General features: G+C 42.0%; 6 protein-coding genes and 1 non-coding gene across 24 annotated transcripts in view; 5 read left to right on the top strand and 2 right to left on the bottom strand.

Annotated features, from left to right (window-relative positions):
• LOC106605102 (sodium/potassium-transporting ATPase subunit alpha-3) overlaps positions 1–2,826 on the top strand; it is a 25,208-nt gene extending 22,382 nt beyond the window's left edge. For both annotated transcript variants that reach the window (XM_014200411.3, XM_014200412.3), the window contains exons 21-22: positions 1,060–1,151; positions 1,306–2,826. In XM_014200411.3, coding sequence (XP_014055886.1) covers positions 1,060–1,151; positions 1,306–1,334 — 121 coding nt within the window. In that variant the 3' untranslated portion in view covers positions 1,335–2,826. The remainder of the gene's footprint in view (positions 1–1,059; positions 1,152–1,305) is intronic.
• Positions 2,827–4,522: 1,696 nt separating this feature from the next.
• LOC106605101 (prenylated Rab acceptor protein 1) lies at positions 4,523–15,251 on the bottom strand. 6 transcript variants are annotated; one of them, XM_014200409.2, is made up of 7 exons: positions 15,128–15,251; positions 14,458–14,552; positions 13,938–13,961; positions 13,571–13,783; positions 13,247–13,344; positions 7,112–7,213; positions 4,523–5,670 (listed from the first exon to the last, which is right to left on the bottom strand). In XM_014200409.2, exons 2-7 carry the CDS (start codon positions 14,529–14,531, stop codon positions 5,579–5,581), a joined length of 603 nt encoding a protein of 200 aa, XP_014055884.1. In that variant the 5' UTR covers positions 14,532–14,552; positions 15,128–15,251; the 3' UTR covers positions 4,523–5,578. The 6 variants fall into 6 exon arrangements, with proteins under 6 accessions (XP_014055884.1, XP_014055881.1, XP_014055883.1 ...); XM_014200406.3 differs by having other exon boundaries at positions 14,458–14,608; positions 15,128–15,231; XM_014200408.2 differs by lacking the exon at positions 13,938–13,961 and having other exon boundaries at positions 13,571–13,816.
• A 23,310-nt stretch (positions 15,252–38,561) lies between these two features.
• On the bottom strand, positions 38,562–45,193 carry tpi1b (triosephosphate isomerase 1b). The gene is made up of 7 exons (NM_001139702.1): positions 45,021–45,193; positions 42,904–43,027; positions 42,640–42,724; positions 42,209–42,341; positions 39,800–39,885; positions 39,450–39,537; positions 38,562–39,249 (listed from the first exon to the last, which is right to left on the bottom strand). The coding sequence occupies exons 1-7, from the start codon at positions 45,127–45,129 to the stop codon at positions 39,131–39,133; spliced, it is 744 nt and encodes a 247-aa protein (NP_001133174.1). The 5' UTR covers positions 45,130–45,193; the 3' UTR covers positions 38,562–39,130.
• Positions 45,194–45,855: 662 nt separating this feature from the next.
• On the top strand, positions 45,856–45,911 carry LOC123743269 (U7 small nuclear RNA). The gene has a single exon (XR_006770077.1). It is a non-coding gene; the product is annotated as a U7 small nuclear RNA (small nuclear RNA).
• A 1,996-nt stretch (positions 45,912–47,907) lies between these two features.
• LOC106605098 (lysophospholipid acyltransferase 5) lies at positions 47,908–68,249 on the top strand. 2 transcript variants are annotated; one of them, XM_014200401.3, is made up of 13 exons: positions 47,908–48,188; positions 52,388–52,495; positions 59,731–59,837; positions 60,227–60,320; positions 60,654–60,691; positions 61,784–61,962; positions 62,089–62,197; positions 62,331–62,417; positions 62,682–62,848; positions 63,257–63,404; positions 64,057–64,212; positions 64,488–64,616; positions 65,895–68,249. In XM_014200401.3, the coding sequence occupies exons 1-12, from the start codon at positions 48,104–48,106 to the stop codon at positions 64,605–64,607; spliced, it is 1,398 nt and encodes a 465-aa protein (XP_014055876.1). In that variant the 5' UTR covers positions 47,908–48,103; the 3' UTR covers positions 64,608–64,616; positions 65,895–68,249. The 2 variants fall into 2 exon arrangements, with proteins under 2 accessions (XP_014055876.1, XP_045574317.1); XM_045718361.2 differs by lacking the exon at positions 52,388–52,495 and having other exon boundaries at positions 48,028–48,188.
• Positions 68,250–68,882: 633 nt separating this feature from the next.
• On the top strand, positions 68,883–111,587 carry LOC106605095 (calsyntenin-3). Of its 2 annotated transcripts, none has more exons than XM_014200399.3 (19): positions 68,883–69,337; positions 70,398–70,464; positions 73,374–73,496; positions 74,427–74,637; positions 74,886–75,094; positions 76,413–76,562; positions 80,413–80,598; positions 85,605–85,904; positions 89,767–89,879; positions 90,829–90,988; positions 98,002–98,061; positions 98,196–98,344; positions 98,749–98,897; positions 104,281–104,507; positions 107,644–107,805; positions 108,443–108,588; positions 108,835–108,970; positions 109,289–109,473; positions 109,608–111,587. In XM_014200399.3, the coding sequence occupies exons 2-19, from the start codon at positions 70,398–70,400 to the stop codon at positions 109,755–109,757; spliced, it is 2,883 nt and encodes a 960-aa protein (XP_014055874.1). In that variant the 5' UTR covers positions 68,883–69,337; the 3' UTR covers positions 109,758–111,587. The 2 variants fall into 2 exon arrangements, with proteins under 2 accessions (XP_014055874.1, XP_014055875.1); XM_014200400.3 differs by having other exon boundaries at positions 68,884–69,337; positions 85,605–85,892.
• A 335-nt stretch (positions 111,588–111,922) lies between these two features.
• LOC106605093 (peroxisomal targeting signal 1 receptor) lies at positions 111,923–130,980 on the top strand. Of its 10 annotated transcripts, none has more exons than XM_082975271.1 (18): positions 111,923–112,196; positions 113,163–113,279; positions 114,162–114,239; positions 114,581–114,737; positions 115,796–115,834; positions 116,001–116,121; positions 116,388–116,537; positions 116,691–116,775; positions 117,790–117,880; positions 118,308–118,430; positions 119,796–119,879; positions 120,950–121,069; positions 122,027–122,170; positions 122,338–122,408; positions 125,681–125,893; positions 126,092–126,257; positions 128,792–128,949; positions 129,220–130,980. In XM_082975271.1, exons 4-18 carry the CDS (start codon positions 114,624–114,626, stop codon positions 129,470–129,472), a joined length of 1,932 nt encoding a protein of 643 aa, XP_082831397.1. In that variant the 5' UTR covers positions 111,923–112,196; positions 113,163–113,279; positions 114,162–114,239; positions 114,581–114,623; the 3' UTR covers positions 129,473–130,980. The 10 variants fall into 10 exon arrangements, with proteins under 10 accessions (XP_082831397.1, XP_082831398.1, XP_014055871.3 ...); XM_082975272.1 differs by having other exon boundaries at positions 114,162–114,257; XM_045718358.2 differs by having other exon boundaries at positions 111,933–112,164.
• Positions 130,981–138,670: the final 7,690 nt, after the last annotated feature.

Genomic DNA, 138,670 nt, shown 5'->3' with positions numbered 1-138,670 from the left:
ATACACCTACACAAACAGATAGACATACACCTACACAAACAGATAGACATACACCTACACAAACAGACAGAGATAGACATACACCTACACAAACAGATAGACATACACCTACACAAACAGATAGACATACACCTACACAAACAGACAGAGATAGACATACACCTACACAAACAGATAGACATACACCTACACAAACAGACAGAGATAGACATACACCTACACAAACAGATAGACATACACCTACACAAACAGATAGACATACACCTACACAAACAGATAGACATACACCTACACAAACAGATAGACATACACCTACACAAACAGATAGACATACACATACACAAACAGATAGACATACACTTACACAAACAGATAGACATACACCTACACAAACAGATAGACATACACCTACACAAACCAAACATAGACATACACCTACACAAACCAAACAGATAGACATACACCTATACAAATAGATAGACATACACCTACACAAACAGATAGACATACATCTATACAAACAGATAGACATACATCTACACAAACAGATAGACATACACCTATACAAACAGATAGACATACACCTACACAAACCAAACAGATAGACATACACCTATACAAATAGATAGACATACACCTACACAAACAGATAGACATACACCTACACAAACAGATAGACATAGAAATACATCTACACAAACAGATAGACATAGAAATACATCTACACAAACAGATAGACATACATCTATACAAACAGATAGACATACATCTACACAAACAGATAGGCATACACCTACACAAACAGATAGGCATACACCTATACAAACAGATGGACATAGAAATACATCTACACAAACAGAAAGACATAGAAACACATCTACACAAACACATAGACATACACCTACACAAACAGATAGACATACACATACACACATACCGTACACACACCTACACTGACAACTTGTGGGGTCCTCTTATTGATCTTCTATCTGCCATGTTGTGTGTTTATTAACCTCTGCTCTCTCTCTCTTTCTCTCTCTCCTTCCTTCCTTCCCCCAGGCCCAGCTGGTGGTTCTGTGCGGTCCCCTACAGTGTCCTCATTTTTGTGTATGATGAGATCCGAAAACTGCTCATCCGTAGGAACCCAGGAGGTAAATGGCTGTCTCTTTCTCTACGTATAACATTTAGGCCCGAATCCTAACATGAGATTTGCACTTGAAACTTCACGCCAATCTTTAATTGACACAAAAACATGAAAACACTCTAACGCCTCTCTTTCTCTTCCCCTCCCCTCTCCTCCTACAGGTTGGGTGGAAAGGGAGACATACTATTGAGCGATGGAAACCGTCTTTACTCATACCCCTACATTTTCCATTTGTTTCTCCCCCCCCCCCCCCCTTCATTCCATCCCTGGCAAGACACATCTTCAGATGCCCCACCCCTTAAAAGACAACAACCGCTTCAAAGCAATTTTCATCACAACTGCCCCAAAGATTAAGAACAGCAAAGCACCTTTACAACTTTCTACATCAACCCCCCCCCCCCCCTCCTCTCCATCTCCTATGATACTCTTTGCATGTGTTCTCTCACTGCTGTGTACATAAACCAATATATCTACCAAACGGCAGCTGCATATTGTGTATGTAGATTTGAATGAGCTATGATCTAAAGGGAGTGTCGACGCTCGGCAAAAAAAAAGGGCCATACCACTCCTTCCTCCCTTCCCTTTCTCCCCCCCCCCCCCCTCTATCTCTATACCTCCGTTCCTCCCTCTCTTCCTCCTCCTGCGAACCTTCGCTTGTCCTCCGGTCACACACAGACATACAGATCGCGAGCGAGATCCCCACAGCTGACACCAATCGAGCCGTCCCCTCTCGCCCTCTCCTTTCTCCAGGAGGAAGAGCGGATGTCTTTCTCACTCCGACAGTTTTCCTTTTTCTTCAACAGTGTTGTTGTTTTTTTTATAATATGGGGTGGGGGTTCAATGGTTTTACTTGTTTTTTTTATTTATATAAAGGGAGGGGGGTGTGTGAGAGCTGCTTTCCCTCATTTAGGCATAACAAAGCACACCCCTCCATGGCATCCCCAGTCCCCCTTCTGTCTCTCACACCCTCCTCTCCCCTCTACTCCCTGTTTGTCTACGTTTGTGTGCACTGTGTGAACCATTGTCCTTGTTAAATACTACAGTACACCCCCAGTTGGGAAATACAACTCAATCTTTCTGTGTGTTCTAGGAAAACTATATAATTCTATACTGATTTAAAGAAATAAAAATATGTTGAAAATAAAACATCTCAAGATGTACATTCAATGAATAAGAACATCGGCGACATTGTTGAGCGTGTTATGGAAAAAGAGGAAAGATCACTGTTTCCTCTTTTTGTATGGTTTCCAATCTTTCTTTTTTTTTCGCCAGGTTTTCAGAAAGCCGATGCAAAAATTGAACCAAAAAACCAACAAAAAAACAACGACAAGGTTGTGTTTTATTATTAAAACATGTGAGACAGAAACTATGGCGTCCATATTCCTACTACCACTTCTGACGTGCCGGTGCAATGTGGTGTGATTATTTGGTGTGAGATGATCAGTCCATGTTCCTGGAGTCCGGTCCAGTCTAGGTGACACAGTCCAGATATTGAGTTCTGTGTGAATGTCTGCATTGGAGACCAGCAGAGGAACAGCCATTTCAGGCTGGGTCTTACTCAGAGGGCTGGTAGGGGGTTGAGACTACAGAAGAAGAAAAAAACAGTAGTAGAACATGTGTGTGTGTGTGAAAGAAAACGAAACCAACACCAATAAAACATCTAGAACATTTAATACAACCTAGCACTGTCTGTGTGTCTTTATCTCTCCCTGACTTTGACTCGCCACACTGGCTTTCAGCTTCCTTTCCACCTCTTTTCTCACGTCAGTCTGATACTATATGGCTTAATGTAGGCCTGACTTGATGAAATCTTGTAGGATAAAACTGATCAGTAATTGATATATTTTGTCTTCACCTGGACAACATTTGGGGTTGTATATACACAACGAAATATCTGTAAGAGAATAAGGGATTTACTAATGATTCTTTAGACCAGCGAGATCTACTGTATCTGTTGTTTTACTGTGTTGTATCTGTAGTGTTGAGGTACATATTGGCAGAGCGCTAGGATGCCATCTAATGATGAGAATCACATCAAGTTACACTGCAAAATGTACAGCTGATAGAAGGCTGTGAGTTGGCAAGAGCCCAGGGTAATGCACCAAACGACCAAATCAAGTAAATATTTTGGCTTTGATGTTGAAACCTAAAAAAACCTACAAACAGAAGAAAGGCAGTAGTCCATCTTCCCAGACAACTGATATTCCGCATTAGTAAAACAGATTTATACAATTTTCTGCGAGTAAATAATATCAAGTCATCAGCATTTTTACATTTCTGAAGCTTTGTTAGTCTTGCCTTGTGTCCGGTACATACTGGTAACAGGAGTACAGATACAGTATGGGCCAGTTTCCCCAGACTGAGATTAAGCCTAATCCTGGACTAAAAAAAGCACTTTTGTTCTTCCCAAAACATGTTTAATCCTGGAGTAAAATTAATCTGGGCTAAATAGATGTGTTCAGTGGCTAAAATCTGTTATAGATATTACTGTAGGTCAAATAAACCTGTCATGGGGGTATGACAGAGCCTGTGCCTGTACCTACCGTTTTAAACACACTTCCTCCTCCCTCTGCTCCTCACACATTTAGGGTTGGTCCGTAATGGCATCCTATTCCCTATATAGTGCACTACAGGGAATACAGTAGTTGCCATTTCTGATGCAGCTTTCCACAACAGGGATTGTAGTAGGGTGGGAGAAATGTGAGTAAACGCTTAGCATTGATCGAGATGACGAGGTATGCGTAACGGGTGGGTAAATGCTATTCACAATAGGTGTATAAACTGCATTGATACTCTACATCACTGACACTCGCTCTCTCTCACACAGCCCTCCCCCTAAATTCCCACATGTCCATGCAGTGAGCTTACTGCAGTGTGGCTCCTCTATCTCCCCCTCCGCATAATAGAATATCGATCACCCGGCTTTGCCGCAGTGTGCAGTATGCCAGTGAGTGAAGTGTGTGTGTGGATGGATGGGTGAACCTCCCAAGGTCATCTCCATGGCAACCTGTGCATGGGGTTGTCTTGATGAGCAGTGGACAGGGATCATGTATAAAGGGGGGAAAAGGGGAAGTGGTGAGCACTGCGGTATCTGAAGTGTCACAAAGGGAGGGAAGGACAGGGAGGAGGACACGGAGAGAAAGGGAAAAGTAGGGGAAACTACATCCTATTGTGGGGCGGCACATCCAGGACATAAAAGGGCCTACAAAGTATTGCAATTTTGGCACATATACTGTATATACAGAATATACACACAACCTTTAATACCCTTCAATGTAATGTTTTAAATCACCACAAATAAATATGTGCAAAAGGGACCCAAATATTTTAGAATTCATGCTTGGACTTGAGTCCTCACACAAACACACTCACAATATCTTACAGGTAGGATAGTTTATTGCACTTCCCATTTGTCATTAAAAATGCAAAAGATAGCATGACAAGTATGAAATATATTTAAAAAAAATAATATATTGACTTTTAAAAATGTCAAAGTCATTAAGCAGAGCTAATAAATTATGAAAGGTTACCCAACAACACTGCACCACATGCCTGCATACGCCTAAAAGTATGATTTAAACATAATACTTGATCACCATTAGGTATCTGGAATATCCACTAAGCATTGCTTTAAAGTAAATGCAATTTGTCTAAAAGAACCATTACTTCTAGCTGGATAAATACATTGTAAAGCTGCAAATGGCACTTCTTCCCCAGTCAGAGAAACGTTGGCGATTTGATGCAACTTGCCTCATGCAGTTTTTTTTCCCATGTGCTCACTGCGGACTTATTCAACATCAGCTATATAGGATTAAAAATAAAAAAATCTGAATTATTACTGTGGCGATGTTTAAAGCTCTTTGTAACATGTCAGGTCTTGAGTTGACCGAGTGACATTTTGTATTATTAGATATCCACAAGGTAACATTAAACAAAAGGTACAGAGGCATTAAACAAAGTGCTGACACTGATACTTCACGGGAAGAAATGTGTATTAAACACAAATGAGAGGTATCAGTCACATTTGGAAAAGACATACAGTGTGAAGTATGTGCTGAGGTATATGAACATCTCAGTCACTCTGTGTGTATATGACAGTCAATCCATATATTTGTCTAAATTGAGTATTATTAGGGTTTTAAAGAGTTGTAGAGGGTCAGTAACAGCAAATCACTTCAGAGGCAAGAGAAGGTGCATTCTGTGTTATATTATGAAAGGTCAAAGGTGAGTGTTGAGGGTTCACACAGAGAAAGATAGAGGCCTCTAGTGGCCAAAAGGCTGCTTAAGCATGGGCAGCGCCATTGAGGCTTCTGCCATTTTAAAGTACTCTTTCGTGTGGGGATTCCCTATGGGTTGTAAGCCTCAATGGCGCTGCCAATGCTGTCACAGATGCTAGAATGGCACAGATATAAAGATTCCTCTATCACTATGCCTTCACACAGGCTCCATGAAGAGCTCCTCCATTTCCGATCCTCCCTCCAGCTCTCGGAAGGCAGCGTGAGAGCCAATCACAAACATCGTCGCCCCTGAGTGAGATGAGAGACAGTCAATCAAATGGAAGAGATAGGAGATGCTGGGGGGAAAGGAGAGTAAAAGCCTAGGTCATACATTTTGGGCTCCATTGTGAGAAACCAAACACAATGGTTAATCTTAGCACTATATCGCTATCATTTGACAATTTTCATGGCGGGAATTAAAGGACGCAAATCCTATTGGTGTCGTAAAAAGTCATATCTATGCCTCAATTGTCTCAAGGCTCAAAAATCCTTCTTTAACCTATCTACACTGATTGAAGTGGATTTAACAAATGAGGTATCATAGCCTTCACCTGGATTCCCCTGATCAGTCTAAGTCATGGAAAGAGCAGCTGTTCTTAATGTTTTGTATACTCAGTGTATACGCACAACTTTGGATATCACCCCCATCTCAAAGTCGAATGGTTTTGACCGTTTTGGAAGTTATTACTCTCCTTTTCTCCGCAGTGTGCCTCACAAAAGTGATTCCTCGTTATGAAATGATCAACTTTACCCGATATATGTAAAAAATGACCATATACACTGAATGTTTAAAACACAACTACCAAAACTATTGCTGATGGTCACCGTGAACAATCAAAGTAAAATCTATTGTAAACTCCGTTCAGCAGGTAAAGACAGATGAGAGTTGTGTCTCCGGTAGCTTACTTCTATTCCGGTAAAACACAACTTTCAACAGCGCAACTTTCAACAATCTAGCAAATTACAGAGGTTGTCACTCAACTGATATAAAGCCTAATATCGTGCAAGCCATTTTAGCATTTGAATACTGAAGATGCCCGCAGATGAGCAAGATCAGGGACAGGCCGCCTACCTCGCGTTGGTCAGCAAACAAAGCTGGGCACAGTGCGCAGTTTGACTAGGCTACTGATAATTCTTGGGGTTGTTGGCACGCAAAATTACTTGTAAATCAATGACTGTCAACCACAGGAGGTTGGTGGCACCTTAATTGGGGAGGACGGGTTCATGGTAACGGCTGGAGTGGAATGGTATCAAATACATCAAACACATGGTGTCCATGTGTTTCATAACATTCCATTTGCTCCATTCCAGCCATTATCATGAGCCGTCCTCCCCTCAGCAGCCTCCACTGCCGTCAAAACAGTTACATGCTTAGTCCGACAATGAAGGAGAGGATGTGTCATTTGTCACAAAATATGAGGTACCTTCGGAAGGTAAAAAGTATGTAATATGAGCAAAACATGTTAGTGACTGCAATTCGTAAAGTGAATAGATTTTTTGACTGATGTAAGCTACATTTGGATCGGTTTGGGCTTCCATGCAAATCCGTGAATGTTCCATCCCTAATAATTTGTCTCCTTCAAAGAAAAATTCATTTGAAATACATTCCATAATGCATATCTAGAACTAAGTCTACAGTTAACCCAGGTTTGATGTGTACAGTAAAGAGTGAGACGGGGTTATAACTTACCCAGGACCCAAAACACTGCAGCTCCTGCACCAGCCAACCAGAACACAGGGAAAGAGACCGCCCCAGCCAGACCCAATTGGTGAGGTCCGGTCACCTCTTTTCCTGTGGGCAACATAAAAATCACTCCGATTTCAAATACTAGTCACCCTACACCCAAATGATGGATTGATTTCAGTGCCAACAGAAATTATATTTAAATTCCGTAAATGTTGAATTTGCATTAGGATACTGAATTTGAATTTGATTTTTCAATTTGTAATTTGTTTATTTTAAACTGAATTGAATAAACATTGCATTCTGTTTTAAAATTGTTTCAATTTAATTGAATATTGAAATTCAATATTTAAATATTAAGTTTCAATATGGTAGATATTGCATTCATTGTCTGTATATGTCTGTGGTAAACAGAAGCCATTGTGGCATGTTGAATTTATTTCCTTCCTATGAACTTGGCACTAGCTTTTGAACTGTTTTGGCTATAAGCTATTATGATCCTATTCCTAAAAGCTTAGACTCTGGAACATGGACCTATGGGGGGAAAAAAGTTAAACAGCAGGTTGAAACTGAGTGTAAAAGATTGTCGTTGTGGATGTTGTTTCAAAGACGAACACAACAAAATGGACAGCGCTTTCTAAAGTGATGATTAATTCAAAACACCCATATGCATATTAGAGCTTATGCATAGGCTTATGAGCTCAAACCCATAAAAAAAAGAGAAAAACACTGATTTCAAATTATGATTGAGTCTTATACAATACATAGCCTACCGCATATTACACATGGCTGAAAAACATCAAACAAAACTGATTTAAGATGTCTTTGGAACATACAGTTGAAGTCAGAAGTTTACATATACTTAGGTTGGAGTCATTAAAACTCGTTTTACAACCACTACACAAACTTCTTGTTAACAAACTATAGTTTTGGCAAGTCGGTTAGGACATCTACTTTGTGCATGACACAAGTCATTTTTAAAACAATTGTTTACAAACAGATTATTTCACTTCTAACTCACTGTATCACAATTCCAGTGGGTCAGAAGATTACATACACTAAGTTGATTGTGCCTTTAAACAGCTCGGAAAATTCCAGAAAACAATGTCATGGCTTTAGAAGCTTCTGAAGGGCTAATAGACATAATCTGAGTCAATTGGAGGTGTACATGTGGATGTATTTCAAGGCTTATCTTCAAACTCAGTGCCTCTTTGCTTGAAATCAAGGGAAAATCAAAAAAAAAAATCAGCCAAGACCTCAGAAAAAAACCTCCACAAGTCTGGTTCATCCTTGGGAGCAATTTCCAAATGCCTGTAGGTACCACGTTCATCTGTACAAACAATAGTACGCAAATATAAGCACCATAGGACCACGCAGCCGTCATACCGCTCAGGAAGGAGACGCGTTCTGTCTCCTAGAGATGAACGTACTTCCGTGTGAAGAAGTGCAAATCAATCCCAGAACAACAGCAAAGGACCTTGTGAAGATGCTGGAGGAAACAGGTAAAAAAATAAAAAAAATAAGTATCTATATCCACAGTAAAACGAGTCCTATATCGACATAACCTGAAAGTCCGCTCAGCAAGGAAGAAGCCACTGCTCCAAAACTGCCATAAAAAAGCCAGACTACGGTTTGCAACTGCACATGGGGAACAAAGATCATACTTTTTGGAGAAATGTCCTCTGGTCTGATGAAACAAAGGAGGCTTGCAAGCCGAAGAACACCATCCCAACCGTGAAGCATGGGGGTGGCAGCATCATGTTGTGGGGGTGCTTTGCTGCAGGAGGGACTGGTGCATTTCACAAAATAGATGGCATCATGAGAAGGAAAATTATCTGGACATATTGAAGCAACATCAGTCAGGAAGTTAAAGCTTGGTCGCAAAAGGGTCATCCAAAATGGACAATGACCCCAAGCATACTTCCAAAGTTGTGGCAAAATGGCTTAAGGACAACAAAGTCAAGGTATTGGAGTGGCCATCATAAAACCCTGACCTCAATCCTATAGAAGGTTTCTGGGCAGAACTGAAAAAGCATGTGTGAGCAAGGAGGCCTACAAACCTGACTCAGTTACACCAGCTCTGTCAGGAGGAATGGGCCAAAATTCAGCCAACTTATTGTGGGAAGCTTGTGGAAGGCTACCCGAAACATTTGACCCAAGTTAAACAATTTAAAGGCAATGCTACCAAATACTAATTGAGTGTATGTAAACTTCTGACCCATTGAATGTGATGAAAGAAATAAAATCTGAAATAAATCACTCTACTATTATTCTGACATTTCACATTCTTAAAATAAAGTGGTGACACTAACTGACCTAAGACAGGGAATTTTTACTAGGATTAAATGTCAGGAAATGTGAAAAACGGAGTTTAAATGTATTTGGCTAAGGTGTATGTAAACTTCCGACTTCAACTGTAATTGGTCTAGCCTTGAGTGTGGACTGTAATAGTATGCATACTGAATGGACTGGTTACCTTATGCTACGCTCCAAAAGTTCTATACATGAGTCTGGGAGAGAACGTTCAGCCCTAGGCGATGATGTTGGTTCATTGACTGTGCAGGGCGGCATACAGGTAGACTGCAATTATAGTGAATTTGTATGGGATTTTGAATAGCCTAGTAATAGGGATTTATTTTATATTTTCCGAAATAATTGGGTCGCACATTACCTTTAGCTACAGAATATCTCACCACCATGCGTTTCCGTCTCTTCCACTCTCTCTCCTTTATTTTTTGAGCGTGCAGAGGAGCTGTCAACAGTTTAGTGAAATATATGTTTCATTGCGAAAACATGTTATTATCGATGTTCCCAAACAGATTCCACTTGGTTTCCCAAATTAAGCACTGGGTAGCTGCAGTAACAAGGTTGGAGAGCCCATGACATACAGAGTTCGGGAGGAATATCATCTGTCGCGCAACGAGAGCATGCTTCTCAAACAGTGGTTGATGCATAAAATGATTTCTTATATTTATTTCTCAGCACTTCATATTAAGCACAGCTCCGCTATAAAAACTGAAGTAGACTACCAGGGATCATTGAAAAACGGACCGGCGGGAAAGCGCGCAGCCTCCAGTCGCTATTCGAGTGCATACAGATTACATGTTTTTCTCCCCTACCCCTGCCCATTTGATAATGTGCCATTCTAAATCTAAATGTTAAATATTAGTAAAGACAAGATTAAATTGAGAATAGTCTGATGGGTGAAAATATGATTACTTGATGAGAGAACAGCTGTGCAGCCTGAGGCAAGGAAGCTTTCTTTGCCACTTTCTCAAAACATCAATAGCCTATCATGCAGCCCATATGGGTTTTGATTTCTAAGACATTCCAAGGTTTGTATCGGTCACAACTAAAGTTGCCAAATAGGTCCTATACGCTAGGTTTAGAGTTTTTGTTTTTCAAAGGTTCACTTTTATGCTCAAGATAGCCACTTCTTACGCGCACTCGCTCCAGAATGGGAAAAATACCCTGTCTATTTTATTCAGCTAAGTTCAACTATATTCTTCTTTCTATGGCATGGAGCATGGCCAGATGACATACAGTAGGCTTACTCATATTATTTTCTTCTGCAGAAGAAGAAACGTGTTATAATGTTTCTTAAGACCTGACTGAAATAATGGATTTATTGTGATGGTGTATATTAAAGTTGATTTATTTGACTTTAAAATGTAGATATTCCAAAGGTGCACCTCAGCGGCTTATATGCATGGAGGCCTGGAGATGCTAAACGTGTTTCTGTTCATTAACGGTCAATTACATTGAGACCGGCAGTCTTTTGCATGACAACCGGCTGACAATACATTACATTTATTTTTTACTGAAAAGGAATTATCATATATTTTACCTAATAGTGGCACTCTAACATGCGCAAATTGAATGTTATGATGGACATGGCTTTGTATAACCAAAACATACACAGCTCAACAAACTAATGTGCGGGTCCTGTGTGACTCAAATGAACAAAACGAGTGGAGAGTTGTCTGAGAGTTGCATTGTGTGGCACACAGGAGACCTGGGTTAGAACCCCATCAGTCAAACAAGCACGTCTTCAGGTCTCAGACAAGGTTGCGCATCACATGCATGGATCACCAAACCACCTCTGTTGCACTCTCATCAAATAGGCTGCACAGATCTATCTGCTTCCGTTTGCCACTGAAAGTGTTGTTGTCTGCAGTAGACCTGGTTTCGAACCCAGTTACAATGCATTCAGAAAGTATTCAGACCCCTTGACTTTTTCCACATTTTGTTACGTTATAGCCTTATTCTGAAAAAAAAATGTATGTTCCTGATCAATCTACACACAATACCCCAACATGACAAAGCAAAAACAGTTTTCATAAAAAATAAAAACTGAAATAAGTATTCAGACCCTTTACTCAGTACTTTGTTGAAGCACATTTGGCAGTGATTACAGTCTCGAGTCTTCTTGCTACAAGCTTGGAGCTTCTCCCATTCTTATCTGCAGATACATTCTCTCCAGAGATGTTCGATCGGGTTCAAGTCCGGGCCCTGGCTGGGTCACTCAAGGACATTCAGAGACTTGTCTCGAGGCCATTCCTGCGTTGTCTTGGCTGTGCTTAAGGTCGTTGAACTCTGGAGCTCTGTCATAGTGACCATTGGGTTCTTGGTCACCTCCCTGGTCAAGGCCCTTCTCCCCCGATAGCTCAGTTTGGCTGGGCTGCCAGCTCTAGGAAGAGTCTTGGTGGTTCCAAACTTCTTCCATTTAAGAATGATAGAGGCCACTGTGTTCTTGGGGACCTTCAATGCTGCAGAAGTTTTGAGGTACCCTTCCCCAGATCTGTGCCTTCGACCTCATGGCTTGTTTTTTTCCTCTGACATGCACTATCAACTGTGGGACCTTATATAGACAGGTGTGTGCCTTTCCAAATCATGTCCAATCAATTGAATTCACCACAGGTGGAGTCCAATCAATTTTAAAAACATCAAGGATTATAAATGGAAACTGGATGCACCTGAGGTCAATTTAGTCTCATAGCAAAGGGTCTGAATACTTATGTAAATAAGGTCTCTGGTTTATTTTTTATAAATTAGCAAAAATTTCTAAAAACCTGTTTTCGCTTTGTCATTATGGGGTATTATGTGTAGATTGAGGGAAAAAAAATACATTTCAACCATTTTAGAATAAGGCTGTAACAAAATGTGGAAAAGGTCGAGGGGTCTGAATACTTTCCAAATACACTGTATATTGGTGCTGTGATCTCTCAGTATGAGGTCAAAGTGGGGTTAAATGTAACCTGGGGGGTTCGATGAACCAGGCTCTTTTGATGAGTAAACTTGAAGACATGATAGCTTCCTAAACTCACCCCTATGGGCTTTAGCTAAGCGGGCAAACAGTTGTGTAACATGCAGGAGGCCTGGTTCAAACCCAGTCAGTCACAACAGCAAGATTAAATAGGGAGTGGAAAAGCTTTCCTTGGAAGGGCTTTAACCAGGCTATTCAACAGGGCTATTCAACTATATTCTTATGGGGGTCAAATTTTTGTGACATTCCCTTCTAACGTGTCCTGCGCGCGGCATCATAGAGGGGAACAGAAGGCACGTCCATGTTTCAGAAAGCCTAACCTTTCAAGAAAGGGGTCATAATAGGTTACAGCTAAAACGGTTCAGATGATAGAGCCAATTTCATAGGAAGAAAATAAATTCAACATGCCACATTGGCTTCAGAAACCGCCAGAAGCTTCTGTTACCACAGAGAGCGTTTGATTCTTTCCTCTACCTTTCCTGGCTGGCAAAGTACCAGGATGTTGATCTCTGGTTTTGAAAACTGAATCTGAATGCATCTGAGAAGTTGAATATATGAAACTTTGATCAACTTGATAGTTTGTAAACTAGATACATAGACAATGAATGCAATATCTGCCACATTGAAATTGAATATATAAATATTGAATTTGAAGGTTCAATTAAATAAAACAATGCAATATTCATTCAATTCAGTGTCAAATCATGAAATACAAGAATTAAAGTATTACATTTGTGCATTACATATTCCAAAATATTACATTCAAACTCAATATCCTAATATAAATGCAAAATTATGGAATTCAAATACGATCTCTGTTGGCACTGAAATTGCTCCATATCAATCATCTCACAGATCATGACTGCTTTACTCACCAAAGACGACCAGTTTAGACTCCAGGGACTTGAGGTGGATGATGTAGAAGGCACCAACAAACACTGCCAAAGCAATCAGCAGCATGGGAGAGCTGATACTGAGGTAAAGAGGGGGAGATTGGAAGAGGGAAAGAGTTATTCTTTGATAATCACAGATTCTAAATAAACTCAATCCAGCATAGATCTCGGCCTATTCGAACCACTCAGATTTTGAATTTGAAAATAAAATAGGCTGCTGGCAGCAGTCTGTCTAGATGCAATTACTGTGTTTTTATATTCACTGAATACCACAGTGTCTTTAAACTCCTGTCCCACAGCTCTTACATGCAGTAGAGGATGAGGCCGAGGAAGATGAAGGTGTAGTTGCTGTTGTAGGTGTCAAAGTTGCGCACCACCCTCTGGCACAGTTCACCAAAGTTGCGGGGCTTGGTGAACTTCCTATGATCCACGAAGCCAGCCCAGGGACGGATTGTCGCGCGGCGACGATCAAACCACTCCTTGGCCACACTGGCCGAGAGGCCTTTGGGCAGCCACAGCCTGTGAGGCAAGGCAGAAAGCCAGGTTGGTAAACTAAACAGGAGGTATGGGGAGATGGAATCATTTTGTAGCATCAATTCAAGAGACTGATGGTGGACAGAATGAACAACAACACATCATAGCCAGGCATAATACAAGGAAAGGACAAACTGACCCATCTAGTTCCTTTAGTGGTAGGCTAGATTAAGAAAAATATGAGACAAATTCAGATCAGAATTATCCTACAGACACAATAATAGCCACAGAAGAATGACTACAGATGAAGACAGTAAATAAAATGTATTTGGACCGGAACCCGTCACCAACCATGATCCCAGAGGGATACATAGTGCTACAACTCATCAAGTTGATTCAGGTGTGTAAGTGCTGGGCTGGAACAAAAGCCTGCACACCCTGTAGCTCTCCAGGACCAGGTTTACAGACCGCTGGCACTAGAGCAGGACTCTCCAAACCTGTTCCTGGAGAGCCGTCCTGTAGGTTCACTCCAACCCTAATCCCGGCTCACCTGATTCTAATATGTAGCTGGTTGACAAGCTGAAACAGGTTAGTTACAACTGGGGTTTGAGCAAAAACATGCAGGGGGGTAGCTCTCCAGGAACAGGATTGGCAAGCCATGTACTAGACAGATTAACTAACAGATATAGAGACAGAGCTTGAAAAACAATAGCACACACTTTCCCACGACACCTCCGGATCCAGCAGCGTCGGCTGGCTCAGCACTGAAGAGATCCCCTGCCTTGGAGTCCATGTCTACAAGGCAGTTCTCACCCTTTGGGACACCAGATTTCATTAGAGTAACTGATGCTGATGTAGGAAAGATGTAGGCTAAAATACAACATTGCAGTGACAGAAAATAGACATAAAAGGTTAATGGTACTGTTTCACAAGTGATAACAAATCCTCTCACACAATGCAAAACTACGCTTTCAATTGTTGTCACCAATGAATAATGCACAGTGAAAAACCTAGAGACTGTAGGGAGAGTCTGGGGTTATGGAATGGAAAATGTTTGTCATCATTGATGGGCTTGCCACAGACAGTTCAATTGCTTCATCGTTAAGCTAGCTAACGTTAGTTAGAATATAAATAACTGAATCACAGAAACGAGCTAACACACACACGTTGTTCACTGTCATTACTCGAAACCTTGAATATCTCCCTTTTTTACATTTTTTTAATACTAAATAACGATTCCTGTCGAAGAAGCCTTAACAGCCACATGCCCATTCCTTCATGTCAATTATTGTTACGTTTAGCCACTATTCTATCATTGCATATGAAAACGAATAGCTTTTGCTACATATAAAATAGTTACATAAATCATATTTTTGAAGGCATACTCACAGTAGTTGAAAATGTTTACTGCTGTGCTCAGAAATACAAAAAACACAAAAATGTACTTCTGCTGTGCTGTTGGTCAGCGGATGTGCCGTGGAACGAAATTGAACGCTGGGTCTAACTTCCGGTAAAAACAAAGTTCATGAATTTCAAATTAAAAGTCAAAAATAGGATAGACTACTTTTAAATGTGAACTTGATCAAGACCATGTCTTTTTATTCATTTATTACTGGAAAAAATATTATCCATTTAACTGGAGTAGCTATTTATGAATTAAGAGTTATCAATGAACATTATGTAACAGGAATATCCAGGTGAACAAAAAGGAGAGCAGTCGTTGATGAAGTCAAATCAAAATCAATCCGGTTTAATACAGCACTACAGGAAACACCTACAGAACAGAAGCATATAAAATGTCTAGCGGTCCTTATATATTAATGACACATCACTGAATGTTCTGTAAACACCAGCCAGAGGCTTGTAGGAAGTCACATCAGCTGCTACATAATCACACAGTGTCAAAGATACATTATCAGTGTGTCCTCAAATCCAGTCTTGTGTCAAACTTTAACCATAACATTCAACACTGGCAGACATTTGATACTGGCAGTTAAACAGGTAAAACATAATATAATCAATATAGTTAGTTACAATAGATCATTTTGTACTAACAGGCGCAAAGCGACTTAATTAAATATAGATAGATAGGTTACCCAAGGAAATGCATCTGTCTGTGTCTCCTCACACAATTATGTTTATTATATATCAACAGTAAATCAAATACAGGGAAAGAATTACCCAAATAATTTCCCATTACTGCATATCTGATATTTATTCTGTGCCACTTTCTGGATGTCTGGAAAATGTATGATGTAAAAATGATCATACATTTTGATGTTTTATTATATTTAAGTTTCTGGTTGAAATAAGAAGCACACATTTCAGATGGTAGCCCATGCACATTTAATACTTCACCTGGAAAATAGCATACTAATTATTTATACCTGTCAATACATATACAATGAAATAGACAAGTATTTATTTTCTTTGCGAGCAAATTGACATCAAACTCAAGAGGTATGACAATAGTTTTGGTATGAAAGGCATGAAGTAACAAATACTTTGAAAAGTAAGACAACATCACAACAGTGTTAAAAACAGATATTGTGTATTACTGGAGAAGGCATTTTACTTTCAAGACAAAAAATGCAAAGTTTTGTTTTCAAGATACAGGACAGCAGCTCAAATGTGTGTTCCGTGTCATACTAATGAGCAGCAATCTGATGCGCAATGTTCATGTGGACTTCTAACAATGTTCTGTAAGTTCAAGCTAGTTCAGTCATATCTTGTTGATCCAAGAGCCGGGTTCTTGTGGGTATGTACTAGACCCCATCTCCTCTTACTGGTGGAAGTGAGAATATGCCTCTCAATCCACTGTCTGATGCCCTTTCCCCGAAGGCCCCTGCCATGTTTTCTCCCTGTTGTGAATGTGCCTTCCTAGTGAGTCTACTTGAAGCACTTGCAGCAGGGATTGCATGTAGGCCTACAATTTTTCCTCCATTTGACTTGTTTGAAGCCTAGTTAATACACTTGTGATAAAGCATTTTCTTTTGGACACTTGTATAGTCTCTCACAATTGTGTGTGAAACCTCATAAGCACCGTCAGATGAGCCAGATCACCGTTCTCTCCAGTGTAAACAAACTGTTGAAATGTTGTCGTGCATGCTGAATTCTGATATTTTATACATTTTGTGCATTCTCATTATGCCTTGCCAAATTTCCACTGTGTAAAGGCTTTGCCACAGTCACGAAAGAGATGTATTTCTCTCCTGTTTGGATTCTCAAGTTGGGTGGGTGTCAGGGCTGAGATATTTCTCACAAACACAGCAATTAGCCTATAAGATTTATTTCCTGTGTGTCTTCATGTGCATTTTAAGATTTCCATTCTGAGCAAATCCTTTGCCACAATAATCACAACAATATGGTTTCTCCCCTGTATGAATCCTCCTGTGCGCGCTCAGATTAGCAGTATTGCTGAAACATTTGCTACAATCATGGCAGCTGTATGGTTTCTCCCCTGTGTGAACTCTCATGTGTCCTGTGTAATTTGATCTGGTGCTGAAACTTTTGCCACAAACGGAACAGAGATATGGCTTCTCCCCAGTATGTCTCCTCCTGTGCAAAACCAGATGTCCACTTTGAGTGAATCCTTGGCCACATTCCTGGCAGCAATATGGTTTCTCGCCGGTGTGAGTCCTTTTGTGTCCGATCAAATTGGCGGCATCGCTGAAACACCTGCCACAATCATCACAGCGGTATGGTTTCTCTCCTGTGTGAACCCTCATGTGCTTTTTCAGCCTAAGCTTCGTGGTGAACATTTTACCACAAACATGACAAAACTCAGGCTCAGCTACGACATGAGTTTGGAGGTGATCTTTCATACTCTCTTTAGAATCTAGGTGCTTTCCACACACACCACAGGGATGTTCTTTATCCTCTATATGTGCATGACTTTGCACATGATTAAAAAAGGGACGCTTGTACCGAAAAGACCTCCCACAAACCTTACAAGAACATGGAGTACATTTCATGCCATTTGCACTGCTATAAGTTTGTTTTCTTTTTTGTTTTCTTGTGGTCTTTGGTTTGTGTGACTTTAAAACAGACTGCGCTCCTTTGCTTTCCATCCCATTGACATGTTCACTCTTTTTACTCTGAGCTGAAGAACAGGTTGGTTCTGATATTCTGTAGTCCTCTCCATCAGATTCTATTTTTATCTGTCCAGTTACCATGTTTGGTTGAGAGTCTCTCTCCCTATTTTCCTCACTTTGGATTTGCAAGGACTGAGTTGGGTCCTGATCATAATCACTTACACAGAAAGGATCAAATATGAACTCTCTGGTGTCAGACTCCAGCCACTGAAGTTGCTTTTTGAGTTCCTCCTGCTCCTTTTTTACCCGTATGGGCTTGCTGTCCTCCTGTCCAAGACTAGGGCTCCAGTCCTGCTCACAGGGCTGCTGCTCAGGGTGAACCTCCTCTTCCAATACAGTGAGCTGCTGGAGGTCTGGAGGGAGAGATGTCTACTAATGTTACAATACAACTGATGTCAAAATTGATAAAAGGTCAAAAATACAGTTCTGGTCAATTTAACAGCTGCATAATGGAGTAAGATGCTCGAGGCTTTTGGATATAATAATCCATCAAATATTGACTGAATTATAGTACATCAACAAAAAATCTAAAACGGGCAAAAAACAATTAGGCTATGTGGCAAGTGAATTTACACCCTACAAAAACAGGGAAATAATAGCTGGAACGGGAGGAATCCTGAGGGCGAGCATGCGCGTTGCTTCTTCAAGAATGTCTAGACATAATGTTACTTTTGTGGACACTGACTCTCAAAATGAAATAACTAACATTGTTAATTTGTATAAAATGTAGGTTGAATAATAAATATCACAAACCTGCTCTTTGTAACTTTATCTCAGGTTTAATAACGATGTCAAGAATATTCTGTAGACGGTCGTTCTCCTCTTTCGAACGGGAAACCTCTTCCTGGTACTCCGCTATCGTTTTTTCAACTGCCCCAAATATCTCCTCAGCAGCCACAGTTAACCGCTGGTTGAGAAACACTCTCAACATCTGTATTTTAGACATTTTTACAGAATACTAGTGCTAGCTAGCTAACAATCAGTGACAACGCTCTTCTTTGACAACAACTCCGTTCATCAATGATAGATATGTATCTACTGTGCCAAAAGCATGCGTAGTGTGTGCACCTCGGCATAACGCATTCTGCGATGTCGCTACCTACAGGAGTGGAGTGGACGCAGTCAATTCGGATTTCTGTGAACTTGCTCCATTTCATAAACGATCACGAACATTCATTTCGCTCCTTATGTGTACCACTCAAGGGTGGGACCAAGTCACTATTGTTCGAGTCACAAACAAGTCTCAAAATGGTCCGAATCTCAATATTTGTTAATACCACACAAACTACCGAAACTACAGGCTACGAATGGACAGAGAGATAGGCCCTTGTGTTCATTTTATCAAATTTCTCCAATGCCAATTCAGTGTGTCTTGTTTGCAAATAATTAAATGTGAGATGTCATTATGAATCTTAGCATGATACATTCAAAAGTTAGGCCTACCTCTCCACCCTTAGAACGAGTAGGCCTACCAACGCAGAAAAATGTAAGCTTTAATTGCTGGCTAGTCTGGCTACTCTTCTTCTATGGATTAACCCAATGTAAACATCTATTGTACCGAAAGTGAATATCTTAATCAATTCATAGTGACATAATTCGATTATTTCCCAAGCAGTCTCCTAGTCTATAGGTTTTATCTCAGCCTCAATGTCAAAGAAACTAAACAATGATATCGCATGTGCATCGGAGTCATGTCTTTCCAGGGTATTTTACAGCTTGTTTCTAGCGTTACTTTAAATAATCAGATATGTTTTATTTTCTTCAAAATCTTAAACTAACAATGGGTAGGTCTGCACTTTTTGGCATTTTCTTTAATAAAAGGTACACTGTAAAACTTTTCCCTGTAAATTTACAGCATTATACTGGCACCACAGCTGCCAGTTTAATACTGTAATTTTGCTTTACAGCAGTGATGCTGTAATATAGTTTACAGTATGATTTTCCTTAATGTAAAACATATTACAGCATCCTTGCTGTACATTTACAGCAAGTTTCCTTCAATAATCAGTCTTCCAGATAGATGACACAGACACAGGAACCTTAGTATAAAACTATTTAGTAATAAAATGCAATTGCAGACAGAGATTCACATACAGAATACCTCAGTAGTCAATAAATATCTGTGTGGTGAAACACGAGACAACACTCTTTATACTTAGTTGGTGTGAACAACCTACTGTCAATCATACTTTAACATTGTTGCATTTGATTAGATACAAAGTATCTAAGATGAGGAAAAACATGTCTAGACTGGTTTCTCACTCTACTATCTCAGCCTTGAGGCTGTGTGACTATCAGCAGGTGCAGGCAGTTCTCAGCCTGAGAACTAAAGCAGTACATCTCCATTACCCAGTACTTTTCCATCATTGCACATTGCAAGCATACAAAGGTTATTACATATATACAGTAATCATGGCATTGGTGTAGCCCCACACCCGACCCCCAGGGTAACCCCCAACACCTCGATCGACACCATCCGTTTTGAGAAACCCAATAGAGTATTTCCTGAAATACAAAAAAGTAAGAGTGTTAGTGTATACTTACTAGACATCTCTAGATAGGTACAAATATACTATATATTTCTGTTCCACCTTAAATCAAATAAATGTATTACCAAGCATGATCAGCCTTGATGTGTCTGGCAAAGGAATTTGGGCCTTATTAAGTTCCAGTGACCTAAAATCACAAAACATACAGTTGAAGTCAGAAGTTTACATACACCTTAGCCAAATACATTTAAACTCAGTTTTTCACAATTCCTGACATTTAATCTTAGTAAAAATTCCCTGTCTTAGGTCAGTCAGGATCACCACTTTATTTTAAGAATGTGAAATGTCAGAATAATAGTACAGAGAATTATTTATTCAGCTTTTATTGATTTCCCATTCACAGTGGGTCAGAAGTTTACATACACTTAATTAGTATTTGGTAGCATTGCCTTTAAATTGTTTAACTTGGGTCAAACGTTTTGGGTAGCCTTCCACAAGCTTCCCACAATAAGTTGGGTGAATTTTGGCCCAGTCCTCCTGACAGAGCTGGTGTAACTGAGGTTTGTAGGCCTCCTTCCTTGCACACACTTTTTCAGTTCTGCCAACAAATTTTCTATAGGATTGCAGTCAGGGCTTTGTGATGGCCACTCCAAAACCTTGACTTTGTTGTCCTTAAGCCATTTTGCCACAACTTTGGAAGCATGCTTGGGGTCATTGTCCATTTGGAAGACCCATTTGCAACCAAGTTTTAACTTCTTGACTGATGTCTTGAGATGTTGCTTCAATATATCCACATAATTTTCCTACCTCATGATGACATCTATTTTGTGAAGTGCACCAGTCCCTCCAGCAGAAAAGCACCCCCACAACATGATGCTGCCACCCCGCGCTTCACGGTTAGGATAGTGTTCTTCAGCTTGCAAGCCTCCCCCTTTTTCCTCCAAACACAACGATGGTCATTATGGCCAAACAGTTCTATTTTTGTTTCATCAGACCAGAGGACATTTCTCCAAAAAGTATGATCTTTGTCCCCACGTGCAGTTGCAAACCGTAGTCTGGCATTTTTATGACAGTTTTGGAGCAGTGGCTTCTTCCATACTGAGCGACCTTTCAGGTTATGTCGATATAGGACTTGTTTTACTGTGGCTATAGATACTTTTGTATCTGTTTCCTCCAGCATCTTCACAAGGTCCATTGCTGTTGTTCTGGAATTGATTTGCACTTTTCGCACCAAAGTACGTTAATCTCTAGGAGACAGAATGCGTCTCCTTCCTGAGCGGTATGATGGCTGCGTAGTCCCATGGTGTTTATACTTGCGTACTATTGTTTGTACAGATGAACGTGGTACCTTCAGGCATTTGGAAATTGCTCTCAAGGATGAACCAGATTTGTGGAGGTCTACAATTTTTTTCTGAGGTCTTGGCTGATTTCTTTAGATTTTCCCATGATGTCAAGCAAAGAGGCACTGAGTTTATAAAGGTAGGCCTCGAAATACATCCACAGGTACAGCTCCAATTGAGTCAGATGATGTCAATTAGCCTATCAGAAGCTTCTAATACCATGACATCATTTTCTGGAATTTTCCAAGCTGTTTAAAGGCACAGTCAACTTAGTGTATGTAAACTTCTGATCCACTGGAATTGTGACACAGTGAATTATAAGTGAAATAATCTGTCTGTAAACTGTTGGAAAAATTACTTGTGTCATGCACAAAGTAGATGTCCTAACCGACTTGCCAAAACTATAGTTTGTTAAAACCTGTTAGGGCTAGGGGGCAGTATTTTCACGGCCGGATAAAAAACATACCCGATTTAAACTGGTTACTACTCTTGCCCAGAAACGAGAATATGCATATAATTTGTAGATTTGGATAGAAAACACTCTAAAGTTTCTAAAACTGTTTGAATGGTGTCTGTGAGTATAACAGAACTCATATGGCAGGCCAAAACCTGAGAAGATTCCATACAGGAAGAGCCCTGTCTGACAATTTGTTGTCCTTCAGTTGCATCTCTATCAAAAATACAGCTTCTCTGCTGTAACGTGACATTTTCTAAGGCTTCCATTGGCTCTCAGAAGGCGCCAGAAAGTGTAATGGGGTGTCTGCTGTCTCTGGGCGAAGAACAGCAGGAGAATTTGTGAGTGGTCAGCCTGGGGACAGTGACACTGGAGATGCGCGTTCATGAGAATTCTCAATTTTTTTCTTTCAGCCTTTGAATGAATACAACGTCGCCCGGTTGGAATATTATCGCTATTTTACAAGAAAAATAGCATAAAAATTGATTTTAAACAGCGTTTGACAAGCTTCAAAGTACGGTAATGGAATATTTTGACATTTTTTGTCACGAAATGCGCTCGCGTCACCCTTCGGATAGTGACCTGAACGCACGAACAAAACGGAGGTATTTGGATATAACTATGGATTATTTGGAACCAAAACAACATTTGTTGTTGAAGTAGAAGTCCTGGGAGTGCATTCTGACGAAGAACAGCAAAGGTAATCCAATTTTTCAAATAGTAATTCTGAGTTTGGTGAGGGCCAAACTTGGTGGGTGTCAAAATAGCTAGCCGTGATGGTCGGGCTATGTACTCAGAATATTGCAAAATGTGCTTTCGCCGAAAAGCTATTTTAAAATCTGACACCGCGATTGCATAAAGGAGTTCTGTATCTATAATTCTTAAAATAATTGTTATGTATTTTGTGAACGTTAATCATGAGTAATTTAGTAAATTCACCGGAAGTTTGCGGTGGGTATGCTAGTTCTGAACATCACATGCTAATGTAAAAAGCTGGTTTTTGATATAAATATGAACTTGATTGAACAAAACATGCATGTATTGTATAACATAATGTCCTAGGAGTGTCATCTGATGAAGATCATCAAAGGTTAGTGCTGCATTTAGCTGTGGTTTTGGTTTTTGTGACATATATGTTTGCTTTGAAAATGTCTGTGTGATTATTTTTGGCAGGGTACTCTCCTGACATAATCTAATGTTTTGCTTTCGCTGTAAAGCCTTTTTGAAATCGGACAATGTGGTTAGATTAACGAGAGTCTTGTCTTTAAAATGGTGTAAAATAGTCATATGTTTGAGAAATTGAAGTTATAGCATTTTTTAGGTATTTGTATTTCGCGCCACACGATTCCACTGGCTGTTGACTAGGGTGGGACACAAGCACCCCACCTAGCCCAGGGAAGTTAACAAGAAATTTGTGGAATGGTTGAAAAACAAGTTTTAATGACTCCAACCTATGTGTATGTAAACTTCCGACTTCAACTGTACATATAAAAAATATTCAAATAATGTGTAATAGTACAGTATAAACACCATTAATCATATGAACTTTAGAAGTATAAAAGCACTATTCCTTACATCTGCCAAGAGGAACAGAGATTTGTCCTTCTCTTTGAAGTGGGTCATCAACAAAAGAATGGCAGCAGTGGCTGTTAGATCGTCATTTCCTCTGATGTAACCATCGATTTCATTCTTCAGGCACTGGATCTCTTTCCTCAACTTGGTCTTTTGGCTTTCAAAAAAGTTGACAATTCTCTTACCCTTGTTCAGGAGAGCTTGAGTCAGGCAACTGTCAATCACGATACCAGTGAGGGTATGGAAGTGATCGCAGAGCCATAACTTGATGAAAAGGAAAGGCCACTGTTCCTGAAGGGCACTGATGCTTGAAGGAGGACAAGTCCTATCCATTGTTACATATACTATCCATTCTTCATTTTTCTTTTTTTTTTTAAATACATAGAAAAAAAACGGTTAGGCTACGCGCTGCACTTCATACCAGCACAAGAGGACAAACAAACAATTTACAGAAAAATTTGTATATTTTTGTACTTTCATGTATTTTTGTTATTTCTGTCCCTTTTATTGCATGTGTCTCGCTCCTCATAGCATAAACCATTTATTATGAGGGCAAAGAAATTAACTATTTACAGAACCTTTTTAACCTTGTGTGTGTGTGTACACTCTTAGAAAAAAGCGTTCCGAAAGGATTCTTTGGCTGTCCCCATAGGATAACCCTTTTTGGTTCCATGTAGAACCCTCTGTGGAAAGGGTTCTACATGGAACCCAGAAGAGTTCTACCTGGAACCAAAAGGGTTATACATGTACCTGGAATCAAAAATTGATATTAAAGGGTTCTCCTATGGGTACAGCCAAATATCCATTCATAACAATTACATAAATATGTTACATTTATCAATGAAGATCTCACCTCTTTGGTTGAAGGACTGAAGCAATTCCCGGCACTATATTGGAATCAAATGGTATTTTATGGCCTCCGGCTGAATGTATTCAAGGTCTTTAATATTGACTCCAACATTTGCCCTCAGATGCTCTGACAAAGATCTCATCGTCTCGGCCTCCAAGGTGGGCAATTGGTGTTTAATTGCATCTTGAAGACCCTCCATGCCTACACTGGTTTTACGGAGAACACACTGAGCGACGCAGGGAAACAACATGTAATAATCACTCAGACTATCTGCATTAACACACACATAATTAATCAGAGAATATGGTATAAAACGAACCCGAGATCGACCAGTGACACAGACTGATTCACCCCAACAATTAAATGGACCTGTGATTCTGTGACCAGAATCAGTGAGATCTTTCCAAATGTGTATCGTCATCATTTTCTCCCATTACAACAAGGCCTTTAGTGTATGTTTTTACTTTGTATATCATTTTAAACACCTCTGCAATGCTTTGCTTTGTGAACCCGTTTGACTGTACAACTCCCTGAATGGCGTTGTTATATAATTGTTTCTCAAATTCATTCATGACACCAACAACTTCAATGGTATGTGGAAACAATTGGCCGCTGCATAAGTAAGATTGGAGTAACTGGTGCCTCTCAGACAAGTATTAATGCTCGCTCTCAAACCCCAGTGTCCACAAACGAATGAGTCGCCCAAATTGCAGGATGAGGTCAGGGTAGTGTAACAAGTAGTGATGCTTTGGTGCAAGGGCACTCTACCCCACAAGTAAAACTGTAGTTCGCCACATTTCTATGTTTTTTTGCATTAGTAATGAATGCTTTAATATTTAGGAAACAGAAATTGCAGGATTTACACCTATACATTCCAATTAAGCTACTTCCTGCTACCAACCAGCCTGCAATATGAAAATTAAACTACCTCCAGCCACCAAATTGCATGAACACACCAAAAGATCTATCAAGCTATACGTTACCATGCAACTCATGCCAACCACACAATCTCAAGAAAAATATATAATAGACTACAAGGCTAAATAAATATCAATCCGTGCCTGATGTTTCAGATATCATTAATTTATCATTGCCTAATTAATGGTTGGATAAGGATAACTTCTGAAAGATTAGCAAAAGCACGCGGAAAATGCCACGACCATCGCCCTAAATAATGCTAGCAAACTAACCACACAATCTGAAGAAAATGAATAAAACATAACATTATTATCCTGCAGGGAAAAATATCGGTCTGTGCCTGCTGTTGATGAATAAAATTAATGGACTAATAACGATAACAAAAGCAGGGGGGATATTCAACTACACCTTTGATAAATCACACGCACCCCCAGACTAAATAGAGCTAACGTTAACCAGATATATTTAGAGAAAGGTGTCCAATGTAGTTCGGCAAAAATCGTAATTAATTCGTCAGAATATGTTACAACTTCATCCCATAAGTATTGAAGGTAGTTCAATGTTACAGCTATCTTTAGACATATAGCCAGTACCACCACTGAGGTATGTAATTATTACCCAACCAAACTAGGCCTATCTGAAATATGAAAATGATCAATTAAATCCCCAAGTAGCCTATTGTTCTGGCAAATATGCGTCTGTAGCAGGTTGCTAAACTGAATGTTATATGGATAATACTAACGTCGGTAGGCTATGTTTTTGCCAGGCAGAAAATTAAACAAGTGCTTTCTGGTCACTAATCTGGATATGTACGTGCCAATGCTGATGACTGGTCATTTGGTCAACAGTCAAGACAAGCAAATTCTTGGTTCTGAAATACAGATTACAATAATTTGGCGCAATGCCGTAGGCCTATGTTAGTGACCAGATCGAATAAGAAAAGGCATAAATATAAAATACAAATGTGTATGGATTTTTTATTTGTTTTTCGCATTCAGTTTCACTCTTGCGACCCCAAATCCTTCTCCTTCTCATCTTTCTTTCAAATCATCAGTCTCAAATCTAAGTCATATGACATCTCCTTAGTTCTTGGACTGAATTACTGACATGCTTTAATTATTGAACATATTTCTTCAATGGCATCAAACACAGAAACATAGCTAAGTAGGGTTAAAACTATGGCAACAGATTTGGTGAGTTGATTATTTATTTTTTTGCCATCAGGTGTGCACATTAGAAAGATCACTGAGGTAAAAAAAAAAGGGACAGTAATGTAGGCATATGGAAAAGGTTTTGGCTCTTGTGACCAATGGAGGAAATGGTCAAAACAGATGTGACATGACATTACACCATATGAACAAACAATCTTTATGCACAGACAGGTGTAAGATACGCCTCTAAATCTTGACCTTATTTGATTTATTTGACAAAGACAACGCACATTGATCAAGACATATTTCCATCTGCAGTCCCTGGGAAAGTGGTTACAAACATGTAAAAGACAACACACACAAAATAGCCATAGATATCCTATAATTAACAATAACATAGTGTTCTATTTTGTTATAGTGTAATTATATGGCAATAGCATATGGCATATGGCATATTATATTATATGGCAATAGAATATAAAAAGCATCAGCATGTAGCGTTTTCATAACAGCTGTTGCCCTTTCCCCACACAAGGTGCTGTCATATATTCTCCCTCTCGTGGGTAATCCTTATGTGCCTTCCAAGGGAGTTCATCCATTTGAAGGATTTGCCACAATAATTACACCTAAACGGTTTTCCGTCAGTGTGAATTGTCTGATGCCTATTCAATGCGCTTGTTGTCATAAAGCATTTTCTACATATAGGACACTTATATGGTCTCTCCCCTGTGTGACTCCTCACGTGCGCTTTCAGATGATGAATATTGCTGAAACATTTGTCACAAACACGGCATTGCCATGGCTTCTCTCGGTTTTCCTGACTTTGTATTTGGTAAAGATATGAGGACTGAGCTGCTGGGTTCTCTCCGTCTTCCTCACTTTCTATTTGGTGAAGGTATGAGGACTGATTTGGGTTCTCACTGTTAGTCTCACTTTGTATTTGGTCAAGATGTGATGAATGAGTTGGGTTCTCTCTGCTTTCCTCACTTTGTACTTGGTGAAGATGTGACGAATGAGTTGGGTTCTGAATTGGATCATAGCTACTTTTCAAACAGGAAGGACTGAATGTGAAGTCTTTGGTACCAGACTCTAGCCATTGAAGTTGCTCTTCCCTCCGACTGGTCCGGAGTTCCTCCTGCTCCTTTTTAATCTGTGTGGCCTCTAGACCATCCTGTTCCAGACTTGGGCTCCACTGCTGCTCACTGTGCTGCTGCTCAGCGGTTAGATCCTCGTCAGAGACAGTCAGCGGCTGGGGGTCTGAGGGAGAATGGATAAAAAAATATGATGTAAGCAATAAATATAAGCAGTAATAAGTAGAAAACAAAGACACGCCAAGTCTGGATTCAAACCAGAGCCGGGATTCGAACACCTGCCACTCATGGCTTATGCGTCCTCCCACCCCATGCACAAGATTGTCTTTTGATTCTTACTTTTGTAAAACCTACAGCATAGTGAGCATGCAGAGTTGAAGCAGGCCAGGCAAACCTGCATCTTTTTGGGGTCTGACAAAACATGCAGAATGCAGGTAGCTAGCTGAAATAGTTCTCGAGAATCCAAGGGGCAATGCTGGCAATGCAAATTGAGCCATAAGGGCAAATATTAATGAGCGTCACATCAATCAGTACTAGCTAGATGCAGTAATATCAAAGCTGTAAAAGCTAGCTAGCTAGTGCCCATAAGCGTTGTAAAAATTCACAAACCTGTTTTTTGTAACCTTAGCATCCCCCGTAGACGGCTGTTCTCCTCTTTCGTGCGGGAAACTTCTTCCTGGTACTCTACAATTGTCTTTTCAATTGTCCCAAATATCTCATCAGCAGCAGCTGTCAATCTTTCGTTGAGAAACAATCTCAGCAACTCTATTTTTGACATTTTGAGGAATGCTAGTCGAGTAGCTACCCCAAGTAACATAAACAAAGCAGTGTCGTTCTTACTTCCGGTCACGTGTTTTCTCTCTCACGATTTTCTAAATAAAAGTCCCGTCGAGCACTTTGAAATGGGATAAACTGAAATAAGATATGAAAATGGTATTATTAAATGAAATTGGATTGAGTAATAATCCATGCTTCCAGAAAAAAATTAAGAGAAGGACAAAACTATTTAATAACTATATAACTATACATGTTTATAACTATATAGGTTAGGCTATGTAACATATTTTGAGAAAACCGATAATCTATTGATAGATTGGTGCAGCGGTCTAAGGCACAGCATCTCAGTGCTAGAGGGGTCACGACAGACCCTCGTTTGATTCCAGGCTGTATCACAACTGGCTGTGATTGGGAGTCCCATAGGGTGGTGCACAATTGGCCCAGCGTCGTCCGGGTTAGAGTTTGGCCGGGGTAGGCCGTCATTGTAAATAAGAATTTGTTCTTAACTGACCTGCCTAGTTAAATAAAGGCTAAATAAAAAATAATACATTACAAAAGATTAATGTAAGAGTGTAGATTGGTTAAATTGCCAAATCACACACACACACACAATTCTAAATAATTTGATACGAGCTTCATTACCACCAGGCTGGTCTGTGTGTCATAAGATTTCATTGTGTTTTAAGTTCAGTGTCTAGGAAAATATAGCAGGCAAAGCCCCCTTCCACTGTATGAATGTCATGGGTTGCATGTTTCGTCAAAATACTGTTTTAAACGTTTGTTTTGGACTGATGCCCGAGTGTGCGTTCTACGCAATGCATCGTCAATGAGCGTTGAATATTTAATCAAAAGTGTATTACAGTGGCTTGGACATACAATGACATTCAAAGGGAGGTAAATAATTAGTAGGAAAACCTTTTGTCATCATTTTGATGTCGCCAGATTGACTTTAGATGCAGTATACCGTTAGCCAGCTAACGTTAGCATGGCTAGCTATTTTTAAGGAACTTTGCTAGCTAATGACAACATTGCCATCTGTCTAAAGTAAATTTTACAACATTATAATGCTGGAAAAGTTGTTTCCTACTAAATATTTGACTACTTTAGCAATGTCATAGTATTTCCAGGCACTATAGTGTAATTTAGACGAAACAATAACTAGCCTCCGTTTATCACCACTATGGCACCGCGACTGAGTGACGGAGTTCTATGAATATACATAGACTTTTACCATGCAAATATACAGTGCGTTATAGGGAAATATAAAATGGGTGGGTCGAGCCCTGAATGCTAATTGGCTGACAGCCGTGGTATACCACGGGTATGACGAAACATTTATTTTTACTGCTCAAATTACGTTGGTAACCAGTTTATAATAGCAATAAGGCACCTCAGGGGTTTGTGCTATATGGCCAATATACCACGGCTAAGGGCTGTGTCCAGGCACTCCACGTTGTGTTGTGCGTAAGAACAGCCCTTAGCCATGGTATATTGGCCATATACCACATCTCCTTGTGCCTTATTGCTTAATTATACAACGGGTGGGTCTAATCCTGAATGTTGATTGGTTAAAAGCGCATCCCAGCCAGTGTCTATTCCACAAGTTACCACTGGCTAAATCTATGACGTTAAAATGCCTATTTACTCTGTTCCATCTGAGTGAGCAATCCACTGTCTCATCAGCCCAGCCAGGTAATTTATAAACTTGATCTCCACTTATAAAAGCATCTAGACATTATCTCACATTTCTTTTAGACTAACATTTAGTTTTCAACAGTGGAGATTTGTATAAACCTTGCTGTCTGTCTCTCCAACATTTGCAACATTGTTTCAATATTCAAATTTGATCTCCAGCTGTCCCATAGTAATGAACATGTTGGGATGAGACAGACAGACAGGCAGGTAGGGAATTTTATGGATATGTACAAAGAACTATCAATAGAAAACAAAGCCCAGCTAGTTCCCCCTAAGGAGACTGAAAAAGATTTGGAATGGGTCCCCAGATTCTCAAAAAGTTCTACAGCTGCACTATATGAGAGCATCCTGACTGGTTGCATCACCGCCTGGTATGACAACTGCTCGGCATCCGACCATAAGGCGCTACAGAGGGTAGTGCATACGGCCCAGTACATCACTGGGGCCAAGCTTCCTGCTATCCAGGACCTCTGTTCTAGGCGGTGTCTGTTTGGAGGATATATTGGCACGGTTTGGGCCTAACAACACCCATGCCAACATATTCTCCAAACACCGGCTTCTTGGGCATTATCACTAAAATAATGCACACTCTAGAATGCCCTTCAAGCCAATCAGAAACAAGTATTCAACAATGCCATGGTTTAATTAACCAATACGGCCCGAAGGCCCAATACGGCCCGATAGTCCAGCACAGTGGACACATCATAATACCCATAAAACCTAACCATTAACCCGGTAATGGTTCCAATCATTTTTCATTTTTGCATCTGGGATTTTAGAACTACTTCATTTAAGGTCTCTGTTTTGTGTAGGCTTAACAGTGTAATTCTCTCTCAGACAAGGTACAAACTTTATCAAAACATATAGGCCTATGGGCTAGGCTACATGAGGTGTGCGACCATGACTTGAAAAAGTCATACAAAAAGGCATTGTTTCTTGCGTTATGCTGGGCATCATTCACAAGTGATAATATATAATTCACAAGTGATAGGCTAATATTGTCACCCATTAGACTATTTTTGATTTAATCTTGTCTTTACATACAGTATACTAAATAATATATGTGTGACATTTGTTTTGATTTAGAATGGACCATTATCATGCACCTGTCTCGAAACTGGATCAGCAGGAAAAAATACATAATACATAAAATACTTAAATAGTGAATGGAAGATGCTTTTTTCGTGGTTCATTTCCATGCCAGCCAGATAGGCTATACTCCTGTTGTAAAGATAAGCAATGTGCTTAATATTAGGAAAGTTGAGAAATGAATATAGTAGGCCTAGCCTATAGAACACTGATGGGATCCTCCTCTTTTTAATAGAGGCCATTACTCTGTTTTCTCACACAATTGCATAGCTTATAGAAATGTTGCGCAACATGAGCTCATGGGCTCTAATGAAGTGTTTGATTAGATTTTGGATTACATTTGCATTGATGTTAGAGTGATTAGAGGGGCAATAGAGTGCTGAGTACCAGGCAGTTATCAAGTTTGGTAGGCTACTATTGACCATCAGCAGCATCAGAGCTTGGAGAATCCTAATTACCATGACTAAATGGTCACATGGAATTTGACTGCCTTCATGACTCGTGACCGCCGGTGTGGCGATAATATGGTCATCGCAACAGCCCTAACCATGCAGCCTATTTTGGTGGTTCACAATAACGGCCGTACGGATGTGGAATGCGAGTTGAGGAAGCCAGCCGTGCCCAACCAGGTGCAGTCAGTGGAGGACCTGTAACCCAGTTGAAGACAACAACCCTCTGTCGCGAGAGCTCACAGAGGAGGATCTTCAGTGGCCAAGGAACCATCTCCGGGGCAGGTTCAGTGGGACGGCATGTCTCCTGGAACCTGAGCCAGAACAACAGCTACCCTCCCTGTCACCCTGTCTGTACCGGACATTGTTAAAAAACAAGGGCACCTGGGGCATGCGGGCATCCTGGCTGGCATGGCACTGTCAGCGGAGCAGTAGGAGGCTATACGGCAAGCAACAGTTGGACACCGCACCAACCCCAACTGGCACAGTGGTTAGGGCCAAGCGCTTTACTCTGTTGCTGTTAAAAAAAGGTCCTCAGATCAGTCGTTGGATGGGATGTTGTCTGTAAGGTGGGCCACAGATAACGAAGAGGAGGGCATCAAGGCATTCAAATAGCTACAGGGATGGATATGCAGGAGTCAGGGCTTTAGGTCACAGGGTCTGGGATCCTGGGTGCCTCACCGGAAGGTCACAGTAGTGGTGGAGGACAAGTGTCCTTATGGTGCAAGGGACCTTACCATTGAAGAGGCCGTGAAGTCAAAGGATTTCTATATGAGGGAGGGAGGATCTTGCTGGCACCAGGTACAAGGTCAGCTCCACATCACTGGAAGAGACACCTGCTTCTTCATTGTGGACCACCAAAGCTTCCATCACCATCCCCATCCAGTGTGGCCACCCCTGACAGAATCATATTGCTCCTCCTGTCAGTACCTGTTTTCAGGGAAGCCAATGGCACAATATACAGTCGAATTTAAAAGGTGAACAGTTGATATTTTACATTGAAGTAGGCCTCTATGTATGCTACTGTAAGTACAGTAATTTAATTATTTTTGTAGTTTGCCCTGGACAATGTTTAAGAATTCGCGGGAATTCCATCATATTTAGATTTGGGAGAAAGCCGATGCAATGTTGAATTTAAACATTCGCTAACAGGTGCACAACCATTTGCCATTATTTTCTATTTCAGAAACTGACACAGTCCTTTGCCGGATACAGCATTACTGCAAAAGATTACAGAACACAGTAAATAGACCGGTAGCTTATGTAAAATATTTCACAGTATGGGTAGGCTACAGTAGAATACTACTGTGCGATATAGCAGGGATTCCCAAACTTTTTCACTCAGGTCACCCATCCAGCATTGGGGAACATCCTGCGCAGGCACTGTTCATGACCAAAATTGTTCACACCCCTCTTGTTGGTGGAGAGAACATTTTGCAGGTTTAAAGTTTATTTCCTGCAATTCTACACATCAGGCTGGTCCTTATTCCTCCGCTGCAACACCACCGCTCCAGCTACGTCCACCGTCTACACAGGGCTCCTGCTGCCGCTGCGCGACCCAGTGTTGGTCGGCTATCCAGTCCCTCCTGGGCACCTTGGGCTCTGTTGATGCACGGCTCATTATGAGGGGTGATACATATTGTCTACCTGCCTGAAGACCAATATCCTTCAAGGGAAAGAAGTCAGCATCTTGCTGCCCTCCCACGAGTGTGACTGGAGGGTCATGACTTGTGAATATGTAACAACCGTCTTTAAAACCTATGTTCCCAGGATACAGCATATCTTTTCCATCGCAAAGTTTGTGGTAGCATTTATCATTTACCCCAATTTTTTTGCTCCATGTTTCCCCTCTGGAGAAGAGCGCTTCATAATTACATCTCTAAGATTTGTGCCATCCCACATTGATTATAATCAGTAACGATTTTAGCATGTACAGTTGAAGTCGGAAGTTTACATTCACTTAGGTTGGAGTCATTAAAACTCGTTTTTCAACCACTCCACAAATTTCTTGTTAACAAACTAACTTGTAGACCTACACAAGTATGGGTCATCCTTGGGAGCAATTTCCAAATGCCTGAAGGTACCACATTCATCTGTACAAACAATAGTACGCAAATATAAACACCATGGGACCACAAAGTCATCATATCACTCAGGAAGGAGATGCGTTGTTTGGTGTGAAAAGTGCAAATCAATCCCAGAACAACATCAAAGGACCTTGTGAAGATGCTGGAGAAAACAGGTACAAAAGTATCTATATCCACAGTAAAACCAGTCCTATATCGACATAACCTGAAAGGCCGCTCAGCAAGGAAGAAGCCACTGCTCCAAAACCGCCATAAAAAATCCAGACTACGGTTTGCAACTGCACATGGGGACAAAGATCATACTTTTTGGAGAAATGTCCTCTGGTCTGATGAAACAAAAATAGAACTGTTTGGCCATAATGACCATCGCTATGTTTGGAGGATAAAGGGGAAAATTTGTGGGCAGAACTGAAAAACTGTGTGCGAGCAAGGAGGCCTACAAACCTGACTCTGTTACACCAGCTCTGTCAGGAGGAATGGGCCAAAATTCACCCAAATTATTGTGGGAAGCTTGTGGAAAGCTACCCGAAACGTTTGACCCAAGTTAAACATTTTAAAGGCAATGCTACCAAATACTAATTGAGTGTATGTAAACTTCTGACCCACTGGGAATGTGATAAAAGAAATAAAAGCTGAAATAAATCATTCTCTCTACTATTATTCTGACATTTCACATTCTTAAAATAAAGTGGTGATCCTAACTGACCTAAGACAGGGACCTTTTGCTAGGATAAAATGTCAGGAATTGTGAAAACTGAGTTTAAATGTATTTGGCTAAGGTGTATGTAAACTTCCGACTTCAACTGTAAATCTTGGTGGAGCAAACTCAAAAAAATTGTTTAGATGCATGCCAGCAAAGCCACTACACAACACTAAACAATACATGAATTGGACTATAACGGTGACAAACGGTGCCCACAAACTGTTAGTGCCTACATAAAGCTGGCCCAAACACCTTCCACTGCGAAACAGTTCATTCAGCCTCATTTACTGCCTTTTAAAAAAACATAGCTGATATGGCTGACTTGCTTAAACAAATGTGGTTTCTACTGACAATTGAGATGTAACTATGGCATAAGGGGACGACGAGTGCATAAGAGGCAATCCGTAATTTAGATTAAGACATTAATGAGCGAGCTAGGACTGACACAGTCAATGTAACTCTTTGTTCAGCACTTTTGAAATGTACAGCGACAGAATTCAGAACATGGGCCATTCTTACAGTATTCTCACTGTACACCAAGTCAGAACCGTAGGATAAATAAAGGGGGCATATAAACAGACAATGAAAGTTCCTACAATATTCAATGATGACATTTCTCTAAAACAGGCTATAGGCTACATGTGCACCACAAAGTCAGAACAGTATTCTAAATTATGAGAGGAAAAGGGACCAAATCATTACGGTGAGGCACATGGGCTACTAACAGCTTACTACACAACATACACTTAGTAATACTTTCTTAGCTACAGTATACATATCTCCCTGGCATATTGCATCATTTATGCAGCAGCATACAATACATTTTTGGACTCTCCTTGTTGTGCTGTGCTCACTTGAACAGGAAGGTGGCGTGGCGGTCCTAAATGGGCAAATTTTGTCATCAAACTTTTTCATCAAAGTCTGGCATTCTCTGGATTTATGGAGCTTTCAAGACAATTGGGAACTCTGAAAAAAACAAAGTTGCATCATGATGTTAGTGATCTTCAGGTCGGAGCTCTAGAAAGAGGCCTGAGTTCCCGACATGGAATTATGAGTTGAATGACCGTTCAAAATGTATTTTCCCAATCGGATCTCGCTTTTTTCCGAATTCCCAGTTCTCTTGAACTTCCAAACCACTCATTGTTGAATTTGCAATTTACAACGTGTTGTGTAATGTCTATGTCCAATGGCCAATGAGCACCGATACGTTTTATCTATCATTTCTCTTCATATGAAAAGGATTTGCCAAAAATGTTGAAAGTATGATGTTGACATGATCAGTCTAATCAAAGCTACTGTAGACATAATGTGATTTGACGTCATTTTATCTGTGACCAATGACCTTCTAATGTAACTCTATGGCAGCACCCAAGGGGCTTGAATTTTTGAGCTCTCCTGTAGATTTTGCAGTGACGTAGTGTCCCCATGAGTGACAGAACACTGAGCCAATTACGGTGCAACTAGAGAACATTACCAACTCCTACATTCTGTATTTTCCGCTGGCTGCCCCACCACCACAGAAAGCTCTGCTCCTCATCATTTTTTCCTCACTGGACAGATGTGCTGCTCAGACTGACTTAATAAAATGTGAGTTCTGTATGTGTTGTATAATACCATACTATTTTATAAAAATACATTTTTTAGATGATGCAGAGATGCTTTTTTTATGGTTTGGTTTTGAATTTTGATTTCTTCCTGTGTGTGCATGTTGTTTTAAACTTCTGTTAAAAAAATTATTACTATAATTTCACTTCTCTCTTTTCTCAAGTAATACTGCTGCAACCACAGCAGCCATACTAGGTATAATTCCCCCCTCACCCTGCAGCAACTAAGTCGTTGGTCATGCTTTGCCTACACCTCATATGTTATGCCCAATCAATTGGCCATCGTCTCAGCAAAATGGTCCTTTCACCTAGCTATCAATAGCTACATTAGTTCGCGAGTTTCCAATTACACGCATGCATATAGCGGTGGCAATCATTCATTATTATATATTTTGTATGTGTAACAATGCGAGGCACTCATCAGGCAGGCATTGAGTCAGATATGTGTCCCTATCATTTCGTATTACCGCATGCATGGCTGGATTCAACGCAAAGCAAACGTCTCATTTGATCATACAAATTGCATTACAGCATGCGTCAATCCAGGCGCTGCAGCGCAGAACCGTTGAGCATATCTGTTGTGAAGGAAGTGAGTTTGTGTTACAGGACCTCCTGCCCCCACCTACCGTCAACCAATCATGTCAATGCGGGGCTATACGGAGCTCTCCACATTGTTACAAAATTTGGGAGGCACAAGAGATGTGGTGCGGAGCTGAATTTGGTCTCTGCATGCCTCCAGAGGCTTCGCAATTGCGTCACACTCCGTCTTTGTTGTTCATTCAGTTAAGCCTGTTCTCGAGGGAACAACAATTAGTATTTTACATAGGGCAGTGGACTGTAGCGTTTTGCCTACTTTTAAATTGTTTAGAATATACCATCCATCATGCAGAATACGTGGACAGGTACTTATAGCATGCATGTTTAGTTTGAAAAAGTCACTGCAAAATATAAAAACATTCTGCCCACACCTCTACAGAAATGTGTCAAAAATTGCCATTGCTCTTCCTTTTAGAAACTGCCGTGGCCTAATTCCAAATAGTCCAAAATTATACAGAAAATATAGTCTGTTATTGTCAATGGTGTAGTTAAACCCTGGATTGTTGATGCTATGTATTAGCCAATGATAGGCTTTGAAGTCACCGGTCGGCCATATTGGCACTCCCCGAAATAATCTAACCTCCATAGGAATGAATGGAATAGAATTCTAGAGTAATTTAATTAAATGTTAAGGACAAAACATGTATTTAAGTATTTCTGGTTGTAGTGGGGACAGTAATATTAACATTTTCAACAATTATACTTTAAGGAAAATGTTATCTATTTTAAATGTTTATGTTTAGCTCACATATGTTAAATTTGCATTAAGGTGTATTTAATAGAATAAAAGTGGCAAAAACAAATGTAGACGTGCCAAAATAGAGGTGAGGTGGCTTGAAAACAGCACCCCCTGTAACAGATTTAGTGTATATATAAATTATTGGTTATTGTCCGCCATAAAAAGGGAATGGAGGACATTTGAAGCAGAGTTTTAATGCTCATTCACACGTGCAGTTTTTAAAAAACGTTTTACCCCTTTTTCTCCCCAATTTCGTGCACAGTTTAACATCAGGTGTGAATTATAACTGTTATGGCGTGTAAAAAAAGTTTATAAAACAAACAAAAAAATTACTTGCGCAGAATTTTCAGAAATGGCACAAGCAGAAATGTTTAGCGAAATTTGCGCAACGGTTATGAGGCCCCTTGTGATTTTCTATGTGCCTGTATATCTGTTTTGCACAGGAGGTTGGTGGCACCTTCATTTGGGAGAAGGGGCTCTTGGTAATGACTGGGGTGGAATAGTATCAAACACATGGTTTGTAAGTGTTTGATGCCATTCTATTTGCTCTATTGCAGCAATTATTATGAGCCTCCCCTCAGCAGCCTCCTATGCTGTTCTGTCTGCTAACCTTACTTCCCACTAATCAAATCATCAATATTTATTAAGTAGATTAATTCATGCCTCTGTTGCCAGATTTGTACATGGTGGGATTGTCATAAGGAGTTCAGCATTGTGTAGGGAATGCTGAAGAAGGCTGTGTTCCTATTCTTTGCTTTTTTCCTGACTCTGTGACTTTACCTAATTTCACAGCTCAAGGTAAGGAGAGAAGAAGCCACAAGGGAAAAAAGGATAGCGTTTGACCTTTTGAAACATCTCCACTTTCGAAGAATGCTGCAGAAAAGAAATAATCAATTTTGTTTGAGGATATTGGTGATTGGGCATGGCCTAGTGGACATGATATGAATTGCACCATTATCTCCATGAACTCTCAGGAATTTGGCATCACATTACCAAAGTACTACCACCAGATAGTGTAGTCTGACTGGCCTTTACAGAGGTAGGAATGCAGCCTGCTAGTATTCAAGATCATGCTGTGAAAGATTGTGTCGTGTTTCAACAATACAATAAAAACAGGACACAACTAGTCTCTAAATCTTTTATTACAACAACAGTTAGCCCCCCTAACAAAACATGAGGGACATGTAATGGACTCCTCGCTCTTGACCGAGTAGCCAATGAGAGAGCGGATCATGTGTTCTACGGGAAGGGATAAGACACAAAACATAATTACACAAAGAGTCAGCTATAGTACAAAGACAAGTGAATCTGATTGCTAGTTTTGACACTGTATACATAAAAGTTTGTAAACTTTCAAGTAAAGGCATGGGTTGTTGTTCCATCCAGGATGGTGTTGTCAAGCGCAGTCCCTTTAAAAAACAGTAGTGGAGGCTAGTACAAAAAAAAAAAAACACTATCTCAGTGGAACTAACACCTTTCACTGCTGTATAGTATGCGTGTCAAACTGTCCCTTTTCTTTGAAACATTAAACCAAAAAAAATAAAGAGGTAAAGACATCACACAAATACATTGAATTTTTAAAAAAGGGTAAGGGAAGGGGGTTCTAAGTGCCGAGTTTTGAGGATAAGGGTTCAGGTTTTGTCTGAATGGAGTTGGCCTCAAATATGGACATGGTCTGACCACTTCAGGGTTTTCATTGCTTGGCGTTGATGATGTCAACGAACTCTGGCTTGAGTGCAGCGCCGCCAACCAGGAAACCGTCCACATCCTTCATGCCTCCCAGCTCCTTGCAGGTGCCACCTGTCACGGAACCTGAGGAGAGAGAACAGACAGATATGAGTGAGGAATGGAGTGATGAGGGACAGAGTGAGGGGGGAGAAAAGAGAGACCACTGTATGCCCCGGACTTGAATTAGATTAGCTATGCAATGACAAAACCTATTAATCCCCACTTGTGGTTGTGGCGTTAACAGCCTGTGTGTTTAAACGTGAAGCATAGGAGTTTGGTCTCACCTCCATAGATTATCCTGACAGAGTTGGCTACTGCCTCAGACACATTGGCCTTTACCCACTGCCTCAGTTTGTCATGAACGTCCTGGGCCTGAGAGAGAAAGATAAGAAAAGATAAGAAAAAAAGGGATTCAAATAAAACCATGAATATAGGTTCCAAAGTCCAGTAAGTTCTGACTTTAGCCTTCAATTTAGTGATGAATCTCAAATGGACAACCCATTCTGCTCTAGTCTAGACTGAATATATCCAGTATAAAGAGATTCAGGCTTTTAGTCACATGTCCCCATCTGTCCCAGGTTCTTTCCATTGAGGTCATACAATAGTAATGGATGACAATAGAAGAAACACTTACCTGTGCGGGGGATGCGGTCTTGCCGGTGCCGATGGCCCACACGGGCTCATAGGCCAGAACAACCTTGGACCAGTCCTTAATGTTGTCTGCAAACAGAATTGACATAATGAATACAGTACTGCATTCACATTAATCAAATGGAGAACTCAAAATGGACACGGTGACATCATGGACACGCTGAATATAACCAAGTTGTTAACGAAAAAGTTAAACTAATTAATTACACTGAAAGTCCCAATCATGTCTGTGGCGGGCACACTATCCCGTTGCCAATAGGATGTATTCGCGCAGCAGTAGTATTACTACATTCAACAATGTTAGAATCGCTACAAAGTAATACAGGGTACATATAGTAATTGGAATTTATTGCTTACTTTCCAGATACAAAGAGGCCTTTGCAGTTTATACGATTGTTATATACTGCGCAAAAAAATAAAGGGAACACTTAAACAACACAATGTAGCCTTCCCTGTAGCTCAGTTGGTAGAGCATGGTGTTTGCAACACCAGGGTTGTGGGTTCGATTCCCACGGGGGGCCAGCACAGAAAAAAAAAAATGAAAAAAAAAAAATGTATGAAATGAAATGTATGCATTCACTACTGTAAGTCGCTCTGGATAAGAGCGTCTGCTAAATGACTAAAATGTAAATGTAAATGTAATGTAACTCCAAGTCAATCACACTTCTGTGAAATCAAACTGTCCACTTAGGAAGCAACACTGATTGACAATAAATTTCACATGCTGTTGTGCAAATGGAATAGACAACAGGTGGAAATTATAGGCAATTAGCAAGACACCCCCAATAAAGGAGTGGTTCTGCAGGTGGTGACCACAGACCACTACTCAGTTCCTATGCTTCCTGGCTGATGTTTTGGTCACTTTTGAATGCTGGCGGTGCCTTCACTCTAGTGGTAGCATGAGACGGAGTCTACAACCCACACAAGTGGCTCAGGTAGTGCAGCTCATCCAGGATGGCACATCAATGCGAGCTGTGGCAAGAAGGTTTGCTGTGTCTGTCAGCGTAGTGTCCAGAGCATGGAGGTGCTACCAGAAGACAGGCCAGTACATCAGGAGACGTGGAGGAGGCCGTAGGAGGGCAACAACCCAGCAGCAGGACCGCTACCTCCGCCTTTGTGCAAGGAGGAGCAGGAGGAGCACTGCCAGAGCCCTGCAAAATGACCTCAAGCAGGCCACATATGTGCATGCGTCTGCTCAAACGGTCAGAAACAAACTCCATGAGGGTGGTATGAGGGCCCGACGTCCACAGGTGGGGGTTGTGCTTACAGCCCAACACCGTGCAGGACGTTTGGCATTTGCCAGAGAACACCAAGATTGGCAAATTCACCACTGGCGCCCTGTGCTCTTCACAGATGAAAGCAGGTTCACACTGAGCACATGTGACAGACGTGACAGAGGCTGGAGACGCCGTGGAGGACGTTCTGCTGCCTGCAACATCCTCCAGCATGACCGGTTTGGCGGTGGGTCAGTCATGGTGTGGGGTGGCATTTCTTTGGGGGGCCGCACAGCCCTCCATGTGCTCGCCAGAGGTAGCCTGACTGCCATTAGGTACCAAGATGAGATCCTCAGACCCCTTGTGAGACCATATGCTGGTGCGGTTGGCCCTGGGTTCCTCCTAATGCAAGACAATGCTAGACCTCATGTGGCTGGAGTGTGTCAGCAGTTCCTGCAAGAGGAAGGCATTGATGCTATGGACTGGCCCACTCGTTCCCCAGACCTGAATCCAATTGAGCACATCTGGGACATCATGTCTCGCTCCATCCACCAACGCCACGTTGCACCACAGACTGTCCAGGAGTTGGCGGATGCTTTAGTCCAGGTCTGGGAGGAGATCCCTCAGGAGACCATCCGCCACCTCATCAGGAGCATGCCCAGGCGTTGTAGGGAGGTCATACAGGCACGTGGAGGCCACACACACTACTGAGCCTCATTTTGACTTGTTTTAAGGACATTACATCAAAGTTGGATCAGCCTATAGTGTGGTTTTCCACTTTAATTTTGAGTGTGACTCCAAATCCAGACCTCCATGGGTTGATAAATTGGATTTCCATTGATTATTTTTGTATGATTTTGTTGTCAGCACCTTCAACTATGTAAACAAAAAAGTATTTAATAAGATTATTTCATTCATTCAGATCTAGGATGTGTTATTTTAGTGTTCCCCTTTTTTGAGCAGTGTATATTATTGGCATGGTTCTTGACATGTGTAATTCTTCTCTGTGCATTGTAAAGTTCAGGGCCCATTTTCAAATATATAAAATGCAAAACTGATGCTAGATCAGCACTCTGATACACGGATTACAGGCTCTGATAATATATGTGTACGCCTGAGCAGAATCTTCAGTTTTGTGTAACACACTCATTATGAATCAGTGATTTCAGTGACAATACCTGCGAAGTGCTTGGTCTGTGCGTTGATGACCTTCTCTGTGATGCCAGCCTCCCTCTCGTCCAGCTTCTCACCGATGCAGGCAATGACACCCAGGCCATTCTCCAGGGCGTGGGCGCACTTCTGACCAATAAGCTGTCAGGACACAAACAGTTATCCGATCAGACAGGTTGTTCATTTATTGTCATATTTTTCACATTTCCTCTACTTGAGGAACACCTTGAGTGTAAAATGGAGATGAAAAATGATGATCCATAGATTTGTCACTGCTCCTCAAATTCGGTCATTTTCAAGGTCAATTCACTGTTGAAAGAGACATAATCCAATACTGTGTCACGGCCCTGTTCTTGCGATAGTCTGCTGCCACCTCCAAAGACTCCTCCCGAGACTACACATTCATAAACACCAGCACTCGACCAAATAAGCCATTTACCTCATCAGTCTCTCCAAAGACCCAGCGCCTCTCAGAGTGGCCCAGGATCACCCAGTGCACGCCAACGTCCTTGATCATCGCAGGGCTGAAGAAGGAGAGAAAGAGAGGGGGCATAAAGGAAGTGGGAGAACGGGGAAAAAGAAAGAGCGTGAGAGAAAGAAGAGAGATTAGCACACAAAGTACAGTCAGCCTACAGTGTTGGTTCAGTAAAGCACTCGAGTCCTGAAGACACTAGCATCCTCAGTTACAGAGCACTTCCGTTACCTGATCTCCCCGGTGAAGGCACCCCCCTTGACCTTGTAGCAGTTCTGAGCGGCCACTCCGATCTTAGGGTCCAGCTTGGACCTGGCGAACTCAAGGTAGATTGACGGGGCGCCACAGACCACCTCTGCAAGCAGAGAGAGAGAACCAACACGGTCATGCACTGACCACTATTCCCAGGGTTGGAATAACAGACTGACCAGTTAATATTCTTAAGAGGTGAATCCTAAATTCCACTTCAGTTTAACTTTTCACTTAGTCATGCTATGATGTCAATGTGTGAGACTAAGTGAAAATTCTAAGTGGAAGTTAAGATTTGCCCCTTGATGTTTACATGGACGCCAATGTTACAGTAATATTTTCAGAAACTGAAATAGGAAGTGTACACAGTGATTGTTGGTGACATCTAGTATCAGTGGAAAAGGCTTTCCTTTGAGAGTGGTGACAACTCCATGTAGTGCCTCACTCTACTATTCACTTAAGTGTACAAAACAAGGCCTATTTGAGCCAGTGTTGGTTATACAGTCCAATACCAGAGTCTGCAGCATTAGTACACACTGTACAAGTGGGATATCCCCAGTGTTGTGGGGTACAGTAGGCCAGACACTGACATTAGCAATGTAACTGTATCTTGGGGTTAAGTATGTCTATATTTAACCTCTACAGTCACTAATCCCTCTGCAAATGTCATTTATCCCTGCCAAGAGTCAGTCCCCCGCTGCAAAAAAGGTCCTAGTTCAACCTCCAAAAGGTCACTAGAACTCAGCTCACAAAAGTCGCTCACATGGTCACATTCTGCTGGGGTCGAACAGGACCTTAAATTCAAAGGTCAATCACAGGATAAAAAAAATAGTAAAATACTCTGCAGGTTCATAAAACGGCCTAGGGAAGAAGTGATTTACCATTGACTTTACATTTCTAGAAAGAGTCATGGGAAAAGCCTACGCGAGCTTCAGTCATCTGCTGGCCCATGCAGCGTTCTGTTTCACGCGTCAGTAAGTGTGTACTGTGTAGATTAGTTAGAGTTGTGAGGGGTGGCTCTTTCTGTGGGGTAAAGTCCGAGGCTGTAGACATATGTAGGTTACTACACGGACATAACGTGTCCTTCGGCGCAGAGCAGCAGATAACGCCCATGTATCCTACAAAAACGACACAAAACCTGACTAAGTACTTGTAGCCTGTTCTTGAACCTGTGTGTTCAAATGCAAACATGCGATCAGGGCAGACTGCATATACGCCTCTGGCAGTTTGGAAATGCACGGTAGAGAATGGCGGAAACACCAACATCTCCATGGCGGAATGGGGAACTCTATCTTATTGGTTAACAAAACGAGTATGTTGTGCATAAATTACTTCGGGTCTAACGGTAGAATATGTATTTCTAAATTAAAGTATTGTGATGAGGCAATGATATCCACATTTGGTCCTCCTGGTAGTTCTATTAAACAGGGCTCGCGATCGGATGGATCATTATAATGCATCAAAGAACAAAACAGACATTCCGCCCCTCGCTTGCGCCAGACTGTTGTGGCTACGTGCTGTTCGGAACATACGCCCACTGTCATATAAAATCCACTTAGCAAGTCATGTTCTTCTATCCTAGTTCAGTTTAAAATACTGGTTAAAAATCGCCTGCCACAATGGATTTCTCCGGTTACAAAGGATTATAGGGCGCTTCAGTACCAAAATAGGCATATGCCTATGTATTCTGCATTGTATTCTGTATTCTCCACAAATTGTCACCATCGCACAGATCGCATCATAATTACGTAAAAATTAGTGTCAGGGTATCCTATAATTTAAAACCATTGTGAAAATGGCAATAAAAAGGGACCTACCGGAGTATAGCTTGGTTTGCCACCCATTGATTCGAGCACTGATACCAAAAAATGACCTTCCCTAACCTTTGTTTCACGCTTTTTCCTTCTCTCGAAGGAGCTGAAACAATTTACCTTACAAAAGTCTCATTTCACAATGAAAGTGTGCCGTGCGACTGTCATTTCAAATGGATAGGCTACACCAGGAACCCAATGCGACAAGTTACACAATTTCAAAGATCAACTCTAAGACTACTACACGAGTCAGACATTAAAGCACAGAAGCCACACAGAACCACGCACCGGTGTTGGGGTCGAGCTTGGCAGAGTTCAGGGTTTTGATGAGTTCGCCAAGGCTTGCCTTGTCTCCATTCATCTTCCAGTTGCCACCAACGAAGAATTTTCTGGACATATTTGCAGTTTAAGGTTGTTTCTCGGCCTTAGAACTGAGCTGAATTCTTATAAGGCGGACCTACTTCGGGGAGAATAGCAACGACCCCGGCGCAAATCACTGTATTTATCATCATGGGCCACGTAACCCAACCTCTCAGTTTGTTCTATTGGTTTACAGAGACACGCCCAGAATAGCGTTTCCTTTTGTACAATGATAGCCTTTTATTTCAGTAGAATAAAGAGTACAGGCTACATTTTCACAAAAATTGACGTTCTTCAAATTAGGCTATCTTTGATTTAAGCGTGAAAATAATATTTATGTTTCAGTATATGGGGATGAAATACATTAAAAACATGTCGAACATTCTTACAGAGCACCCACTGAAAATGCCCGGTTATCTCAAATAAAATGGCCATTCCGATCAGACGGCGAGCGGGGCCTGCTAAATCGAACAACCCATTCTCACGCAAGAAAGCTGAGAGAATTCAGCGCTTTGATTGGCTAGCATTCGATCTTGTAATTTGCATACCCAGAATGCATTTCGCGTTATATTTCCCGCAATCTGTCTTAAAATAACTTTGTTTAAACAACAAAACAACCATCTTGTGTAACATTACAACATGTTTGTCACATAATATTTTAGTCATTCTGAAACATATTTTTTGTACGCCTGATAGGAGCCAACTCTGATGCAAACACTGACTGTAAACCTACAAGACGGCTTGTGACCATCAAGAGATTATGGAAAATTTGCTCTTTTAGTATTTGTCAAGTAGGCGTCTTCAATTGAAGAAGCCCCCGAATTCTGTTGAAAATAGATGATACATCTGTGCATTTTGTTACGGATTGAAGCAGTGTAGATTTACGTAATAAAGCCCGAGGGGTTGTGGGAAAGTGGTCATATACAACAAACCTCAGAGGTGCCTTATTGCTATTAGAAACTGGTTACCAACGTAATTAGAGTAGTACAACTAAATGTTTTGTCATGCGCCTGGTATACGTCTGATATACCGTGCCAATGCTCTCAGCCAATCAGCATTCAGGGCTCGAACCACCAGGTTTATCATTTGGAATCAATCACTCACTGTATGCATCGCCGTGCTAGAGGCGTCACTACAGACCCGGTTTCTATCCGGGGCTATATCACAACCGGCCGTGATCAGGAGTCCCATAGGGCGGCGCACAATTGCCCCAGCGTCGTTAGGGAAGGGTTTGGACGGTTAGGCCATTGTAAATAATAATTTGTTCTTAACTGACTTGCCTAGTTAAATACAATTTTAAAAATCATGGGGTAGTAATCCTGATGTAGGTTTGAACACTCAGTGATGTCAACCCAATACTTTAGCTATTTGTTACGCCAAGAGATCAGAGCCTATTGACGAGGTTGCTATTATTGGGTTAAGTTCGCCCCCTTTCTTCGGAGTGCGCGTTTCCTCACACCGGCACCCTTGGGATGTGCTCTCGATGGCCACAACTGGGGGGCATCCCACTTCTGACACCAGTGTAGCGAAGTAAGATTGTAGTCCAGACCGGGGCTTAAACCAACTGTCAACCTAACACCTGCCCTCTTGAGTAAGTGGCTAGGTATTGGGTTAAGGTCGTCACTGTATGATAGATACAACAATACAATAGGCCTACTTTCATTTTGTAAATTTACTGATGTTGAAAAATTGAGTGTCGGTACAATAATAGTCTGAATTGGCTTCTCTACCGGTCGTCTCAGCTCATCTTCTGCACTAATGATCTGAAATGACAGGACAGGTGAAAGCAACACGGTGGGTGCATATTGTCTACAGTGGGATTTATTCACATGCACAAAAAATGAATGGGAGGATAAAGATTATCTACTTATTTAGTCAGCAGCAGTTTTCAGTTTTCCATGTCAGTGTTTTTTTAAATGCGTCACTCTTTACATGACCAATCTTGATCAGTTTACCTTCCCCAAATTCTAGGCCAATTTTGTGATATTTACAGCCATTTCTGATCATTAAATTAATAATATTGTAGTGTTTCTGGGGGCAGAGCGAGGTCCCGAGTCGAGGCACGAACAGGCTTCCAAAGGTTACGGTTTGGGGAGCGTTAATCGGTTTTTAGAAAGGTCAGGTTTGTTACCTACCTCAACTGAACTGGAAGCAAGTCCTTGTGCTTCGCCATCTTTCAGGGCCCAAGCACGCCCGTCCGTGCTTTCGATGGCCCGTACAGGTCATCCCTATCCCACTTCTGACACAGCTGTGGTGTTAATCTATAATTATAAAGGCCACTAATTCTTGAAGAATAGCACTTATAAATGCCTCAAAGTAAATCTTCAAATGCAAGTTAAAACTGTCATGTTGTTGACCTCATGTCATGGACTGACATGTACCATACATTGCTCAATCTAGGAATTTAAGTGTCCAGCCCTATCCCTCAGTTTAGGCCTATATAAAAAAACCAAGTGGCGGGATGGCTTTTGTTGTTTTTCAAATTAAAGAGTGGGCCTTTAACCATTGGGGAAAACGAAACTGGTGGGGCATGCACTTGCATCGGCAAACACGTAATTCCCAACTAATGCCACACGGGGGGGATTTTACACCACTGTTTAGCAGCACTGACAACAGAATGTAATATGATTTTAGGTAGTGGATGGAGGAAAAGCTTGTCTACTGTATTGATGGAGGTGTGTAGATCCAACCTAATGTATTTTTGCCCACAAAGTTTGATGATTTTCGTAACAATTTAAGATCAACATGCCCTATATTACACCCAGTAGGCTGGATATTATTTTACTTAAATGAGAGAGGTTGCAGTAGATTGAACAGATGTTGCGAAATTTGGGGGCATAAGAGATTTGAAGGTCGATGTGGTGAGAAAGGCGAAGAATGAACATTAAAGAAAGAGGAGGGGAAAGGGGAGGAGAGCGCTAAATCGACAAGGGCAGATAAAGGAGAGAGTGGAACGCTCACCAAGGTACACATCTACGGAATCACCAGAGCCACTTCCGCCCACACGAAAGATGGCGGCTCCCTTGATGGAGAAATTGTCGGAATCTTTAGGTTCCCCAGAACCTGCGGTTCGACTGATTCTGTCCGTTTTAGTCGGTGAGTTCAATTCAGTCATCGCTGACATCTTTCAGTAGACTCTCTGACATAACCATGTGTCAATGTAATATTGATTTACACCTTTAAAACAGTGTAGCAACACACACTCTGCTAACCCAGGTAACGTTAATGATGTCTCTTGCTCAGCTGCAGTGACTAGCCAGACTAACGTTAGCTAGCTAGCGAGTAGACCCGCTGGCAAGCCGAACGATAATACAATAGCTAAATGCACTTAGCTAGCCTTGTTTTGACAAGCTGACCAGACGGGCTGCAAGGTTGAGCGGGCACAAGAATAAGCAGAGCACATTATCTGCTCTGCTGATTGTCAGAAAACAACATATTATTTCATATTTGTTGCTAACATTAGCTAGCAATTATGGTAGAAGAGGTTACTACAAGCGGTTGTAACACAGTACGGACAGGTTTACTTTACATGCTCGGTGTATCCCAGGTAACTAACTAGCTGGGTGGGTGTCTTGTCATCTCTGAACTTTGCTCTGACACATGAACATTTTTTCTTCTGAAGTCACATTTGCTGGGATTGACTAACAAATAGTGCAGTATTTCAGTTCATTGTCTTAAATTAATTGCTGTTGCTTTTTAGCTTCTGTTACCCTGATATTGTTTATTCTTGCTGTAGCCTATAATTGTAGATCTCTTGCTTTTGGCTCATGTTGTATCACAGTAGGCCCCATGTTTACAATCTTGTAAATGTATAGAAACTACAATACTGCCTTTACCAGTCATCATTGTGATTGTGACACATTGAAGGTATCAGATTGCAAGACCTCCCGATCTCTATACTTTATGGAAGTAAATTAAATGTAATTACCAGCTTTTAATTCTACTGCCAATGTCTACCCTTGTCAGTTACACACACCAGAAAACTGTGCACCAACCTAAACAATATACACCAAAAGCACATATGACTGCAAAACTACAGGCTCTTAATAAACAAACTGCTGTCATTGGCAGTTGTCTACCCTGTTTCTTCACAACCAAATAGCATGTGATTTATCTGTAATGCTCAGATAATGACATTCCAGTGGAGTGACTTTTCATATTCAAACATGAAAAGTCACTCTGCTTTAGGCATACAAATTGAACAGAAGCTCTCAATTAATTTGAAGTGTCCAGGGATCCAAAACATAAATGATTGGTCAGTGTTTCCAGGTGTATTTTTTTTTTTTTAAGCTGTGGTGGCAAAGGTCACATATGGACCTTTAACATTTTTGTAGAATGACTGTGAGAAGGTTAGTTCCGGTGACTTTTTTTAAAAGGACATTCCACTACAATATAAATGGAATAAAATGATGCTAACACCATCTAAAATATAATTTGCCCCTCCAGCCCAAAACATATTGGTCCATATCATCATGATCTGGCAGGTGTGCTATTTAGCTAAAAGCATTAGGCTATCACCTGGCTGTAGCCCAACTGATGCATCATGGTGGCTAATAAATGTGCTGAAGAATGGGTTTTACCATCTGCATTTACCCCATTGGGCTAAGAATTAGCTACATCGCAAACTCTAAACATGATCTTGTTGCTATTTAGCATCATATTGATGACTTGAATGTCCCAAAAATATACTGTACAGTATGTTACCGTAAATTAAAAAAAAACCTTTGTTTAGCAGTATTACATTACAGTAAACTTTACAGCAATGTATTGTTAAACCAGTTTATTTAGAATTTACAGGTACAGTTGAAGTTGGAAGTTTACATGCACTTAGGTTGGAGTCATTAACTTGATTTTCAACCACTCCACAAATTTCTTGTTAACAAACTATAGTTTTGGCAAGTCGGTTAGGACATCTATTTCGTGCATGACACAAGTCATTTTTCCAACAGTTGTTTACAGACAGATTATTTCATTTATAAATCACTGTATCGCAATTCCGGTGGGTCAGAAGTTTACATACACTAAGTTGACTGTGCTTTTAAACAGCTTGGAAAATTCCAGAAAATGATGTCATAGGCTAATTGTCGTCATTTGAGTCAATTGGAGGTGTACCTGTGGATGTATTTCAAGGCCTACCTTTAAACTCAGTGCCTCTTTCCTTGACATCATGGGAATATCTAAAGAAATCAGCCAAGACCTCAGAAAAAAAAACGTAGACCTTCACAAGTCTGGTTCATCCTTGGGAGCAATTTCCAAACACCTGAAGGTACTATGTTCATCTGTACAAAGAATAGTACGCAAGTATAAACACCATGGGACCGCGCAGCCGGCATATCGCTCAGGAGGAGACGCATTCTGTCTCCTAGAGATGAACATGCTTTGGTGCAAAAAGTGCAAATCAATCCCAGAACAACAGCAAAGGACCTTGTGAAGACGTTGGAGGAAACTGGTACAAAAGTATCTATAGCCACAGTAAAACGAGTCCTACATCGATATAACCTGAAAGGCCGCTCAGCAAGGAAGAAGCCACTGCTCCAAAATCGGCATTAAAAATGTCAGACTACGGTTTGCAACTGCACATGGGGACAAAGATCGTACTTTTTGGAGAAATGTCCTCTGGTCTGATGAAACAAAAATAGAACTATTTGGCCTTAATGACCATCGTTATGTTTGCAGGAAAAAGGGGGAGGCTTGCAAGCCAAAGAACACCATCCCAACCGTGAAGCGCGGGGGTGGCAGCATCATGTTGTGGGGGTGTTTTGCTGCAGGAGGGACTGGTGCACTTCACAAAATAGATGGCATCATGAGGCAGGAAAATTGTGGCTATATTGAAGCAACATCTCAAGACATCAGTCAGGAAGTTAAAGCTTGGTCGCAAATGGGTCTTCCAAATGGACAATGACCCCAAGCATACTTCCAAAGTTGTGGCAAAATGGCTTAAGGACAACAAACTCAATGTATTAGAGTGGCCATCACAAAGCCCTGACCTCAATCCTATAGAAAATGCGTGGGCAGTAGTGAAAAATCATGTGCGAGCAAGGAGGCCTACAAACCTGACTCAATTACACCAGCTCTGTCAGGAGGAATGAGCCAAAATTCACCCAACGTATTGTGGAAGGCTACCCAAAACATTTGACCCAAGTTAAGCAATTTAAAGGCAATGCTACCAAATTCTAATTGAATGTATGTAAACTTCTGACCCATTGAATGTGATGAAATAAATAAAATCAGAAATCATTCTCTCTACTATTATTCTGACATTTCACGTTCTTAAAATAAAGTGGTGATCCTGACCTAAGACAGGAAATTTTTACTAGGATTTAATGTCAGGAATTGTGAAAAACTGAGTTTAAATGTATTTGGCTAAGGTGTATGTAAACTTCCGACTGTAACTGGCCACCAGTAAGTTACCGTAAAAGCAACAGATTATTTTTTTTGTGTAGGCCTAGCTGTTACACCTGACCCATGTTACATTTGGCCCTTATCTCCTCTCGTGAACAGCAAGCGCTAAAAGCGCCTAAACCATTCTGCTCATACTCCGGTTTGAAAATGGTTAAGTTCACAAATTTTTAGGAGTTGAGAAATAATAAATGTAGTAGTAATGGAAAGCTGGGATTTTCTTTTAAGTGGCCATTAACCCCTTTCAAATATGTGTTGTGATTTATGCATTTGCCCAGCCATTGCACCATGTTTTTTCCCCCCTGTGGTACACACAATTTGAAAGTGTGTTATTGTCTTGCATAGAATGTGACAAGCCAATTGAAAAGGTTCCCATATTCAACTGTGTGGTTGTCTGATTTTGGTGTTTGTTAGGCTACTCATGTTGTTGGCTGAGGAAAAGTACATGTGGACAGCAGCATCTTCAAAGTGTGTCTCAGCAGAAGCATTTCTTTCCCCTGTGTTACACATTTTTTGGGGGGTGTGTAGGCAACCATTATATAGCAGTTGCGCAGCCTGTGCGAGCAGTCCGAAAAGTGAGTGCACACAGTCTCGTATGCGTTGACAACATTGGGCGGGAGACACGGTACAAAACCCTTTTTAATTTTTTTTTTTCATTAGATCTTGTTGTATGAATTGTGTCTAAGGTACAGAACCTCAGCCCCGGCGGGCCCCAGACCAATTGCATCCCTGGGTGTGCACTGATAAACGTCTGCGTTTTATCTTGAGGTTGTAGCACTGAACTACAAGGTCATCATTTTGCTGTCAGCACTAAGGGCTCTCGTCTAGAATGATTCACTCGTGTTGATTCGCATGTTAACTGTCTTCTCCTTTCTCTCTTTCTGTCGTTCCTTCAGGGTACCCCTGTGCCCTGCTGTACCGGCAGTTCTTCTTCCACCAGCCACCCACTGTCATTCACTTATACCACGCCATCTCCGGACTGTCTCTGGCAGCTTTCAACTTTGGTGAGACGCAAGGGACGGAGGGAGGGGACGGAGGGAGGCAGAGAGGCAAATAGAGGGAGGGAGGCAGAGAGAAAGGAGGTGGGGAAGTGGTGTGGGGGATGGAGAGAGGAAAATTAATGAAGGTGGAAGTTGGTAGGTATTTCAGCTCATGCCTATACATTTGTAATAAGTTAAAAGGATTGAGAAGTTGGCTATGACCAGGAGCTTATTTTTGAGCAGTGCTACCTGAAATAGCTAAATAGTGTCATCAATAACAATATTAGAACTTCAAAACTTCAGGTGAAGGGGAGGTGAGAGAGCAGGTGGGTTGTTGAGGAAAACAATCAAATTGTATTTGTCATATGCGCCGAATACAACAGGTGTAGACCTTACAGTGAAATGCTTACTTACAAGCCCTTAACCCCATTGTTGGTTAAGACAATCCCTAAAGAAAAGTAAGAGATAAATAATTAAAGAGCCGCAGTAAATAACAATAGCGGGGATATATACAGGGGGTAACGGTACCATGTGTCAATGTGGTGGGGGGCACCGGTACCGAGGTAATTATGTACATTTAGGTAGAGTTATTAAAGTGGCTATGCATAGATAATAACAGAGTAGCAGCACTGTGCGGGGGGGGGGGGGGGGGCAATGCAAATAGTCTTGGTAGCCATTTGATTAGCTGTTCAGGAGTCTTATGTAAGTTCAGCCAAGTGGCTGGGGAATGAGTAGTGGGGTGTGGGGAATGGGTAATGATTTCCTTATGGTGGTGATGTTGGCAGGGAAACTGTTGCGGAGTTGGGATGGGGACCTATTTTTCTTGGCGTTAACTCCAGAGGGGGGGAGGAGACTGAAAGGGTAAAGTGGCTCATTTCTGAAAAGTGTTTGTCTCACCATTACTTTGCGGCAGTGGGAGTAGTGTTGGAAAATTCTGGAAACTTTCAATAAATTCCCTGTTCTTCCAGAAATCCTGGTTCCTTCCTGATTCTGGCTACTCTCCAACTGGGATTTCTGGGAAAACCAGGGAATTTATTGAAATATTTTTGCGACCCTATGTGGAAGCGTCCCTCCTACCCAGCTCTGTTGATTTAAAAAATAAAATAATAAATAAAAAAATCCCCCCCCCACCCCAAAGAAATGTGCCCTCTATTTGTTTCAAATGAAATATTTTGGTGTTTTGTAGCTTTGATTATTGCTTCAGGGGCTTCCATGACATACTAAGAAAAAACCCTAGTGTGTAACGCTGCAAGGGAACGGCCTAGAACAGGACAGTATCTTAAGGGTGGGATCTGTATAGCTCAGGGATGTCAAACTCGTTTCGACCCGCGGGCCTGACTCAGTCTTCACCGAGGTCCGGAGGGCTGCACACACAATTTGTTATATTTCCTTACCGTCAAAATTACCAAAATGCAGTCCTATCCATAATTTTAGGAATTTTCCATGCGTCCTGACTTTCTAGCTTTCGTTTCACTGATTGTTAGAAATCTGGACAAAGTGAAGAGACTATAAATGTAGGTCCTTTATAATTTCTACACAGTTTCGATTTGGTTGAGCTTAGGGTTGCATATTTTGGGGAATATTCAGAGGTAGAAACTTTCCGTGGGAATTAACAGGAATATATGGGAATTAACAAATGTATACATATTAATACCATTTTAAATGTGATGTTATTTGCATTGGATATAGTTACAATATATGGGGACAAACAAACCTTTTACCTTATCATAAGTAGACATAATTGCAAATATTTAAATCCTTCCAATACAAAAAAAATAAAAATAACAATTTAGTTACAAATTTAACTTTAAATGAGTTGGCTCTTCACATGGGATAATTTCACTGAACAACAAAAGGGAATATTGAATGATCCCCAATGATACATCGTATCTCCCAAAAACGTTTTCAACATACATCTATACAATGATAGTCTAGAAACTAAAGCTTTGGTTGTCTTCCTCTCAGGCTTCCATGTCTTCTCCCCGGACCTCCTCAATGTCCACCTCTTGAACATCAGTCTTTGAGGCCTCATCTTCACTGTTACTTTCCAACCTTGTTGAGGATGGCTCGTTGTCAGGCTCAAAAAGCCTCAAATTTGCCCGGATGGCCACCAATTTATCAACCCTTGTATTGGTCAGCCTGTTGCGGGCTTTGGTTTGTGTGTGTGTGTTCCCAAACAAGGACCAGTTGCGCTCTGAGGCAGCTGATGTTGGTGGGATTTGGAGGATATTGGAGGCAACTGGGGAAAGAGCCTCAGATCCACAAAGTCCCTTCCACCAGGTGGCTGATGAGATATGTTGGCACGACTGCCATATTGCATCTCCATCCCAAAGCCCTTGCTTGGAAGTATACAGTCGTGGCCAAAAGTTGTGAGAATGACACATTCATTTCCACAAAGTTTGCTGCTTCAGTGTCTTTAGATATTTTTGTCAAATGTTACTATGAATTACTGACTGACTACTGAATTATAATTACAAGCGTCAAAGGCTTTTATTGACAATTACATGAAGTTGATGCAAAGAGTCAATATTTGCAGTGTTGACCCTTCTTTTTCAAGACCTCTGCAATCCGCCCTGGCATGCTGTCAATTAACTTCTGGGCCACATCCTGACTGATGGCAGCCCATTCTTGCATAATCAATGCTTGGAGTTTGTCCACCCGCCTCTTGAGGATTGACCACAAGTTCTCAATGGGATTAAGGTCTGGGGAGTTTCCTGGCCATGGACCCAAAATATCGATGTTTTGTTCCCCGAGCAACTTAGTTATCACTTTTGCCTTATGGCAAGGAGCTCCATCATGCTGGAAAAGGCATTGTTCGTCACCAAACTGTTCCTGGATGGTTGGGAGAAGTTGCTCTCGGAGGATGTGTTGGTACCATTCTTTATTCATGGCTGTGTTCTTAGGAAAAATTGTAAGTGAGCCCACTCCCTTGGCTGAGAAGCATCCCCACACATGAATGGTCTCACAATGCTTTACTGTTGGCATGACACAGGACTGATGGTAGAGCTCACCTTGTCTTCTCCGGACAAGCTTTTTTTCCGGATGCCCCAAACAATCAGAAAAGGGATTCATCAGAGAAAATGACTTTACCCCAGTCCTCAGCAGTCCTGTTGCAGAATATCAGTCTGTCCCTGACATTTTTCCTGGAGAGAAGTGGCTTCTTTGCTGCCCTTCTTGACACCAGGCCATCCTCCAAAAGTCTTCGCCTCACTGTGCGTGCAGATGCACTCACACCTGCCTGCTGCCATTCCTGAGCAAGCTCTGTACTGGTGGTGCCCCAATCCCGCAGCTGAAACAACGTTAGGAGACGGTCCTGGCGCTTGCTGGACTTTCTTGGGCGCCCTGAAGCCTCCTTCACAACAATTGAACCACTCTCTCCTTGAAGTTCTTGATGATCCGATAAATGGTTGATTTAGGTGCAATCTTACTGGCAGCAATATCCTTGCTTGTGAAGCTCTTTTTGTGCAAAGCAATGATGACTGCACGTGTTTCCTTGCAGGTAACCATGGTTGACAGAGGAAGACCAATGATTCCAAGCACCACCCTCCTTTGAAGCTTCCAGTCTGTTATTTGAACTGACAGAGTGATCTCAAGCCTTGTCCACACTCACACGTGTTAACAAGAGAATCGCTGACATGATGTCAGCTGGTCCTTTTGTGGCAGGGTTGAAATGCAGTGAAATAGTTTTTTGGGGATTCAGTTTTGCATGGCAAAGAGGGACTTTGCAAATCATCTGATCACTCTTCATAACATTCTGGAGTATATGCAAATTGCCATCATACAAACTGAGGCAGCAGACTTTGTGAAAATGTATATTTGTGTCATTCTCTAAACTTTTGGCCACGACTGTACATCACCAGACTGCCAAGAACCTCGCCCTCATCCAGGCCAAGGTGGCGAGACACGGTAGTGTTGACACCATAGGCCTTGTTGATCTCTGCACTAGACAGGATGCTCTTGCCAGCATATTTGCGGTCCAACATGTACACTGCGGCGTGTATGGGCTTCAGGCAGAAGTCTTCACGCTTTTTGATGCATTTCAGAACTGCAGTTCCCTCTGCTTGGAGCGACAGTGAAGTGGGCAGGGCAGTATGGATTTTTCCTCTTACATCTGCAAGCAGAGTCTGAACATCAGACAGGATGGCATTGTCTCCCTGAATCTGTGCAATGGCTACTGCTATAGGTTTCAGGCTGCTTACCACTCTCCCAAAATACATCATCCAGGAGGATCCTCTTGATGGTGCTATCCATATCAGCATACTGTGATAGGGCCATTTCTTGGAGAGACTCCTTCCCCTCCAGGAGACTGTCAAACATGATGACAACACCACCCCAACAGGTGTTGCTGGGCAGCTTCAATGTGGTGCTTTTATTCTTCTTACTGCTTGGTGAGGTAGATTGCTGCTATAACTTAATGACTGCCTTCAGCTCATCTGCATTGTAGAGACCGGTGTGTCTGTTGTCCCTTGTGTCTGTGCTCTTGTAGAATACTGGTTGAGGGGTTGAGATGATGTAGTTAATTATTCGTTGCCCACGAACATTCAACCACCAATCAGAGATGATTGCAATACAGTCTGCTTTCTCTATGATTGGCTTGACCTTCACTTGAACTCTGTTGAACTCTGCATCCAGTCAATGAGTAGATAAACCATGTCTGGTTGGAGGGGTGTATGCTGGGCGAAGAACATTCAGAAATCTCTTCCAATACCTGTGAGCATCAGAAGTGAACCAGTTGCTTACACAGCTCGAGTAAGATATTCATCAGCATTTCTCTGACTACGTTCCTCCACTGAGTAAAAAAAAAACTTCTGATTCCAGGAAGACCATGAGCTGTTGCTATCGATAAGGTGTCTGATTCATCATTTTCACCTCGAATATAAGTAGAGGGACTTTTGTCAGAGGTTGCTGAACTTTATGCACTTGGCCAGATGATTCTGCATCTTTGCATTCTTCATATGATTTGGCACAGTATTTGCAAATTTACACAGCTTTTCCTTCAACATTAGCTGCAGTGAAATGTCGCCACACATCAGATAGTGCCCGTGGTATTTTCCTGTAAAGATTAGAAAACTTTTTTAAAAACTATGCAATTCCATGTAGAGATAAATAGTTAAGCGGTTAGATTTAAACAACTCCTTTGTAAGATACATGTTTTAAAATGAAATATGTATGGAAACAGGTGAAATAACACTCCTCAGTTAACAGGATCAAGTAAGCTAAAACCCACATGGTAGCAAACACTAACTAGCCGAAATTGTTAACAAGTTAGAAATTATTTAAACACACTTTGCTGTAGGCTACTATTTACTAGTTAACAAAAAATAATGTACAGTTGAAGTCGGAAGTTTACATACACCTTAGCTAAATACATTTAAACTCAGTTTTTCACAATTCCTGACATTTAATCCTAGTAAAAATTCCCTTTCTTAGGTTGGTTAGGATCACCACTTTATTTTAAGAATGTGAAATGTCAGAATAATAGTACAAAGAATGTTTTACTTGTTTCATCACATTCCCAGTGGGTCAGAAGTTTACATACACTCACTTAGTATTTGGTAGCATTGCCTTTAAATTATTTAACTTGGGTCAAACGTTTTGGGTAGTCTTCCACAAGCTTCCCACAATAAGTTGGGTGAATTTTGGCCCATTCCTCCTGACAGAGCTGGTGTAACTGAGTCAGGTTTGTAGGGCTCCTTGCTCGCACACGCTTTCTCAGTTCTGCCCACAAATTGTTCTGTAGGATTGAGGTCAGGGCTTTGTGATGGCCACTCCAATACCTTGACTTTGTTGTCCTTAAGCCATTTTGCCACAACTTTGGAAGTATGCTTGGGGTCATTGTCCATTTGGAAGACCCATTTACGACCACGCTTTAACTTCCTGACTGTCATGAGATGTTTCTTCAATATAGCCACATCATTTTCCTGCCTCATGAAGCCATCTATTTTGTGAAATGCACCAGTCCCTCCTGCAGCAAAGCACCCCCACAACATGATGCTGCCACCCCCGTGCTTCACGGTTGGGATGGTGTTCTTTGGTTTGCAAGCATCCCCCTTTTTCCTCCAAACATAACGATGGTCATTATGGCCAAACAGTTCTTTTTTTGTTTCATCAGACCGGAGGACAATTCTCCAAAAAGTACGATCTTTGTCCCCATGTGCAGTTGCAAACCGTAGTCTGGCTTGTTTACGGTGATTTTCAATTTTATTTTCAAATTTTTTTGGAGCTTCTTCTTTGCTGAGCGGCCTTTCAGGTTATGTCGATTTATAGGACTCGTTTAACTGTGGACATAGATACTTTTGTACCTGTTTCCTCCAGCATCTTCACAAGGTCCTTTGCTGTTGTTCTGGGATTGATTTGCACTTTTCGCACCACAGTACGTTCATCTCTAGGTGACAGAACGTGTCTCCTTCCTGAGCGGTATGCCGGCTGCGTGGTCCCATGGTGTTTATACTTGCGTACTATTGTTTGTACAGATGAATGTGGTACCTTTTGGGCGTTTGGAAATTTCTCCCAAGGATGAACCAGACTTTTGGAGGTCTTTTTTTATTTTTATTATTTTTGCTTTTCCAATGATCTCAAGCAAAGAGGCACTGAGTTTGAAGGTAGGCCTTGAAATACATCCACAGGTACACGTGCAATTGACTCCAATGATGTCAATTATCCTATCAGAAGCTTCTAAAGCCATAACATCATATTCTGTAATTTTCCAAGCTGTTTAAAGGCACAGTCAACTTAGTGTATGTAGACTTCTGACCCACTGCAATTAACATATGTATGTATTTTGCTCAAAACACCCCATGGGCCGCATTGAGTCGGCTGTATGTTTGACACGCCTGGACTAGCTCAAGGTCTATCATTCAATTTGTACGCTATAGCTAGCCTAACCAGTAACCACCAAGTCATGAGTAATTGTGAAGAACTAAAGAGTTTGACTGAGTGAGTCTAGAGAGGGATGGATAGATGGTTTACATAATGGTAGGGGATTAATAACACAAACTCTTTTCCCCCTTGTTCTCTGCTGCACTTGGATTTTACAGCAGGTCTGTTGCACTTTCCCTGTCTTTGTGGAATCAGTTTTTTTGTTATAATTTTTTTGTTATCCTCTTCACATGATAACCTGTGACTTGCTCATCTTCAACTTGCAAGAATGCACTCTTTCTTCCTCTGTTTCTCTTTCTCTCTGTGCTAATATCCATCTCTCTGCCCCTTTCCCTTCCTCCCTCTGTCCCTCTATCATTCCACCCTTCTGTCTCTTTCAGGCACACAGCTCTATCACTCTGCATTATGCGTCCTTGTCCAGTTCCTGATGATGAGGCTTATGGGAAGGACGATAACAACCGTCCTGGCCAGCTTTATTTTTCAAATGGTGAGATTTCTCTCTCAATCTTTCTCGCTCTTTATTTTTCTCCTTTTCTCTCAGTCTCTTCCTGTGTTGTGATGCAGGGTCAGGTGGTAGAGGCAGCTTCTCTTGCTCTTTCTTGCTTGCTGCCCCTCCCTTGCTACAGTAGTTGAAGAGCTGCACTGTCTGTGTGTGATTTCTGCTGTTCATGTTAGGATCTCCCCTTTCTCTGTCCTTTTTGCTTTCACTGGAGTACTGAAGCGCCGTAGAACACTGCCACTGTATGACGTAATTCTCTCTCTCTCTCTCTCTCTCTCTCCCTTTTTAAGTGTGATTGTGGTGTTTGTTTTTTGATCAGTCTGTCTTCTCTTTCCCCACCCCCCTCCCTTTTTCTTGATCCACTTCTCTCTCTGTAGGCATACCTGCTTTCAGGCTACTACTACACAGCTACAGAAGAATACGATATCAAATGGACCATGCCCCAATGTGTCCTTGCACTCAAACTTATCGGTATGCTCACCTCATCACTAACACCCTCTCTCCACTGCTCTGTACAACACCTCTGTTTCCCACTTGTATTTTGTGTAACACCCGTTGCTGAATGATTATTTGTCCTATTTTCTTTTCTTATTGACAACTTGTAGTAGTTGTTCATTAGCCTCGGAGATAACATGGATCATATTTTGCATAGTATACTAAAAATCCTACTAAAATCCGTCATGGCTTTACGTCTGTGCAGCTGAGGAACATCTACAGTCAAAGTATTAATTCCAATGATCATGGCAATCCTAGGCGCTTTCATAACATAGTGACTGATGCCAATTGCATTCTCTTTGATTTCAGGTTTGTCATTTGATTACTATGACGGTGGCCAGGAACCAGTGAGTTGATTGATCTCTCTATTGCCTTTTGATTATTGGTCAATTCTGTGCGGATTTTTTTATTTTTCTCCCTCTGTTCTATTTGTTATTTTGCTCTCAGTGTACTTGTCTTTGTGCTTCAAGTTCTCCTCTGTGTGTGTGTGTGTGTGTGTGTGTGTGTGTGTGCGAGCAAGTGAGACAGTTTGGATGTTTGAGTGAGAGACTTTGTCCACACATCAGTCAGAGATGAGTTGAGGTAGTGTGTGTGTGTTTGCATTGAGGAAGTTGTCCATTTACAAATAGGCAAATGTCTAGTGGTCATCACTCATTACAATGTTACTCTGTTACAGTTGCTGCTCACCTGTTCTGTTTGTTTATGAAGGGGGCCTACTAAATGGCACAACTTTCGACCACCGCCTATAGGGCTCTGGACGAAAGTAGAGCACTATGTAGGGAATAGGGTGCGATTTGGGACCCCCGCCCCGTAGTCTGGTTACTGTGCTGTGTGTCTTATTTTGCCTAGTCAAAAAGGCCCACAAAAGGCAGGCATTAAGGTCCTGTTGTATGTCTACGATATCACCCTGTCTCTGTCATTTGTTGCACAATGTCGTTTCTGTATTTTTGTTTATCATTCTATCCGTGTCAGAGAATACCTTGGGTTGTTGTTGCTGACTATTGACTGTTTTTGGATTATTGTCTTTTGTAGTATTTTGGAAACATGCCACGGGTTTGCACTTGGAAACCCGGCAGTTTTATGCCCCCTAGTTAAATGCCTTTTAAGTAGTCCTACTTGGTTCAAATTGAGTTTGCGGTCCAACCGTGGGCAGCTTTCAATAAGAACCCTGGGTAACTGGATATGCAGGGAGCTTATTCTTTCTCAGCCAGTGACTTTGTGCACTGTTAAAAAATGCTTCTCTATTTCCTGTTTCTTTCTTTCACATTCCTTCTACCCTTTTCCCCTCTTTGCTTTCCCTTTCTCTGTTCTCTCTTTTCTCTTTTACCCAACCTTTCCCCTTTTTACTCTAAATCCTCCTTAACCCTCCCCCTTCTTTCTCCCCGGCTCCAACCACTATTCTCACTCTCCTCCCTCTCTCTCCCCCTCCACCCCACCAGTCCAAGTTGAATGAGGAGCAGAAGAGGTCAGCCCTGGCCAATGTTCCCTCTCTGCTGGAGGTTATCGGCTTCTCCTACTTCTACGGAGGCTTTCTGGTGGGACCCCAGTTCACGCTGCGCAGCTACCAGAGGCTAGTCAAAGGGGAGCTCACCGACTGCCCGGGACAGCCACCTAACAGGTAGAGGAAGGGAGGCAGGAATGGATGGAGGGAAGGGTAGGACGGGTGGGGTGGGGGGGTTGAGGCAGAGAGAGGAAGGGGATGGATGTATGGGTTTACTTAATCTTTTTTTTTTCTTTTTCTCAGTGTTATACCTGCTATGAAGCGGTTCTCCCTCGGCCTCCTCTGCCTGGTGATCTACGCAATATTTAGTCCGCACTACCCAGATAGCTATTACCTAACAGACGAGTACGACGTAAGAAAGCCTTGCTTTTGCACCAGCATTCCTGACGCTTTTAACATCACTGATTTGAAGCCAAAGCCACATTGCCATACGCTGTTCTGTTTGACAAATGTAACCGTCCTTAGTCAAATGCGTGTCTCTCCAGGCGCAGCCGTTCTGGTACCGCTGTGTCTTCATCCTCCTTTGGGCCAAAGTCATCCTGTACAAATATGTTAGCTGCTGGGTCATAGCGGTGAGTAGTAGCACTATGTAGCAGCACTTGGTATGTAAAACGTCTCATTTCCAGGCTGCACCCGCTTCAAAATAAAACCTTTACGGACATACCTGTCATTGTCACACAGAATAGTTCTACTGGGGCACACCTATGTCAGATCAGGTGAGAAGAAACTGGTCTGGGAGCCCAGTATATCAGCGTTACCCTATATTTAGGTTTTTCAGGAAGAAGTTATTTAAGTATTTGTAAAAGGAATGTCTTTTCTTTTTTTTTCTGACTCAGGAGGGAGTCTGTATACTCTCTGGCCTTGGCTATAATGGGCTGGGTCAGAATGGCGAGCACCAATGGGACGCCTGCGCAAATATGAAGGTGTGGACGTTTGAGACCACACCCCTTTTTACAGGCACCATCGCCTCCTTCAACATAAACACCAACGCCTGGGTGGCCAGGTTAGTGCCTGACAAACTCAAGCTATTTATGTCCAGGTTAGTTCTTTTTGGGATCCTTGGGGCATCCTTACTGTGGCCATTTTAAATTCCACCTTAATTGGGTAAGGACATACCATGGATCTTGGATAGCAAGGACCTTAGCGCCTGATTAAAACTATGTATGGCTAGATTAGTACCGGACTAAAATCATGCATGGCTAGGATAGTACCTGACTAAAATTATGCATGGCTAGGATAGTACCTGACTGAAACTAAATCTATGTAGGGCCAGGTTAGTGCCTGACAAAAAGTGATAAAATCTATTTAGCAAGGGACCTTTATCTTACTGATACTAAGCTGTATAAATGAAGGTTTAGTAAAAAAAAATCATACATCTAACAGTATTTGGTGGTTTGTAACATTCCTCCAGGCACGTGTTTAAGCGGTTGAAGTTCCTGGGTAATAAGCTCCTGTCTCAGGTGACCGCGCTTGCGTTCCTGGCCATCTGGCATGGCACGCACTCTGGATACCTCCTCTGCTTCTCCATGGAGTTCATCATCGTAAATGTGGAGAGACAGGTATGAGTAAATAATGGAATTAATAGAATTTGAATAAAGCACTACTTGAATACTGAACTTCCTGCTTTTACTTCCTGCTTTACTCTTATGGGTACATTCAATATAGCTGCTTGTCCACTTATCACCGAACAGTGACTTGATTAGGAATGGCTTGTCTAGTAATTATATTTCTATGGAAACAAGCACCAGGGACTGAGAGAGAATCCTGAGGAGCCAGGAAAATGCCTCCTCACTTATTTTGGATGCTTTCAAATTTGTACACGGCAATGTCTTGACCACGGTGGGAATGTACCGTATGTATTTAAGCAGGTAAGGTTAAGAAACCTTTTTTGTGAGGGCGACCTGACCCTCAGTAGTCAACATAGTTGCATCTAACATTGGGAGCATAAAAACAGTGTGCATGGCTTTTCATCTTTCTCTTTGTGATGTTTTCCAAACTCTGGACCTGTGAATGTTAAGCCTCCTCAAGAGGAGACACCCTGTCATTGCTAAATCTACCTCAAGCGGGTCTACAACAAAGGGTCAAGATCTCCATTTAAGCTGTTGGAGGATTCTCAAACTCTCTGCCCTGTATGCGTTACTGGATTACTGTGTGTGCGTCCGTGTCCATAACTATATCTTTATGCTGTATGCCTATCCCTGTTTGCCTCAGGCCCAAGCGCTGGTGAGGGATAGTCCCCTGCTGACCCGCCTGGCCAACAGTCCTCTCTACCCCCTCATCTACCTGGTCCAGCAGTTCATCCACTGGCTCTTCATGGGCTATCCTTTGGTGCCCTTCTGCCTCTTCACCTACGACAAGTGGCTCAGGGTAATAAACGGCTTAGACCGCATAATAAGCCTTCGTAATGTTGTCATAAGCACATCGCAACACATTCTAAATGTTCAGACTCTTTATTTACTTTATTTGAAGTGGCTAAAGGTAGCTGGCAGTTCGTAATGCCACAAACATGTTAGAACTCAGATCATCGATTTTTGTGTGCTAAATGCAGTTGTCTGGCATATGTTTAAACTCTTGACTTGGGTTGGGGAAATGGCTGTCTGGATGAGGATTTAATGTGCTCGGTTTGTCTTTCTGTTTTGCAGGTGTATTCATCCATTTATTTCTGCGGCCACATATTCTTCTTCACGTTGTATCTAGGCATCCCATATCTCCGCAAGGTGCTGGTACCTAGAAAAGAACGGAGCGAGAAAAAGGAGGACTAGAACTGTTAGGTAATGTAAGCTTCTGTATAGTTCTCCCAGACTTTTCTGTGTTTACAGTAAGGCTGTGGCGATTATGGAATTTTGGATAATGATTAAAGGGATAGTACAAAATGACATATTGGTTTCCTTACCCTGTAAGCTGTCTATGGACAAGGTATGACACAAATCCATGCTTTGGTTTTGTTTACCTGGCCTCTGTTTCAAATGCTAACGTGTTAGCATTTGTGGCACCAATGCAAGTCAATGGTAGCTGTATTAGCATTTTTTGCACTTAATGTCCAAATCAACATAAAAAATAAAAAAAAAAGCATTTGAAACTGTGGCCAGGTAAACAAAACGAAAGCATTGGTTGCTTTCATACCTTGTCCAAAGACTGCTTACAGGATAAGGAAACCAATATGCCATTTTGTAACTTGGGTGAACTAGCCCTAAAACGGACAATTATATGATATTTTTTTTTATTTTTTTTTTAACTGAGAGAAAAAAACTGAGCTTGTAATGTATCATAATGCGACATACCTAATGTATACAACACAGCTTTGGTGACACCTACATCTCATAAATGTATGATTTTGACTACTTGGAACTTTAGGAAATGAAGCGTCCCCTCCCAACAGTGCTGTACTGCCCGTAAAATGATTTCTGCCCTCGTTGAGACATTACCAACTTTACCCTCTTCATGTAAAAATGAAAAAATGCTATTGGGTAAACTATCTACTTAAAAATGAAGTTGAAAGTCCTAAAAGAAATGTATTAAAACAATTATTATTTGTAATTGTCGATTTTTGTCCCAGCTCTAGTTTAGACTTGGTCAAAACATTCCCTATGTTTCAGTTATTCATTACGGTCTCCATATTGGCAAAAGGTAGTTTCCAGATAATTAATTAAACTTAAAGGCATAGTTCACCCCAAAATTGACTTTTGAAAGATGTTTTCATACCTCATAAATGGTATGAATTCAAAATAGGCAGATCTAAAATTAATGTGGAAGATTCCAATCCAAAGCAAATGCTGTGAATTTTTCCAATTTGTTAGATTTAGGCTTACAAATTTCTCCTAATGCATATAGAGGGATCTTCACAACATCTTTATCAATAGACAGAAACAGAGGTAGAAATGTCGTTGTAGCTTATGTTACTTGTGGATATAGGATAATATTTATGTTGACGGATTGGATTTTTTTTTTTTTTTTTCTATAGTGCTTTTCCACCACATGCTCAAAGCGCTTTTTGTAAGGGGGGGAAAGTCACCTCAACTAATCTCTATCTCACCTCTCTTCTCTCTCAGGTCTCTGGCTGAATCTCCACCCAGGATGTGACTGAAGGGAACTGTGACTTTTAACTAGGAGCGGATCAGAAAATATTTTAAAGCCTTTAATATTATTTGTGTGTACACGTTTTTCTTTCTATTTATTTTAGTGTTTTGGACGGGATGCACATTTTTTGGGGGGACTAGGGAGATGAGGGTACAGGAAATAACCTTTGTGCCACAATTGTGAGCCAATCAGTGGGTGTTTTCTTGATTTTAGAAAACTTGATGAGACTGACGTCTTGTATACACAGAATATTGCACTCGCCACTCACGGGCTCTGTTTTTATGATCTCTCTTCCTGTTTCAACCCTCCCCTCAAGTCCATATATACGGAGTATACAAAACATCCTAATATTGAGTTGCACCCCTCCACAGCCTCAATTCGTCGGGCGTGGACTCTACAAGGTGTTGAAAGCGTTCCACAGGGATGCTGGCCCATGTTGACTCCAGTGCTTCCCACAGTTGTCAAGATGACTGGATGTCCTTTGGGTGGTGGACCATTCTTGATACACACGCGAAACTGTTGCGCGTGAAAAACCCAGCAGCGTTGCAGTTCTTGACACAAGCCGGTGCGCCTGGCACCTACTACCATTTACATTTACATTTTAGTCATTTAGCAGACGCTCTTATCCAGAGCGACTTACAAATTGGTGCATTCACCTATAATATCCAGTGGAACAACCACTTTACAATAGTGCATCTAAATCTTTTAAGGGGGGGGTTAGAAGGATTACTTTATCCTATCCCAGGTATTCCTTGAAGAGGTGGGGTTTCAGGTGTCTCCGGAAGGTGGTGATTGACTCCGCTGTCCTGGCGTCGTGAGGGAGCTTGTTCCACCATTGGGGTGCCAGAGCAGCGAACAGTTTTGACTGGGCTGAGCGGGAACTGTGCTTCCTCAGAGGTAGGGAGGCGAGCAGGCCAGAGGTGGATGAACGGAGTGCCCTTGTTTGGGTGTAGGGCCTGATCAGAGCCTGAAGGTACGGAGGTGCCGTTCCCCTCACAGCTCCGTAGGCAAGCACCATGGTCTTGTAGCGGATGCGAGCTTCGACTGGAAGCCAGTGGAGAGAGCGGAGGAGCGGGGTGACGTGAGAGAACGCACTTAAATATTTTGTCTTGCCCATTCACCGTCTGAATGGCACAAATACACAATCCATGTCTCAAGGCTTAAAAATCATTCTTTGTCCTGTCTCCTCCCCTTCATCTACACTGATTTTGAAGTGAATTTAACGAGTGACATAAATAAGGGATCTTAGCTTCGCCTGATTCACCTTGTCTGTCTGTGTCATGGAAAGAGCAGGTATTCCTAATGTTTTCGCTACTCGGTGTAGAAAGAACCTGCACAGACATGGCTATGGTTCAGGCACAACAGAAATGTATTTGGCACTTTCAGATTTTATGTTAACATGCATTTTGTTGAGAACAAAAAAACCAAGGATTGCTGCTCTGATGGGAATTATATATTTTTGAGGAGGAGTGTTTTCATTGATCCGTTGGCCAACACTCACTCACAAGAAGCACTGTAAAACACTGTACACACTAACACGTGACTCAAAAATGGCCTTGTATTATCAACGAATGTTTTTACATTTTATTCTGGTTTCAAATCAGATTTTCTTTTATTTCGTGATGAGACTGGATTTTATAGCTATTTTAGGAGGGTTTTATGATAGACCATTTTGTAGCTTTGGATAAGATTCCATGAAGGGATTTCAATGCTTTCCTCTTCCCCATCCCCCTCATGACTTTTTCCTCCTCCCCCATCCCCCTCGCCTCATGGCTTTGTCTGCCATTCACCATCCTCCTCTCACTCCATTGCCACCCCACACCATTCCTGGCTGTCTCTGAACAAACTGGAAAACAAACTCACAACTAAAACAACAGGTAACCAAAACCACCACTTTTACATTGAGTGACATCACCATACCAATGTCAACAGCATCACCAGTGAGATCTAGCACCGTCCTCTATCTTTCTTAGGACTTGGTAAAACTTCTCCCTAACCACTGACGCAAGGTCAGATCTAGAATGTTTGACCTGTCAGATACTCTGTTCCTACATCTGTGTTAAGAGGCAACTTCTACCACTATCCTTTTCCAATGCAGAGACACATTGGGAGAGCAGTGACTCACTGTAGCAACAACCCAGATTTTAATAATATTTATACTTGTGGTAATAATTAATTGATGTGAATTAATTGTTATTCCAGAGACTACTTTTTTGCCTTATTGCTACCAAATGTACAAAGGAGAAGAGAAATGGGGGGGGGGGGGGGAATAATTTTAAATAAACTTTTTGTAATGTTCATTAAAATGCTGGATTTTAAAAACCAAAGAGGTGTGTGTCAGTGGTGTGTAGTATTTTTACTTAAGTCGTTTTTTGGGGTATTTGTACTTCACTATTTATATTTGACTACTTTTACTTCACTACATTCCTAAAGAAAATAATGTACTTTTTACTCCATACATTTTCCCTGACACCCAAAAGCACTCGTTACATGTTGAGTGCTTAGCAGGACAGGAAAATTGTCCAATTTACACTCTTATCAAGAGAACACACACGGTCATCCCTATTTCCTCTGATCTGGCAGACTCACTAAACAAATGCATCATTTGTAAATGATGTCTGTGTTAGTGTGTACCCCTAGCTGTCTGTACATTTTAAAAACAAGAAAATTGTGGTGTCTGGTTTGCTTTATATTAGGGAATTTGAAATTATTTACACTTTTGATACTTAAGTATATTTTTGCAGTACATTTACTTTTGATACTTATTTAGAACCAAATACTTTTTGACTTTTACTTGAGTTACTTTTAAGGTGTCTATACTTTTACTCAAGTATGACAATTAGGTACTTTTTCCATCACTTGTGTGTGTGTACACGCTGTCTGGCAGAAGGGGTGATATGACGTAATTTTGCAGTCAGGGCGGGGAAAGGTAGTGGCTGTTAAGAGAGCGTGCACCCAGCTTTGTCACTACATGTAGACAAAAACAATTTAATTATGTTGCGCCGAAATGAGTAATATCATGCGTTGGCCCTGACACCCTCATAGAGAATTCAATAAACAGGGAGAACAGCGCAATTTGGCAGGGGGAGAGATTTGGAGAGAGAGAAGAGGACGCAGTGTGGGCGGGTTAAGAAACACGGAGAGGGAGGGGACGTCAGGGTTATATTCCCATCGTTTTTGCCCCTTCATGCGACGTCTGCCGAAAACAAGGACATCGCTATTGAGATGCTATCCGTTCGTATCAGTCTTGCATCAAACTGAAGCGTACACATTTGAGCATATTCAATAGATCTGTGTATGAAATTCCGTTACCTGCGCTTTAGATTGTTTTGCGTCGGAGGAGGATAGCTGAGCTGCAGAGGCGCGGATGCTACGAGGGTAGTGTTGGGTACCAAAACATCTCACACTCACCACGGTAATGTGAAATTGACAGCGGCTTTGTAATGTTTTTGATTGTAACCAGCATCTATGTCTAAGACAATATTTTTTAGGGGTCCAAATATAGATCTACTGGCGTATGGTGCCAATTGATGCACCTATCCATCAATATGGGGTATACAATCGATTAGTTATTGTCGCATGTCTGCATCACCTCTGTGTAGCCTTGAACAACCTGTGCTAACTATTAATTTTGAGTAGAATATATATTGTACGGCCTTCTACACAGTCTCGTTCAAGTTTTTTTGTTTTGATTGAATATATAGGCATAGGCCTAGATAGGCTTCGATTTTACGCATGGCAGTGAATGGTAGACTGCGTGGTATCGTGATGCCAATAACGGCTCAATACCCCATGGAATCATTTTGACTACTGTGTCAACCAACTGGCACGGACACCAAGCCCTTAACACACCCACACGGGCAGTGAGTAGGTGTGTGCATAAGCAGCATATTGGCCTGTATAGGCTATAACATCACTGTATAATTTACCATCTCAAAATGAGTGCAGCATAACTAGACACTACTAGGCTATTTATTACAGTTCACTTAACTGTACCATGACCTGGACCCATGTGCTGTCGTTTTACTGCGCTTTTGTTATTATGTATTATTCATCTGTATTCTGTATGAGGTGAAAGTATAGCGCCGGAAGATTCCTGTTGGATGTCTGTTTAATGAATTAGGATTTTTACTGATGTGTGTTTGTCTTTCTGTCCTGTCTAGTCTATGTTCTCTACACCTCAGTCTATCTTCCAGTGCTGATCGGCTGAATGTGTCAATCTCATTTTGAGGCGGGCCGAGTGTCTGCAGGTTTTCACTCCTCCCTTGTACTTAGTTGATTAATTAAGGTCACTGATTAGTTAGGAGCTGGTTGTATAGGTCTTAATTGGACACAAATTGAAAGGAGAAACCAAAAACCAGCACACTCGGCCCTCCGTAGAAGGAGTTTGACACCCCTGGTTTAATGCATGTACTGTATTCCTCTTCCCTCCTCCCTGTCCTCCTCTCCCTTCTACCGTTCCCTTCCTCCCTCAGATGGACAGAATGAGTTTTCTCTCCTTCCTCCTCCTTTGCTTGACTTCGGTTGCCAATGGCAACAAAGGTCAGTTTCCTTTCCTTTTGACTGTTAATTGTACCGCTGAAATAAGTATTATTATTATTTTTTTCTATTGCCATGGGAGAACACATACCTGTAGTCACGCTCATGGCCTGGGGGGCCTTTTGTCGCTGTCCCCTGAACTCTAGGGGGAATTCAATCATATACCCACTCACTGTGCTCAAAGTCATAATATATGATATGTCTGTAATGTATGATTGCGTACACATCACCATTATAGAGTGTTGTCCATCATGTAGCCTGTATGTATGTATTTTGATCAATGTGGGGATGTTGCTGTATGTGATTCTGTGTGTAAATGATAGCATGACTTTCAAAGGAGGCTCAATCCTCTCTCAGATCACTGTGGATGGCCATGACTCTTGATTTAACCAACGTTGTTCCAATGATTATCATGCTGGAGACTTGAAGTGAAACTGAAATGGTCAGAGTGGGGCGAGGAACGTCGGAGGGCGAGGGAGGAGAGGAGGAAGGGCGTGATGCTGAAAGACAGGAAGACACAAGTGGAGAGGAGAGAAGGGGAGCAAAAGGAGTCGGTCCAAGGGAAGGGATACAGACACCGCGTGTGTGACAGAGAAACCGACAGATAGTTAGGAAGGGTGGGTGGGGAGAGGAAGAGGGAGAGAGAGAGATATGGTATGTTAAATCAAGTGACGGAGTGAAATAAAGAGTGAGAGAGGTAGAAGCGTGTGAGAGAAGGGCAGAGAACGAGGGGATGTTGTGTGGAGAGAGAAAGTGACAGAGGGAGGAAGAGTGCCAGAGATGGAGAGAGAGAGGGATGGAAAGATATGCTCTCAATCTGTAATCCTAGGGTGTAATCCATGGCCCTGATGTTCAGATTTAATGCTGTATTGCAGAGAGATGGAAGGAGGGTGAGAGGGAGGGGATGGGAAAGAGAGACAGGCAGGCAGGGAGAGAGCGTTAGCGATCAGAAGCTTGAGTACAGGCAGTGTTCGTATCAGATTAACCATTGAGGATGGTGAATACTAACCTGGGCATGACTCACTAGCCTGGGCATGACTCACCAGCCTGGTCACACGACCAAAGGGGTATACTACAAAGCAAGATGAAGGCGTTAGCCAGCTAACTTGCCTGAATATTCAGAAAAAAACGTTTTTGTTTTTAGAAAGATAAGCTTGAAATGGGAATGGTCAAATTGACTCAACAACCAAACATACATCCCACTGGGGGAAAAAAACTGGATGAATCAACGTTGTTTCCACGTCATTTCAACAACAAAAAATCTATGTGGCAAAACTAATTGGATTAGGGAAAAAGTAATCAACGTAAGGGAATTTACAATTTTTTTAAATCCAACTTTTAACCTAAATCCAATGATATGGTGAAATGTTTGGTTTATTCCACGTTTTAATTTACGTTAGTTGACAACTTAACCAAATGTACATCAAAACTAAATGTTGAGCTGATGTCTGTGCCCAGTGGGATATCTACAGTGCATTCGGAAAGTAATCAGACCCCTTGACTTTTTCCACATTTTGATACGTTACGGTCTTATTCAAAAATGTATTTAATAATTTTTTTTCTCATCAATCTACTCACGATACCTCATAATGACAAAGCGAAAACAGGTTTTTAGACATTTTTGCTAATTTCTTAAAAATAAAAAACATACCTTATTTACATAAGTATTCAGACCCTTTCCTATGGGACTCAAAATTGAGCTCAGGTGCATCCTGTTTCCATTGATAATCCTTGATGTTTCTACAACTTGATTGGAGTCCACCTGTGGTAAATTCAATTGATTAGACATGATTTGGAAAGACACACACCTGTCTATATAAGGTCACACAGTTGACTCTGCATGTCAGAGCAAAAACCAAGCCATGAGGTTGAAGGAATTGTCCGTAAAGCTCCGAGACAGGATTGTGTCGCGCATTGAAGGTCCCCAAGAACACAGTGGCCTCGCTCATTCTTAAATAGAAGTTTGGAACCACCAATACTCTTCCTAGAGCTGGCCGCCCGGCCAAACTGAGCAATCGGGGGAGAAGGGTCTTGGTCAGGGAGGTGACCAAGAACCCCGGTGGTCACTCTGACAGAGCTCCAGAGTTGCTCTGTGGAGATGGGAGAACCTTCCAGAATGACAATTGTCTCTGCAGCACTCCACCAATCAGGTCTTTATGGTAGAGTGGCCAGACAGAAGCCACTCCTCTGTAGAACTCTTATCTCACGTTGATTCAGACCAGACTGGCATTTTAATTGTTTTAATTTGCCAGAGTGTTTTGATGTTGAAACGGCAGAGCGATTGCTACACAACATGTCCTGTGGCTCTGTTATTGCTGTCTGAGTCTAACGTCATCATTTCAGGGTCTAGTGAGGGAGACGTCTAAAATAAAAGCCCCCAGGCTTTTGTTTTGGTCTTTGATTATTTGAGTGTAAAATCGTCACTGTTTCAGCTCGTTAGCTCAGCCTTTGATTGATATGGGTGAACATTCTGGAAAGAAATTAATAATTAATTGGCAATTAGAGGGTGGATTCACAGCAAACTTTCCCTGTTTAATTTGGACGTCCATGTTTGCCAGTGAGTGAAGTGTGCCTGTGGGCAGGCTGCTTGGGCTGTTCTGATTGATATGTGCAATATACCTCTCCCTGTGTGATAAGGTGAAATCGGCTTAGGTGTAATTATGTTGCCAACTGACGCAAGGTGTGGAGTGACACTTGACGGGTGTGTTAGGGGGCGGGGGTGGGGTTTGAGTGTGTGCATTTCTGTGTGTGTGTCTTTTATTTGTCTGTACGTGTATCTGCGGACGCACACACACACACACACGTCCTCTCACACACACACACACGGCTGTTACAAATAGCCATGTTTTTTCCCCCCTTCTGATTGCTCCGTTTAACCCAATCCTCCTTTTGTCTCCTGTGTTGCCGTTCAGCCAATAAGCACAAGCCATGGATCGAGACGGAGTACCAGGGTATCGTCATGGAGAACGACAACACCGTTCTTCTCAACCCACCACTGTTCGCCCTGGATAAAGACGCTCCACTGCACTATGCCGGTACAGTACAGGCATGGTTAGATTGATCGGGGGCACTTGGCAGTCCTATAACAAATCAGGAGTCCCCCATATAATAAGCATTCTAAAATATTAGCATTGAAAGTATGGTAGCATTGTATTTTACGGTACAAATATTACCGGGTGTTTACTAATTAACACCGAGTATAAACACAAAACATATTGCCATTTGGAACATATTTGCTATTGATTACAATGGCCACGGTTAGTTCACTATCTCACTGGCATATTGAAAACCGAGTCCCACAATACCCCTACAGTGAGTAAGCATTTTGTAGAGGGGAAATTGTTAGACATTTTTTAATGTTATGCCACCCTAAAATTAGAATGGACAGAGTCAAATGGTAATGACACAATAATAACCAATGAAGCACCATCATTTGTGCCAGAAAGTTCACATTGTTACCACAGGATTCAGTAAATTCCAGGTAAATAAAGCGGTACCGAAAGGATTTTGCTGGGCACTCCCATAAGCATTACAAATATTAACATGGAAAATAATCATGTCTGTCCAGTCCTCTATTTTTAGGGCCGCCCCAATAGTCTGTGTAAATCTATTCCTGGGTACTGCACTGGTCCTCCACAGCCAAGTGAAATTCAATTATTTGTATTCATTGGGGACATTATATGCCCTGTGCTCACAGAAATCATTATGGTACACATTTCCCAACTGGGACAATAAAGTGATTGATTGGATCATGTAACATCACATGGGGTTCATTGAAATAGATCAATGAATTCATTTTTTAATTTTTTTAGCCATTGAAGACTCTTTGAGTAAATCTGTCAATGTAAATCATCAAAATGGAAGCCTACTGGGTTATTGAGATACACAGAGAGTCACTAGAATTAGTACTAAAATGAGTTGGGCTCTCCCCTTCTCTCTCCTTCCCCTCTCTCTCTCTCCTCCAGGTGAGATCTGTGGCTTCCGGGTGCACAATGGGCCCACGGGATCCAGTTCGGTACAGTTTGAGGCGGTGGTTCTGGACCGCTCGACAGGGGAGGGCCTGATCCGCTCTAAAGAGCCCCTGGACTGTGAGAGCCAGCGGGAGCACAGCTTCACCATCCAGGCCTATGACTGTGGAGAGGGCCCCGATGGAGCCAACAGCAAGAAGTCCCACAAGTGAGATACACTACATTACCCTGAAGGACAAATAGGTTTAATGGATAGGGTTGTTGTCAGAGGTTATGCTGATTATTGTAGTTTGGAGAATGATTAACCCTTGGGTATTTGTCAATGCTATGCTTGATCAATACATTACTATATTACAATGCAGTTATGTATGTATTGACCTCTCTTCCTTCATCTTTATCATGCTCTTTACTTTTCTCCTATTTCTCTTTCTTTCTCTCCCTCTCTCTCTTTTTCAGGGCCACGGTGCATGTACGTGTGAACGACGTAAACGAGTTCTCCCCAGTGTTCGTGGAGCGTCGCTATGAGGCCTCCGTCCCAGAAGGCCGTCTGTTCGACCGCATCGTGCGCGTTGAGGCCCTCGACGCAGACTGCTCCCCGCAGTACAGCCAGATCTGCTTCTACGACATCATCACCCCCAACGTTCCCTTTGTCATCGATAACGATGGTGAGAACTACAGCTACGACAATTGAGCTGGGCTTTACAGTAGTTTTCCACAAATAAATGAGGGTTTGCCTAGTCTTTACCAGAGCCATTTAGAAAATGTTTATCTAAATATATGGCTCTGGTCTTTACAATTTCTTTATTTGATTCATATACTAGAAAAGTGAATATGATGTGTGAGTTGACATCTTGTCCCCAATGAAAACAACAGTTAGCATGGTGATGACTACCAATCTGTAAAAATACGAGGTAATTTCCCTGTTTTATTTTGGTTGTCTCCAGCTGGTCTTGTTACTATGTACATTGCTAGAGAATGAACTAAGCCATTTCCAAGTATCTTGCTCACCCACATTGCCGTTGTTATGCTATAGCATTCCTTTTGTACTACGATTTAATAGATTTGCGGCATGTATATGCTCTATGAAAAGCAGTTTGACTCCCGCCTTCACAGGTAGATCGTCCTAGCTTTCAGAACAACATACATGTGCGTAGGTAGTAGTTGTGTAAGCAAAGCTACCGCATCAACATTGCTAGGGTAGGTTTCTTTGAACAGAGCCCAGAGGACAATAGGTTCAGGGGGTTAGGCCTTTAGTCTAGTGTTTCCGTTGATCTTGTAGGCATGCTTCCTCTGAGGAGAAGGCTTTGATTTCGGTCTGCAAGACTCCCATTGACGGGCTGCTGGTGGGAGATCGATAGCGGGCATTTTGAAATATGACAACGGCATAGGGGGAGGCAGATTTTCTCAGGAGTCAGGTTTTTACCATGACTTTGCACAATTGGCAGTGACTGGGGAGGAGGTTGCAGGGGATGAGAAGTTCCTTTTAATATATGGGTCAGGCTACTGGGCCCAGATGAAGCACAGAGACTTTTTGTTTCAGCTTTTTGTTTCAGCCCCGGTGGTTTAAATGCCCTAGTATTGTCACTGTCTCTCTCACTGTCTCCCCCCTTCTCTCTCGCTCTCTCTTTCTCTTTCATCCCTCCCTTTTGCACAGTCTTTCTCTCGCCCCTGTCTCTCATTGTCTGGCGCCTGTCGTGCAGGTTCCGTCAACCATAGCTTTGCGACATTCTCTCTTCGTCTCTAGATATACTGTAAGAAGAAACTGTCTTTATTCATTCATATCGTTCTCTCTTCTCTCTCCCTCCCCTGTCGTTGCCTTTTCCATTTGAATATACTCCACTGAACAATTCTGCTGTGTCTGAGAGTGTGTATTAGAGTGCGTACTTTTCTTGCTGTGCTTTTGAGTGAGTGAGTGACTGTTTGTATTGTACTGTACATAACTCTCTCCTTCCCTCTCTCCTTCCCTCTACTCACATCTCCTAGGTAACATTAAGAACACAGAGCCATTGGATTCGAAGCGTCAGCGCGTCCACACCTTCTGGGTGACCGCGTTCGACTGTGGCAAGAACCGCGCTCAGGCCGACGCCCAGGTCGTCGTCACGGTCAAACCGTCCTGCAAACCCGGCTGGATCGGTAATCAATAACACTAAACGCATCACCCCCCTCATTATTCATGACTTCTTCATCTGCCTCCTCAGTGGTAGTGTGGAATGGATTCCCTATAAAGTGCACTACTTTTGTACAGAGCCCTTTGGCCCGTGGTCAAAAGTAATGCACTGCAGTATATAGAGAATAGGGTGTAATTTGGGACGCAGGCTGTATCTTTGTTGGAACTACATTAGTGTGTGAAATGATACTGTAGCATATAGAATGGATGTTGTTGGGTTGTATTTTGCAGACTTCAATTGAGAAAATGGTGATAACAAAAGATGATAATGCTACGTGATATCTTAATTGATGTGAATGGTCGAGGGACACAACTTACCTTTGCCTTTAGAGCATAATTATCATAACATGAATGACTTAACACAGAATTTTTTTTACAGTGCTTTTGGAAAGAATTCAGACCCCTTAACTTTTTCCACATTTTGTTACGTTACACCCTTATTCTAAAATGGATTAAATTGTTTTTTCCCCTCGTCAATCTATACACAATACCCCATAATGACATAGCAAAAACAGGTTTAAAAAAAAAATATATAAACTGAAATATCACATTATTGAAGCACCTTTGGAAGCGATTACAGCCTGGAGTCTTCTTAGCAGTGGCGATTTTAGCATGTAAATCTTGGTGTGGCAAACTCCCCCAAAATTGTTTAAATGAAGGGGGCATACACTACCGTTCAAAAGTTTGGTGTCACTTTGAAATGTTTTTGAAAGAAAAGCACATTTTTTGTCCATTTAAAATAACATCACATTGATCAGAAATACAGTGTAGACATTGTTAATGTTGTAAATGACTATTGTAGCTGGAAACGGATGATTTTTAATGCAATATCTACATGGGCGTACAGAGGCCCATTATCAGCAACCATCACTCCTGTGTTCCAAAGGCACGTTGTGTTAGCTAATCCAAGTTTATCATTTTGAAAAGCTAATTGATCATTAGAAAACCCTTTTGCAATTATGTTAGCACAGCTGAAAATTGTTGTCCTGATTAAAGGAGCAATAAAACTGGCCTTCTTTAGTTGAGTATCTAGAGCATCAGCATTTGCGGGTTCAATTACAGGCTCCAAATGGCCAGAAACAAATAACTTTCTTCTGAACCTCGTGAGTCTATTCTTGTTCTGAGAAATGAAGGCTATTCCATGCGAGAAATTGCCAACAAACTGAATATCTCGTACGCTGTGTACTACTCCCTTCACAGAACAGCGCAAACTGGCTCTACCCAGAATAGAAAGAGGAGTGGGAGGCCCCAGTGCACAACTGAGCAAGAGGACAAGTACATTAGAGTGTCTAGTTTGAGAAACAGACGCCTCACAAGTCCTCAACTGGCAGCTTCATTAAATAGTACCTGCAAAATACCAGTCTCAACATCAACATTGAAAAGGTGACTCTAGGATGCTGGCCTTCTATCCTCACTTGAACAGGAAGGTGGCGCGGCAGTCCTTTTGGTTGGCAAATTTTGTCATCAAAGTCTGGCATTCTCTCTCGATTTATGGTGCTTTCAAGACAACTGGAAACTCTGGGGGGAAAAAACAAGGTCGAATCATGACGTCAGTGATTTTCAGGTCCGAGCTCTTGAAAGAGGCCCGAATTCCGACTTGCAAATTCTGAGTTGGATGACCGTTGAAAATGTATTTTCCCAGTCGGAACTTGTTTTTTTCAAGAGATCCCAGTTGTCTTGAACTCACTGAAGATTTCAGAGTTTTCAGATGTTTTGAATGCGGCAGAAGTCATGCTGGATTGACAGCATGGCCAATGTATTCAACCTTTTCTGGCCCATGGTGTTGCATGTGAATGTTTATCCTTTTAAGCTTGGAAAAGAGACCGTTAAACCCAGACTTGAACCACACACCCTCTCCACTGAATAGCAGGCTAGTGATTGCTTTGCAACACTTGCAGTTAGCCACTGATTCCTTCCAAACCACTCATTGTTGAATTTGCGATTTCCAACTTATGTTTATTTCCAATGGCAGATGAGCACCGATACGTTTTATCTATAATTTCTCTTCATATGACAAGGATTGAAAAGAATTTGCCTGTAGATTGTCGACTTGTTTCAGGACGATGACTGCTTGTCTAGCTTGCTAGCTAAGATTTTGAAAGTATGATGTTGACATGATCAGTCCAATCAAAGCTACGGTAGATATATATGATTTGACATCTGTGGCCAATGACCTTGTGCCTTCTTGGATGGGCACTTATAATGTAAATCTATAAGCAGCACCCAAAGGGCCTAAATTTTCAAGCTCTCCCATAGATTTTGTGGTGACGTAGTGTCCCCATGAGTGACAAAACACTGAGCCAATCACAGCGCAACTAGAGAACATTACCAACCCCTATGCTCTGTACTTTCCACTGGCTGCACCACCACCAGAGGAGAGAGCAGCTGCATTTTGGAGCTGACTTACTCAAGAAAGCAAAAAAGAGACAATGTCTGTATGTGGCTTTATAAAAACATATTTTTTTGCAAACTGATATGTGACACGTATTAATGCCAAAATAACAGGCAACAAAGCTGCCCTGAATGACGGGTCGCCACTGCTTCTTGGGTAAAATGCTTCAAGCTCGGCACACCTTTATTTGGGGAGTTTCTCCCATTCTTTGCAGATCCTCTCAAGCACTGTCAGGTTGGATGGGAAGCGTTGCGGCACAACTATTTTCAGATCTCTCCAGAGTTGTTCGATCGGGTTCAAGTACGGACTCTGGTTGGGACACTCAAGGACATCCAGAGACCCGAAGGCACTCCTGCGTTGTCTTAACTTGTCTAAGCACACAGCTTTCATCAAGGATCTTTCTGTACTTTGCTCCGTTAATCTTTCCCTCGATCCTGACTAGTCCCCCAGTCCTTGCCACTGAAAAACATCCCCACAGCATGATGCTGTCACCACCATGCTTCCCCGTAGGGATGGTGCCAGGTTTCCTTCAGACTGAGGATGTTGGTTTCATCAGAGTATGTTGTTTCTCATGGTCTTAGAGTCCTTTAGGTGGCTTTTGGCAAACTCCAAGCGGGCTGTCATGTGCCTTTTACTGTGAGGAATGACTTCTGTCTGGACACTCTACCAGAAATGCCTGTTTGGTGAGTGCTGCAGAGATAGTTGTCCTTCTGGAAGGTTATCCCATCTCCACAGAGGAGCTCTGTCAGAGTGACCATCGGGTTCTTGGTCACCTCCCTGACCAAGGCCCTTCTCCCCCGATTGATCAGTATGGCCAGGCAGCCAGCTCTAAGAAGAGTCTTGGTGGTTCCAAACTTCCATTTAAGAATGATGGCGCCACTGTGTTCTTGGGGACCTTCAATGCTGCAGAAATGTTTTGGTACCATTCCGCAGATCTGTGCCTCGACACAATCCTGTCTCGGAGTTCTACGGACAATTCCTTCGACCTCATTGCTTGGTTGTTGCTCTGACATGCACTGTCAACTGTGGGGCCTTATATAGACAGGTGTGTGCCTTTCCAAATCATGTTCAATCAATTGAATTAACCACAGGTGGACTCCAATCAAGTTGTCGAAACATCTCTAGGATGATCAATTGAAACAGGATGCACCTGAGCTCAATTTCAAGCCTCATAGCAAATGGTCTGAATACTTACGTAAAAAAGGTATTTCAGTTTTATTTTTATATATTTTAGAAAAATTACAATACAAACCTGTTTTCGCTTTGTCATTATGGGGTATTGTGTGTAGATTGATGAGGAAAATTTGTAATGTAATACATTTTTAAATAGGCTGAAAGCGAAACAATGTGGAAAAGGTCAAGGGGTCTGAATACTTTCCGAATGCACTGTATTTTGATGGTTTATTTTCTTTCTTGGTTTTCAGGCTGGTCGAAGCGGGTGGAGTATACCCCCGGGTCAGGCAGCATTCCCCTGTTCCCCAGTTTGCACCTGGAGACCTGCGAAGAGACTGTGTGGAACATCCAGGCCACCGTAGAGCTGCAGACTGGCCATATTGGGAAGGGCTGTGACAGGGACAGCTACTCAGACCGATCAGTGCGCAGACTCTGTGGTGAGTGCTGCTTGAGTCTGGGCTATTCATGATGGATTCAATCTTTGGGATAATAATTTGTGACTATCCTAAAACATAGGTTTTAGCCCTATTTGCCACATAAGCATAAAAATACCTTGTATTGTGGTGTGTGCATAAATGAAATGAAGTAATGCAGTCATGCATTTCGGGAGAGTACAGGCCCTGATATTCATTCAGCTCACAATATCATCTTTTTATTTTTTATTTTACCTTTATTTATACAGGTTTTTCACATTGAGATAATATCTCTTTTCCAAGAGAGACCTGGTCCAATAGCAGCAGGGGGAACAACGTTTCAGACAAAACAACTTATGTACACTAACACAACATTAAACAAAACTATAAACACACATACAGTACAACAATTACATATTACGTTAAAAACACGAAAGTCTTAACTAAAAACAGCTGTCCTAAAGACAATTACACTCTTCTATGATATATACATTGGTCAAGTGTTTAAACTCCACCAATGAAACTAGATCATAAAAAATTTTAAAGTTTAGGAGGGAATTCCAGGACCACGGAGCTAAGTAACTAAAACTATTTCTACCATGACCTGTTCTAATTTTTGGTACTGTTAGAAGCAAATGAGAATGAGACCGTAATTTACATTTATTTACCGACCTTACTAAAAAAGAACAGAGCTAAAATGGCATTTTACCCAATATGGCCTTATAAATCAGTGTATACCAGTGTTTAAGCCTTTGCAAGGTAAATGACGACTAGCCAACAGCTCTGTACCGATCACAATGATGTATTAGACGTTTTTGATTTGTAAGGAACCTGAGGGCTGCATGATACACTGAATCAAGTTCTCTCAGGGTAGTGGTTGAGGCCTGCATATATACAGTTGAAGTCAGAAGTTTACATACACCTTAGCCAAATACATTTAAACTCAGTTTTTCACAATTCTTGACATTTAATCCTAGTAAAAATGCCCTGTCTTAGGTCAGTTAGGATCACCACTTTATTTTAAGAATGTGAAATGTCAGAATAATAGTTGAGAGAATGATTTATTTCAGCTTTTATTTCTTTCATCACATTCCCAGTGGGTCAGAAGTTTACATACACTCAATTAGTATTTGGTAGCATTGCCTTTAAATGGTTTAACTTGGGTCAAGCGTTTTGGGTAGCCTTCCACAAGCTTCCCACAATAAGTTGGGTGAATTTTGGCCTATTCCTCCTGACAGAGCTGGTGTAATTGAGTCAGGTTTGTAGGCCTCCTTGCTCGGACATGCATTTTCAGCTCTGCCCACAAACCTTTTATAGGATTGAGGTCAGGGCTTTGTGATGGCCACTCCAATACCTTGACTTTGTTGTTTTTAAGCCATTTTGCCAAAACGTTGGAAGTATGCATGGGGTCATTGTCCATTTGGAAGACCCATTTGCGACCAAGCTTTAACTACCTGACTGATGTTTTGAGATGTTGCTCCAATATATCCACATAATTTTCCTCCCTCATGATGCCATCCATTTTGTGAAGTGCACCAGTCCCTCCTGCAACAAAGCACCCCCACAACAGGATGCTGCCACCCCTATGCTTCACGGTTGGGATGGTAGTGTTTGGCTTGCAAGCCTCCCCCTTTTTCCTCCAAACATAACGACGGTCATTATGACAAAACAGTTCTATTTTTGTTTCATCAAACCAGAGGACATTTCTCCAAAAAGTACGATCTTTGTCCCCATGTACAGTTGCAAACCGTAGTCTGGCTTTTTTATTGCGGTTTTGGAGCAGTGGCTTCTTCCTTGCTGAGCGGCCTTTCAGGTTATGTCGATATAGGACTTGTTTTACTGTGGATATAGATACTTTTGTACCTGTTTCCTCCAGCATCTTCACAAGGTCCTTTGCTGTTGTTCTGGGATTGATTTGCACTTTTTGCACCAAAGTACGTTCATCTCTAGGAGACAGGTGTTTGGAAATTGCTCCCAAGGATGAACCAGACTTGTGGAGGTCTACAATTGTTTTCTGAGGTCTTGGCTGATTTCTTTTGATTTTCCCATGATGTCAAGTAAAGAGGCACTGAGTTTGAAGGTAGGCCCTGAAATACATCCACAGGTACACCTCCAATTGACTCAAATGATGTCAATTAGCCTATCAGAAGCTTCTAAAGCCATGACATAATTTTCTGGAATTTTCCAAGTTGTTTAAAGGCACTGTCAACTTAGTGTATGTAAACTTTTGACCCACTGGAATTGTGATACAGTGAATTATAAGTGAAATAATCTGTCTGTAAACAATTGTTGGGAAAATGACTTGTGTCATGCACAAAGTAGATGTTCTGACAAATTTGCCAAAACTATAGTTTGTTAACAAGAAATTTGTGGAGTGGTTCTAAAACAAGTTTTAATGACTCCAACCTAAGTGTATGTAAACTTCTGACTTCAACTGTATAACATCACTAAAGTCTAAAACCGGCAGTAATGTACATCATACCAGCTCCTTCCTGCCCTCCAAAGAAAAACAAGCCTTATGCCGGTAATAAAAACCTTATCAAGTTCTTTACATGCACTGTGAAGCTCAGCTTATCATCAACCCACACACCCAAATATTTGTACACTTTAACTTGCTCTACAGTATGTCCAGCCAATGTAGCAATGACATGATTAGTAACATGCCTGGCATTTAAAAATACCATGCATTTTGTTTTACCGGAATTTAGAACCAGCTTTAAATCATACAGATTCTATTGTATGATGTTAAATGCTATTTGGGCATTTTCAAAAGATAAAGATAAACTACTACCACTTGAATAAAGAACAGTATCATCTGCATAAAAATGAACATCCGCTGTTTCAATAAGATCTCCAATTGTCACGGTTGTCGTTGGGAAAGGAGGACCAAAATGCAGCAGGTATGTGGTTGCTCATCTTGAACTTTTATTAACTCAAAATGAACACCAAAATAACAAAATGAACTCACGATCAACGAAACAGTCTTCTCAGGCTCACATACGCTAGACAAGAAACAATCTCCCACAAAACCTACATCAAACAATTACCCATATATAGGACTCTCAATCAGAGGCAGCGAGGAAGCACCTGCCTCCAATTGAGAGTCCCAACCCCCTCATTAACCTAACATAGAAATACACTCACTCGACTAAACATAGAAATACCTAAACATAGAACATAAACCAAAACCCGGAAATAATAAATCAAACGCCCTTCAACAAAACACACCACCCCAAACCACATAAAACAAATACCCTCTGCCACGTCCTGACCAAACTACAATAACAATTAACCCTTATACTGGCCAGGACGTGACACCAATGTTGTTGATATACAAAATGAACAACAGTGGGCCCAAAATAGAACCTTGCGGAACACCTGAGCACACCTCTATGGACTCAGATTTACAACCATCCACCATTACAAATTGTGTACGATTTGATAGGTAATTTATAAACCAATCTAGAGCATGACAGTAATTCCACAACATTTTAACCTTTGCACTAACACAGCATGGTCCACAGTGTCAAAAGCCTTCGACAAATAAATAAAGACAGACACATAATGTAACTTCTTATCAAGAGCACAGTGGATGTCATTTGAAACCTTCAATGTTGCTGAAACAGTGCTGTGGCCAGACCTAAAACCTGATTGCATTCCATTTATGATGTTGTTTTCTTGGCAGTAGGCCTTTAGCTCCCTACTAACTAAGGACTTCAGTACCTTTGACGGTACAGACAATTTTGATATGGGTCAATAGTTGTCAAGTAGCAAAGGATCTCCACCTTTCAGGAGAGGAGGTACAAAAGCAGATTTCCATAACTTGGGGATTTCCTTAACATCAAGCGTGAGGTTAAAAATGCAAGTTAAGGGGGAGCAATGTCGTCTGCAGCTAGGTGTAGGAAGTGGGGGTCTAATTCATCAGGGCCAGGGGATTTTTTTTCCATCAATTTCTATCAGGGCTTTACACACCTCTGAAACAGAGAAGGATGAAAAGGAGAACCTGGTGAAGCAGTATACAGGGGTGTCAGGTACATTCATAGGGGGCTCAATTATACCTTTGACCTTTTCAAATAAACTGCCTGCATCTAAAAAAAATACTGATTCAAGGCTTTCAGAATGGAGGTTCTCTCAGTTACAATCTGTGTGTCTACCAACAATTGTTTGGGAAGCTGTGTATCTTTTTTGCACTCCAAGTCTTTCACTACTTGCCAAAATTTGGATGGATTATTTAAAATATGTGAAGTAGATTTCAAGTAGTGGTCTGCTTTCAATTTACGGATCATAGCCACACCCATATTTCGAAGACATTTAAAAGCCATCCAATCATCTGCCAAACCAGTCCCTCTTGCTTTAGCCCACATAGCATTTCGTTCCCTTATGATTTTTGTAAGTTCCTTAGTAAACCAAGGGTTCTCTCTGCCCTTAATCCTGAATTTTTTTAAAGGGGCATGCCTATTGCATACATCTTGGAATGCGTTGTGGAAGTAAGAAAATGCAAGTTCAACATCAGGGATTGATTCCATTCTATTCCATTCAATGCTACATCATGTAAAAAACCTTGAATATCAAACCACTTCCAGTTTCTTTTCGTAATGACGTGGAGATTTCTTAGGAATTTTACCATCTCTCACACAGGCAATAGCACAGTGATCACTTATGTCCTTTGCAAAAATACCAGAAGCATTAAAACGATGAGTATTGGTTAAGATCAAATCAATCAGAGGATTTCAGAGGATATTTTATATTCAACCTAGTTACACTGTTGACAGTCTGAGTGAGATTATAGGTATTGCATAGAATTTGAGTTGATCAGAGCTAGATGTTAACCAGTCCTGATTCAGATCACCCATCAGGACAAACACAGAATTGACATACTGTAAGCTTGGCTCCAGAGACCTGAAACAACCTGAAACCTGAAACAAGCACATTAACCACAGACAGTCCCAAAATACTTAATGCTTCTAAGTCCTTTACCTAGTCTAGGGTTGTACAGTATGTCATTCATGATTTCACTCCTGTCTCACCAGGTGCTGTGAGAGGTGAAGTGGACTTACTCCCGCCCCCGTCCCCAGCAGCCAATTGGACCTCAGCCTTGCCCACCCTGCCTTCTTCTGATTCGTCCCTGGTGTTCTCCTTCAATGGCTCCACCCATGTTGCTGTGGTACCCAACTCCATTGCCACGGCCGTATCCGGAGACCATTTCACCCTCCAGCTGTGGATGCGAAGGGGTGGGATCAACACCCAGCCTCCGACTACTCAAGCCAGAGGAAACCGCAGGGAGGAGGAGACTATCGTCTGCAGTACCGTCAAGAATGGTCAGTCAAATGGTCAGTCACAACTGTCAGTTAAAGTAAAAATACTTGAAAGCACTACTTACGTAGTTTTTTGTGCTTTACTATTTATATTTTTGACTACTTTTACTTCACTACATTCCTAAAGAAAATAATGTATTTTTAGTCCATAAATTTTTCCTGACACCCAAAAGTACTCGTGACATTTTTTATGCTTAGCAGGACAGGAAAATGGCCCAATTCACACACTTACAAGAGAACATCCCTGCTCATCCCTACTGGCGCTGATCTGGCGGACTCACTAAACACATCCTTCATTTACAAATTATTTCTGAGTGTTGGAGTGTGCCCCTGCCTATCTGTAAAAGAACAAAAACACTAAAATTGTGCCGTTTGGTTAATATAAGCAATTTGAAATTATTTTTACTTTTGATACTTAAGTATATATTTGCAATTACAATTACTCAAGTAGTATTTTACTGGGTGACTCAGTTTTACTTGAGTCATTTTCTATTAAGGTATCTTTACTTTTACTCAAATATGACAATTGGGTACTTTTTCCACCGCTATGTACCAGTCAGAAGTTTGGACACACGTACTCATTCAAGGGTTTTTCTTTATTTTTACTATTTTCTACATTGTAGAATAATAGTGAAGACATCAAAACTATGAAATAACATATATGGAATCATGTAGTAGCCCAAAACAATTGTTAAACAAATCAAATTATATTTGAGATTTGAGATTCTTCAAAGTAGCCACCCTTTGCCTTGATGACAGCTTTGCACACTCTTGGCATTCTCTCAACCAGCTTCATGAAGAATGCTTTTCCAACGGTCTTGAAGGAGTTCCCACCAATGCTGAGCACTTGTTGGCTGCTTTTCCTTCACTCTGCGGTCCAACTCATCCCAAACCATCTCAATTGGGTTGAGGTCGGGTGATTATGGAGGCCAGGTCATCTGACGCAGCACTCCATCACTCTCCTTGGTCAAATAGCCCTTTCACAGCCTGGAGGTGTGTTTTGGGTCATTGTCTTGTTGAAAAACAAATGATAGTCCCACTAAGCCCAAACCAGATGGGATGGCGTATCGCTGCAGAATGCTGTGGTAGCTATGCTGGTTAAGTGTGCCTTGAATTCTAAATACATCACAGACAGTGTCACCAGCAAAGCACCATCACACCTCCTCCTCCATGCTTCATGGTGGGAACCACACATGCAGAGATCATTTGTTCCCCTACTCTGCGTCTCACAAAGACACGGCGGTTGGAACCAAAAATCTCAAATTTGGACTCATCAGACCAAAGGACAGATTTCCACCGGTCTAATGTCCATTGCTCGTATTTCTTGGCCCAAGCAAGTCTCTTCTTCTTATTGGTGTCCTTTAGTAGTGGTTTCTTTGCAGCAATTTGACCATGAAAGCCTGATTCACGCAGTCTCTTCTGAACAGTTGATGTTGAGATGTCTGTTACTTGAACTCTGATGTATTTATTTGGGCTGCAGTTTCTGAGGCTGGTAACTCTAATGAACTTATCCTCTGCAGCAGAGGTAACTCTGGGTCTTCCTTTCCTGTGGTGGTCCTCATGAGAGCCAGTTTCATCATAGCGCTTGATGGTTTTTGCGACTGCACTTGAAGAAACTTGAAAAGTTGACTGACCTTCATGTCTTAAAGTAATAATGCCTGTCATTTTTCTTTGCTTATTTGAGCTGTTCTTGCCATAATATGGACTAGGTCTTTTACCAAATTGGGCGATCTTCTGTATACCACTCTACCTTGTCACAACACAGCTGATTGGCTCAAACGCATTAAGAAGGAAATTAAGTTTTAACAAGCCACACCTATAATTGAAATGCATTCCAGGTGACTACCTCATGAAGCTGGCTGAGAGAATGAAAAGATGTCATCAAGGCAAAGAAAGGGTGGTTACTTTACTACATGATTCCATATGTGTTATTTCATAGTTTTGATGTCTTCACTATTATTCTACAATGTGGAAAAGAGTCAAAATAAAGAAAAACCTTGGAATGAGTAGGTGTGTCCAAACTTTTGACTGGTACTGTATATACACTGCTCAAAAAAATAAAGGGAACACTTAAACAACACAATGTAACTCCAAGTCAATCACACTTCTGTGAAATCAAACTGTCCACTTAGGAAGCAACACTGATTGACAATACATTTCACATGCTGTTGTGCAAATGGAAGAGACAACAGGTGGAAATTATAGGCAATTAGAAAGACACCCCCAATAAAGGAGTGGTTCTGCAGGTGGTGACCACAGACCACTTCTCAGTTCCTATGCTTCCTGGCTGACGTTTGGTCACTTTTGAATGCTGGCGGTGCTTTCACTCTAGTGGTAGCATGAGACGGAGTCTACAACCCACACAAGTGGCTCAGGTAGTGCAGCTCATCCAGGATGGCACATCAATGCGAGCTGTGGCAAGAAGGTTTGCTGTGTCTGTCAGCGTAGTGTCCAGAGCATGGAGGCGCTACCAGGAGACAGGCCAGTACATCAGGAGACGTGGAGGAGGCCGTAGGAGGGCAACAACCCAGCAGCAGGACCGCTACCTCCGCCTTTGTGCAAGGAGGAGCAGGAGGAGCACTGCCAGAGCCCTGCAAAAGGACCTCCAGCAGGCCACAAATGTGCATGTGTCTTCTCAAACGGTCAGAAACAGACTCCATGAGGGTGGTATGATGGCCCGACGTCCACAGGTGGGGGTTGTGCTTACAGCCCAACACCGTGCAGGACGTTTGGCATTTGCCAGAGAACACCAAGATTGGCAAATTCGCCACTGGCGCCCTGTGCTCTTCACAGATGAAAGCAGGTTCACACTGAGCACATGTGACAGACGTGACAGAGTCTGGAGATGCTGTGAAGAACGTTCTGCTGCCTGCAACATCCTCCAGCATGACCGGTTTGGCGGTGGGTCAGTCATGGTGTGGGGTGGCATTTCTTTGGGGGGCCGCACAGCCCTCCATGTGCTCGCCAGAGGTAGCCTGACTGTCATTAGGTACCGAGATGAGATCCTCAGACCCCTTGTGAGACCATATGCTGGTGCGGTTGGCCCTGGATTCCTCCTAATGCAAGACAATGCTAGACCTCATGTGGCTGAAGTGTGTCAGCAGTTCCTGCAAGAGGAAGGCATTGATGCTATGGACTGGCCCGCTCGTTCCCCAGACCTGAATCCAATTGAGCACATCTGGGACATCATGTCTCGATCCATCCACCAACGCCACGTTGCACCACAGACTGTCCAGGAGTTGGCGGATGCTTTAGTCCAGGTCTGGGAGGAGATCCCTCAGGAGACCATCCGCCACCTCATCAGGAGCATGCCCAGGCGTTGTAGGGAGGTCATACAGGCACGTGGAGGCCACACACACTACTGAGCCTCATTTTGACTTGTTTTAAGGACATTACATCAAAGTTGGATCAGCCTGTAGTGTGGTTTTCCACTTTAATTTTGAGTGTGACTCCAAATCCAGACCTCCATGGGTTGATAAATTGGATTTCCATTGATTATTTTTGTCTGATTTTGTTGTCAGCACATTCAACTATGTAAAGAAAAAAGTATTTAATAAGATTATTTCATTCATTCAGATCTAGGATGTGTTATTTTAGTGTTCCCTTTCTTATTTTGAGCAGTGTATATTTATATACTTTTTTCTTCAGATTTTTCCAAGGGTGCTATAGCATCCTCACTACCCCTACTTCCCACGGCTATGTATACTGTATGTATATGGCTCTGTTTTAGTCTAATTCTATTAAGTCTATGACGAGGAAATATGAAAATCCTTTTGTTGTGAGATGCACTGCCTGTGTCTCATATTCCTTCTGCAACTTTGGTCTCAAATGCTGTTTTCTGTCTACTGACTGCCAGTCTCCTCTCTCTGTTCCTCAGACGACTCCTTCTCCCACTACTCTCTCTCCGTTCACGGTTGCCGTCTCTCTCTTTTCTACTGGCCCGACGTCTCCGCTGCACGGCCCGTGAAATTCCTCTGGAAACTGGAGCAGGTACTATGGGAATGCTGCTGGATGAAGGGTGGAACAGTTGCTAGTTGGAGCGCTATGAGTGAAAGAGCCATTCAAAAAGGCCAATGCTCACTTAATGCCAGTTGCAATTGTATTGATTTATTTGTAAGACGACCGCATTAAGTAGGGTTACAACCCAGGGCGCCTGATCCCAAGGCAGACTCGCTAGCTACAAGGGAAAGGGAAGACCTAGTCAGTTGCGCAACTGAATGCATTCAACCGAAATATGTCTTCCGCGTTTAACCCTACACCTCTGAATCAGAGCGATGCGGGGCGCTACCTTAATCGACATCATCGGCACCCGGGGAGCAGTTGTTGTTGGGGTTTAACTGCTTTGCTCAAGGGCAGAACAGCAGATTTTTCCACCTTGCTGGCTTGGGGATTCAAACAAGCAACCTTTTTGTTACTGTCGCAATGCTCGAACCGCTAGGCTAGGATATTTTCCTTGGGGGAGTTTGTAGATATGGACAAGAAGCAGGGGGATTGGGAAGAATAGGATTTGGATGAGAGGCAGGGGCAGAGGGGATAAGGGGATGCTGGGGTTGTGCGGTTTTGGGAGGAGGTTGGAGGGGGACTAAGTGGTTTTTGCTCGGGTTACTGGTCGCAGACTGCTTAAAATGGGTAGGATTATAGAGGCCAAGCTGATACAGATAACATTTGGCAAATCCCTCTCTCTCTCTACTTCTTTATATGTCTCTCTTCTGCGACAAGAACTGTTAGTGCTCAGTCTGGTGTCATGGGTAGTGTTCAGTAGAAACAAAAGGGATAAAACATTTAGAAACATTCTGATATTATATGGGATAAGTTCATGTAGCACATCTAGTAGATTTTTTTGTTGTTCTCTTGTTGTGTCTGCTGTACACAATCCAAGAGGTCAGAGGTCAAGAAACACCTGAACAATCGTGTCTCCATGTCCTTCTTTTCTCTCTAGGTGTGTGACAGCGAGTGGCATCACCTGTCCCTCAGTGTCCAGTTCCCCTCTGTGACACTGTACGTGGATGGAGTCACCTTCGACCCCGCCCTCATCCACGACAACGGAGCCATACCCAACCCTGCCCCACGACAGCGACTGGTCATTGGCGCCTGCTGGGGTAACGATTGGTTAAACCAAAGACAGGCTGAAACTGCTTCTCCAATAGAAATCCCCAATCACACTTGTAGGTGATGTCATGGCGACGTCGGCTAGCTAAACTCATGCGTAGAAACGCGTTATGGTGTCAAACAGTCGTCTGGCGCCGAAATGCGCAAATGAAAGGCACTCCTTCGATATGAAGTTGTTTTTCACAAAAATTCTAACGTTTCAGTTTCTCACTTTAACAAAGTTGGAGTAATAGCATGTTCAGCTACTTAAGATATTGGCTCGAATCTAGGTTGTGCCTTTAGATTTCGAGAAAATAAACAACTAAGGAATAATTTTTTTACTTCTCTCATTGACTTCCCAAACCCCGGCCTGGTCTGTTTCGCAAGAGTTACCGGAAGTGTTGCGGTGTTACACCTCTGGGTTTAGAAACTCTGTGGTTAAACCTTACACTACATAGAACGGTTCAACTTTACTGCATAGAACACCTGTCAGCAAATGAAGGATGCCTAAATGGGTCACACTTTACATCGCAGAGGTCCTATACTAGTGTAACTACCAGTTGGATAACTAATAAAATATTTTTCTATAACAAGCTAGTTAACAAGAATGAATTAGAAGTGTCACTTTTAATTACATACACATATAGATACCCTGGAATGATGGCTATGTAATGTAAAATGTTGCTAATGAGTGGTAGTTGAGAACATGGCAACTAAAAGATCACAATAATATACCACAATAGACAATGGAATAAATTGCTTTGACAATACATTTCTTGAATAGGTTACAAGATTACAAAAGAGCAACGCCTGCCCCAAAAATACATTTTTGGGAGTTGTCACAGTTCACGTTCTTCTGCTAATGAAACAGTTCATAGAACCAAATGTTCCAGCACACCAATGAAAGCAACGCACAAAACACACACACGTGTACACACACACACATACAGTGCCTTGCAAAAGTATTCAGACCCCTTGGATTTCTTGACATTTTATTGTGCTACAAAGTGGAATTCAAGTGTTTGTAATTATCATGTCAACAGTCTACACAAAATATTGTAATGTTAAAGTGGAAGAAAAATTCTAAAACATTTTAAATATATAGTTGTTGCATAAGTATTCAGCTCCCTGAGTTCCTAATGTTTGGTATAAACCATAGCATAATTATTAACTTGACCATGCTTAAAGAGATATTCAATGTTTGATACCAATCACTGCCATTTTTTATGAGGCTTTTGAAACCTCCCTGGTCTTTGTAGTTGAATCTGTGTTTGAAATTCAATACTTGGCTGAGGGACCATACAGATGTACAGTTGAAGTCGGAAGTTTACATATACTTAGGATGGAGTCATTAAAACTCATTTTTCAACCACTCCACAAATTTCTTGTTAACAAACTATAGTTTTGGCAAGTCAGTTAGGACATCTACTTTGTGCATGACACAAATAATTTTTCCCACAATTGTTTACAGACAGATTATTTCACTTATAATTCACTGTATCACAATTCCAGTGGGTCAGAAGTTTACATACACTTAGTTGACTGTGCCTTTAAAGAGCTTGGAAAATTCCAGAAAATGTCGTTTTAGCTTTAGAAGCTTCTGATAGGCTAATAGACATCATTTGAGTCAATTGGAGGTGTACCTGTGGATGTATTTCAAGGCCTACCTTCAAACTCAGTGCCTCTTCTCCCAAATCCAGTCAGCTGATGTTCTGAAAGAGCTGCAAAATCTGGACCCCTACAAATCAGCCGGGCTAGTCAATCTGGTCAATCTAGTCAACCCTTTCTTTCTAAAATTATCTGCCGAAATTGTTGCAACCCCTATTACTAGCCTGTTCAACCTCTCTTTCGTGTCGTCTGAGATTCCCAAAGATTGGAAAGCAGCTGCGGTCATCCCCCTCTTCAAAGGGGGGGACATCCTACCCTGCCTTTCTAAAGTCTTCGAAAGCCAAGTCAACATACAGATTACCGACCATTTCGAATACCACCGCACCTTCTCCGCTTTGCAATCTGGTTTCAGAGCTGGTCATGGGTGCACCTCAGCCACGCTCAAGGTCCTACGGTATCTTAACCGCCATCGATAAGAAACAATACTGTGCTGCCGTATTCATTGACCTGGCCAAAGCTTTCGACTCTGTCAATCACCACATCCTCATCGGCAGACTCAATATGGTTTCTTAAATGATTGCCTCGCCTGGTTCACCAACTACTTCTCCGAGAGAGTTCAGTGTGTCAAATCGGAGGGCCTATTGTCCGGGCCTCTGGCAGTCTCTATGGGGGTGCCACAGGGTTCAATTCTTGGGCCGACTCTTTTCTCTGTATACATCAATGATGTTGCTCTTGCTGCTGGTGATTCTCTTATCCACCTCTACGCAGATGACACCATTCTGTATACTTCTGGCCCTTCTTTGGACACTGTGTTAACCACCCTCCAGACAAGCTTCAATGCCATACAACTCTCCTTCTGTGGCCTTCAACTGCTCTTAAATAGAAGCAATGCTCTTCAACCGATCGCTGCCTGCACCTGCCCGCCCGTCCAGCATCACTACTCTGGACGGTTTTAACTTAGAATATGTGGACAACTACAAATACCTAGGTGTCTGGTTAGACTGTAAACTCTCCTTCCAGACTGACATCAAACATCTCCAATCCAAAGTTAAATCTAGAATTGGCTTCCTATTTCGCAACAAAGCATCTTTCACTCATGCTGCCAAACGCCCTCGTAAAACTGACCATTCTACCGATCCTCGACTTCGGCGATGTCATTTACAAAATAGCCTCCAATACCCTACTCAATAAATTGGATGCAGTCTATCCCAGTGCCATCCGTTTTGTCACCAAAGCTCCATATACTACCCACCACTGCGACCTGTACGCTCTCGTTGGCTGGCCCTCGCGTCCTACTCGTCGCTAAACCCACTGGCTCCAGGTCATCTACAAGACCCTGCTAGGTAAAGTTCCCCCTTATCTCAGCTCGCTGGTCACCATAGCAGCACCCACCTGTAGCACGTACTCCAGCAGGTATATCTCTCTGGTCACCCCCAAAGCCAATTCCTCCTTCGGCCATCTCTCCTTCCAGTTCTCTGCTGCCAATGATTGGAACGAACTACAAAAATCTCTAAAACTGGAAACACTTACCTCCCTCACTAGCTTTAAGCACCAGCTGTCAGAGCAGCTCACAGATTACTGCACCTGTACATAGCCCATCTATAATTTAGCCCAAACAACTATATTTATTTATTTATTTATTTTTCTCCTTTGCACCCCATTATTTCTACTTTGCACTTTCTTCCACTACAAATCTACCATTCCAGTGTTTTACTTGCTATATTGTATTCACTTCGCCACCATGGCCTTTTTTGCCTTTACCTCCCTTATCTCACCTCATTTGCTCACTTTGTATATAGACTTATTTTTCTACTATATTATTGAATGTAGGTTTGTTTTACTCCATGTGTAACTCTGTGTTGTTGTATGTGTCAAACTGCTTGCTTTATCTTGGCCAGGTCACAATTGTAAATGAGAACTTGTTCTGAACTTGCCTACCTGGTTAAATAAAGGTGAAATAAAATAAATAAATAAATGTATGTACAGTTGAAGTCGGAGGTTTACATACAACTTAGCCAAATACATTTAAACTCAGTTTTTCACAATTCCTGACATTTAATCCCAGTAAAAATGTCCCCATGTGCAGTTGCAAACCGTAGTCTGGCTTTTTTATGGCGGTTTTGGAGCAGTGGCATCTTCCTTGCTGAGCGGCCTTTCAGGTTATGTCGATGTAGGACTCGTTTTACTGTGGATATAGATACTTTTGTACCTGTTTCCTCCAGCATCTTCACAAGATCCTTTGCTGTTGGTCTGGGATTGATTTGCACTTTTTGCACCAAAGTACGTTCATCTCTAGGAGACAGAACGCGTCTCCTTCCTGAGCGGTATGATGGCTGCGTGGTCCCATGGCGTTTATACTTGCCTACTATTGTTTGTACAGATGAACGTGGTACCTTCAGGCTTTTGGAAATTGCTCCTAAGGATGAACCTGACTTGTGGAGGTCTACAATTTTTTTTCTTAGGTCTTGGCTGATTTCTTTTGATTTTACCATGATGTCAAGCAAGTTTGAAGGTAGGCCTTGAAATACATCCACAGGTACACCTCCAATTGACTCAAATGATGTCAATGAGTCTATCAGAAGCTTTTAAAGCCAAGACATAATTTTCTATAATTTTCCAAGCTGTTTAAAGGCACAGTCAACTTAGTGTATGTACATTTCTGACCCACTGGAATTGTGATACAGTGAATTATAAGTGAAATAATCTGTCTGTAAACAATTGTTGGGAAAATGACTTGTGTCATGCACAAAGTGGATGTCCTAACACACTTGCCAAAACTATAGTTTGTTAACAAGGAATTTGTGGAGTGGTTGAAAAACAAGTTTTAATGACTCTAACCTAAGTGTATGTAAACTTCCGACTTCAACTTTATGTATGTATGTACAGTTGAAGTAGGAAGTTTACATACACTTAGGTTGGAGTTATTAAAACTAGTTTAGGCTAATTGACATCATTGGAGTCAATTGCATGTGTACCTGTGGATATATTTCAAGGCCTACCTTCAAACTCAGTGCCTCTTTGCTTGACATCATGGGAAAATCAAAAGAAATCAACCAAGACCTCAGAAAAAGACCTAAAAATAAATGGAGTTTAAATATATTTGGTTCAGGTGTATGTAAACTTCCGACTTCAACTGTATGTATGTATGTGGGACAGAGGAAGGGTTAGTCATTCAAAAATCATGTCAAACCATATTATTTCACAGTCCATGTAACGTATTTTGTGATTTGTTAAGCCACATTTTACTCCTTAACTAATTAGGCTAAGGGGCTGAATACTTATGCAACAACTATATTTTAGTTAGACATTTTTTATTTATCTAAAAAAATAAAAATATTTCTTCCACTTTCGCATTAGGTTATTTTGTGTAGATTGTAGACAAAAAATGACAATTCATTTTAATCCCACTTTGTAGCACAATAAAATGTGACAAAATCCAAGGGGTCTGAATACTTTTGCAAGGCATTGTACATACGCACACGTCATCTGACACAGAAAAGCATGGCATTTCCCTCCTCATTCAACTAATTATATTTGTGTGAGATGCTCTGACTGCCTTTCCATACTCTATTAATATCACTGACTTATCAATTATTTAGGCTAACAGAACAACAGGCAGGCCAGACGGTTAGCCTGCCAGTTACACCAGCGCTAATCGCTAAAATGGGGCACACTGTCTGCCAATTAGCACTGGAAATACAGTCACACACATTCATGGCTACTGCCTGTGTGGCAGTCAGCTGCTGGGAGATAATGAGGGTATGACACACCTTTGTCAGATTTGCACGTTTATTTTCTATCTTCCTTCTTATTCTGTTTTTTTCACTCTTCTCTCTTTCTTTTTACACTCCTCTCTTGCTTTTACTAACCTTTTATTTCTCCTCTCACACCTGTCTTTCTCACTTCTTTCTGTCATCCTCTACCCCTTCTGTCTTTAAATGCCCAGTGCAGTCAAAATTCAGTTTTTCCTGTGTTTTATTTAAGTGATAATGCCAGAGAAGACAGTGTTTTGGAGGATATATTGGCACGGGTGTTATATATCCTCCAAACACTGGCTTCGAGGGCATTAGCACTTTTATACAACGGGTTACCAACATATTCAAACAATGATTGACATATTTTTATTAAATATTCATACTATTTCATCCTTCCACAATATATAGTCCCGACACAAATCTAGGTTTGCTACCCAAGCCAGCTGGTCGTTCGTTCTATCGGTTTGGTTGCTAGAGACGCGACCCAGTCATTGTCTTTTTGTTCTGTATCTATGGACGTTTGTTCTAAATGTTCCATTGCCATACTGGCTAGCAACATTCTTATCCCTTGCTTGCTAGCTAGCCAACTACGGCTAACTTAGTCATGTCAAAAAGTGCAGCCAGAATAACAGCAATGTAGCTGCATTTGCATTTGTTTAAGCTTTTTTATAGTGGCAATTATTTACATCCATCCATAGAAATTAGCTAATGAGGCGCGATTTCGCCTGGCATAGAAAATGTGCTCACTCGTAAGGACACTTGTTCAGAGGAGCTAGCCAAAAACACAGCTAACACAAACACTTCAAACTGAAGCTGGAAGGACCGCAAACTAGCTGCACTTCACTATGTACTTTTTTTCAATTGACATTTCTTTGTATATATCCATAAAAATGGTGCCAGCTGATTCATGATTTCGACTGGCTGAGAAAAGATGCCTGCCTGTATGTCTCGACTCCTGACATGTTCATTACTATGGGACTGCTGGAGATCGAATTTGAATATTGAAACAATGTTGCAAATGTCGGAGAGACAGGTTTATACAAATCTCCGCCGTTGAAAACTAAATGTTATCTTAAAATACATGTTAGATCATGTCTAGATGCTTTTTATAGTGGAGATCAAGTTTATAAATTGCTTGGCTGGGCTGATGAGACAGTGGATTGCGCAGTCAGATGGAACAGAGTAAATAGGCATTTTAACATCATAGATTTAGCCAGTGGTAAGTTTTGGAATAGACACCGGCTCGAATACGGTTTTAACCAATCAGCATTCAGGATTGGACCCACCTGTTGTATGAATAATATTTTACAACAGCTGATGAAACTAACACTGTAAACGTGTTATTTTTTTATCAGTGTTTATTTCCTGATAGTTGCTGGTTGAAAATACAATCTACACAGGACCTTCTAATCAGAAGGTTTGCATGGGGTAAATTGGTTAATAGACCAATAATAGAGTTCCAAACCTCTCTGCCAACAGCTGGTTTTCCCTTCCCCACTCAGACCACTCCCAGAGAGTCCTAGCAAAATTCTTGAGAATAATGTTTTTGCTAAAAAAAAAAAAATGTTAAATCCCCATTTTAATAGAAATCTGTATCTAATTGTTACCCATAAATTATTTGATATAAAAACAACTGCCTTTAACCTTTCTTCTCCCCACAGAGACAGAAGATAAACAGAAGGACATCCTTAACAACACCATCCCTGAGAGGAAAGACACAGGTGACTTCATTTGTTTTTACAAGTGTGTGTGTGCGTGTGTCCGTGCATGCGCAAATATGTCTGTGTAAGCCTGTGTGTGGGTGTTCATCTTTTTTGTCTGTGTTGACCGTGTTCATTTTGTTTCTGGTTCTTAGGGAAGTATGTGGGTGGTTACCGTGGCCTGTTGTCAGGTGTGACGGTGCGTCCAGGGAGTGTGGAGCCCCACAGTGTGGTGGAGTGTCTGTACGCCTGCAGGGAGGGACTGGACTTTGGGGACCTGGAGACCTTGGGCTCAGGCATGAAGGTAACCTTACCCTACTGTAGAGGAGTATTGATCACTGCCTCACTTGGCTAAGGCTTAAGAGTGGGCTTTGACGTCCAGAAATTTTTTTTCTTCATCTACGGGGTTTGATAGGTCATGGCACTCAACGTTTTTTTAACCTCTGCTATATGTCCTACTCAGATTGTTGTGTACAAAAGGGTTTGTTTCCCCCTGATGGATATGGAGTCTACTGCATAATATTTTTCTGTGCACATGCAACATACAGTCAATCAAAACTGAAGTCCCAAAAGGGTGGTACCGATGAAATATATATATATATATATATATATAAAAAAAAGAGAATACATAGCCAGAATTAACTATGTGTGTGACTATGAGGGGTGTGTGACCTCGGAGCATGAACTCTTGACCTTTGACCTTTTTAGGTGCATGTGAACCCCAGTCAGTCTGTGCTGGTTCTGGAGGGTGATGACATTGAGAGCTTCAACAGGGCTGTGCAACAGGTCACCTACAGGAACTCTCTCCGCTTCGCCACCCCTGGAGTCAGGCCACTCAAACTGACTACCTCCCTCAGGTACACACTTGCATGTACACACACACACACACACACACACACACACACACACACACACACACACACAGAGAGAGAGGACTAAGTGATCTCGCTCTCCGAGGCCGACGTGAGTAAGGTCTTTAATCAGGTCAACACTGGACAGTTCCAGAGCGATTACTGCATTGTTGGGTTGAGAGCTTGCAAGAAAGGCATTTCACTGTACTTGTCCACGTGACTTTGAAACTTGAACACAAACAGGCACACACACTGACAGTGCTAGTGTACATGAACTAGAAATACAGGTTGAAACAGGCAAAGCAGGTAAAGCATAATGTCACAAAGAATGCAACAGTATTCCAGAGCTGTGGAAGAGAGCTATTCATTGGACGTTGAACTCATTAAACATGGACATGGCTAGAGTAGTTGATATAGTGAGGGGAAAAAAATATTTGATCTCCTGCTGATTTTGTACGCTTGCCCACTGACAAAGAAATGATCAGTCTATAATTTTAATGGTAGGTTTATTTGAACAGTGAGAGACAGAATAACAACAAAAAAATCCAGAAAAACACATGTCAAAAATGTTATAAATTGATTTGCATTTTAATGAGGGAAATGAGTATTGACCCCCTCTCAATCAGAAAGATTTCTGGCTCCCAAGTGTCTCAGCTTGTTACCTGTATAAAAGACACCTGTCCACAGAAGCAATCAATTAATCAGATTCCAAACTCTCCACCAAGACCATAGAGCTCTCCAAGGATGTCAGGGACAAGATTGTAGACCTACACAAGGCTGGAATGGGCTACAAGACCATCGCCAAGCAGCTTGGTGAGAAGGTGGCAACAGTTGGTGCAATTATTCGCAAATGGAAGAAACACAAACGAACTGTCAATCTCCCTCGGCCTGGGGCTCCATGCAAGATCTCACCTCGTGGAGTTGCAATGATTATAAGAACGGTGAGGAATCAGCCCAGAACTACACAGGAGGATCTTGTCAATGATCTCAAGGCAGCTGGGACCATAGTCACCAAGAAAACAATTGGTAACACACTAGCCGTGAAGGACTGAAATCCTGCAGCGCCCGCAAGGTCCCCCTGCTCAAGAAAGCACATATACATGTCCGTCTGAAGTTTGCCAATGAACATCTGAATGATTCAGATGACAACTGGGTGAAAGTGTTGTGGTCAGATGAGACCAAAATGGAGCTCTTTGGTATCAACTCAACTCGCCGTGTTTGGAGTTGGAGGAATGCTGCCTATGACCTCAAGAACACCATCCCCACCATCAAACATGGAGGTGGAAACATTATGCTTTGGGGATGTTTTTCTGCTAAGGGGACAGGACAACTTCACCGCATCAAAGGGACGATGGACGGGGCCATGTGCCGTCAAATCTTGGGTGAGAACCTCCTTCCCTCAGCCAGAGCATTGAAAATGGGTCGTAGATGGGTATTCCAGCATGACAATGACCCAAAACACATGGCCAAGGCAACAAAGGAGTGGCTCAAGAAGAAGCACATTAAGGTCCTGGAGTGTCTCCAGACCTTAATCCAATAGAAAATCTGTGGAGGGAGCTGAAGGTTCGAGTTGCCAAACGTCAGCCTCGAAACCTTAATGACTTGGAGAAGATCTGCAAAGAGGAGTGGGACAAAATCCCTCCTGAGATGTGTGCAAACCTGGTTGCCAACTACAAGAAACATCTGACCTCTGTGATTGCCAACAAGGGTTTTGTTTTGCAGAGGGGTCAAATACTTATTCCCCTCATTAAAATGCAAATCAATTTATAACATTTTTGACATGCGTTTTTCTGGACTTTTTTCTTGTTATTCTGTCTCTCACTGTTCAAATAAACCTACCATTAAAATTATAGACTGATCATTTCTTTGTCAGTGGGCAAACGTACAAAATCAGCAGGGGATCAAATACTTTTTTCCCTCACTGTAATGCTATGGAATGAAAGGGCACCGATGTTAAAGGAATGACGTCGTTCCAAACTGCCATTAGAACCTGGGGATATCTTATCTTTGACTTATGTTCTGGTCGGCAATTACTTGTATCATATCTCTAAAGCCATTCATTCACCACAACCTATCCTCTCTGTGACAGTATTTCAGCCATGGTGATGTAGCCTGTGTATTTTTCATTGTCTATCCATTGTTTAACAACATAACATCATTGAAGGTTGTCAGGTACCCAGGCTAATGATGGATGAAATAATGTGTTCATTAATTTATTCAAAGATTCTTGTAGAACATGTAGACACCTTTTTATTGACCTTTTACCCCTCATGGTCTCCATGCACGAGCACACACATACAACACACACACACACTGCCACTCCAACACACACAACACTCACTCCACCATTTGCTGACGGACACATAATATGCACGTACATTTATGCTGACTCTACACACCCACTCACATGCAAGCTGCTGCTACTCTGTTTATCTTATATCCTGCTGCCTAGTCCCCTTACCCCTATACATACAGTTGAAGTAGGAAGTTTACATGCACTTAGGTTGGAGTCATTTAAAGTCGTTTTTCAACCACTCCACAAATGTATTATTAACAAACTATAGTTTTGGCAAGTCGGTTACTTTGTGCATGACACAAGTAATTTTTCCAACAATTGTTTACAGACAGATTATTTCACTTATAATTCACTGTATTACAATTCCAGTGGATCAGAAGTTTACATACACTAAGTTGACTGTGCCTTTAAACAGCTTGGAAAATTCCAGAAAATGATGGCATGGCTTTAGAAGCTTCTGATAGGCTAATTGACATCATTTGAGTCAATTGGAGGTGTACCTGTGGATGTATTTCAAGGCCTACCTTCAAACTCAGTGCCTCTTTCCTTGACATCATGGGAAAATCAAAAGAAATCAGCCAAGGCTTCAGGAAAAAAAATTGTAGACCTCCACAAGTCTGGTTCAACCTTGGGAGCAATTTCCAAACACCTGAAGGTACCACGTTCATCTGTACAAACAATAGTAGGCAAGTATAAACACCATGGGACCATGCAGCCATCATACCGCTCAGGAAGGAGACACGTTCTGTCTCCTAGAGATGAACGTACTTTGGTGCGAAAAGTGCAAATCAATCCCAGAACAACAGCAAAGGACCTTGTGAAGATGCTGGAGGAAACGGGTACAAAAGTATCTATATCCATAACCTGAAAGGCCGCTCAGCAAGGAAGAAGCCACTGCTCCAAAACCAACATAAAAAAGCCAGACAACGGTTTGCAACCGCACATGGGGACATAGATCATACTTTTTGGAGAAATGTCCTCTGGTCTGATGAATCAAAAATATAACTGATTGGCCTTAATGACCATTATTATGTTTGGAGGAAAAAGGGGGAAGCTTGCAAGCCAAAGAACACCATCCCACCCGTGAAGCATGGGGGTGGCAGCATCATGTTATGGGGGTGCTTTGCTGCATGAGGGACTGGTGCACTTCGCAAAATAGATGGCATCATGAGTGAGGAAAATTATGTGGATATATTGAAGCAACATCTCAAGACATCAGTCAGGAAGTTAAAGCTTGGTCGCAAATGGGTCTTCCAAATGGACAATGACCCTAAGCATACTTCCAACGTTTTGGCAAAATGGCTAAAGGACAACAAAGTCAAGGTATTGGAGTGGCCATCACAAAGCCCTGACCTCAATCCTATAGAACATTTGTGGGCAGGACTGAAAAAGCATTTGCGAGAAAGGAGGCCTACAAACCTGACTCAGTTACACCAGCTCTGTCAGGAGGAATGGGCCAAAATTCACCCAACTTATTGTGGGAAGCTTGTGGAAGGCTACCCAAAACGTTTGACCCAAGTTAAGCAATTTAAAGGTAATGCTACCAAATACTAATTGAGTGTATGTAAACTTCTGACCCACTGGGAATGTGATGAAAGAAATAAAAGCTGAAATAAATCATTCTCTCTACTGTTATTCTGACATTTCACCTTCTTAAAATAAAGTGGTGATCCTAACTGACCTAAGACAGGGAATTTTTACTAGGATTAAATGTCAGGAATTGTGAAAAACTGAGTTTAAATGTATTTGGCTAAGGTGTATGTAAACTTCCGACTACAACTGTATATACCTCCATCACTGCAGTTTCCCTGCACATGTAAATAAGGTATTGGATCTGACTTTTTAAATATTTCCTGTATATAGTATACTTATTTACTTCATATTTCCTCTTCTAATTTTGTGTTTTTTTCTAGTAATACATTGTTATTGATTATTGCATTGTTGGGTTTTGAGTTAGCAAGAAAGGCATTTTACTGTACTTGTGCATGTGAAACTTTTACTCTGCAAATGTATCAGAGCACAAGGATATACTGTTATGTTGAATGATATCATCCCTGTGCAAGGAGTGGAGCTTGATTTGCAGCTGATATATGAGTCCCGGCTTTTGCTCAACTAGGTAATCTAGCCTTGGGTAAGAGGAAGCACGGTTGAAGCATATAATCTTGAAACAGTATTTTTTTATGCCACAGTGTATCGCACATTGTATTAAGTTCATGGATGACCAGAAAAATGTGTTTTATTTTTGGGTTAATGCACCACATAGGCCTACACGGGTCCTTTTTTATCCACTTTGTTGATTTAAATATTTATGTACTTTGAAGTGCATGTTGGTCCTACCTATCTATGTACTTTAGTATCTGACCCATCGCAGGAAGTGATGCAACCACAGGAAGTCCTCATTATCTAACCCTGCAGAGTTTTTTTAAATAGCTGCGCTTTTTGTTGTGTTTTTAGATTAGTTGGATTTAAGGTACAACAGTGATATGTTTTTACGCTTGTTTTGAGATCTGTTTCTTTGTTTGTGTTTTTAAGATTAGTCTGATTCCAGGTCAGGAGGTTATTTGCTTTTCTAGTGTGTTCTTCAGTCTGATTTATCAGTTAGTAGTCGGACGGCATGGTTTTTAATAGTGTTTAAAGATAAGACTCATTTGAGGTCAGCAGTTCTTCCAGATGGCTGAACAGCAGGCCCTTGTGGAGAGTCAGATATAGCAGCTGCTCACTGAAAGAGAGCGAGAGAGAGAGACAGTATTACGAGAGAGAGATGGTTCCAACACTCACACACTAAACAACTCAAAGCACCACTTGAATAATTAATCAAGTGCTGAATCGCCAAATAATAACACAATTTCAAAGTGCTTCTGAAAAGTGGCACAATTAGTATCAGCTACTAATTAGTATCAGACAATACATACAATATCATTATAGTCAAGGGTTTTTCAATCCTGGAAATCCACAGGGTGTGCAGGCTTTTGTCCTAGGCCAACATTAACACAACTGATTTGCCTAATCATCAAGTCCTAAAACTGTTTACTTATAGAGAAATAACTGGTGCCCTATTTGACCCCCATTCTCTCTCTCCTCTCTTCCCTCTAGGTGTTTCAATGAGGAGAGTTGTCTTACGCTCAGGCAGTTGGAGGGCTACCTGGTGGTCCTTCAGCCTGACGCCCCTCAGATCTCCCTGTCTGGGGTCGGCCCCCACCTGGCCCGCCCGGCGCCTGAATTCGAGGGCCCCCGTGGTGTACCCCTCTTCCCAGAGCTGAGGATTGTGTGCTCCCTGTCTCATGCAGTTAACACAGCCGCTCAGGGCATGGAAGGAGGAGGTGAGCCAGCAAAGAGCCCTTCCATGAATACTACAACGCGGGGGTAGAGACTAGTACATTCCAATCACATCAATCTAATCATTTTGAGAGCATTTTGCCAGCATTTTATGTAGGAAGGAAACCTACTGTACATGGATTGATGCTTCTAAAAATAATTATGTGAGCACGACTGACTACATATGGACCATTGTCTGGTCTTTGTGTGATCAGTGCGTCGGAACACATTAAATCATCAATCAAACTGCGCATATTTTACTTAGATTCTACCCCTGATCTCAGCCTATTTTTAATAGTCATACAGGGCTCAGGCCTGGATCTCAAACTTATAAATCACTTATTTTTCTTACACCTGCCTCCGTTTCCACTTACTAGCTGTGCTACTTAATTATATGTCTGCGGACAAAGAATGTGAAGTAAGATCTGCCTTTCTTCAAAATCAGATTTGAATTGGGGTGCATGTTTCCTACCGCTGAGAAAGTATGTTCCCAGTCATATAGTTGGGTTGGTTGTTTAGCAACAAAACCGACGCACGCGCAGACTGGGTTGACTTAGATTGTTGACAACATGTAAACTATATTCCGTCTCCAATGTTTATTGAATACATAAATACATTTGCCCAATGAGCACTTGTTGTCTCTCAAATACGTCGTTACAGTTGTTGGCTAGCTAGCCTGCTAGCAGATTTTTGCCATATTAGCATTGACATGAAATCATTCAAAACACCTCAAAACAAGACATCAAGAACAAGAGTCACTTACGATTCCACACAAGGCAGTTTCTTCTCATTGTTGGTAGTTATATCTGGCCGTCCAGAATCACAACCACTCACGGACTTCAGCCCCATTGAATCGTGCACATCCTCAGCTAATCCATCTATACATATATTCATCACTGACCCAACCTCCGTCCACCCATCAACTTTCCCCAATGATTGTGTGCTTGAATACTAACTAGGACCACACAAACCCAGTACTATTATTAGATGTGCCTTGTGCATCTCCAAGTGAGAATCTTATGTATGTGTATATTGGCTGTATATTGGAGAGGAAGCACACCACATCTGTGTTTGTCATCCATTATGAGGATGATGATGGTTATGTTTGTCATCTGTTATGAGTGTATCTGTTATGATGATGGTTATGTACAAGAGCCTCTTCCTGCATGGGGTCTGTTCAGGTCAGGACATAGTTGATAAAGATTTGTAGCAACAGAGAAAATAGTCTCTGCCAATGCTTTATCTGTGGCTCACTACCTAATCTATTATGTACAGTTGAAGTCGGAAGGTTACATACACTTAGGTTGGAGTCATTAAAACTCGTTTTTCAACCACTCCACAAATTTCTTGTTAACAAACTATAGTTTTGGCAAGTCAGTTAGGACATCTACTTTGTGCATGACACAAGTAATTTTTCCAACAATTGTTTACAGACAGATTATTTCACTTATAGTTCACTGTATCACAATTCCAGTGGGTCAGACGTTTACATACACTAAGTTGACTGTGCCTTTAAACAGCTTGGAAAATTCCAGAAAATGATGTCATGGCTTTAGAAGCTTCTGATAGGCTAATTGACATCATTTGAGTCAATTGGAGGTGTACCTGTGGATGTATTTCAAGGCCTACCTTCAAACTCAGTGCCTCTTTGCTTGACATCATGGGAAAATCAAAAGAAATCAGCCAAGACCTCAGAAAAAACCTCCACAAGTCTGGTTTATCCTTGGGAGTAATTTTCAAACACCTGAAGGTACCATGCTCACTATTGTTTGTACAGATGAACAAGTATAAACACCATGGGACCACGCAGCCGTCATACCGCTCAGGAAGGAGACACGTTCTGTCTCCTAGAGATGAATGTACTTTGGTGCGAAAAGTGCAAATCAATCCCAGAATAACAGCAAAGGACCTTGTGAAGATGCTGGAGGAAACAGGTACAAAAGTATCTATATCCATAACCTGAAAGGCCGCTCAGCAAGGAAGAAGCCACTGCTCCAAAACCGCAATAAAAAAGCCAGACTACGGTTTGCAACTGCACGTGAGGACAAAGATCGTACTTTTTGGAGAAATGTCCTCTGGTCTGATGAAACAAAAATAGAACTGTTTGGCCATAATGACCATCGTTATGTTTGGAGGAAAAAAGGGGGAGGCTTGCAAGCTGAAGAACACCATCCCAACCGTGAAGCACGGGGGTGGCAGCATCATGTTGTGGGGGTGCTTTGCTGCATGAGGGACTGGTGCACTTCACAAAATAGATGGCTTCATGTGTAAGGAAAATTTTGTGGATATATTGAAGCAACATCTCAAGACATCAGTCAGGAAGTTAAAGCTTGGTCGCAAATAGGTCTTCCAAATGGACAATGACCCCAAGCATACTTCCAAAGTTGTGGCAAAATGGCTAAAGGACAACAGTCAAGGTATTGGAGTGGCCATCACAATGCCCTGACCTCAATCCCATAGAACATTTGTGGGCATGACTGAAAAAGCATGTGCGAGCAAGGAGGCCTACAAACCTGACTCAGTTACACCAGCTCTGTCAGGAGGAATGGGCCGAAATTCCCCCAACTTATTATGGGAAGCTTGTGGAAGGCTACCCAAAACGTTTGACCCAAGTTAAACAATTTAAAAGCAATGCTGCCAAATACTAATTGCGTGTATGTAAACTTCTGACCCACTGGGAATGTGATGAAATAAATAAAATATGAAATAAATCATTCTCTCTACTATTACTCTGACATTTAACCTTCTTAAAATAAAGTTGTGATCCTAACTGACCTAAGACTGTGAATTTTTACTAGGATTAAATGTCAGGAATTGTGAAAACTGAGTTTAAATGTATTTGGCTAAGGCGTATGTAAACTTCCGACTTCAACTGTACTTTATTCTGTCTCCACAAAATGGGATAGTCCTTTCTTATCCACTTAATCCACCCGGCCCTAACCCCTTCCCCGTTCCCCGTGTTCTCTCGTCTTATCTGTAGTTTTAGAAGATTGCGTAATCAGTCATTATTGTGCTTTTTTAACTGTCTGCTTTCTGTCGCTCTCCCTTCCTTTTTTCTGTGCTTTGCCTTTCCCCTCTTTCCATCTTTTGCTCTCGCCTCATTCTCTCCTCCATTCATCTCTCTTACCCCTGGACGCCCAGCTCTGATGTCAGACGCCGTGGCCCACACTCTGGACGGCTGTGAGGTCCAGCCCCTGGGGGAAGAGCTAAACCCAGAGAGGGAGGAGCTCCTGGTGGACATGGATGCCCTGAGAGAGAGGGGTCTGGAGATAATCAACACCACTGCTTACATCGCCATCACAGGTACTGCTCATTTCCCCAATTCGGTTTTATTTTAAAGACCCACTTCAGCTGTGTTTAAACTATTCCCGTTGAAAAACGATATCCTAGTTATAAATACTTAAGGGTAAAAAAAAAACATGTAGGCACAGTTGCGAAATTTCAAGGAGTCGGTCTGATGGGTGCACTCTGATGTCATCAGCCTCCCCCCTTGCTTGCGGGAGCAATAGAGGACAAAAAAGGAAAGGCTCATCTCCCCCCCCCCCCGCCATATAATGAGGAACCCTGCACCAGCTACTGAAATGCACATTTTGATAAATTCCATGCTAGTGAGGCTGGAGTGGGTCTTTTAATTCCAAAGAAAAACTAAGAAAATCTCTCAAAAACAGAAGTTTGGGAAAACTGCACCAGAGGGATAGTCTATGTGCTGAAGCGCTTCATTTGCTGCCCACAGTGACATTCAGCATGGTGCGATTAGTTGGGATTTTGAAGTGACACGTAAGGCTATGTTGCATATTGCATCGCACCTCTGCATCACGTTCACAAACTGTAGCATTATCTTTTTGTCTTACTGTTTCCTCAGTGTTGAACTGCCCCAAAACTTCCTACTCTCCACCTCTCATCATCTCTCTCTTTCTCTCTCTCTCTCTCTCTGTGTTAGGAGCTGAGTCCATCTCCGTTTATGAGGATGTCCTTCGGTCCGTCCGTTACCGGCTGGCTAAAGGCTCGGCCCGCTTTGAGAGGCGGTTCCGTCTGTCCTGCTCCGAGATGAATGGCAGATACACCAGCAACGAGCTCACACTGGAGGTAACTCATCTAATTGACAATGGAGGCTGTAATTAACCCGAAATGGGTTAGCAAATAAGCTTCAATGGGGTGTACAATACTAGGGCACGAGCTAAGTGTTTTTAACCTAGCATTTAGTGGGTAGAGAGAGAGCACAGCATTAGTTCAGTTAGTAAGAGGTTCTGTGACAAGGCTTCTTTTTCTTTTTTATCTGTCTTTCACTCTATCTCTCTGTCCATCCAAATATTCATCCATCCTTGCTCTCAGGTGAACTTCCTGCACTCCCTGGACAGTCTGTACCACCCGTCTCACCTCCTGGCCTCCCAGCAGCAGTTCCTTCACCCGTCTCATCACTCTGGGGAGCTGAGCGGACACACCCTGCCTAACCCCCACCGCAACTCGGGTTTATACACACTTCATTTACCTCAGTATTAATGTCGACCTTTTTCGCTTGATTTACCTTTTACAGGAGAACTATGCTCTATATTTCTGAGTACATGCGTTTTTCTCAATGTTAAATCCAGACACATAAAAACAAATCGATGAAGGTATCTCTATATCATCCCCTTTTGTTTCTATTGGGAAATCCCCTATCCACTCTCAAAATGGAGATTCAAAATACAAAAAATCACAGGTTCATTTTCACCACAAGATGTCACTGACATTAATGACAGGATGGTGGCTGAAAGGTTCATATAAAACTCTTATTTTCCTCTGACAGTGGTGCCAGGAGCGGCCACAGTTATCATCATGGTGTGCGTGGGCTTCCTGGTTGTCATGGTGATCCTGGGAGTGTTTCGAATCCGCTCCATCCACCGCCGTGGCGAGGGCGCTAGGGGAGGGTCTAAGGAGGACAGCGGCCAATGGGATGACTCTGCCCTCACCATCATCGTCAACCCCATGGAGGTAAAGATCTAACTGTGTTTTTGCGGAATAGAATATATTTTTATTTATTCATTTCAGTGTGGAAGTTTTGAATTTGGTTTAAGAGTAGAGACGATTATAATGATTATTTGATCACTTCTCTTCCTCTGTCTCAGTCCTATGAGTCTCGTATGGGCATCTCAGCTGACACTGAAGGTGAGGGGGAGGAGGACGAGGAAGTGGTGGAGTCGCCCGACGACGCCAACGACGACCAGCGAATCATCATCAAGAAAGAGGGCAGAGACGGCAACCCCCGTCGCTACTAAGCCAATCGTCTCTCTCTCTCTCTGGACGCACCCATTTCTATGGAAAACACAAAACGGCTCGCCACTCACACTCTTCTCAACGTGTTTAAATATTGAAAACTGCTGACACCTCTAGTCTATGGAATGTAAACGTACAACAACACACACTGTATTACCGCAACATCACAGCACCATTAATGATCTATAGCCAATAACAGTGCATTGAATGTTTCACCACGTAAATGTTCTACGGCACAATATATATACACTATACTCTAACCGCCTGACCAAAACAACCAACAAAAATTGTATGTGGTGCACTAATTCCTAACTCACAGGGAATTGACATTGTCCTGGAAGTCTGTGTGACACAGGCCGGACCGAGGCTACATAAGTTAGTTGTAAAGTTAAGATTGTATATGTTTTATTATCTCCATATCACACTTCAGACACCTTTGCCCGCCACACAAAATGAATATTGAAGCAATCGATTCACACACAACCTCGTGTCGGCCCCTCACACATAGACACAAGCCCTGATCCTGGCGCTATCCCACACACCTCTAGATTTAATCTAGTCGTCTTTTTGCTGCACAATCTCTCTCTCTCGCTCTCTCTCGCTCTATACATTCCTCAACTTCCAAAAACACGAACTGACTCCAGTTCAGATCCACATTTATAGTAACCCTAATATAGAAAAACATACAATTATAGGGTTCTAACAGACTTTTACATACTATGTACGATGTGCTTCACATACTGTATGTGATGTGCTAAATTAGATCAAATAAATTGTCCACGCAAAAGTGTACATTTTCAGAACTTTCCTTTTGTCAGGGTAGACTTTTAAATGTTAAATCGTATTGGTTGGTAGGACCCTTTCATTGTATGTTTTTGCAAGACAACCAAACAGGCTGCCGATACGGGCATAGAGTAACCTCTGACCTTTACCACAACCTCAGTGACTCGACTGAGCGACCCCTAGCCCATTGCACTTTCACCACCCACCGCTCTCGTAACAACCTCACTACAACAACGAAACACACACACCACAACACCCGCTGTATCCAGAATGTCAGCTCAGCTTAGGCAGTTTTGATTGTATTACATTTTCTGTACATACAGTTATTGTTATTATTATTGCAGTCAACGCTTGCTCTCTGTCTGTACTCTTAAAGAGGGAGCTGCATATACATATTATTTATTACCAATTACATTGTTTTCATTTGACCAGCTGTTGTATATTTTTAAGGTTACACCATCAGAATACAGAGTAATAATAGTAGTAGTAATAAGGATGATGATTCCTGGCTTGATGAGTGTATTCATTTGTGTGTTGAATTGTTGTAATTTAAAATCTTGTTCATATCTGAATTACAGTAAATGGAGGGAACATTGTGATAAATAGCTACTCTGTCACCCCTCTCGCTCTCACTCCTTCCTTCTTTCACACCTCCTTTAGAATATTCTCAAATCGTTCTCTCTTCCTTATCTCCTCTTTCCCCCTTGTCTTTTTCTTTTCACGCCGGTCCCCACCATCTCTTTGGTCTATTGAATGTACCTCCTCCCTCCTTCACCCTCCCTCACTTCCTCCCTTTGTGTTTATTGCTGTCTGTCTGTGTTTCAATGTGCAGTGATAAACCTGTCAGTAAATAAAGCCTGTTGTTTTTCAGTGTAATATTAAAAATGGAATAAAAATGTCATTAATTACTTATATTATTACTATGGTTACTATTGGGACATTAACTGTAATTATTGATACAATGATAACATGGATTATGAAGATTATTGTTATTGATAACTGTCTGAAAACATTTCAAAGTTCATAATAAAACACTGATGACGTCTAAATGCTGCCTGTTTTTTTTTAAGTAAATCAATTTGAAAATATTTCACTATCACCATCTTCTGAGCACTTTTTGGGTGGTTTGAGATAATACATACATTCCTTGGTAAAAGCCTACATATATCAGGAATAACCAGATAATATTTTCGTTCCTCTCCTGAGATAATGAGAATTAGGGGTTTTGAGTTTGAGACAGAAAATGATGTTGCCACAAAGCAGAACAAATTTGTTGGACTTTGCAATTCATTCATAACTTGCGCAATAAAATACGCAAACCTTGCTGTCCCTTTGCGTACTTCACCCACTGTCAATCAAGGTCAATGATACGCCCCTTTCGTTACATTGTTTCACCAAATGTAGCCAGAGATTGCAACTTAATCGAACATTTAGAATGTAACAATATTCGTAGGCATAAATGGCAACATCGATTTGCAGCGTTTGCACACGCATTAACTCGTTCTGCGCACATTCCGTATTGTCTGTCATTCAACGTCTACGTCGATGCTGTTTGAGAATACGCCTTGCAGGATTAGCTGTGCGTCTGTGTAGGTTTTTTGTGGGTCATGGGGGAAAGAGCAGGAGGTAAATAAAGAGACACGCGCTAATAAACACGGGTAAAGATTTACTTTCACACTCAGTAGCTACGCTGGATTCTTGAATTGCTAGCTATTTATTATTTTGTAGGCAGACAATTCGGAGAAGAGGATAGTAGGAAGGTCTACAGTCAGTAGTAGTAGTAGTAGTAGTAGGTGGTGGTGAGTAGAACATTATGCTATCAATCGAATAATGGTCTGTCACATTTTTGTAGCTAACTTGCTAGCATTTGGTCATCAACATGCATTGTGGCAAACAGGTAGGTAGCTAGCCACGTAGCTAGTTAGCGTTCAATATTTTACTGAATGTATTTCGCAAGTTCAACGCTCTCTAACTAACCATAATTAGCTAGCTACAGCCACTACACACTGTAGATGCGTTAGCTAGCTAGCTAGCATACAGTACATATATTGTGTAAAGTCAATGTTAAACGTTACAGTGCTAGTTGGGAGGACATGAATTTATGTAATGTGACCATATAAATCTAAAATTGTCTAGGACATGCCTCACCCTTAACTTCTGTGCATGAACTATTGACATGGTGTAGTAGGATGTGTGCAGTATAGTAGCTAGTTAGTATAGTATATAGTAACTATAGTACCTACTGCCTATATGTTGCCAATGGTTAGTTTTATGGTGCTCTTTGAATTCTCAACTGGTGGTTTTCAGGTAAAAGCATTGCAATACTAACCTTATGTTTTCAACTTGAGAAAGCATCATACCTAAATAACATTTTCATGCTGTCAGTCTCAACTTGAGAAGCCAACCTATATTTTTCTGTAGAGCCAATCTAGCTACAGCATGCTGTCATACAGTGCAAAGTATGACACCTCACTAGGAATACCTACTAACTGAATTAAACCCAGACACATTCACTCGTTTTGGGACCATGCATATTCATTAAGACTGTCTCTTCTATCCACGGTATTGCACAGTGTGTGTGTGAGACAGTGTTTATTAATATCTGTCTATGATCCTCTTAACAGGGCCCTAATCGTACAGCGTCTGTTTGGGTCAGCGGAAAGAAATCCTTAAATCTAAACCCTAGTATAGCTACTGGACCACCTGTGGACAGGGTACAGCGTTGTCTCCCCTTATTTTCGGTAAGATTACCTGCAGTTGTGTGTGTGGTGCTGTTACTTTTTGTATTGTTGTAAGATGCTGGAAATGGGCATGTCTTTACTTCTCAGCTCCAGGGCTGACTGCATTATAGAAATGGTCATTATTGTGTTTGTCTGAGAGGTTTAGTGAAGTTGAGTAGGCCACTATCTGTGTATGTCTGTTGTTGACCTAGATAGTAGGTCAGCTATGTGAACAGCAGGTTCGTCTCTCTCTCTCCGACATTTGATTGCATTGACACACTGTTGTGGGGGAGAGGACTGTGGATCGGGGAATATTACTACAGCTTTGCAGTAGAGAGAGTTGCTTTGACTGTTGGTTGTCACCCTTGACTGTTTTCTTTCACTTAAAGGGCCAGGTGAGTATTTAAAGAGCAAGTTAAAGACTGAAAAGCCAGTTGGAAGAGGGAAAGTGAAGCTCTAGGCTTTTCTCACTCAGTCCTGTTGTGGAGCCATTCTTTGACTGCTTGCTACTTTTTTGGTATCCTTGGAGGGGAAGTGTGTGTGTGTGTGTGTGTGTGTGTGTGTGTGTGTGTGTGTGTGTGTGTGTGTGTGTGTGTGTGTGTGTGTGTGTGTGTGTGTGTGTGTGTGTGTGTGTGTGTGTGTGTGTGTGTGTGTGTGTGTGTGTGTGTGTGTGTGTGTGTGTGTGTGTGTGTGTGTGTGTGTGTGTGTGTGTGTGTGTGTGTGTGTGTGTGTGTGTGTGTGTTTTAAAAGCCAACCGATAGAGCATGTTAGATTAGGAGAGGACTATGAGTCCTTGGGCTCTCGGGATGAGATTTCAATTTGGCCTGGCTAGCCCTCTCATCCTCAAATAGATCTCCGTATCTCTCAAACAGCTCTCTCATGTTGCTTTGATTGATGTAAAAGGTTGAAAAGAGAGTGACGACGCACACCCAAACACAGCACAGGAGCTGGAGAAAAGGATAGCCTAGCTGTAGTAGGAAGGTAAATGACTTCCCAACAGTGAGTGGACATCCACATTTTTTTCTTATGTTTTTCTTGATACTGGTACACACTCTTTGTATTCAAATGGTTTATCCTGAGCTGTCTTGCATGGGACCATGAATAGTGTTGGTGCCGATCTCTGCTTAATAGCTCACATTTGTTGTCTTGTTAGGCACCTCAATGAATGCTGAAAGTGTCTGCCACCCAGGCAGGATCCTGAATGTGATATTATCAAACTGAGTTAATTCGATTTGAAATGTTTGAAATGTACAAATAATTCCATCCATCTAATCCGTCTAATCTATAAATCAATGTTTTTAGTCACTTTTTCCTCTCTTCAGCTCTAAGGGGGTCTGATTGGATACACCGCTGCCCGGTGTTGCCATGGCGATGCGGGAGCTGGTGGAGGGGGAGTGCGGGGGAGCCAATCCCCTCATGAAGCTGACGGGTCACATGACCCAGGAGGGAGGTGCTTGGAGGCACAGGTCAACGCCAACTGTGAGTAGTCACCGGTAGAAATTAGAATAAAGAACGTATGGAATATGTACAGTAATCCATGTTCTGTTTTTTTATATTCTTAGTTTGTTATTGACCATGTTGCATTGAGAGTTATTTTTCCTGGTCAACGGTGGGGCCCATCCAATTTTTTAAAAGTTCGGAGCTTGACATGAAATTTATGAGCACCAGAACTGAGATTTGAAAAAATGATTGAGATATTCTGTCTACTTTAAGCACATGTTGTGCCCTGTAAGGTAATATGTAACACTGTAAAATATATTTGTTTTATTAGAAAAGTTAAAAACGAAATGACCAAGTAATTTGTGGAATATTAGGTTTCTACATTGGGTAAAAGCACTATTTTCATATTGAGATGCATTACATTTAAAATTGTACACTTTCTCTTTAAAAACGTCAGGTTTGTGATTTCTATGATCATTGATCTCCTGAAGAAGCTATGCCTTTTCCTTTCTTTCTGTGCCCCCAAATATTTGGATATATTGGTAAAGTTACCGGTTTGTTAGCTAGCTAGCCAGTGAGGTAACATGAATGTAACAAAGTGTAAACAAACGGTTAACGAGACGCCGAGTAGTTTTAGAACGGCCCACGACATGGTTTATGAATGTAAAATGTGGTCCCGGCGATTCGCTACAGGAAGATAAAAATGTTGTGACTGTGATATGGGTCAGATCTTTTGACTTGGTTGGGCTATGAACAAGCTGTAGTAACGGAGAAACCATGACATGATCGAATCGGCACTCGCTTTTTTTTCCTCTTAGGCACTCTGAAACAACAGTACAGTGAAGCCTTATTGCCACAACTATTACCTTGGAGATTTCTTTCCTAGTCGCATAGAGCTCCCAAAATAAAACTCCTGGTCACGCACAAAAACGTTGTCGTGCTTTAGAGCCCTGGAACCATCTACCCATACTTGAACGAGTTTATACATCATAGTTTGTTTGGACCGTAGAACTTAGATGAGATACTGTAACTTAGTTGTACTATAGCTTTCCCAAATATATCTCAAGGTATCACTTTCATCCCTCTTTTTCTCCTAGATTCCCCCTACACCCATTGAAATCGCAACAGAAGAAGAGGTCAGTCTCATATTACCTTCCCAGTCCTATTGATTCGAACGGTTGTGCTTTGTCTGCATATTCTAAAAAAGGAATATGAAAACACGTTTCATTCACGTGAGGTTTGTTAATCGTCATTGAATAGGCTTGCGTTTGATGTCCTGTTCTGCATGTGTGTGTGTCCCAGTTGGTGAATGAGTTCATGCAGCAGGCGCCTCCACGGCCCCCTCACAGCTTCGACATGGGCCAGTTACTGGAGGAAATGCAGCAGATCGATCAGCAGAGCTACAGACAGGCTCCACAGAGAGGTACACACACAGCAGTAATAGAATTCCATATTATACTCTCCAACGCAGCAGAAGCAACACCATTATAGATTTGCAGTGTGCCTGCCCAGCTGCCCAGCGGCACTTCCATATTGTTACCCCACAGGCTTTGGAACATAGGTTGACACTTCAAGACACCTTTATTACGTTTTCCTGTACCTTCCATCCAAGTACTTGCACTGAAAAACACACTTTTTTTGCCAATGTGTGAAGAAAACAACACCCTTTCCCTCCTGTCCTGTCCGTAGCTCCGGGTGTGGCCGCGTTGGCCCTGTCTGGTGATTGGACGTCTGAGTTTCTGTCGGGAGCGGATGCCTCCACAGCCTCTTCGGGGCAGGCGGGACTTGGAGACCCCGCTGACGCTGATTGGACCAGAGAGTTCATCACCGATGGCACCGGTACATTTTTTTTTATGTCAATGGTAGGCACAATTGCCAACCATTTGTTTGAATGTACTTTGTGGCCACTGCTTCTAACAGGTAGAGAAATAATCGGTATCTTACTCTTTCCCTTTCTCCCCTCTTTCTCTTCTCTTTCTCTCTATCTCTCAGATCCCGGGCGTTGGGCAGAGGAGTATCTGGAGCAGTCAGAGGAGAAGCTATGGCTCGGAGACCTGGGAGAGAGGGAGCAAGAATGGTAATAATGGAGAGACCGAGAAAAAGAGGAGCGCAAGGGACACGTAGATGGATACAGTGAACTTCTGAGAAACCTTTAGAACGTTCCAGAGAAGATGGTCCCATTGTGATGTTGAGCCGCTAAGTGTGTCTTAAAGTCTTTGATCTCGTCCTCTCAGAACTCTGTGTTATTGCGTTCACTTTATAAGGGCTTTGGCCATAACATAGCTCTAAGTCAAGAAAAAAAATGAAAGCCAGTTAATCCCGCACACAGTCTTTTAGTTTGTGTATGTAATGCTTTGACCCAATAAGTAGCAGTCATTTAATTAGGTATTCAAAAGCGTCTTTTGATTCCATCCTTGTTGGATATGCATTGTGAAAAGAGACAATGCATTTCAATTACAATATATTTACAAGGATACAGTGTGATTACCGTAATTTCCGGACTATAAGCCGCAACTTTTTTCCCACGCTTTGAACCTTGCGTCTTAAACAATGACGCGGCTAATATATGGATTTTTCCCGCTTTCAATTTCTTTTTTAAAGGAGATGACTTCAGTGGTTTCGGTGCACAGGAGGAGGGAGATAGTGACCAATGACTTTCTTGGTAGGCTACTGTTCACTGCAAATTTTCTGTTACAAGCCGTGTTTCGTTAAAGCCTATTTATTTTTGTTACAAGCCGTGTTTCGTTAAAGCCTATTTATTTTTGTTACAAGCCGTGTTTCGTTAAAGCCTATTTATTTTTGTTACAAGCCGTGTTTCGTTAAAGCCTGTGTAAAGTTCATTTGTTTCAATGTACCGGTAGGCACCTGCGGCTTATAGACATGTGTGGCTTATTTATGTTCAAAATAATACTTTTTTTTTTAAATTCAGTGGGTGCGGCTTATATTCAGGTGCGCTCAATTGTCCGGAAATTACGGTATGTAAAATGTACATTGTCTCTTTAACCCACTTGTTCTTTAAAATGATCACTGTTTGAGACTCAGTTAGCTGTTTAAATTAACCCTTTGATGTTAATGTTTGTCAATCCAATAGGACGAAAGAGTACCTACCAGGAGACGAACTGAAGCAAACAGCCAATGAGCTGGTCGCAAAGGTCAATGACCCCAAGTTACAGAACACTGAGGTGTGTGTGTGTGTGTGTGTGTTTCCGTGTTGCGTGTGTTTCATACTTTTTTTTTTCTACATATCTATCCCCATACCCTTTCCCCATTTTTTTTGTCCATAGAAGTAATGTAGCTTTGTAATAACAGGATCGTTGTAGTTGTAGCCGTTTCTTTTGAAGTGTTCAGTGAGACACACTTCTTTTGTAGTCAATTAGACATCAAAATGTTTCATGGGAAAGCATTTTGCAGTGATGGACCATAGTAGCATAGTGACTCTTTACAACCTGGTCTTCAGAACTGTTTGTGTGGTATCCAACTCCCCTGTCATTATTTGGGATTTGGCTAGAGCACAAACTGATTTAATGACCAGTCTAGGTCCATAAGCCATTAGCCATAATGGATATTGTGTCATTGTTATGTTGTTGTTGTTGTTGTGTTGCACTGTAGTTCCTGCGGTTCATTAGGCAGATTGGCGAGGGCAGTGTCACAGTGGAGGACAGAGCAGGCAAACAGCACACAGATAGAGCTCAGGCCAAGGAGGCTCAGAACTGGGCCTCCAACCTCAACCAGGTAGGAGCCAACTTCCATTGAAGACACAAGGGGAAGGGTGCAACTGTCAACCTACAGGGAGCCATCTTGGCTCAAGCTTCCTCATTTTGTGCCTCATGAACCCCCCACGTCTCAGTATTTGGTGCAGACCCCTGCAACTGTTACTAACTACATAACCAAGTTATGGCCATGAACTTTTCTGTATGTGAGCCTTGCACTAGGCTTTACAATGTATAATTTGGAAAAGGTATATGTAGAAATAATTTATTGTGGAAAAGAGAGCATTGTCCTTTCTATATACATGCGATTTCTATATGCCGACTTCTGCCAATGAAAATCATCATAGCTGTTCCCTTCTTGAATCAGACTTCCAGTTCCCCTTGTGAAGTGAAGTTGTATGTTAACAGGGTTTGGGCAAATAATTTTTCAATTCAGGTAGGGGATTGAGAAATAATAATAGGCATTTTTGTATTGTTTTCATCACGAGTTGAATTCCAAGTCACTTCCTGAATTAGACCCCAGCCCTGGTGTTTACCCTTGAGTATGTAGTCATAGGAGTTCTCATTAACTGTGACATCTACTTTTCACCCTGCCATGAACTCTTGGCTTTCCCCTCCTTCGATTAACAACCCCCATTAATTTGTACCAAATGAAAACTCCTCCACCCTCACCCCTCCCGAAACAAAAATCCACCCCCAACGCCTCACACCTGCGACAAAACAATCATGCCTCCCCCCGTTCTCCGCTCCCTGGTTGCCATAGTTCCTGGAGGAGACTGGGGGAGGGACTTTACCCTTGACAACCCAAGAGTGTGATCAGAAGCTTGCCAAAGCTAAGGCTAAACAGGCACATCAATGGGCTTCTGTCGTCAGGCAGGTAGGACCCCTGATGCCATGGCAACACTGCCCAGTGGCTCCGCAACCGGCTTTCTGTCAAGAAAGTTGCGTTGAGCTGATTATATTTTTCATCAGCCTTTTTTTACGGTAGTTTGATGGCTGTTTTTAGTGGCAGAATGTTGTGCCCCATGTAGGTATTCCCGTAGTTTCTTAGCACTTTATATAAACCCAAGGACGATGCATTGTTTTTGCTGATTTAAACTTGCATTTAGATTATAGCAATTACTTTTAGAAAAGTAGTAAAGACGACCTGCACTAGAGGTATATAGATTGTAGGGGAGAAAGGGAGTGGGAGAATGGGTGTGGTTCTCTGATTTGTTTTGCTTCTTCCCATTCCTTTATCTTGTCTTCCTCTTTCACCCCTCTTCCCCATCTTGTTCTGCTGCTCCTTTACTGTCACAACCTCAACATTCCACTTTAAGTGTTGTTATAGAGTTATGGACAACTTGGTGTCCACATCTGCCATTGCTACCTCTTCCTTCCTGTTCAGGTCTCAGTGGAGTCAGCGGAATCATGGGTAGATGAGTTCGCCACAGCAGGTCCAGAGTTCCAGCAAGCTAAAGCTGCTGTGGAGGTAAGAGAGATACAATAGGAAAGATAACAGAATAATGACCTTAAGTATTTTTAAACATCTTCCAAATTGTATCTATCAAGAATAATTCCAGCCTATAGCCTAATATTCACATTACTGGGCAAGGGTGCAGCTATGGGTGGACCTGGGAGGGCATAGGCCGACCCTCTTAGGAGCCAGACCCACCCGCTGGGGAGCCAGGCGCAGCCAATAAAAATGAGTTTTTCCCCACAAAAGGGCTTCTATTACAAACAGAAATACTCCAAAGCACCCCCTCAGACGATCCCGCAGGTGAAGAAACTGACTGTGGGGGTCCTAGTCTGGCGTGGGTACACGTGGTCTGCGGTTGTGAGGCCGGTTGGACGCACTGCTAAATTCTCTAAAATTACGTTGGAGAAGGCTTATGGTAGAGAAATGAACATTCAATTATCTGGCAACAGCTCTGGTGGACATTCCTGCAGTCAGCATGCCAATTGCACGCTCCCTCAAAACTTGAGACGTGTTGTGTGACAAAACTGCACATTTTAGAGTGGCCTTTTATTGTCCCCAGCACAAGGTGCACCTGTGTAATGATCATGCTGTTTAATCAGCTTCTTGATAAGCCACACCTGTCAGGTGGATGGATTATCTTGGCAAAGGAGGGAGACATGCTCACTAACAGGGATGTAAACACATTTTTGCACAACATTTGAAAGAAATTAGCTTTTTGTGCATATGGAACATTTCTGGGATCTTTATTTCAGCTCATGAAACATGGGACCAACACTACATTTTGCGTTTATATTTTTGTTCAGTATATATTAAGCTCTTTACATGTACTATATTGCACTAAAAATGCCATTGCACATTTTCACTTCACACATCAGGTAATTACCATGTATCATTGGCTTAAAGTACACTGTGTATATAGAACCTTTATCAAAGTTCACATTGGCCATTGGGCATCCCCTAAAAATAGTGGTTTGGACCAATGTTAACGTTAGGGGGATTCCCACAGCAACTGGTATGATGATGCTCGGCACCCCCATCATTTGACCCCTGACTTTGACATTGTGATTGTTCCTCTGTATCAGAGCGACGTGGACTTCTGGGAGAAGCTGCAGCAGGAGTGGGAGGAGATGGCCAAGAGAGACGCAGAAAGTCACCCCTGGCTCTCTGATTTTGACCAGATGCTCAGCAGCTCCTACGACAAGGTACTTGACATAGTTTCCTATCCACATGTGGTGTTGGAGGGCCAGTAGGAGGCACTCTTTACTCTGGTCAACAACAAAAAAAGATCCCAATGCCCCAGGGCAGTGATTGGGGACATTGCCCTGTGTATGGTGCGGTCTTTTGGATGGGACGTTAAACAGGTGTCCTGACTCTCTGTGGTCACTAAAGATCCCATGGCACTTATCGTAAGAGTAGGGATGTTGGCCTCCAGAGTGGCACAGTGGTCTAAGGCACTGCTAGCTGTGCCACTAGAAATTCTGGGTTTGAGTCCAGGCTCTGTCGCAGCCGGCCGCGACCGAGAGACCCATGGGGCGGCGCACAATTGGCCCAGCGTCGTCCGGGTTAGGGGAGGGTTTGGCCAGCAGGGATGTCCTTGTCCCATCGTGCACTAGCGACTCCTGTGGTGGGCTGGGCGCAGTGCACGCTGACACGTCGCCAGGTGTACGGTGTTTCCTCTGAAACATTGGTGCGGCTGGCTTCCGGGTTAAGTGGGCATTGTGTCAAGAAGCAGTTCGGCTTGGTTGGGTTGTGTTTTGGAGGACGTACGGCTCTCAACCTTCGCCTTTCCCAAGTCCGTACGGGAGTTGCAGCGATGAGACAAGACTGTAACTACCAATTGGATACCACGAAATTGGTGAGGAAAAAGGGGGTAAAAAAATAATTTCAAAAAGGAGTAGGGATGTTAACCCCGGTGTCCATGACCACCAAACCCTCTAACTCTTCCCCAGGTTGTTGCTGTAAATGAGAATGTGTTCTCAGTCAAATTACCTGGTTAAAATAAGGGTTCGTTTTTAGTTAAGGATAAGTTTAGCCTTCTAGATCACAATGAATATGTTCAGCATTCCTACCTGTCCAGGCAAAAAAAAATCTGCCTTGTCTTGTTTGCTAAGTTGCTGTTCATGATTTAACTCGCTCTCTCGCTCTCTCACCCCCTCCAGGGGTACCAGTTTGAGGAGGACAACCCGTACCTGTCCCACCAGGACCCCCTTGCTGAGGGGGTAAGGAGGATGGAGGCAGGGGACATCCCTGGGGCCGTGCGTCTGTTTGAGAGCGCCGTACAGAGAGAACCAGACAACCAGCTGGTGAGACACTCATTAATTAATAACTCTGATATAATAATATCTCAAGGTGAAATTATTTCTGGCTAACAAGCGCTGGCGACTAAGGGGGTTCTTTACTACCCTGTTAGCATTAGGTGGGTTAAGAGGTAAAGAGAACTAAGCACTCTCACACTGCTTCTTTTTTTTAGGCATGGCAATATCTGGGAACCTGTCAGGCAGAGAACGAACAAGAGTTTGCAGCCATCAGTGCCCTCCGCAGGTAAAGAGTTGGAATAGCAGCCTCACTGACTTGAGAGAAGTCCCTGTGTGTCCCAAGTGGCACCCTATTCCCTATATAGGGCACCCATAGGGCTCTGGCCAAAAGTAGTGCACTATATAGACCAGGAGTGTCAAACTCATGTTGACCTGGGGGGCGCATTCTGTCTTCAACAATGTCCGGAGGGCCACACTGAAAATGTGTTATTTTCTTGCTGTCAAAATGTGCAAAAACATTTCCTCCGTTCATCGTTTTGATTTTTTTTATGCTCCCTGATTCTAGCTTTTGTTTCGGTGATTGTTAGCAAGCTGGACAGAGTGAGGAAACTGTATGAATGTAGGTCCATTATATACTGAACAAATATATAAACGCACATGCAACAATTTCAACAGTTTTACTGAGTTACAGTCCATATAAGGAAATCAGTCAATTGAAAAAAAATTCATTAGGCCCTAATCTATGGATTTCACATGACTGGGCAGGGGGCATGGGCCTGGGAGGGCATAGGCCCACCCACTTGGGAGTCAGGCCCTGCCAATCAGAATTAGTTTTCCACACAAAAGGGCTTTATTACAGATAAAAATACTCAGTTTCATCAGCTGTCCGGTTCTCTGGTCTCAGAGATCCCACAGGTGAAGAAGTTGGATGTGGAGGTCCTGGGCTGGGATTGGTTACACGTGATCTGCGGTTGTGAGGCAGGTTGGACATACTGCCAAATTCTCTAAAACAACGTTGGATGCAGCTTATGGTTGAGAAATTAACATTAAATTCTCTGGCAAAAGCTCTGGTGGACATTCCTGCAGTCAGTATGCCAATTGCATGCTCCCTCAAAACTTGAGACATCTGTGGTGTTGTGTGACAAAACTGCACATTTTAGAGTGGCCTTTTATTGTCCCCAGCACAACATGCACCTGTGTAATGATCAGTGGTGGAAAAAGTACCCAATTGTCATACTTGAGTAAAAGTAAAGATACCTTAATAGAAAATTACAAGTAAAAGTGAGTCACCCAGTAAAATTCTACTTGAGTGAAAGTATTTGGTTCTAAATATACTCAAGTATCAATGTAATTGCTAAAATGTACTTCAGTATCAAAAGTTAAAGTATAAAATGAAACATGGGACCAACACTTTACATGTTGCTTTTTTATTTTTGTTCTGTATAATTTCTACACCATTTTGATTTGGTTAGAGTCATTTTAAAGTATATGTACAGTTGAAGTCGGAAGTTTACATACACCTTAGCCAAATACATTTAAACTCAGTTTTCACAATTCCTGACATTTAATCGTAGTAAAAATTCCATGTCTTAGGTCAGTTAGGATCACCACGTTATTTTAAGAATGTGAAATGTCAGAATAATAGTTGAGAGAATTATTTCTTTCAGCTTTTATTTCTTTCATCACATTCCCAGTGGGTCAGAAGTTTACATACACTCAATTAGTATTTTGTAGCATTGCCTTTAAATTGCTTAACTTGGATCAAATGTTTCGGGTAGCCTTCCACAAGCTTCCCACAATAAGTTGGGTGAATTTTGGCCTATTCCTCCTGACAGAGCTGGTGTAATTGAGTCAGGTTTGTAGGCCTCCTTGCCTCCACACGCTTTTTCAGTCCTGCCCACAAATGTTCTATAGGAATGAGGTCAGGGCTTTGTGATGACCACTCTAATACCTTGACTTTGTTGTCCTTAAGCCAATTTGCCACAACTTTGGAAGTATGCTTGGGGTCATTGTCCATTTGGAAGACCCTTTTGCGACCAAGCTTTAACTTCCTGACTGATGTCTTGAGATGTTGCTTCAATATATCCACAATTTTCCTGCCTCGTGATGCCATCTATTTTGTGAAGTGCACCAGTCCCTCCTGCAGCAAAGCACCCCCACAACATGATGCTGCCACCCCTGTGCTTCACGGTTGGGATGGTGATCTTCGGCTTGCAAGCCTCCCCCTTTTTCCTCCAAACATAACGATGGTCATTATGGCCAAACAGTTATATTTTTGATTCATCAGACCAGAGGGCAATTCTCCAAAAAGTACGGTCTTTGTCCCCATGTGCAGTTGCAAACCGTAGTCTGGCTTTTTTATGGTGGTTTTGGAGCAGTGGCTTCTTCCTTGCTGAGCGGCCTTTCAGGTTATGTCGATGTAGGACTCGTTTTACTGTGGATATAGATACTTTTGTAACTGTTCCCTCCAGCATCTTCACAAGGTCCTTTGCTGTTGTACTGGGATTGATTTGCACTTTTCGCACCAAAGTACGTTCATCTCTAGGAGAGAGAACGTGTCTCCTTCCTGAGCGGTATGACGGCTGCGCGGTCCCATGGTGTTTATACTTGCGTACTATTGTTTGTATAGATGAACGTGGTACCTTCAGGCATTTGGAAATTGCTCCCAATGATGAACCAGACTTGTGGAGGTCCCAAAAACAAAATCTGAGGTCTTGGCTGATTTCTTTTGATTTTCCCATGATGTCAAGCAAAGAGGCACTGAGTTTGAAGGTAGGCCTTGAAATACATCCACAGGTACACCTCCAATTGACTCAAATGATGTCAATTAGCCTATCAGAAGCTTCTAAAGCCATGACATCATTTTCTGGAATTTTCCAAGCTGTTTAAACGCATAGTCAACTTAGTGTAAACTTCTGACCCACTGGAATTGTGATACAGTGAATTATAAGAGAATTAATCTGTCTAAACAATTGTTGGAAAAATGACTTGTTTCATGCACAAAGTAGATGTCCTAACCGACTTGCCAAAACTATAGTTTGTTAACAAGAAATTTGTGGAGTGGTTGAAAAACGAGTTTTAATGACTCCAACCTAAGTGTATTGAAACTTCCAACTTCAACTGTGTGTTTTGTTTGTGTGTGTGTGTGTGCAAAGCTGTCATCAAGGAAAAAGGTGGCTACTTTGAAGAATCTCAAATATAATATTTTTTATAATCTTTATTATTTTTTTTATTTTTTTGTTGAGCCGCATTGAATTGGCTTGTATGTTTGACACCCCTGACATAGAGAATAAGGGTGCCTTTTGGGACATAGCTCCTATCTGACATTAAGAGTATGTCATGAAGTATGTACTTATTTGATTTATGAATACATGTTTTATGTGTGGCTCAAATACAAAGATGCTGTGATAAGCAGGAACTTGGGTGCTAAATAGGAAGTCCTCGAAGTTACATGATGCCTGTGACGACTTGTTGGCTGACACAACATTTTCTCGGGTTCTCTCACCTTTCTCTCTTTTTTTCTCTCTCTCTTGCTCTCTCCTTTTCTCTCGCCGTTAGATGCATAGAGTTGAAGAAGGACAACCTGACCGCTCTGATGGCTCTGGCTGTCAGTTTCACCAACGAATCGCTGCACAGGCAGGCCTGTGAGACCCTTCGCGATTGGCTGAGGCACAACCCCGCGTACCGGCCAGTCCTGGAGCAGAGTGAACGGGAGCGAGAGAAGGACGGAGGGACCAGAGAGAGGGAGAGATTTGGCTCACTGCTGCCGGAGTGAGTGGACCTATTTCATTGTGTACAAATGTGGTGTGTGTGTGTGTATATTCAGCATATACTTATAACTGCTAATCAATATAACACTAAATGAAGTACAGGACATTTTATCTGTTGGCTTAAAATATCACAATTGTTAAATAATTTCCCTCCTTTTTTCCCATCTCTGTGCCTCCCTCCTTCCTCCCCCACTCTCAGATCTTTGTTTACAGAGGTGCAGTCCCTGTTCCTCAGTGCGGCTAACTCTGACCCCGCCCGCGTCGACCCCCAGCTACAGTGTGGCCTGGGAGTCCTCTTCAATCTGAGCGGGGAGTATGACAAGGCCGTGGACTGTTTCACCGCAGCCCTCTCCGTCACACCACAGGTACGCTAGTAGGTTATCCACTTCACCGCGGCCCTCTCCGTCACACCACAGGTACGCTAGTAGGTTATCCACTTCACAGCAGCCCTCTCCGTCACATCACAGGTACGCTAGTAGGTTATCCACTTCACAGCAGCCCTCCGTCACATCACAGGTACGCTAGTAGGTAATCCACTTCACAGCAGCCCTCTCCGTCACACCACGGGTACGCTAGTAGGTTATCCACTTCACAGCAGCCCTCTCCGTCACATCACAGGTACGCTAGTAGGTAATCCACTTCACAGCAGCCCTCTCCGTCACACCACGGGTACGCTAGTAGGTTTTCCACTTCACAGCAGCCCTCTCCGTCACACCACGGGTACGCTAGTAGGTTATCCACTTCACAGCAGCCCTCTCCGTCACACCAAGGGTACACTAGCAGGTTATCCACTTCACAGCAGCCCTCTCTGTCACACCACAGGTACACTAGTAGGTTATCCACAATCTGTGGTTCATGTGTGTTTGGAGAATAAACACACTTGATTATAATTATGCTGTTTAAATAAAATTAAGCTAAAGTTGATCAATTCAAACGTGTCCGAATACATCCTTCCTTGCTTGCTCCCTTGAAGTCATTTCTGATCTGTATGCTAAATGGTTACCTTAAAGCAATTGGGTCCATCTCAGTGTAAAAAATATTGTGATCAACAACTTTTTTTTTTTTTTCATATTTTTTTTCTTTCAGACAGGTACAAAAACCATCAAAGAAATGTATACATGGATAACCCATTCCCCATCCACCCTCCCGCATCCTCCCTCCCCACCCGGAAACTATGTTTCCAACCCCTTCCCATCCAGCAACCTAAGTTGCCTATCAGTCCCCCTCCCACCTATCCATCCCGAGTCACCCCCTTACATTCCTGATAAATCCCCGCCAGCACTCCCCAAGAGACCCCTCCATACCACCCTTTCCCTGTGGGCCTGAAAGCAAAGAAAGTAACAAAAGTTCAAATATATATACAGTATATTATTCTGTTTCACATTCTGTTCCAGTTAAAGGCTTGTTCAGATTCAATTAGATCTGTGGACCATAACCCATTGTTTTAATCATAGACTGTCATGTACTTAAAGGAAGGAGGGAGACTGGGGAATGCATTTTTAGGTATTCCAAAAGGGTCTATTACTTTCCTCCTCTTCAAAAGTTATGTCTAACCCCCCCCCCCCCCCTTTAACTTTCTTTCCCTATTCAAACTTTTTTCTCGCTGAAACTACCCATCCCTAGTCACATGTAGCATTTACCCCCCTCTGCTTCTGTGATTGTCCTTCCTTTTTAACAGACACCAACTACCCCCTCTTGAACAACTTTACTCAGCTCTCCTTTTGTTTCAATTAACTGATGTACTCTCTCTCTCTATTTCTCACTCTTGTCTTTACCTCAGACCCCCATAACAGAAGGTAGACTGGTCTCCCTCATCCAGACAGCTGTCCCTCTCCTCCTTCAGCCTTCTGGGTCTTGTTGAGGGGGTATTGTTGTGCTGGTCTGTTGTCTGGGTCTTTGCTGTCTTGAGTGTTCTGAACAGCTCCTTGAGCTGCGCCAGCTTTATCTCCAGCTTTGTCCATTTCTCCCTCAGATCAATGCAGGAGCAGTGCATTTGTGGGACCTGGGTTTTCTCAGGGCTAGGGGAGGGACACTCCTCTTGGGGCTGCTCGTCTATGGGGTGGGGACGTTGTCCAAGGATGAGCTTCTTATGCTGTGCTCTCTCTTTGATCTTGTAGAAGTCCTGCTGAAAACGGTTTGAGGCTTCCCTGCAACAATAGTGCACCAATACTGTTCCAGATCTGTACAGGTTGACATAACCTTTGTCAGTGTCAGGTTCTTCATTGTCCATTATTCTTAGTTTCCACCCGTTGCTCGTACCATCTTTCTTAACAGAAGGGTAACTGTGCCATGCAAGGGGATGGTATGTGAGGAAAAAGAAGTGTATTATCCCCGGTTTGTAAGAGTCAGCAAATAGTGTCTCTGGATTGTCCTTAAGGAGCTTCTGTTTGTACTGTTTCCGTGCATTGTCATGTTTAATTTCCGGGGGGGACTGTTTTGTGATTGCCTCTGCACAGGGGTGGGGGAAGCTGTGATGGTCTACTGTCATTGTAAGGCTTTCACACCTTTCACTTCACACCACAGTGTACAAATGCCGTTGCAGCCGGGACGTCTGTCCTGAGTCTGTATAGTAAGATATCTAGAGATTACTATAATGTATTTCACTTCTTGGCTTTAGAAGTAGCTTCAGACTGAACATCTACTCACTCAGTCGCAGGTTGGGTGGTGTTTTCAGGTTTCTCCGGTGCTTCTTATGCTGATTGTTGGTTTGCTAGAAAGTTTGCTGGATAATTCTTAGCAGTAAGTAATTTTGTCCAAAATCAAGGTTGTAAGTTGGAATTTTTCTATTTGGTGTTTAGGTAATGCAGAGTTCTGTATAAGTCTATGTGGAAAAACTCAATGTATCCAACACTAATTCAGGAGCTCATGACTTCTCTGTCTGTGTCTCTCTCTCTCTCAGGACTATCTGCTGTGGAATAAACTGGGCGCCACGCTTGCCAATGGAAGCCGCTCAGAGGAGGCTGTTGCCGCCTATAGGAGGGCGCTTGAACTGCAGCCAGGCTTCATCCGCAGTCGGTACAACCTGGGAATCAGCTGTGTCAACCTTGGAGCCCATAGGTGAGATGGAGAGCCTTTTGTGGCCAGAGATGCACCGTTTTTGTAAAAAAATAATATTTTTTAAATATTTGATCAAATCCACTTAACACTGTACTTTCTTATGTTCGTCAAAGTTAAGTTGTAGATTCAGGTCATACCAGGAGTAGAAATTGACTTTATATAATGTATTGACTTTGTTCACAATATAATTATTTTTGCCTTAATAAAAATCTATTGAATGCACCACAATGACAATTTCAATTTGACCCCTATTCTCTTCCTGGTTTACAGAGAGGCCGTGGAGCACTTCCTGGAAGCCCTGTCCCTGCAACGCCAGGCGTCGGGGGAGGGCGAGAAGGTCAGTGCCAGCCGGGGCCCGGGGAGCACCGCAGCCACCATGATGTCCGACAACATCTGGTCCACCCTGCGCATGGCCTTAAGCATGATGGGAGAGAGCTCGCTATACGCGGCGGCCGACCGGCGAGACCTCGACACGTTGCTCTCCTACTTCTGTCAGCGGGGGGGGGGAGCGGGGGGGGAATGAAGGTGTGGGAGGGCCGAGGGAGGGAGAGGGGCAGGAGGAGAGTTGATAGTGTGTGAGTGCGCACTTATCGGAGGAAGGTGTCTGGGAGAGGTAGAGAGAGAAAAGGAGGAGAGAGAGGTCCTGTCCACAAACAACCCCCTAGCTCTAACCCTATAGGCACTTCATATAAACCTGAAATGATTGGATAAGTATAAACAACATGGATGTAGCTCCTTTCGTAGCATTTCTGCCATCTTATAACTACCAGGGTTGGGGTCAGTTTACTTCCTGAATTGAAATGGAACTGTCTCCAACCCTGATACCTATCCAATCCTTTCAGGAAGAGAGGGATGATGATGTGTGACAAGGGGAGAGTCGGCTGAAAGGGAGGAGAGGTGAGAAGGACATTTGATGTGTCTTTCAGCAACCAAGGGAAATGCACAGTGTACACCAGGTGTATTGAATACATACTATTTCCTCCCCTGATCACTCTGACATCGCCCGGTTGCCAGTTGGTTCCTACTTTTTTCATTATCTTGTTTGACACAAAGCAGAAACAGACTGGCACCCAGACTAGTTCACAGATGTCTGGTTCGTTCCCTCTCTGTCCTCAGCAACTGGCGCAGGGATGTTCTTGTTGTGTCCCTCATAATCGGAGGCATCGTCATGCCTATTGAAACTGAGGAGCCACTTGACTCCCTTAGTTTCATTCAGCCCTATGATACATGGATGTATACATTGGATACTAGTGAAAGGTTTGCACCTTAGGTTTTCCAGAGGGAATAAAATGAACATGGTAGAGCAAAAGATCAAGTTGAGATGAATGTTCCTGTAATGTATAGAAAAGATAGGATCATGTTTATTTGGAGGATCTTTGTTTTTCGTGTTTTATTCCCCCTTGAAAATATGAAGTTCAAACGTTGTAAAGCTGGCTTACTGATTCCGAATCAATTGCTGAAGGTAAAAAGAGATCATTACAGTAATATAGATATCTGGCTTTGGAGCAGGGGTGCTGAACTCCGGTCCTTGACGGCCACAGTGTCTTTAGTTTTCTTTCACGTTATTTCATAGAGATCAGAGAATGAATTATACTCGTACTCAGTCCAATGAAGTACTTGAGGGAAATGAAAGACTGCTGACATGAGTTGTACACACCAGAGTCGTATTCACTAGTAGGAACCCAATGGAAGGGAACGGGGAGGGACCTACCTGAATTGGTCCGACAAGAAGCGCTTGTTTTCATTTTCTGTTGCTACAGTGTGAAATAATGAATGACTCAGCTTTGGACAGAGGATGACATCAGTGTAAAGGTGATGGTATACTGAAAGAAGTGTCTTTGGACTTCTTCCTTCCCTCAACCCTTATTTCTTCAAACAAATGCCCTTGTTGTAAAATAATTAGCTTAATTGTAAAATAATGCTTTTTTGCCATATTGTCTGTACTATAATTATTGTATTGTTTTCAAAATAGTTAACCATACTGTAATGATTATTAATGTGATATTCAGCAATAAAGCTCCGACTCATTGATTAGGTCTACTTTTCATGTTTTGAAAGGGCAGTAATTTCCCATATTTGTATTTTCCTTGGCCAGTTGCAGGATAGCAGACCCAAAATGACCCAGGATTAGGCTGCTTTTACAGCACGAAAAAGCAAATGGTCAATGCAGTTTGTTAATTCAGCCAAGAGTGTCTGCTACAGGGACTACTTTGTTTTGCACGTATCCAGCTCTTTCTATGAATAGTAAGTAGCATACAACAAGTGGACAAGTACTTGTAAGTACAAGGGGGTTTGGGCGGGGCATGTACATTCACATATGTATTCACATGGTAAGTATTCGGCTTTCAAATACACTATATATACAAAAGTATGTGGACACCCTTTCAAATTAGTGGATTTGGCTATTTAAGCCACACTCGTTGCTGATGGGTGAAAAACTCGAGCACACAGCCATGCAATCTCCATATACAAATATTGGTAGTAGAATGGCCTTACTGAAGAGCTCAGTGACATTCAATGTGGCACTGTCATAGGATGCCACCTTTCCAACAAGTCAGTTTGTCAAATTTCTGCCCTGCTAGACCTGCCCCGGTCAACTGTAAGTGCTGTTATTGTGAAGTGGAAATGTCTAGGAGCAACAACGTCTCAGCCAGGAGGTGGTAGGCCACACAAGCTCAGAACGGGACCGCTGAAGCGCACGTATTGTGTAAAAATCGTCTCACTACCGTGTTTCAAACTGCTTCTGAAAGCAATGTCAGCAGAATAACTGTTTGTCGGGAGCTTCATGAAATGGGTTTCCATTGCTGAGCAGCCACACACAAGCCTAAGATCACTGTGTGCAAGGCAAAGCGTCAGCTGGAGTGGCGTAAAACTCGCCGCCATTGAACTCTGGAGCAATGGAAACGCGTTCTCTGGAGTGATGAATCACGCTTCACCATCTGGCAGTAAATTCGGACGAATCTGGGTTTGATGGATGCCAAGAGAAAGCTACCTGCCTCAATGTATAGTGCCCACTCTAAAGTTTGGTGTCGGAGGAACAATGGTCTGAGGCTGTTTTTCATGGTTTTGGGCAAGGCCCCTTAGTGAAAGGAAATCTTAGTGCTACAGCATACAATGTGCTTCCAACTTTGTGGCAACAGTTTGGGGAAGGCCCTTTCCTGTTTCAGCATGACAATGCCCTCGTGGAAAAAGCGAGGTCCATACAGAAATGGTTTGTTGAGATTGGTGTGGAATAACTTAACTGGCCTGCACAGAGCCCTGACCTCAACCCCATCGAACACCTTTGGAATGCTGACTGCCAGCCAGGCTTAATCGCCTAACATCAGTGCCCAACCTCACTAATGCTCTTGTGGCTGAATGGAGTCCCTGCAGCAATGTTCAACATCTAGTGGAAAGCCTTCCTAGAAGAGTGGAGGCTGTTATAGCAGCAAAGGGGGACGAACTCCATATTAATGCCCATGATTTTGGAATGAGATGTTCAATGAGCAGGTGTCCACATACTTTTGGTCATGTAGTGTATGTTGCATTGCCCAACATTGACAATTATCAAACAAAAGTTCAAATGTATGCCTAAGATTTCTATCTGCCAATGAAAATCATCATAGCTGTTCTCCTCTTGAATCAGACTTCCAGTTCCCCTTGTCAAGTGAAGTCATACAGTATGTTTTTAACAGTTGGGGCAAATAATTTTTCAATTTAGGTAGGGGATGAAATATAATCTTTTGTTTTTATTATCATGAGTTGAATTCCAAGTCACTTCTTGAATTAGACCCCAGACCTGGTGTTTACCCTTGAGTATGTAGTCATAGGAGTTCTCATGGTTGCCCTTTAACTGTGACATCTACTTTTCCCCCTTTGACCCTAACGTGAACACTTGCCTTTCACCTTCCATTAACAACCCATTCATTTGTACCAAATTAAAACTCTCACCCCTCCCTTGTAGTTTTTATGTTGTTTCTTTGTACAAACCCCAGGAAGATACAGTATGCATAAGCAAATCGTTTTTGCTGATTCAACTTGCATTTCGATAAAAGCAAATCCTTTTAGAAAATTAGGAAAGACGACCTTTGTTAGAGTTGTGTAGATTGTAGGGGAGAAAGGGAGTGGGAGAATGGGTGTAGTTCTGTGTTTTGCTTCTTCCCATTCCTTTCTTGTCTTCCTCTTTCATCCCCCTTCCCCATCTTTTTCTGCTCCTCCTTTACAGTCACAACCTCAACATCTGTTAGTCCCACTTTGTGTTGTTACGGACAACTTAAATCATTTCTAACTTGTTAACAATTTCTGCTAGTTAGTTTTTGCTACCATGTGGGGTGTAGCTTGCTTGAGCCTGCTAACTGAGGAGAGTTAATTCACCTGTTTCCATACATGTTTCATTTTTAAACAACTCCTTCGTAAGATAAATGTTTTTAACTAACTGCTTTACTATTTATCTGTACATGGAATTGTATTATTTATTTTTTTCATTCATTGTTTTCTAATCTTTACAGGAAAATGCCACGGGCACTATCTGATGTGTGGAGACATTTCACTGCAGCTAATGTAAAAGGAAAAGCTGTGTACATTTGCAAATACTGTGCCAAATCATATGTGAAGAATGCAACAACGATGCAGAATCATCTGGCCAAGTGCATAAAGTTCACCCAGCGCTCACAAAAAGCAACCTCTGACAAAACTCCCTCTACTTCTATTCAAGGTGAAAATTATGAATCGGACACCTTATCGATAGCAACAGCTCATGGTCCGCCTGGAATCAGAAGTTTTTTTGACTCTGTGGAGGAACGTAGTCAGAGAAATGCTGATAAATATTTTGCTTGAGCTGTGTATGCAACTGGTGCTCACAGGCAATGTGTATTGGAAGTGATTTCTGTATATTCTTTGCCCAGCATACACCCCTCCAACCAGACATGCTTTATCTACTCATTTGCTGGATGCAGAGTTCAAGTCAAGGTCAAGCAAATCATAGAGAAAGCAGACTGTATTGCAATCATCTCTGATGGGTGATTGAATGTTCGTAGGCAAGGAATAATTAACTACATCATCTCTACCCTCAACCAGTATTCTACAAGAGCACAGACACAAGGGACAACAGACACACCGGTCTCTACATTACAGATAAGCTGAAGGCAGTCATCAATGACCTTGGACCACAGAAGGTATTTGCACTGGTGACAGACAATGCTGCGAACATGAAGGCTGCTTGGTCTAAAGTGGAGGAGTCCTACCCTCACATCACACCCATTGGCTTTGCTGCTCATGCATTGAATCTGCTCCTCAAGGACATCATGGCACTGAAAACAATGGATACACTCTACAAGAGAGCCAAGGAAATGGTTAGGTATGTGAAGGGTCATCAAGTTATAGCAGCAATCTACCTCACCAAGCAAAGTGAGAAGAATACGAACACCACATTGAAGCTGCCCAGCAACACCCGTTGGGGTGGTGTTGTCATCATGTTTGACAGTCTCCTGGAGGGGAAGGAGTCTCTCCAAGAAATAGCCATATCACAGTCTGCCGATATGGATAGCACCATCAAGAGGATCCTCCTGGATGATGTATTTTGGGGGAGAGTGGTAAGCAGCCTGAAACCTATTGCAGTAGCCATTGCACGGATTGAGGGAGACAATGCCATCCTGCCTGATGTTCAGACTCTGCTTGCAGATGTAAGAGAAGAAATCCGTACTGCCCTGCCCACTTCACTGTTGCTCCAAGAAGAGGAAACTGCAGTTCTGAAATACATCAATAAGCGTGAAGACTTCTGCCTGAAGCCCATATACGCCGCAGCATACTTGTTGGACCCCAAGTATGCTGGCAAGAGCATCCTGTCTGCATCCTGCTGGCAAGAGCACCAGTCGCTAGCTGCAGCAAACAGAAAAGACGAGCGACCCAGGGATGTGTGTGCTTTGGGGACCTTTAACAGAATGTGACTGGCAGAACGGGTGTTGTATGTGGAGGATGAGGGCTGCAGTACATCTCAGATAGGGGGGAGTGAGGCCTAAGAGGGTTTTATAAATAAGCATCAACCAGTGGGTCTTACGACGGGTATACAGAGATGACCAGTTTACAGAGGAGTATAGAGAGAAGTGATGTGTCCTATAAGGAGCATTGGTGGCAAATCTGATGGCCGAATGGTAAAGAACATCTAACCGCTCGAGAGCACCCTTTCCTGCCGATCTATAAATGATGTCTCTATAATCTAGCATGGGTAGGATGGTCATCTGAATCAGGGTTAGTTTGACAGCTGAGGTGAAAGAGGAGCGATTACAATAGAGGAAACCAAGTCTAGATTTAACTTTAGCCTGCAGCTTTGATATGTGCTGAGAGAAGGACAGTGTAGCGTCAGGCCATACTCCCAAGTACTTGTTACTCCCAAGTACTTGTATGAGTTGACTACCTCGAGCTCTAAACCCTCAGAGGTAGTAGTCACACCTGTGGGGAGAGGGGCATTCTTCTTACCAAACCACATGACATTGTTTTGGAGGTGTTCAGAACAAGGTTAAGGGTAGAGGAAGCTTGTTGGACACTAAGAAAGCTTTGTTATAGAGCATTTAATACAAAATCCGGGGAGGGGCCAGATGAGTATAAGACTGTGTCATCTGCATATAAATGGATGAGAGAGCTTTCTACTGCCTGACACGGAACCCAAACCGGCTGTGCGCGTGCGCCATCGTGCGCCATCGTGAAAAAATGTATTTTGTCCCCCCACACCAAACGTGATCACGTCACGCAGGTTAAAATATCAAAACAAACTCTGAACCAATTACATTAATTTGGGCTCAGGTTGAAAAAGCATTAAATATTTATGTCAATTTAGCTAGCCAGCTTGCACTTGCTTGCTAATTTGTCCTATTTAGCTACCTTGCTGTTGCTAGCTAATTTGTCCTGGGATATAAACATTGAGTTGGTATTTTTCCTGAAATGCACAAGGTCCTCTAGTCCGACAATTAATCCTCACATAAAATGGTCAACCAAATTGTTTCTAGTCATCTCTCCTCCTTCCAGGCTTTTTCTTCTCTTGACTTTATATTGCAATTGGCAACTTTCATAAATTAGGTGCATTACCGCCACTGACCTCGTTAGTCTTTCAGTCACCCACGTGGGTATAACCAATGAGGAGATGACACATGGGTACCTGCTTCTATAAACCAATGAAGAGATGGGAGAGGCAGGACTTGCAGCGCGATCTGCGTCACAAATAGAACTGACTTCTATTTAACCCTTGGCAACGTAGACACTCGTTGGCACGCGCGAGCAGTGTGGGTGCAATAATTGAATAACTTAGATTTCTACATTTATTTTGCAACGCTCGCGCATGAGACGCGAGCGGTGTAGTCAGCCTGTGAGCTATGTTGTTGATGTAAATTGAGAAGAGCGTGGGGCCTACGATTGAGCCTTGGGGTACTCCCCTTTGCAACTGATAAAACTTTTATTTCTTGGGGAAAGAGCATTATTTGTGTGAGCCTAGCTTCTTTTTTTTATGGCAGGAAAATTTGCACTGACACTTAATGTTAGCTTGATGGCTATTAGTTTTACCAATCTATATGGCGCAATGTTATTTGCAATTGTAAAAAATATACTTTAGGTCTGCCACCTGCATGGTGCAAAGGACTGTTTAATTTGCACCTAGTAAGAATGTTTCATTTTGTGAGAACCCGGTTCATGTGAACGTATACAAGTTTAATATTCTTCATATAGTCACTTAGATAGTAAATGTCAATTTCTCTTTTTTCTACTAATGCCAGGGGAATCTGTAATATTTTGAAAAGGAAATGTTTATTTTTGTATTATAAGGGTAAGAGTGCCAACTTTTATTTCATTTAAGAAACTCATTCCTGTTCCACAGATACTGCGTTTTGGAAGTGTCAATGGGGGAATGATATTTGGCTTTCATTTGGTACCAATCGGTCAGCAGCTATTTTAAAAGGCAACTTTAAGGGTCATTGTAACTGGTGGCAGGGAAGTCAGAAGTAGGAGAGCAGAACTAGGTAAAAGCAGTTTAATTGCAAAACCAACGGCATAAAGAATAACCAACATGGGTACAAAACCCGCCGCGCACCAGTAAACATGTGCACAAGCACTTACAACAAACAATTCCACACAAAGACATGGGGGGAACAGAGGGTTAAATACACAACAGTTAATGAGGGAAATGAGAACCAGGTGTGTAGGAAAACAAGACAAAACAAATGGAAAATGAAAAGTGGATTGACGATGGCTAGAAGACCGGTGACGCCGACCGCCGCCCGAACAAGGAGAGGAACCGACTTCGGTGGAAGTCGTGACAGTCATACTGAGTCATGAAGCAGATAATACAGTGAGATGGATTAGGCTGTTGGTAGATGTCAACCACATTCATTTCATTGTTGTAAATACTTATGCTACCAATAACAAGGGTGGCAGAGAGGAAATAACTAAAATTATGTCAAAATTTCCATTGGCCAAAGTAATATGGGGTGGAGATTTTAATACAGTATTACATGATAATCTAGATAGATGGCCTCCTAAGGATAGCAATTCTGTTTGTGAGATAAGGATTATTTGTCTAAGGTTAGGTGTTCTAGATATTTGGAGCCATAAGAACCCAGATAAGATTATGTTTACATGGAGTACCAAAGATTTATCTATACAATCCCGTATTGATTTATGGCTGATATCTGAAGATATGCTGACAAGGTTGATACAGTCTCAGTTGAACCATCAATTTTAACAGACCACAAAGGGATTTCAACAAAGATAAATATGCATGCTTTGTCAACAAAAAAAGTTAGTTAAGGTTACTGGAAAATTAATAAGACTTTACTAGAGAATGAAGTATTTAAGAAGGAAGTATCAGGAATTATTGATAAATATTGGAATCGTGCGTGTGTTATGAATACGTTTGGAAGTTACTGGGAGCTAATGACATTTTGGCTATTTCAATGGGGAAAGAAATTGCTCGTGCCAAGAGAGAGAAAGAATATGACACCATAAAGGGATGGATTATACAAAAAAAAAAGATCTAACTAATCAGAAATTACTGGAGTTATCATCACTGCAAATGCAGTTAGACTGTATCTACGAGGAAAAGGCCCGGGGAGCTTTTGTAAGATCAAGACTAAATGGATGGAAGAGGGAGAGAGAAATACAAAATATTTCTTTAATTTAGAAAAAAGGGCAGGCAAAATGACTCCATATGTAAATGAATTATCAATAATACTCCCAATGAAAATCCAAAAGAAATCTCTCAGCATGTTGCCCAGTTTTATCAGAATCTGTATACATCAGTATACATCAGCCCAGTCCAAGTTTTGGCGTACTTCCAATTTGGATTCTTTCTTAGACAATGTAGCAAACATTGCTAAGGCGATAGATAATGATTTCAGGGATTTTTGTAATAAAAGATTGTATTAAAAACCTTAAGGACAATAGGTCCTCTGGAAATGATGGTTTAATAAGCGAGTTCTATAAAACATTCAATGATCAATTGAGAAAGGGGAGTTACCGGCTTCCTTAAAGCAAGGTGTAATTACTTTGATTCCCAAACCTAATAAGGATAGTCTTTATATAGACAACTGGAGGCCCATTAGCCTGTTGAATAATGATGGAAGTGATTTGCCCTTGTATTTGCTAAGAGGTTGAAACAAGGCTTACATCATATAATTGAAGAACAATCTAGTTTTATGCATGGTCAACACATTAGTAATAACATCAAGTTGATCTTAGATATAATTGACTATAATGACCT

Source organism: Salmo salar, chromosome 05 (genome assembly GCF_965601325.2).
Source record: "Salmo salar chromosome 05, fSalSal1, whole genome shotgun sequence".
NCBI lineage: Eukaryota > Metazoa > Chordata > Actinopteri > Salmoniformes > Salmonidae > Salmo > Salmo salar.
Note: the sequence above shows the minus strand (reverse complement) of the source record. Positions and strands in the feature narration are given on the sequence as shown.

What these genes read in the sequence shown, in the direction of transcription:
- LOC106605098 (XM_014200401.3), top strand. Translation starts at nt 48,104, where the DNA reads ATGGCGGCTCCCTTGATGGAGAAATTGTCGGAATCTTTAGGTTCCCCA. An exon ending in CCTTGCACTCAAACTTATCG is followed by an intron (nt 60,321 to 60,653) that starts GTATGCTCACCT and finishes CTTTGATTTCAG; the next exon opens with GTTTGTCATTTGATTACTAT. An exon ending in CCGGGACAGCCACCTAACAG is followed by an intron (nt 61,963 to 62,088) that starts GTAGAGGAAGGG and finishes TCTTTTTCTCAG; the next exon opens with TGTTATACCTGCTATGAAGC.
- LOC106605095 (XM_014200399.3), top strand. Translation starts at nt 70,398, where the DNA reads ATGGACAGAATGAGTTTTCTCTCCTTCCTCCTCCTTTGCTTGACTTCG. An exon ending in CTGCAAACCCGGCTGGATCG is followed by an intron (nt 76,563 to 80,412) that starts GTAATCAATAAC and finishes CTTGGTTTTCAG; the next exon opens with GCTGGTCGAAGCGGGTGGAG. An exon ending in ATCAGTGCGCAGACTCTGTG is followed by an intron (nt 80,599 to 85,604) that starts GTGAGTGCTGCT and finishes CTGTCTCACCAG; the next exon opens with GTGCTGTGAGAGGTGAAGTG.
- LOC106605101 (XM_014200405.3), bottom strand. Translation starts at nt 14,573, where the DNA reads ATGAAATCTGGTGTCCCAAAGGGTGAGAACTGCCTTGTAGACATGGAC. An exon ending in TCCGGAGGTGTCGTGGGAAA is followed by an intron (nt 13,817 to 14,457) that starts GTGTGTGCTATT and finishes CCTCCTGTTTAG; the next exon opens with TTTACCAACCTGGCTTTCTG. An exon ending in TGCAGTGTTTTGGGTCCTGG is followed by an intron (nt 5,671 to 7,111) that starts GTAAGTTATAAC and finishes CATCTCACTCAG; the next exon opens with GGGCGACGATGTTTGTGATT.
- LOC106605093 (XM_014200396.3), top strand. Translation starts at nt 114,624, where the DNA reads ATGGCGATGCGGGAGCTGGTGGAGGGGGAGTGCGGGGGAGCCAATCCC. An exon ending in GGCACAGGTCAACGCCAACT is followed by an intron (nt 114,738 to 115,795) that starts GTGAGTAGTCAC and finishes TTTTTCTCCTAG; the next exon opens with ATTCCCCCTACACCCATTGA. An exon ending in AAGCTAAAGCTGCTGTGGAG is followed by an intron (nt 119,880 to 120,949) that starts GTAAGAGAGATA and finishes CCTCTGTATCAG; the next exon opens with AGCGACGTGGACTTCTGGGA.
- tpi1b (NM_001139702.1), bottom strand. Translation starts at nt 45,129, where the DNA reads ATGTCCAGAAAATTCTTCGTTGGTGGCAACTGGAAGATGAATGGAGAC. An exon ending in CAAGCTCGACCCCAACACCG is followed by an intron (nt 43,028 to 45,020) that starts GTGCGTGGTTCT and finishes CTCTGCTTGCAG; the next exon opens with AGGTGGTCTGTGGCGCCCCG. An exon ending in TGTCAGGATAATCTATGGAG is followed by an intron (nt 39,250 to 39,449) that starts GTGAGACCAAAC and finishes CTCTCTCCTCAG; the next exon opens with GTTCCGTGACAGGTGGCACC.